This window comes from Electrophorus electricus, chromosome 18, assembly GCF_013358815.1.
Source record: "Electrophorus electricus isolate fEleEle1 chromosome 18, fEleEle1.pri, whole genome shotgun sequence".
In the NCBI taxonomy this organism is placed as follows: Eukaryota; Metazoa; Chordata; class Actinopteri; order Gymnotiformes; family Gymnotidae; genus Electrophorus; species Electrophorus electricus.
In genome coordinates, this window is record NC_049552.1 from 12,185,407 (window position 1) to 12,325,390 (window position 139,984).

Genomic DNA, 139,984 nt, shown 5'->3' on the forward strand with positions numbered 1-139,984 from the left:
TGTGTGTGTTTGCGTGCGTGTGTGTGTTTGCATGCGTGCGTGTTTGAGTGTGTGTGCGCGCACGTGTGTGCACGCGTGTCCATGTCCTTGTGAGTTTAAATTGGGTTGTAGTAAGAATGTCTTGCAAAATTACTTGCAAACCAAAACTTACATCTGAGGTCCTGTCGCTCACCTGGAAGAGCGGCTAGAGAAAGTTGTTGGTATCACCAAGCCACAAGATCAATTCACAATACTAATAAAGATACATATGCCAGCTGGGATAAAAGCATCTTCCCAAATGCTGATAAGGCAAACGCAGGGCATTATATTCACTGCACTGGATGGATTTAACTATCTGTGCAATCTACTCAGAGAACAGCAACAACCCAGAAGGTGACAAGACTTATATATGATATTACCTTATATGTTAGTTTTTGGTATGCTAAGTATACCAAAAGCTCCATTACCAGGGATTAATGACTAAAAAGTGTATTACATTAGTAATACATTCATAATAAACACATTAAAAAAAATGTTCTCTCGTTGAACCACTTTTGTCAATGTACTTACTATGTAATGATTAACAAAACAGGATCAGCAGTTAGTGTGAACTCTTGTCTTGGAGGGTTCGGTTTACCAGAATACTTGTTTGCTCCTGCTTTCACAATGTGCTTGAAAACCGGTTTATGGGCTCTTGCAGTTGCTGCTTTCTTCAGTCAACTTTGCTGTGAAGACACCTCTACTCACCCACCAAAACCAATCTCAAGGGGTAAGAGTTATTTTGGAAGCATTGAAGGGCCAGTGGCCATGTCTGTCTCTGTTCGCACCAGTCACCTTGCATTGCTTCATTATTTACTCGTCTGTTTTCAGTAAATCCTCTTCTGGTTTCTCTTCTGGTTCAGGGATTTATGTGGCTATAGGTTCGTCTGTCAAGTTACCATGTGGGGACGGAATGACCAAAGGGACAGAGTGGAGGGTAAACGGATCGATGCTGGTCTCAGGCCCGGTTCTGCACTTACACAACACCAGTCTGGAAGATCAAGGCATCTACACATGCCACAGTCCAAACGGAGGTCACATTGAAACACTACATTTGTGGATGGGCTGTGAGTACAAAAGCGGTGTTATACAATGAGTCTCTGCAGCTTATAAAATGTGAGATGCTCCATAGATGCGTCTGTGTTCCTTGATGTCCTCTCATACAGATGCTCCCTCACCACCAGTGGTGCAGTGCTGGTCTCCTAGTTATCCCCTCAAAGCAGTGTGCTCCTGGACTCAGACACCAGACCCTATTCTGCCAACATATTACATCGCCACCTACTGGTATCATATGAAATCACAGCTGTCCACTTCACTAGCTGTTGACAAAACTGTAAAACCACTGAATATTTGATTTGTAGGTTCATGTTTGATAGGTATCCTAGAACTGAGCAACCACTTGTCCATTCGTGCCGGAGAGAGAGTGACCAGGACCAACAGTGCATTCTAGAAGAGCTAGAACTATATGCAACAGTGCCCCACTTGGTTAACATCACAGCTGTCAATGCCCTCGGGAGTGCAACACGCATCCTGCCTATCCTAATAGACGACATCAGTAAGATCCTATTATTCAGTCTTAATACCTCAGTTATGTTGGTATATCTTTTAACGTTAACTCTCAACCTTCTGAACAGAATGTTTCAGTTTTTGATACAAGTGCAACGTAACTTCATTAAAGGAAGTCTTCACCAATAACGGTCTGTGCTGTGTAATAATGAATGAGTGGTAGTAGGATCATGGCTTCCCCACCTCCTCTAACTGGTGGCTATGTTAACATTTCTGCTATACGTGTTCCTTCAGGAATATCTTCTCACAACTGGACTTTTGCAAGTTAAGCGTTATTTCTTTCCTGAATGGCCTGCAGTGAAGCCTGACCCTCCCGTTAACGTGAAGGTGACGTTACAGCCAGGCAGGAAGCTCCACGTGCAGTGGGCTCCTCCACCCAGTTGGCCAGACCCTGTGAACTTCACCCTGAAGTACAAAGTGCAGTTTCAATGGGACAAACGTAAAACAGCCAGCATTGTGAGTCAACCGCTTACTCAAATGCCAAGTAAAAGATATCAATAGTGCTAATGAATGAATAAATGCTACTTAACTGTTTTGGATATAAAATAATAAGTCGTGTTCAAATTCTTAACTCCCCACAATTAGCTTTTATTTAATTAATAACATTCCAGATGGGACCGTACGAGTCACTCAGCATGGTTCGGAGTGGGCTTGTACCAGGGCGGACCTATCATATCCAAGTATCTGCCATGGACTTCATGGGACAAGGGCAGAGCAGCGAATGGAGTGACCCCGTGACCATAACTCTACCCACCAGCTGACCTGCATGGCCGCCTAAACGTACAGCTTGGCGCATTGGCTTTCACTTTTACACACAGTATGTGTTCAGTTGAATCTTTCCATGTCCATACTGCATAAACTCATGCAGTGTCCTCTTTGGTTCTTTGATAAAACACGCCATAGGTAGAACCAAAGAGGACACTGCATGAGCTGATGCAGTATGGACATGGAAAGATCCAATTGAACACATAGAGTGTGTAAAAGTGAAAGCCAGTTTGCATAATCTAAAGATTTAATAACAATTGCAATATCAAGATATTACATGCCATCTGTATATTTTGAAATAAACAAATAAAAATATATAGATGATATTTGCTTGCCTATTATTATAATCAGCCAAAGTCTAAAAGTATAAATCATAATGCAACAGATCTCATTCATAAAGGTTAGTTTTAAACCTGAAGGTATACAGTGCATCTGGAAAGTATTCACAGTGCTTCACTTTTTCTACATTTTGTTATGTTACAGCCTTATTCCAAAATTGATTAAATTCATTTTTCCCCTCAAAATTCTACACACAATACCCCATAATGACAAAGTGGAAAAAGTTTGTTTGGAATTGTTGCAAATTTATTAAAAAGAAAAAGCCAAAAAAAAAAATTACATCTACATAAGTATTCACAGCCTTTGCTCAATACTTTGTTAAAGCACCTTTGGCAGCAATTACAGCCTCAAGTCTTTTTGAATATGATGCTAGAAGCTTGGCACACCTGTTTTTTGGCAGTTTCTCACATTCTTCTTGCAGAACCTGTCAAGTTCCATCAGAGCTGTTCAATCAGGTTTAAGTCTGGGCTCTGGCTGGGCCACTCAAGAACATTCACAGAGTTGTCCCGAAGCCACTCCTTTGTTATCTTAGGGTCATTGTCCTGTTGGAAGATTAACCTTTGCCTCAGTCTGAGGTCCAGAGCACTCTGGAGCAGGTTTTCTTCAAGGATGTCCCTGTACATTGCTGCATTCAGCTTTCCCTCAACCCTGACTAGTCTCCCAGTTCCTGCTGCCAAAAAACAACCCCACAGCATGATGCTGCCACCACCATGCTTCACTGTAGGGATGGTATTGACTAGGTGATGAGTGGTGCCTGGTTTCCTCCAGACATGACGCTTGGCATTTAGGCCAAAGAGTTCAATCTTTGTTTCATCAGGCCAGAGAATTGTGTTTCTCATGGTCTGAGAGTCCTTCAGGTGCCTTTTAGCAAGCGGGCTGTCTTGTGCCTTTTACTGAGGAGTGGGTCGGTCTGGCCACTCTATCATACAGGCCCGATTGGTGGAGTGCTGCAGAAATGGTTGTCCTTCTGGAAGGTTCTCCTCTCTCCAAAGAGCAACGCTGAAGCTCTGTCAGAGCGACCCTTAGGTTCTTGGTCACCTCCCTGACTAAGGCCATTCTACCCCGATCACTCAGATTGGCCAGGCGGCCAGCTCTAGGAAGAGTCCTGGTTCTTCCATTTTTGTCATTATGGGGTATTGTGTGTAGAATTTTGAGGGAAAAAATTAATTTAATCCATTTTGGAATAAGGCTGTAACATAACAAAATGTGGAAAAAGTGAATCGCTGTGAATACTTTCAGGATGCACTGTAAGAAAACTAGATTTGTTGGAGAGCAATGTTTTAATTTGCTTTGTAAAATAAACTAACCAGAGATTAAAATACAAGTTTAAATTTCAAAATACAAACAAAAACTAAAGTAGCATAGACTTGCTCTCCAGTGACTTGCTCTCCAACATAAATGTCGGGGCAGTTAAAGAAAATAGATGCTCAATCCAGGAGTGTCTACGAAAGACTTCAGGAGACCCTTTCAGTCAATGACATCTACAACAAGTGGTGTGACAAACTCTGTGTGCCGAACTCCCAGCGAGAAAGACGGCGGCCGAGGCAGGTGCGCCGTGACCCTCTCCGGGCTGTGAGTTCCCGGGCCAGGCGTCCACATGGTGTCGGTGGGGATGCTGTGGCGGCTCTGGATGGAGAAAGACGGCTGCCGGCACAGATAGACACTGGGGTCCGTACTGTTGTAGTGCCCTGGGCCAGGCGTCAGGGCCAGGTCCTCTGACGGCCCTCCGGGTTTCCTGCGTGCCAGCATGGAGTAGCTTGCGCTGGAGCACTTGTTGGGCACACGCGAGCCCATAAGGTTGGGGAGGGTGTAGCGGTTGGGGGCAGGCACCGGGTCCGTGCAGCGGTAGCGGGTGCGGAAGGCCATGGTGTAGGAGGGCGGCTGGCGGTGGTTGTTCAACAGGGGGACCTTCTCTGGACTGTAGGCTCCTGGACCAGGAGTTTGGAAGGTCTCAGCTATAGAACACAGTAGCAGATTTATTACTCCTCTCAGCATTGCTTCCTTTCTATTTACATTTATGAACAAGGATAAAACGAAGGCATGAGGAGTTTAAAGCTGCCGTAATTAATGTTACAGTTTTTGCTAAGTCCAACTAGACTTCGCTATTGGAGGCCCCATTCTTCAATGCCACGCCCTCTATCCAAACCTAAAGCCCCTCCCTCTCAAACATTGGTGGCTTATCTTACGATTCTGTGTTCTGCATACACGCAATTAGCAAAATAATTTGCATACAGAGAAGGGCCACCTCATTGTAGAGAAGTTTCCTAATGGATTAAGTTATTTAGACTATCCTGAACATTTTAGTTACTTTTTTTCAGAGCCCAGGAAAGTTTACTTACTTTTTTTCTCAGATAAACTACTTTAACAATGTAAAGACAGTTTAGCTAAAAAAAAAAAAATTGCTTAGAAAAACTTTGGTTACTGTGGTTTCTCTAAAGTTCAAAATGAAAATGCATTATATAGTCATCCAACGGCAGCATTGCTTACCCCCGAGCTTCTTCCTGCCCAGCATGGAGTAAGATGGAATGCCGTCTCGTCCAAAGCGAGTGATTTTAGAATCCACATGATACAGAGGGCCAGGACTGGAGTCTACAGATACCACTATGTAGAACACAGAGGAAAAGAATGTCACATCATAGTCCAAAAAATAGCTCATACAGAAAAAAAGGTGACGTATCTCATGACTGGCTGGAAATGACCTTTTGGCTTTTTGCTGTTGCTGGGCAGGCACTCTTCCTTTAATCAAAATGTAGTATCATTATTACTACATAATACTGTATGTATGTAGTATCATTATTTTTTATGACATTGAACATGCATGGTATGTGTAGAAGGCCTGAGAAAGGACATCTGTGTCTCACATATTTCCCCATATTACAATCACTGTCATCCTCTCATCCTACCACATAACATAAACCTGGTTTATAATGGACGGTTGCAACAATCCCTATTAAAAGCAGGGATGTGACTATAGTTTAGATATCGAATGCCCTGCCGGCTCTGTAATACATCTCCACGGTTGACACAGACAAAGTCCGACCAGGCCTCGTGTGCACGAAGGGCTGGGGGCTCTCAGCTCAGCCGTGCATAAACAGAGCAGCTCGGCAGAGAGCACGGGCCCAGGCGGCACTCACTGTTGCTGCTCAAGCGGCTGTGGAAGGAATACGCCGGACTGCTGGGCTTGGTGTAGTCGTGGTTCACGTAGCCGATGGTTGGGGGAAGAACATACCGCCCCGGTCCAGGCCCTGAATCCAAAAAGACACAATTGGAATTATACTCCCAGAAGGTTAGAAGCAGAAGATTAAATAGATAATGATAAAAATAGATAATATATCCATTTGAGATATAATTCAGTACAACTGCAACATATTTACATGTGAATATAAAAATAATAGTTATATTTATGGTTTTTACAGTCTACAGGAATTTAAATCTAATGCTTTAGGCTTACATTTTTTTCTAAGACCATTATAAATAGTGAATGATGGTAGCCTACATATGAATTGATTTACAGAATGAAGCTGGTTAAGAGAATACCAAGACTCTGCAGGGCTATCATCACAGAAAATGGTGGTGACTTTGAAGAATCTAAAATCTAAGAGTCAAGGCTACGTATTTAACACAGCATCTGTGTTATTTTGTGGTTTTTATACCACCAATGCTTTTCTAAAATGTAGAATATATTAAAAATGAACAAAGAGTAAGCATGTCCAAACTTTTGACTTGTACTATATGTATATTTATACGCTCACCACCCACTTTATCACTTTATTAGAAACTTTAAGTAGAAACATTTTGGTAAGTGTACAATTAGAGACTATATCAGTTGACAATTAATGTTAGCCAACATCCTTTAGTCCTTAACCAATCAGACCATAAACCAAATGTTGGCTTCAGGTATTGGTTGATGGAGCATTCTCAACACAGTGACAGTGTAGCTGCTGTGTTGGTTTTAGTATATGCAGTGTTAGTGATAGACTGAGCATTGTATGCCTCTCAAACTAGCCTCAAACTAACTGTGGTCAGAAACTGACCACTGATGAAGGTACAGAAAAAGTGCATGGAAACAGATGTGCTGTAATCTTTATACAGTGTTTCTAAGAGAGAGAGAGTAAGAGAGAGAGAGAGAGAGAGAGAGAGAGAGAGAGAGAGAGATGCATATTAGACATTTATATAGATTTATATAGACATGTATTACTCATTTATTGGGGACATCTATATAAACATTTATTACTCATTTATTAGAGACATTTAATAGACTTTTATATATACATAATAACCAAAACAATGCCAAAAACAATTAAAAAACAATCGTTTATCTTTTTTTTTTTTTTTGTCATTTTCAGAGTAATGTCTGATTTTCACTAAGAATAAGTTTTTGTTAACATGTGTTGGTGCTTTTGTATGATAGCTTAAAGGTATTGTCCAAAGTTTCACAGACCACCTTAGTTCACACATGCAGAACATTTTTGAAGCCCTGAAACCACAGCTGTAAAAAGTTTCATTCAAAATCATATAAATTTTACTACCTAGTGAAATTTCATACTGCCGTTAAAAGGCTCACTTTTTATTTACGTAGGAACTTTAGCAGAGCAGGTGTTCCAGTGGAATCCTTTTAATAGCGTCTTTGGTTTCTTTGTTTTCACGCGGACAGATCTACTTTCAGGTCAACAAAACCATTGCATACACTTTTTTTTTTTTTTAAACCGCTGTACACCTTCTCTTTTTCAAATCTCTGTGCCTCCGAAAGCAAACGTAAGGAGACGCTTCATTTTGCACAGCTGTGGAACTCACCCGTCACCCTGGCAGCTATGAGAGGCCGCTTTCTCGCCACCTCAGCCATGGAACGCTCGTGAGCTAGGCGCGCGCTCGGTCACTGCTCCCCGGTCCGGGTCCGGCACAGGTTGAGCACTCAGTGACACACGCAGCGAAAGAACAACTTCACTGTGAATTATAGATGACGTTACACGGCCCTGAAACGTTATCCTCGTCTCCACAGCGAATGCATCCAGAATTACATCTTTCTGCCTTGCAGGATTTCAAATATGCATCGATAGCTTGGTAGCCATGTAGTGTTACAGACTTTCAGCTAGGCCATTTCCTGTGAATTGTAATTCTAAACATCCTTTGTAAAAGGAAGTAAAATATATGAGTTTAATAAATTCAAGCATTTTGATTTCTGATATATACAGAATATACATTTTTAATTCTTTATTTTTTTTCTGCATACATAGAAGAAATTCACAAATTCACAAATTGTCTTGTAGACTTTTTGTAGACACGAACAGGTCAAACGTTATAGGTCCCCTGTGTATTTCTGGTGTCTTACTCTGCATTCTGTTATATTCCACTGAGTGAACACTTAACCCCATAGTAGTTTTTTGACAGGGGAGAGTGATTCGCCTGGAGAGCCAGAACTCACATTAAAACTAAAAACACTAATAATCAATTCATTATCATCATGTTTTTCCTCACTTCTATTCATAAGAAATACTTCTCTTTATGAAAAACAATCTTTTCATTATGTTACATATATGATTACTTTGACAGTTTCTGGACACACACCTCTACAAGCCTCAAAGCAGTTTCGAATGAAAAACCTTGACAACCTCCCAGATCAAGCCTGTATATCTGTCTCTCTGTCTACCTCTGATGTAACTTCATTCATGGCCCAGAATCTGGTCTAGTTGTTACTTAAGCTATACCACATATTGGTCGAGTCAGTTAGAACACCAGTTCCTTAGGAAACATCCAAAATGACTGAGGGACGGTGCCGAGCAATTTATGAAAACCGGCACTAGAGCATGAGTTTAGTAGCCATGGAGAGAGAGGACCGTTCCGAGTGGTGCATTAAATATTAACCTGCTTTAGACCTGTAGGCACAATCAAAGGGGCCTGTGGACAACCTGACCCTTCGGCTGAGCAATGCAACCGTTTCTGACCAAGCAGCATTGCCCTGGTGCTGAAAAAACATAAATGCACTGCTGAAATGCACCCCAAGGCCATCATTCAGCTCTTCTGCATGAGGATGTAACAGTGACCTGCGGTAGTGAAATTCCACCCTGTCTGAATAGAACGCCCAATTATGCAGCTTTAAAGGGCAGTAAATTAATAGGCTTATTATAGTTTATCTAAGTGTGAGTTCATTTGAATAATGCTATCTCTCTGATGCTAGTTTCTATCTTACTATTAGCAAAATCAACATCTTTGGGTGAGCTGTATCTTTAAGCCAGCTGTATCGCTGGCAGGCAATTAGACACATGTAATATACAAAATATATGTGTAAACTGATATGCAATGCTGATCTGTGACCTGAAAGATTCCGAGGTCATTCCTGCTCTTTGAGACTGTATTTACTAAATTGCGGTGTAGAAATTAAACCTGATCCCCACATTAACCAAGAGTCAGCAGAGTGACCGCCACGCTGGGTGTGCAGTTACAGAAGAAATCTCGCTGGAAACCACTACACCACAGTCACTATTTCCAAGTTTTTTTTTTTAAATGTCCCATTCCTTTAGAGTGTCACTTGAGGGGTGCTGTGAAATACTGACCGTGGAGGAAACTAGTAAGAGGGAGAACTAATTTCATCATGCAGCCTCCCTCACACACATTAATCTTCTCCCTGTAGAGAGGAGAAATGGGTTTTCCTTTCAGTTTACACCCCTTCTGTTTTTGCAACCTCCTGAAATGCCTAGAGACATGTAATTTCTGGGTGGTTTTACAATGGGCTTATGTTCTACCACAAGACCACATTCAAGTTATTGGATCAAATAGTTGTCTGGCATTACCCATAAAGGAACATTAAATGTTGTCTCTGTATTCTCAGAAGATGATTTTATATTCAATATTGCAGTTTAATAATTCGGTCAATAATATTATATACTAATTACTTATAACTTAAGAGACAGAAACATAACTTTACATTTTTTTTAAATATGGTGCTACAATTCAGTACAAAAATAAAAGCAGTACAATTGTAAATACAATTATTTTCATACGTTTCCATGTTGCAATTACAGTCCTGGAAATCCAACTGCTTCAGCAAGACGGAGAAACAATGAGTGTAATGGCCACTTGTGCTTGGCAGGTCTGCTTTTGAATCAACAACCGTGACACTGTTACTTCTGGCCACTCTTCTACGCTGGTCCTGCATTTGTGAATGTAAACACTGTAGCTAATGCTTCAAGATTTTATCTCGAGTCTTGTTATGACAAAACCAGCAAAACTGCCATGGTTTAGTGAGGAGGGAAAAGGAATCATTAAATGCCATTTTAATCCATAAAGTCGATACCTCATTCTGTTCTAAAAGAGAAATTGGATGAATTTGAAGAGTGTTTTGCTATTTGTGCTTGGTGAGGTTCTGTGCATGGTAAAAAGTGTTAAAATGTTGCTTCACCTTGTCTGAAATGAATTGAACATATTCTCTCTGGGTGTAACTGATGAGTTTTTCTTAACTCAGCTCATTTTAAATGCTTAGTTGTGATGAACTTAAAAGAATTGTGTTGAATTTGTTGACCTAAATTTTCTTTTGTTCACTGTGAGGTATTCTTGTCAAGACTTGTACTTAAACAGCTAGGGAGCAGTCACAGATGATGGCTATGTTAAACTGAAACAGTCTGGAATGGAACACCTGAATAGTATCTTTGGTAGGATTGGACACTCTTCAAGGCTATTCCTCAAGTTGTATAAAATCTTTGGCAAACCACATCCTGGAATATTCCGCTTGTCCGTTCGGAGAACCCTCTCATTCACACGGTTCAGACGAACGTGGCGTCAAGAAGAACCCGTTTTTACCAAACGTCATGGAAACAAACTGCAGAAACGAGTTGAATGGCAGCTGAGCTCCCACCGTGCTCTGCCACATGTGGAGCGAATGTGCAAATTACAGCCTTTCCAGGAGCTGCTCCCCGGGGTCTCCGAGAGGTCAAGATCTCCGCTGAGCGGTTCCCTCCAAGGTGTCCTCTACGGGGTAGTCATCGCTATTGTCATTCAAGACTTTTCTGGTAATGTAAAAGGCATTTGAAGGACAGGGTAAAAGGCACAGATTTAAGCAGTGTTCAGAGGACTGCCTGCTTGCCGTTTTTCGACTGTTCGACCATTCCTCCTCTCCGAGTCCAGGTGCAGTGTGACTTCCAGCTAGCTTGGAAAAATAAGTCGGCCTTTCCGCGGCACTCGTTTTACATCAAGCGTTCCGGTCGCCAGGAGCGACGTGCTATAATTTATCCCCTTGTAGAACCTGAAAGCAGAGAAAATGATTGCCATCAAACAAAGTCGACAGGCCAATTACGTGTTCAGACTGACGAGCTTGTTAACACGTGTTAATACGCAACATTAGCGTAAAAAGTATGCACCGGTGTGCTTTATATCTGGGCGGTGTAATTAATGCAAGGGTTCCTTGTATCTGGATAGTTTCGTGCTGTACTGGAAGGGGTGACGAGAGTCTTCTAAGAGTCATCGCCCAGGCCTGAGCTTGGAAGGGGCCTAGCAGCCAGCTGGTTGTGTTCCTGGATGTGTTCAGCTAAGGCACTTCAAGACAAGCCTTGCACTCACCCAAACACAGAACCAGCACAGACCAAACTGCTGAGCACAGGTGGAGATTTCCTCTGCTCCTCAGAGGTCATCTACACTGCTGTCATTGTGTGCACTTTGCCTTATTACACATTCTTATTACGCATATCTCCTTGCAAAGGGAAATCTGACAGCTTTTGGCCAATTTTGACATATTAGAATTATTACAGAAACTGAAAACCAAAGATTTTACTGCCTCATCTAGGTATTAGACACCCTGTACTCATCTAGGTATTAGACATCCTGTAAAATAATTACATGATATTTATAGTGGAAAAACCCAACATTTAAAAAAAAAATTGTTTTGGTGTTTCTTGCAATAACAGAACAATAGTCACTTTACTGGGACCAGGAGGAAGCGTTTGGGAAGAAAACAACAAAACCCCACAAGGTTGAGGTTAGACAGCCCAACATATGCCTGTGGTCACAGTTTCAATTCAGCAGACACAGCTGGAAATGACTGTCTTTGGTCCACAGAGCAACTGAAAAGCTCACTGCAGTTGTGCTGGATTTAAAACTGAAAATGTGTTTGGGTTGAGCCGATTTAAGTAAAAGTGAGTCAAAAGGCCGTGTGAAATTTGAGTGGCCACACCTACCTGGTTTCTGGTTTTGTGGGATTTTTGCAGCCAGACGCGCCACTGGTCATAGAGTTTGATGCTCATGCCTCCGCAGCCGTAAGCCCGCTTGCGCACCCAGCCGAAGAACTGCTTCAGGTCCCGCCGCAGCGTTGAGTTCTGCTGGCCCACCTTGGAGTCGCAGGAGCCCGCCAGCAGGCGCTCTGTAGGGCCAAACGATCACATCCACATCAACACATGGTTTGACGTTGACGAACGAGGACTCATCCCATCATTATCCCGAATATGGTTTACGCCGCCCAGCTAAACACGAGCTGTCACAAAAAATAAACCCGCTTTCGCGTTAAATAAATAGCGACATTTCTTTGCTCCAGATGTTCCGTGCGAGTTCCAGAACAAGACAAGCAGGGCAAGGAGTTAATCTGTTAATCTTCAGCAACAGCCTTTCGAGACAATTGTGTCAAATACTCTTTGCAGGCGCTTGGCGAACCGCAAAGTGGGAAGAGACGTATGGGATGGGTAATCTCTTTTACGTGCGGGTTTAGCTTGCTGGATTTAGCACTGTCTCGAATGTGTCTCTGATTAGGATTAGGGAAAGCCCACGGGACACGGTCAAGGAGAGCCAGGGTGTTGAAGGCTGGGTAGTGCTTGGGCTGTACTGCTTTTTAAAAAATCTATTTCTTGCCATTTTTTCACCCTTTCTATTTTGTTTCTCCTTTAATGATCAGTTTAGCAAAGCATTGAGAGCTGAATCATCTGAAAACTATTTAAAAAGATCTAAAACCACCTTTATTCATTTGAGTGATGGATACTCCTGTGAATAAATGCAATATGCACATAAACAAAGGATATGGCAACTATGGTAAATCAATCCATCTTATTCCTATAACCATATGAGAGAATCCATACGGTTAGTTCAAAAATTATTAATTTTATCTTGAAACACTTCAAAGATATTTAAAAGTGTGCCTACAGTGGTTACAGCCATTGAATCTCCTACCACTGTGTGGTGTGGACGCTGCAGTTGGGTGGCTCCAGTCACTCCAGATGCCAGCCTTCCTAGATCCCAGTATGCCCACTGGATTACATCGTACCTGGACAAAGTAGACCGTGCCTGGTCTCAGCCCAGCTAGTCTGCATGAGGTCTGGTTCCCCATGTCGTCGACCACCTGTGGAAAGAGAAATCCAGACAAAGAGCACAACATTAAAAACCAAAAAAACACAACAACAACAACCACAGGTCCCCACTGATGCCACACACATGCACACTTGACTGACAGGGCCTGTTTGTCCAGCCCCCCTCCAAAAAAAAAGAAAAAAAGCCATGCATAGAAGCCCACAAGCAAGCTAGCACAGGCTTGAGACAATAATCAGCTTCTACCTCATACTGTTCCCTCCCAGGAGAGGATCCAACATGAATTGAAGAGAAAAGCCAACACCCACACACACCCACACACCCACACACACACACACACACACCAGGCAGGGGCAGAAAACAATACAGACCCACGTTTCAGCTTTGCACGGCTCTTCATGGCACACTCCTACACTGCCCTGAGAGGAAATCTGTTATCTATTACTTCTAACAGATTGAGTAATTGGACGGGTGAAGACAGCACCAACGGCATACACACAGGGCCACAAGCCAAGCCAGCCCTGCTGACTCCGCCCCGGCTAATTTCCCCTTGGAATAGTGTGCGCTGGAGCGGAGGGAAGAACATGGGTTCGAAATGCAGGAATGTTGCTTGCCTCCGAGCCGGCTAATAAGGAGCCTACCCCCCCCCCCCATCCAGGGAATTATTTTCAAGCCCTTCCAGCCTGACTCGCCCGTCTTTCTGGCCCTTTGTCTCCCCTTTTCCATTTGGAAACAACAAACATCCGGGAAGACTGCAGTCACTGTGGTCAAACATATCACTCTGCATTTCGTCACAGGGCCATCATTAAGACTGGAATACGGTGTGCACGCCGATTTTAACAGCCTCAACAGGCTTCGGCTCAACACGCATGAGCGGCCGATTGCTCAAGCTGCTGACAGATCCCTGCAAAGTGGATAAACAGAGTGTGGTCCGCAAAGCCACAGCACCGCGGAGAACCTAGAAAGTAAAGGCTTGGGAACGGCCGGAAAAGCAGGAACAGACTTGGGAACAGTGGGAAAAGCAGGCAGACCAGTGACAAGTTAAAAAGAAAGAAAAATAAGGGGAGAAAAAAAAGAATGGCAGCATGTTGTGTTTAATGTAACCCAACTCTCTACCCAGCTCCAGAGAGAACCTGCATGCTGATCGAAACCATATGAAGAACACGAACGTTCCTTAGTTTATCGGAGGGGTTTGCATCACCACAACAGCAGGACTGGGAACCATTTGGTCTTTTGTTCCTGCGGGATATGACATTTCCAACAAACCGGACAACCGTGAGCACCAACAGAAATCCTTGCCAGGGAAGCCTCAGGGATGAAGCGTTCCCTCCACCTTTCAGTTCTGTGACTCCGCTCTGGAAAGGACCACGCCAACATAGCTGTAATTTTTCGCAGCTCGAAAACACCTGAATGGATCCATCAGGCAGTTATCAAGCCTTTTCCTTGACTGGACCAGAGGAAAATAATGACCTCGAATGTGTAGTTCTGTGGCCTTCCAGAGCTGGATCTGGAAAACACTGTGAGAGAGACTCTTTATGGTGTCTGGAAGGAGCTCTTCCATAAAAGACAACAACCGTGCAATGGTTCAAACTGGCTGTAAATGTTTCTCTAAACCTTAACCCACAATATCTCCTCATACCATGCAGTGACAAAGCAGAGTGAAAGAGTGTGGATACTGGAGTGTAAAGGACAAAGGACATTGACCTTTTTTTTTTTTAACTGTCAGCCTTATGGTTACGCGTTTTGCAACTTCACCACTGCAAGTACAGCATCATCCAAAATTCTTTCAATATCATATATCATTGTGGTTTCCATGTTTGTGTGGTTCTTCAGATCTTTTAATGCTAGTAAACCACTCAGGGGGCCCCAAGCATACAGCAATCCTGAAATGTGGACTCAGATCATGTATTCATCTATGCTACTGCATTATTCAAAATATCCTAAAGCTCAGATTGCTGAGGATTGAAATGTTCACACAAACCTCCAGAATTCTTGAAGATTATTTAGAGATGACTAAGAATATTGTTTCTAGCACAGTTATTCCAGCTATATTACTGCATACTGCAATTAAAATCCCCTGCAATTACATCTCTGAGCTGCTGCTATTTGTATAAAATCCATTAACAAAAAACATTGTTTATATGAACTGCAGATTGTTATGATGCTGTTAGAAATGGCCCTATGCCCAAAATATACTCCTGTGATGAGAATACAGTCTGTTTAGCCTAAAAACATTTTAGATTTATATTAAACATTTTCCATTTGGCCATTTTTGTAACCTCGGGAAAGGGGTATCAGTTTTCACCATTTCGTCTTCAATTCTTTCCACTTGTTGCAAAGCCATTTTAGGGTTTTGAGATGAAGTACTCTGTTCTAGGCTGTACATGTTTGCCGCTCTCAGCAACAACTTCTCCCTTCTTCTCAGAAATGTGTCCAATCCCCAGCACGATTCTTTTCAGATGATAGCCGATTCCCGGCCTAAGGAATTAGGGGGTTACAAGGGGAACAGCAATAAATCTCTGCTCGTGGCCAAGGAAAACGACACCTCAGTAACAGTACCGCAGGATATTCCTGTCACCCCTGGCGACAGTTTTACATACCCGGGTGTTAAAATGAAGTCCCCATCACTGAGTAATTTGATTCACAGAGACACAGAAGACAAATATTTGTGATTCTCTCAGATATTGTAACATGAGGGTCTCTTTGCTTCTCTATGTGAGGCCAAATATCCATTATTAAAATATTCATTCTTTTTAGTCACCCTCCAATCAATTTCCATTTAAAGACTTGAGGCAATGGTAGCTGAGAGGCTCACTGAATCCCCTCTCATGCACAGCACCACAGTGCCCTTGTGCTAACATCTAACCTTCTAGGTTGATAGTCCTTGCAACAGGTTAATGTATTCGACTTTGGAGAAAAGCATTAATAATAACTAACTGCTAATTAGTATCCACACAATCGCACTTATTTGGGGAGGGAAGTGTCCTTGAATTGGTCCATCTGAATTGCAGAGGCCTGTGGTCTACTTCCTTAGGCACCACCTATGTTTCTGTATCACTGAGTCTCTAACACAAAAGCTACACTAGTATGGATGAATGACGAGTCTCTACCTCTCTGGCCAAAAAAAACCAAACAAACATGAGTTCAGCTGTAAAAGATGGAGGATATCCTCTTTCTGCCTAATAAATCTACATCCTCTTCCATTAAATGTGATATCATCATGAACCCCTCTCTTACATTTCTGCTCAAAAGCCAGTAAAAAACCCCTCCGTTCTCGATACTCACTCCCTCAACCACCCACATCACCCAGGTCTGACATGACTGCTATTCCAGAACCCAATGGAACCAGCCAGAGAGCTTCGTGTCACCCCCATCAGACACAAAACCAGTTTGGCATATAAAAAATACAGATTCAAAAATCAAAACATGCACGTAAAAGTGGACACATCATCAACGTCCTCGGTTCAAGTTCCATTTGCCAGTATGTCACTGGGTGGGATACAAGAGCGAGCAAAAGCATGAGTGAGCACGTGCGGGCACTGAGCAGTGCACTACCTTCCACTCGCTGCTGTCCTCCAGCCTGTAGCGGATCTGGTACTTGGCCTGGAAGAGGAAGTCCTTGAGGGCGGGTGGCGTGCCCCAGCGCACGGTCAGCTGATCCTCCAAGTCCCCCACACGGCTCACTTGCACGTCTGGCGGAGGGTCTGTCGTTACTGCAAGAGAGGTGGAAAGCATGACTTGATGCAGAGAAAACAAACGATCATGCGGCAATATATATATATATGTGTGTGTGTGTGTGTGTGTGTGTGTGTGTGTGTGTGTGTGTGTGCAGTAACTGAAAAAAATCATATTCTATAGGCTACAGTGGCATGTATTTGATGTGAACTCCCCTTACACTTCTTACACTTGGGCAATAGCAGCAAGAGGCCTAACTCTACAGAAGAACTCTAAGAAGTGCTGAAAGAAGCCTGGTATAATATAGCAAAGATTACTTCACAAAACCTCAGTACAGTCTACCCAAAAGTGTTCAAGATGTGCTTAGTGCTCAGGGAGGTAATATAAGTACTGGCTTTTGCCTGTAGAAGCCATTTTGTTCTGAAAATAGTGGGTTTTTTATATTCTGTACATATTTCCTGTATTTTCTGTTTGTATCTTAATCAGGAGACTGTGAAATAAGTATATATAGTCATTATACCATTGCTAATACAACAAATCTAATGGTGGTGTATTATATTATATATATATATATATATATATATATATGTATATATATATATATATATATGTATATATATATATATATATATGTATATATATATATATATATATATATATATATATATATATATATATATATATATATATATATATATATATATAACCTATTGTATGTACTGCACATTTATTTCCTGGATATGAAACTTGCTTGTCTGTAAGACATGCAGCTGATAACATGACAAAAAAAAAATATTTAGGTGCGTTCTTGCCGTAGCTAAGCGGAGGCGTTCGGGGTGGGGTGGGTGCGTCATCCTTTTGGCGTTGTTAGAGCACCACCCATACTCTTCCCCCAGCTGCTGTTAACCAGCCAACCTGAGCCAGTCTACAGGTCTGGCTCCCCAAGCACCACCCCTCCATTCCACACCAATTTGCCCTCAGTGGAGCGACTATTCTTTACACGATTCGAGTCAGGAGGCACACTAAGATAACAACGTCCCGCGAACTCTCCCAGGCCCGACATCTTCGTTTCATTGTGCATCAGTGTTTAAGCGTAGCCCGAGGCGCACCGCGGTATTCAGATTAGCAAAAGCTCGTAAAATGTCCATTCTCCTGTGACAAAAAGCTCACCGCGGGCGGTGCGAGAGTGCAAGGGAGCAGCCGAGGAGGTGGGGGTTAGAACCAGGGCCAGGCGGTTGCTGTCAGAGGGGTGGGAGTGGGGCAATTCGTCACGGGCCACCCCCGCCCGGCTTTTCACATCCTCCTGGGGAACGCCCCGGGGGCAATGCCTGGAATGGGGTCAGGGTTCATGCACTCACCCACGTCTAGGATATCCAAGTTGAGGACATCCGAGGTGGCGCTTCCCAGCCGGTTAGAGGCCTCCACCCAGATTTCGTAGGGCGTGAAGAGGGCGAGGTCCCGGGGGATGTAGCATGTGTACGGCTGCCCTGTGCCATAATCTTCACACACCTTCTCCTGGCCGTACCACCTGTAGGAGAGTATGACAGCAGCTTCAAGACTTGGACACCTTTACCAATAAACACTTTGAGTTTTCATGTACTTTCGCTTGTGAACAATTCTGGCAGGACACGTTCCCTTTCATTTGAGTAATTTTCACTCAGCATTGCTCACCAATGAAGATTAATCATGTACCCTCTCAAAAGAGAGGAGAAGTCAATAGCATGCAACTCATTTGTGGCAAGTTCCATAAATCATTTCTGGTTTATGAATATGTATACAACACATCTATAGCATCCTGGTGAATATGATTATTAATAAACGTGTGCTTCCTGCATTACTGTTTTCTGTTTTCTTTATAGATCATCATATGTGAAAATATAAAGCTCAGGAACTAAATATTCAAAGCAGTCTGTCTTAGCAAATCAATTCAGCCAGCACAATACAATTCATTTAGGAAACAGACTGGATGAAAATCTTTTTTAAACCTAAAACTTACATTTACACATTTGGTAGACATTCTGATCTAGTGTAGTGTGCAGAAGCCCCAGACTGACCAAGACCCGTAGGACTTGCCTGAGCTTGTACTTCATTGTGTATCTGGTCTTGATGAAGGTCTCTCCCTGGCCCCCAGGGGCCCACTGGCACGTGAGGTCTTTCGTGTTCCTAGACCAGCACGTAAGGTTGACGGGTTTCTCGGGCGGCACTGGCGAGACAAAACCAGACCATGTCACGACATAGTCATGCCACAGGCATACAAAACTAGCATACAAAACTGAAGTTTGCCAACACTTGTGGTTTCATGAGGCATACAAGAGACTTCCCCTCAGAAAACCATCACTGAGACCCTTGCTCAACCCTGAAGCCTAATTTACATCGGCCAAGCCAGAAGTGTATAAAGAAAAGACGTCCGGGAAATGAGAGGGAAATGAACATACAGAGTCTGAAAATAATGGCTCAACTTAAATATTTTCAACAACGGATGAGTGTTTTCGGCTGTCACCCTCGATTAACTTCAGGACGTGTGCCAAGATTCCATTCAACTGAGAACAAAAGGCAGGCAGTGGAAGTGTTAGAAATGGACAGAGGCCAGAAAGCACCACAAAGGACACTACAAAGACACAGAGAGATCTACCTAACAGCACACACACACACACACACACACACACACACACATACACACACACACACACACACACACACATACACACACACACACACACACACATACACACGCGCACATACACACATACATACACACACACACACACACACACACACACACACACACACACATACACACATACACACATGCACACACACACACACACATACACACACGCACACACACACACACATACACACACACACGCACACACACACACATACACACACGCACACACACACACACACATACACACACACACAATACACACACACACGTACCACAGACAAGGCCACGGAGACACAGAGAGATCTACCTAATGGCGCGCGCGCACACACACACACACACACACACACACACACACACAATACACAATACACACACATGCACCACAGATGAGATTGTGGAGACACAGAGAAATCTACATAATGGCACACACACACACACACACACACACACACAAGGCACACACACGCACCACAGATGAGACCGGAGATCCAGAGGAACACCTAATGGAACACACACACATGCATGCACCACAGATGAGACCACAGCGATGCAGAGAGATCCACCTAATGGAACACGCACAGGCACACGCACGCACCACAGACGAGACTGCAGAGGCTCAGAAGGAGCTACCTAATGGAACACACACACACACGCATACATGCATGCACCGCAGACAAGACCTCAAAGACGCAGAGAGATCTACCCTACAGAACACACACACACCATGCACGCCAGAGATCAGCATGCACTGCAGATGAGACATCAGAGACAAGGACAGATCTACCTAACGGAAGGTGGCACTTCAGTACTTCATACACAGACACACACCATCTCTGACAAAAGTGAGTGGACACACACACACACACACACACACACTCACATTATGACTTTTTTCCACATTGTCCTGTCTCACATTCAGATGCCTCTACCTCTCTCTCTCTCTCTCTCTCTCTCTCTCTCTCTCTCTGCCTGCCTGTCTCACATTCAGATGCCTCTCCCTCTCACTCTCTCCACCTGTCTCACATTCAGACGGCTCTGCTGCTCTCTGTCTCTCTCCATGTCTGTCTCACATTCAGATGCCTCTCTCTCTCTCTGCCTGCCTGTCTCACATTCAGATGCCTCTACCTCTCTTTCTCTCTTTGCCTGCTTGTCTCACATTCGGATGCCTCTCTCTCTCTCTCTCTCTCTCTCTGCCTGCCTGTCTCACATTCAGATGCCTCTCCCTCTCACTCTCTCCATCTGTCTCACATTCAGACGGCTCTGCTGCTCTCTGTCTCTCTCCATGTCTGTCTCACATTCAGATGCCTCTCTCTCTCTGCCTGCCTGTCTCACATTCAGATGCCTCTACCTCTCTTTCTCTCTTTGCCTGCTTGTCTCACATTCGGATGCCTCTCTCTCTCTCTCTCTCTCTCTCTCTCTCTCTCTCTCTCTCTCTCTCTCTCTCTCTCCCTGCCTGTCTCACAGGATGCCAACTCTCGGAATTTTCCATGCCGCCATCGCTCCATCTTTCCAGACAAGCGTGGAGTCTGTGCTCAGACCTACACAGTGCACTCAGCAACTGTAACAAACCTCACAGGTGCCAAATAACGGTGGCGCCGAAAGACTCGCAGAACTCAGAGACAAACATGGACACACACACACACACACACACACACACACACACCCCAACATATCTTAAGGAGCTTACACAATTCTGAACTCTCTGGCAGGCAGACACGTTGCAACAACTGCGGCAACTACAGCTCAGTGACCAGGGAGCCAATTTGAATGGTTCTACACCACCCCAAGCCACACACACACACACACAAAGATGCACTTACTGCCCACGTAGAGGCAGGAGCCGGCCAGCACGTGTCCGCTGCTGCTGTGGCACACCAGGTTGTCGCCAGAACGCTGTCGCGAGCCGGCCAGGTCCGTCAGCGTGACGCAGAGGGCAGTGGGGCTTAGCACACTGTAGGTGCTGCTGGGCAGACGCTTGCCATTCAGTGTCCAATAGAGGGAGCTGGCGTGCAGGTCAAGCTCTGGGCTGACTGTGCATGTGGCCATGACGCTCGTGCCCATCAGAAGTGCTGGGTCCTGGGGATGAATGCTCGCCATTGCTGGGATGGGTGGGAGGGTCACAGAGAGCGCATTAGTGGAGCGCAAGGAGACACTCCCAGGTAGGCTTATGATTGAATGTCAGAGGCATTGAAGGCAATGGAAAAGCTACAGGCAGTATCGGTGAGCAAAATGACTCAACCTAAAGTGGAAAGCAACTAGAAACTATGCTGGATATTTATTTATTTATTTGTGTGTTTTTGTTGCATGCCTAGCAACACATATTGATAAATTACAGTTTTCTGATGCAGGCTGTCGGTTAGACAGAACGCACTTAAGAAAACCCATTACTCATGTAGGCTTCTGGCTGACTTCTGGATGTCAAATTGAAATCACATTACATCTGGCAGGGAGTCCATATACAAAATATGTCCAGAAACCTATAATTAAATATTCAAGTTGGGTGGGGAAACATTTTCGGTAGGTTTCATGAAAAACCCTAGATCCAAATTGCTAACAAAAATGACTAGATCCAGCACAATCAGATCTGGTCAACAACTAATGTGTAATTGCATACAAATGTACAATTCATCAGAATTCTGATCACCATGATGTTTACACTAGCTAACTATAATAACAGGCATATTACATCACATAATTGAATAATTCTTTGATATGGGCCAACAAATAGATTTTCTCACCAAGAATAATATATCCCATATAAAGTAACTATTTAATCTCAAGTATGTTACCTCAAGGTTGCCGCACATTATCAGGGCTCTGCCCTCCGAGGCGCGGCTGGATCGTTATTAGTCATAAGGGCACTTGAGTAAAGGCTGCGGCCGGGTACGAAAATCAAGTCATCATGAAGGGCCTTTTACTTTAAACACTTTGACGACAGCAGCAATTATCCGTATTTATTTTAGGTGTCCGGATAGGAAATGGGCTGTAAAATCTCTACTGTTTTGAAAAGGTCCCATGAGGTAAGCCACGTATTCCTGTGATCAGTGAGGAGACAGTCCAAACCAAGGCAAACACGCACGGCAGGCTCCTTCTAAACCCCTGGATTAGCGCCGGATCCGACATTCCTGCTGGCGATGTCATTCGGCGCTGTTGGATTAAAAGGTTCCCCGCCTCTCCGGTTTACCTCTGTTTACGTTAAACGGAGGCCCAGCGAAAGCTCTTCTGTTCAAACACCGAGATGCAAGAAAGCTATAACGCGAAAGGAGCCCGCAGCCCCCTTTGACGTGCGCGGCGGGTCGTGGGACGCATTTGCCTTTGCAGGGGTGCTGTTAATTCCCCGCCTGGCGACAAGGGTGTGACCCTGCCAAACCTTGATGGGATGTTATTAGGCTCCGTCGCTCCCTTTTTTTTTTTTTTTACCTCCCACACCTGTGCGTGCCACGGAAGGTTGATCGGTGAGATTACCTTTGATTTGCCTTTTTAATCTGAACAATTTGTGTCCCGCAGACGTAATTTAAACAATACAGGGGGGGGCTATTATAAACAGGATGGAAAAGGCATTTTAACTGTTTATGTTAGGATTAGTTCATGCCACACATGGAAAACAGGATGACAACATTAGGCTAAATAACGTTACTCCCTCAATAACCTTGGCAAAAACACTGACTACAAATCTAAGAAACACCACAAAGTGTAAACGTTTTGTTACAGTTCATAAAACCCCCAAAGTTTACGTGTTATATGAATTACGGCCTGACCGCTAGAAATTCTAAACACCGGGACAGTTTGTCAAAAGTTACTACCGTTTTGCACCAGTACAACGAGACATTATTTTTAAACTGCTAATGCAGTTTATCCACCTGTAATGTATATAAAGAACTCACTTTCCAGATTGTGATCTTATGATCAACACGAAACTACAAGGTTCACTGATGCAAAGAAACTAAGGTGGGAGTTGAGATTGAAATTCCACTTCTTGCTCTTTGTCTAAGGCAACTATTAGACTACATTATCTCTGAGCCTCATGTCCTTCTGACTAATTTTATATTTGATGTGAAACTGTCTTACTCTATATATATATATATATATATATATATATATATATATATATATATATATATATATATATATATATATATATATATATATATATATATATATATATACACACACACGCACACACACATACACACATATATACACATACACACACACACACACACACACACACACACACACTCTAAACAAAAATGAACGTGGTATCTTAACAGGCTGAGCAAGTTTGGGGAGGGTGCAATCGATAAAGCACTGACTCGAGAATGCATGCAAATCATACTCACGGTTCGAGGACAGCACACCGGGAGCACTCAGCAGGAAAAGCAATAACGTGATCATGTTACGGTACGCGTTTGTCGTTTTTGTATCCCCCCTTATTTTAAACCCTGTTCTTCTTCTCGGTAAGTAGTTCACACGCGCCTGGAAAGCTGTCTGCGGGCAACGACTTGCTTCCCCGATCTACTGATGCAACTGGCTCCTTTGGGCTATTTCGCAGCCGGGATGTTCCAGAAATCAAGAGTAACCCGATTTCAAAGAATATCTGCCGCCCTTCGCAGCGATCTGGCGGTGCATTCGTCTTCTTCGTCCAGTTTTGTCATCGTTTTAGCGTGCTGAGCCTCAGCGCAGCTAAACGCATCCAAGTTTATACTTTTCACGCTCCTCCCCTTTCTACCCACTCAATTCCAGCCCCCCCCCACCCTCCCCTATCCCCCCCCACCAGCACACACACACACACACACACACACACACACACACACACACACACACACACACACACACCCTCAGCTCATTACTTACTCTGTCTTACTGAAGTTAACACCACATTACTGACGCAATTTCAACCAAAACAGAATAGTTAGAAAGAAAAGTAAAATAAATATATGAACACAAGACGCAAAATATATCCTCTTTTTAAAAAATCTGTCAAATCAGCCTATGAAGCGGAGATGGCCACCGTTTGACTAATAATGGCCATGGGTACTCTGTGGTGGGAGACCATTGACTCACCCACTCACCCAGTGAGAGTGTTGCTGCTGATACAACCATGACGCCTGGTTCGTCTAGGGGTCAGCAAGCTACAATGGTGTGCATTATCTACTGCAGAGGAGCCTCTTGTTTAAGGCTACATTTACCGCTCATCACATGCAGGCTGATGTCTGGTAAATGAGTGAGTGGATTTCCTTTCCAGTTAATTATCCACTGTATGCGCAAATAAAAAAATCTGCTATTGCAGGGCCATGAATGGGACCAAGGACAATATATGTCTCACAGAGTTAACGGTCTTCAGGGAAAAGTGAAGTCATTCACATGAATGAATCGGCTGGACTCTGGACAATCAGATACCCTCCTTCACACACGCGCGCGCACACACACACACACACACACACACACACACACACACACACATACGCGCTTTTCCCTGCTGAGTATTTACAGATTGTGTGAAGGTTTTTTAAACAGAATTTTTTTTGGTGAAACCTTCCAAAAGCCCTCTTTTGGGAACTGTGTTTTGAAAAGGTGCCTGTTGTAACATATGAGGAGTTTGGCCATCAAGATAACCCGTATTAAAGTCTCTTTCAGGACCTTTTGACCACACTTGGAAGACATAGTTTTCTTGCTCATTTTCTTGCCAGTCAGTTGTAGTTTTTGAGCTATGTAAGTCACAATAAAAAACAAATGCTTTTTTAAATAGCAAAGACAGCAACAGGCATAACTAAATCAGGAGTCAGATGTCAACATCAAAATCCGTCAAATTTAACATCAAAATTGGATGAGGTTAAGGATCGGATACTACTTCCATCTAAGATCAAATCATTTCCTTTATTGTTTTTGACCGATACTTTCAAAGTTGTTTTGGACTGTCCACTGCATGTGTACATGACGAAGAATGTCCAGTGTGAAACAGAACAAGCGCTTTGATAACCGCCGCTACCAAAAGTGAATTGGAAAAGCAAAGTTCAGCCTATGGGGAGCTTGGATTAGTTGCAGACCTGAAAGTGTCAAATCATAGCATAGCCTTTCCCACACACAAAAAATAAAGTCAGTGAAGAAATTCAGCCATTTCCAGGTTCTGCCAATGGAAAAAATGATTGTTTATTTCACCAAAGCTTAGACAGAACAGTTTACCTATAATTGAACTACATTTTAAACATAATTGTGCCATAACAGAACGACATTACAGACATTTATTTTTAGGTCAGTGGACTACTTCGAGGATTCCAAAATGCAAGCTCTTTAAGATTCCTTTGTTTTGGCATGGTGGATATGAGCAGTATAGCGAAACTGCTGGGGTTTTTTTTTAATGAACGGAATTGTTGGAGAGGATCAGTACTGTGTTTAAAACATTAACAACAACAAAAAAACATACAATTTTCTGGCCAGGAAAGCATGCAGGCTGGTTGTGACTGCTTTCTTTAAAGCCTTCAATTTATTCTTATCGCTTCAGTGTAAAGTATCATTTCGTGGCATGAGACTTTGCTTTAAATCTTGTTTCTTCCGTGTCTTGGTCTTGCTAAGGCCAGAAGCAAGATTCCCTGCCATTCCAAGCTCATGCGACTGACATTCCAGGAGCGAGATCTTGTGCGGTCTTTTCAGATCTCTCGCACTCATGTCTTCGATTCTTAAAACTTTTCGTTTGAGGTTTGACCTCAGTTTAAAGGGAGCGTGGGTCAGTGGGCACTTGACAAGCTGTGATGCAGTAAACCTGTCGGGCAGTACACCACCTTCATCTCTCTCTCCTGCATGCCGAACTATCACAGGTCATCTCTCGGTTCTTATTTTCTTAAACTGTTAGAAATTACATAGAATTAATAACTAATTTACCTACACTAATGCCCACCCTGTACCTTGAGTCTTCCAGAAGGAATTTGTAATATTTTCAAATTTTAAGGAAGGGAACTTGTCATTGTGCCCAAACGCCTCATGCCTGCGGAGACTCTTAGTACCAGGTGGATCATCTCTGAACAGAATGATTACACCTGGCACTCAAGGGGTCCCCTCAAGTGTAAACCAGAGCCGGCATGCATTCACTCACATTCTGTTGCTGTTGCAATGTACAGATTTATCCAAGAGCAAAACGACGGAATGTGGTGGGAAGCTGACAATGTACTGCATTAGTAAACTTTTAACAATCCTCATGTTAAAGCTTCATCATAAGTGTATTAAAAAAAAAAACCCATTATGTCATTATGAGGCCATCCCTTCTCCAGAAGCCTCCTTTAAGACAGCACAACATGAACCTAATGAGACGGGGGGGGGGGAACATCGGTTATCAGGACACAGTGATTTAGTGGGGGAACACGGGCATGTGGAACACATTATCCCACCGTAAAGTTTGCGGGGTGGGGGGGGGGGGGTTTCTCCAGGACACAGGGGCTCAGGCTGAGTCGCAAAAAGTAAACGTTTTTGGCTTCTCCTTGAGGCCGCCATGCCGGTGAGGTAATGATGATTACCCAAGGGAGGCGGACCCTCAGTCTGAAACCCACCTCGGCATCACATTCCCAATCAGCGAGCCGACACGGACGGGGCTCTTAAGGCCATCCGGAGGGCGTCTGAGGGGCTCGGCACTCAGACTCGCTGTAAATCACGCCGTTTCTTCATAATGTGCAGAGACAGCCAACGACCCCGGTGGTGCAGTCCTTGTTGATTGGGGGGGGGCTATTTGTGTTTGAAATTAAATAAGACGCTTCTAGGGCTTGGCCAAACTTGGTCTTTAACGTTTGTTCCTCCCAGGGTTGTCTGTGAGGGACAGGGTGTGGCTTAGCAGTGAAGGAAGCCAAAGAAAGTGAAATCCGATTGTTATTTGTGAAGGAGCCCCTTTCGCATAGTTACCGAACCCAGCGAAGCACCTTTGGTGTCCGCGGCAATAATGCATGACATATGCACATCAACTATGCCTTCCCTGCTGCTATGCCTATCAAACAGCCAATATTCCTCACGGGTAATCTAGATGACAACTATTTTCTACCACATTAAATATGCGTCCAGTGTGTTGCGTGGTGCCAATCAGCAACAAACCAATAAATCTGAAAATGTACTATTATTTCTTAGACAATCAGCTGTAATGAGGCAAGGCTCCCCAGTTTATTGCTTTGATTTACTTAGCTGAGAAACAAACTCAAGTTTAGCATTTGCGTGTAGGAAATCAAGCCTGGATAAAATTAGTGGTGGGCGAAATAAGCGAGCGAGCCTTTGGCAAAGACGACCGTTTCCAAATGCCTCTCAGAACCATCATTCAAGAATGGCTTCGCTCTCCAGCTGCGAGTAAAAGCTGCATTTATGGTGTCCAGGCTCTCCTGTTCTTTTCTAAGCAAAAATCACGGCACACCCGCCATTATTTATGACCACGGCCGTCCATACACTAACGTGAGAGCGGTCAGTGCATCGCTGGCCAGTGCATTGCGTTTGTGCGCCGGCTACACCACTTGAGGGCAGCAGAGGCATGAGGAAACAACCACGCTACGCCATCAACTTCCAACCTAGCGATGCTGTGTTTCAGTGCGCTTGAAAACCAGTAAACCATAATGCAATATTGCAATAAAATGCAAAAAAAAACCAAAAAAAACAAAACCGCAAACGTTGCAGTGTGAGGACTTTGTCATTCAAAGCTTGGTCCGCGGCCTCAGCCATGTTAGTACTGCCAAACTGCTGTGTCACAGCGCTGAAAGGGAAATCCTCTGCTTCCTTTTACGTTACTGTAAGCACGGAATTGTAAGCCAGTGTACTGTGGTGACACGCGATCGACTCTGATTCACATGCAGTATACGTCCATATACCTGCTGTACAAGAGCATGGCGCTGCATGGTTGAAGTGCATGTGTTCTCCGGTGCAGCTTCACAATACTGTGATGTACGAAAAGGAAATGCTAACAAGGCTTAAAAAAAGAAGAAGGGGGGGGGGGTTAAGATACGTATTTCACAACAGCATAAAGGATTCCATGCATTAAGTTAAATATTCAAAGTAAATGTTTAACTCAGACTCTCTTGTGTGACAAATGGAGAACAATTCCAGCTAATGGCTGTTTTGGGTGTGTCTGCAATTCAAATTATCCAGTGTTTATTCTCTCTCTCTCTCTCTCTCTCTCTCTCTCTCTCTCTCTCTCCGTCACTCGACACATTTCTTGGACTTGCCCTTCCCAGCTGCCATGAAATTTAGATACAAAACAATGATTCTCTTCAAGTTATTCAAAACCGTGACAAGACAGGAGTCTTCAAAGTGGCCTTTGTGAAAACCACACAGGGGTCAAAGGCCTGAGTGTAACACAGGAAAAGGACCTTCTAAGAGACTTAAACAGTATTTACTTTATATATATATATATATATATATATATATATATATATATATATATATATATATATATATATATATATATATATAACTTTCCCTGTGTTTATAATGACTAGCTCACTAGAAACCCAAAGATGGCCCGACCTCTGTTGTTTATCTTTGCACACTGTGATACTTGACAGTACACCCTGGATGATGAGTTGGGGAAAAAAAACCCCAAAAAAAAACCAAAAAACAAAAAAAAAACATGTGATCTAGAACTTTTCATGACAACGTTAAAAATCAGGGTCTACGCTTCAGTGAAGGTCCTGAAGGCTCAACCCATCGGTTACCCTCTGGCCCTCAGCATTTTAGCATACAGCACACTTCAAAGGCCACGTTTTCACTGTACGTGCCCAAATGTGCTGACTCCTGGTCGCAGAATGTCACCCGGAGGCCACACGTGACTCACAGCAGTTTCAGGGAATTGTAAACCTTAGCAATTAGGCTGCACCCTTTTAAAAGCGCTACCGTCTTTCCCGGTGGAAATATAAATTGGGGTTTATTATACTACTAGCCTGAAGCGGGGTTTGTTTGACCTAATCTGTGAACTATCAGAAATGTTGTGATATTTGGCCCATACAGTTCATTAAAAGAAATCGACCTGTGCGCAGCTGGTGTGTTTTGGTGTATAATTACAGAATCCGCATTAAATGTAATTAGTTATCATGCGTAAAATTGCAATTCACATTTGAATATGCACAGGAAAGGACTGCGTATGGCGCTTGAAGAGGGCCGGAATTGAAATATGAAATGTGGCCTACGGGTGCTCTGTTTTCACAGGTTTTTTTGAAAGAGTGAAAGAGTGTGTGAACTGGGCAACGGTAGGTCTGGTAACCGTTTTAGACGGTGCCGAGCTTAGTCCTGCTCCGGCGGTACGGCGTGTCGTGAGAGAGAGAGAGAGAGAGAGAGAGAGAGAGAGAGAGAGAGAGAGAGAGAGAGAGAGAGAGAGAGAGAGAGAGAGAGAGAGAGAGAGAGAGAGAGAGAGAGAGAGAGAGAGAGAGAGAGAGAGAGAGAGAGAGAGAGAGAGAGAGAGAGAGAGAGAGAGAGAGAGAGAGAGAGAGAGAGAGAGAGACGCTGCACCGGGAGCAGAGTTGCACTGTCATGCTGATGTCGAAACCGGCCGCCGACGTGGAACGGTGCCAATACGCGCCCTGCGTCACCAGTGGACGCCTGGAAAGGTCGGCTTGGCGCGGTGCAAACAAAAGTCTCCAATTGTTGTTGTTGTTTTCTCATAGCGCATTTTGCTTCAACCCGCTGGCGCACGAAGGAGCGAAAAAGTTCCAAGACCGATTCCGTCCGGCGGTGTCGTGAGCCGCTGTTTCTGCGCACAATTTCCGGTGAGTTTTTAGGCGCTAGTGAGGTAGCTGTGCTGCCTTGGCCACAGTTGCTGCATGTTTTCGCGATGATGCATTATTTCTAATAAGGATTTGCTTTCCTGCCACTTTCGGGGTGTAATTTGGCAGATGCAGTACTTCGCACGTACTTAATGTGGGAAGTGCACAGGACGTTTCAGTTCCTTCGGTTGGAATATTTTGAGATTAAAGGTGCAGTTAGCCATAGACCTAGTCTGAAAAATAAAATGGTCTTTTATATTCTGCTCAAAGGTATCTAACGTTTCCTTTTCTTTGTTAGTAATTGCCCGAAATATAGATTTAAGTACTGTTGTAAATGACTGTATTTTATACAATTGGTTCTTCGGTTATAAAAACTAATCCGACCTGACACGTTAATATTAGTGCATTAGGCTGTGATCCATCCGTATGATTGCCTCCCGTTGTAGTCACTGTACGTGCAGTCGAGCGTAGGAAGCCCTCGGGGTGTGTGTGTGTGTGTGTGTGTGTGTGTGTGTGTGTGTGTGTGTGTGTGTGTGTGTGTGTGTGTCTTTTAGGTGGTGGATTCTATGTCTGTCTTTTCTTGATAACTGATAGACCACCGCCGGCCTCTTATAAAGTCAAACAAAACACTTCCATTATTTGGGAAAAACGGTACTATTTGCCTTAACATCATACGTTTATTTATTAAGAGCAAGTGGAATCAGTGATTTTATCTCCCAGTAAAATGTGGTGCTTTATTGTTGCTCATTTGACAATTTGGCTTGTCAGCACTTCCGCAACCACATGATCCGATTCCATGGAGGTCTGATTTATCTGTCGTTGCAGAGCTAACTTCCTAAGAGAAATCATTTTGGTAAAGTTATAGATTCACCAGAGTCATGTGAGCGTTGCGAGTCTTTGCATGTCTAAGCTGTTTATACGCTGAAATACTGAACAATCATATATTAAAATAACAAAGGTTTTACAAGTTTTTTTTTTCTCCACATGACAAGACTTTTAATAACTGAATTCACAGCCCTTTGATTCACAGCGCTTTTCGGAATCAGTTGCCTTCTGCACTCTCGGGGTCACGTATCTCTGGAAACTGATGTATTTATAGGCAACACAATTTGTATTTTATTTAATGGTTGGCTAACGATGGACCTAAAGATGTCCTAAAACTAGTTCATACTTAATATAGATTATTACAACAGTACTACAAATTATGTAATATAATTACAGTACTTCTTATACATAGACTTGTACCACTCATTTTAGGTGATTGTCACAACTAAAAACAGGGCCTTGGGGTTGTTTTATAACCATAGCCATGCCCCACGCTCTTCTGTCAGATGATGAACACGTACAGATCCCGCAAAACTAAACTGGGTTGAACGTAGGCTTGCCCGCTCGGTTTCCGTTAATAAGTAACGACTCCCTGGCGGGAGGGTGCTGAAATACGTGGTACGGTTCTTCGTGTAAGTGTGTTGCCGGACCTTATCAGAACAGTGCCGTAGAGAGGTTGACACAGTGAGCCTTTATAGGAGGTTGAGGCGCGGACCTCCACAGGTGCACTGGAAAGCCAAGCCTGCATCGGCGGTGCCCGTGATGAGCGTGCATCGGCGGCAAGCACTCGTATGCGGAACACTCGGATGCAACCGGATGGGTGCAAAGTCTCTTCAGATGCACCGAAAGTTCCAGTGGTAAAATCCAGTGGAAGTTATCAAGCACTGAGGGTGAGGAGCTGGGGATTCGCCTCCACAGATGTCTGATATCAGCAAGGCCTGAGGTGCAAGGCATTACAGGGGGACGCTGTGCTGCGCTGGTTTGTGGTGTTCAGGAAATCACTAGTTATCCTTTTGCCTATGTGTATGGTTGTGGGCGTGGCTTTGTTGACAGTTTTCGCCATTTCAGACTTGGGGAAAGAAAAACGGAACTGAAACACGATTCAGCAGTGTTGCGTACTGGGTTTAACTCCCACGGAAGCTTCGCTCTAGCGTGAAATAAACTTTCCACCATTGTTTAGCGTCGTGCTTTAGTGCTGTAAGATTTCACTGTGCTGCTGTATTACCTATACTTTAGTTTGACTATATAACTTGATTGTATAACATATTGGCGCAAACCTAATGCATTAAAGTCCAAAGCCATTGAGGGGATTACTTTCTAAGCTTAAAGGCCCTTTGGGGCATATTGTTTAATAACCTACTTATAAACTCATTTATTCTTTAAATTTTTGTAGCACATGGACCAGGAGTCATAAACACACCTCACCCAGTCAAAGCAGGAAACCTCGAAATGAACCAGGAAACTCACAGGTGGAGAACTGACAGCAGTTTTGGGATGCCTGTCCATTCGTTGATCTGATATACTCAACCACCGAGAGATGAAAGAACAAGCTCATCTGTATGGGCAAAGTGGAGCAGTGTTGGCGTCTAAGTGATTCTGTCCTGACAGCTTTCTCTGGATTATTCAATGATGCCCGTTCAGCCTGAGAGGGTCCCCTGCCATGATGGCCTTCCAACCAAACTGAAAAAATATAGCTCTCTGTCTCCCAGTGACCTCCAGCTGTGTCTGTATTTCCTAATGACACGAGGTTGGGTGTAAACTCTTTGCTCGTCCCCGTTCTGCAACCCACCCCGCGTAACCACATCCCTGAGGCCTCAGAGAATGCTATGTCCAAGGAAGAAAAGGCCTATTAAGGATGAGGATTTCTCAGCCATCGCAGTGCCCTCCATGAAGGGCCACGGTTACCTTGACTACACCATCGAGAGTCACCCTTCGCGAGCCTTCGCGCTCATGGACGAACTCCGCCACCACGGGCTGCTCTGCGACCTGGTGCTCCACGTGACCTACAAAGACACGGTAGTGGATTTCAAGGTGAGAGTTTCCAGGGTTCAGTTGGCGAGAAAGACGAGCGTCAGTGCGATTTGAATCGTGCTAGTGGTTCTTTGGGGGGAGGGGGTGATGTGTGATATAGCACCATATACAGAAAATGTCAAGGAACTCGAGTTAAAAATACTAACGATGAAAGCTGCTTGGGACTACTTAGCATCTCATATTCCTAACACCAACTGGTTAGTCCTAGCAATTGTTGATTAAACTGTGAAACTGCACTGCAGTGCAGTGTTGGTTTGCTTTTGACAGTTGGTTTAGTGCTGGATCAGAATGGTATGCTTGCGAGCCAGCTGGTTTTATGGCATGTGACGTCCCACGCTTTAATGTCGCTATTCCCGTCACGGACTTGCGTCTACATTTCCCAGGTACACAAACTTGTGTTGGCTGCCTGCAGCCCCTACTTCAAGGCCATGTTCACCAGCAACTTCCGGGAGTGCCAGGAGTCAGAGGTGACCCTACGGGACGTGTGCCCACAGGTGATCGGCCGGCTGGTGGACTTCGCCTACACGTCACGCATCACGGTGGGCGAGACGTGTGTGATGCACGTCCTGCTGACCGCCATGCGCTACCAGATGGAGGACGTGGCCAAGGCCTGCTGTGACTTCCTCATCAAGAACCTGGAGCCGTCCAACGTCATCGGCATTGCCCGCTTCGCCGAGGAAATCGGCTGCGTGGAGCTGCACCAACGTAGCCGCGAGTACGTCAACACGCACTTCAGCGAGGTAGATGGCGGGCTGGGGATGGGTGGCGGGTGGGTGCATTGCCAGGCATCGCTGAGCATCAGCTACTTAGTAGTTCGGCAGCTTTTTGACTTGAGCAAATCAGGAGCCAGCTCGTTTCTGTTCCATTAGTTTCTGAGCTTCCTTGGTAGGCAGCCACAGCTTTTTGCTTTAGCTGAAGGCCATCAAGAGTGGAATGAAATAGTTGTCAATTTGGCGATGGGGGAGGGGGGGGGGAATCAGGCCTTCTGAGCCCCTTCAGGACACCTGAGCCAAGCTGTGCGACATCTTTGTTCTTTTGTCCCAGGTGACCAAAGAGGAGGAGTTCTTCAGCTTGTCCCACTGCCAACTGCTGGAGCTGATCAGCCAAGACAGCCTGAAGGTTCTGTGCGAGACCGAAGTGTACAAAGCCTGTATCGACTGGGTGCGCTGGGACGTGGAGGGCCGGGCCCAGTACTTCCACGCCCTGCTCAATGCCGTGCACATCTACGCCCTGCCGGCCAAGTTCCTCAAGCGGCAGCTGCAGTCATGCCCCATCCTGAGCAAGGCCAACTCCTGCAAGGACTTCCTCTCCAAGATCTTCCAGGACATGACCCTCCGCAAGCCGCTGCCGCCGCCGCCGCACCGTGGCACACAGCTGATCTACGTGGCCGGCGGCTACCGGCAGCACTCGCTGGCCTCCATGGAGGCGTTTGACCCACGGCGGGGGGCCTGGCTGAAGCTGGAAGGGATGGCCTCGCCCTGCAGCGGCCTAGGTGCCTGCGTGCTCTTTGGCCTCTTCTACGCCGTGGGCGGACGCAACCTCTCGCTGGAGAGCAACGTGGACTCGGCCGAGTTGTTCTGCTACAACCCGATGACCAATCAGTGGACGCAGCTGGCCTCGCTCAACACGGCCCGGAACAGGGTGGGTGTCGGCGAGCTCGATGGGAGCATCTATGCAGTCGGGGGCTCGCATGGTTCCACACATCACAACACTGTAGAGAGGTGGGCGCAACATTTTAATTGACTAGATTGAATATGTGTGTGTGTGTGTGTGTGTTTACTGATTACTCAGTCACTGCTTTGCTCACTCATTTGTTTTAACATGCAGGTCTTTTTGGATAGTTATTTTTAAGTGAGACTTCCCTTTAAAATGGACTTCTCTCCATGCAGTATCAGAACATTTACTAATTTGTTCGGTGAGTTTATGAGTTTATACAAGCTGACATACTCTTGCATTACTGCAGGATTAGAAACTAATCCATTCACCTGTCTGAAACCTGCATACCTGTCAACACCAGGATTGGGTGGTTTAACTGGAAATGCCTTTAGCCTTGGTTAAAGACTAGGTCACACAATACCCCAGGCATTCAGCTCTCTGTTACGTGTTACAGACGAGCGCCGTTCCAGTTAAAAGAGTGTTTTCTCAGAGTTATAGATCCTTTTTCATACTGTGCTGGGCTTCCAGTCTTTTGACAGCTTCTGAACGTTTTAGACTCAGGACGTACACCCTCTAGGAACAGGCTGCTTAGGAGTCTTGTTTTTAGTCAGAGCAGTCACTCCAGACAAACAGGCTTCAGGTTGCTCTGTTTCATAACCCACATACCAAAGCCTGTAGTCCTGCTAAACTCCATAAAAGCAGTCGGACCAGGTTGCGGTCGCTGCGCTGTCTGCTGATGACGGATGAAACAGCAGTGCATCCTTTGCATAACAATGACTATGCACATTTTAATCTCAAATGCAATTTGACCGCACCTTATTCAACGTCCCCCTTGCCAAAGGTTAATAAACTGAGGGTGGTGGGTTTTATGTAAGATGCTTTTATTATATACGCTGAGTCACTATTGTAAACATTAAACAGCGGAAGAAGAGACTCCCATGTCGCCTTCCAGCACGCTATAAATAGAACCAGAATAACTGAATTAATGAAATGCATAACTCAGCAATAAAATGCTACACAGGACTCAAGTGCAGCAAATGCTTCAGAACTCAGGAATGTGTCCTACTGATAGTGTTTTATTTACTCCTGTGAACAGAGCAACCCTGAGAATGCGGTCAGTGCAAGCGAGTATCTGGTCTAATCCAAAGCAAGAACGAAGCAGAGATACTAACAGCAGAAATCAGTAAAACAGCCCAAAAAAATCTGAATGGAAAGAACTTCAAGAGAGGGAGTCCTCTTTAGGCTTGTCCCTCTACAGCCACCGTAATCAGTCTGCAAATGGTTCAAGGCCCTGAAACTGTTTCTCAATGGAGGCATCAAGGTGTTCGCAGCCTCGCCGTACTCCCGTCGAAAGGCTCTGTGGTTACTCGGACGTTTTTTCCACGGCTAGCGCAACACAGTTGCGTGCTGCGGTCAGGCTGGGCCCGGTTTGCTGTGTACCGTGTTTGCTGCTACGGTGTACTTCAGCCCAGGAAACTGCTGTAAGATGTCATGAAACTGTTCATACTCTTTATGGAATGGGTTCTTCAAGAATGTAGGCATATTATGGATAAGGCATCGGTATTATGGCTCTAATAAAAATATTCAGTCTAATAATAATAACAACAATAATTATTATTATTACTAATATAATATTACTTTGATTATTATTAAGAGTAATATTTAGGCCTTTCATGTATCTATAATACTGATACTTTATACAAATCAATATAAATTAAAAATGGAAATGGAAAACAAGTGGTGAAAGAATATGGAAATACATGCACACATACTAAACACCAAATTTCACATCCGTTTTACAGATACGATCCAGAGGCGAACAGGTGGACGTTTGTGTCCCCCATGTCGGTGGCTCGCCTGGGGGCGGGTGTGGCAGCGTGTTGCGGGGCGCTCTACGTGGTGGGCGGCTTCGACGGCGAAAACCGCTGGAAGACGGTGGAGCGTTACCAGCCGGACACCAACACCTGGCAACACGTGGCACCTATGAATACCGTGCGGAGCGGTGTCGGTAAACACCACTTAGCTCACCCTGGGGGGTCACCCATGAGGGCATTGTGTGGAGTTTTCCTTCTGCTGTTTTGCACGTATGATGTCATGTAGGTTGGGAGCGAGTGATGTTTCTGCACTGATCACCTTGTCCTTTACGTTGCGGCCACGCAGGAGTGGTGTGTATGGAGTCCTGCCTCTACGCAGTGGGTGGTTACGATGGCCACACACAGCTACACACCGTGGAGAGGTACAACCCCACCCGAGATGTCTGGGAGCCTGTGGCGTCCATGTCCCACTGCCGCAGTGCACACGGAGTCACCGTCTACCAGCGCCGACTCTTCGTGTTCGGTGAGCCACTACTGCCCCGGATGCCCGGAACTCTGTGCACGATCGGGCATCGAGAAAAGATCCGGGATTCCCTTCTATCTGCCTGTGGTTTTTCCGAAATGACATTCTGTCTGATGACTGGTTACATACCAAGACAACAGGGCAGACAAAGCAGCTGCACTCTCACCGTGACCCCTGGTCACGCCCCCTCATCACACCTCCTCCCTTGTCAACAGTGGTACATACAGGCTTCATCCACAGTGTGACCCACTTCCCTTTTCTTGGGTTATCACATTCCTTCCAAATGCCTTTTCAAGGAACCTCAGTGTTGGCATCGCCAGACACTGAACACTTTTAGATGAAGTGATTTGGCTGGCTTTCATCTGATTTTAGTTTCTGTGCCCACACTGTCCTTGGATAACAGGATGCACTGCATTTTGTAGTCACTTTCTGGTTTTCATTTGTCATGTTAGATGCTTATCTTTATGCTTTCAGTATGCATTCAGAATGTAGTCACAGTACTAATGGTCAATTCAGTCAACCTTTAAACCTTGGTCTAAATATTACTAATTATGCTAATACTACTAAATTATGCTAATGAACATTCCATTTACCCTCAAGGTGGCTTCAACCAGGGTGGGTTCGTGTCCAGCGTGGAGTGCTACTGTCCGGTCAGCAACCAGTGGACATATGTGACGGACATGCCTGTGGGGCGTAGCGGAATGGGCGTGGCTGTAACCATGGAGCCCTGCCCGGGCTGCTTACTGGAAGAGGAAGAATTGTGACGGGTCTTTTGAATGTAGTTTGACACGCCCTCAAAGTCCACCCAGTGCCCAATCAGGCCAGGTGGCATAGGAACTGCTTTGCCCTAGAAAACAATTCCCTCATGAAGATTTCAGACAGTTTCAGCGCTGCAGTATTTTAAGAGAGTTCACTGGTCACAGTGTGTTTGTGTGTTTTAATTTAGAAAGCAATCAGTGTACTCCTGAAATGATTCTCTAATGAGAATACACCGCCTCTCAGACGTATGTTAACTCAATGCCTGACTGCAGAAGTCCTTATCAATTTGTTCTGTATACCTGTTTTAAAAAAATTTAAAGTTCATATGGACTCGAATTTTTGCATGTTTTTACTTGGACCATCCTGTGCAAACAGGAGATATCTGTGATCTTTTTTTTTTTCTGAAGAGACATTGAGCCCAATTGAAAATCTCATATTTTATGAGGTGTAGTTTTATTCTTGACCACTAGGTGGAGGGCTATGACTTCCGGAATAGAAGCACTTTTAACACAGGATTATGGAAAGTGAATGTCCAAAGGTTCAATGTGGGGTTGTTGGGGGTTTTTTGTTTTTTGTTTTGTGTGTGTTTGTTTTCTTTTGTTTTGCTTTTTGTATCAATACAATACATTTTAATCAATAATTAATTCATTAATAATCCATTAATGATGTTCACTGGCTCTAATATATCTTCAATAAATTTTTTAAACCCCATCGTACCCTTTAACCTAAACTTCATGGTTAAATTCAGATATATTCTGTGACCACTTTACAGAAAACATCTGCCTTTTATAAACATCTACCTGCAGAATTCACTGGCCACTTTGTTAGGAATAGCTATATAAGTGCACTTTATAAGAGTATAATTACACATTAAGGTCCATATTTTGGTATACACATCTCATCAGCCGCCCTCTAACCCTTCATCATCATCATTCATCAGTTTCTATCACAAGAGTACAGCTGACCATATATTGTTTGGGAGGTCTGCTATTTGCCTGGTTGTGGATGGACGTTCACTGGCCACCATTGATTCACAATTTGGCTGAAAGTTTGCTGCCAGGAGATATGCGCCCAAATCTGACAGTTGATAAAAGGTTAGAGGACAACACAAATGTTTATTGCAGCAGACGGGCCCTAGACCGAAACTTTACACAACCCAGGTGTTTCTAATAAAAGTGCCTGGTTAAGTATCTATGCAATGTTCAATCCAAACTCTACGCTGTCAATGCCTTTGATGGGTGCACTAGAAAGTCAGCATTTACTATTTAGGCCGCACAAAACATTAACACCATTTTTATTAAATCAAATGTTAGACGCGTGACGTGTCCAAGGTGAGGTTAACTTGTTTGCTTTTTATTTTGTTAAACGCCGGGCCATTTGTCCAGAGTGCACCATGCCTTAACGCAAAGGTGGCACGCAGGGCCAAGCAGCTTGTTAAGCGAACCGAGCTCCGAGACCGTGCACGAAGCCCCGTGCAGTCGGCGAGGGAACGAGTCCAAGCATTCGTGCTTAATGAGCAGACGCGCTCTCTCGCGCGCGCCCGCGCGCACATCGACACGAGGGAAACGTGCATGCAATAAAGGCCCGGGGCCTCCTCGTGGCTCGTGCCGAGCGCTGATACCTGATTGGTGGCGGAGAGATTTTGTGTGTGTGTGTGTGTGTGTGTGTGTGAGTGTGAGTGAGTTTTAGTTGATGACTCACAGTATAAAGGCATGACGCACTGGCGCGTGCGTTCTCGGTCTCGGACGCGTGCATAGCGACACGCCGTTCATGACGCGTCATCACTAGCCCCCGGTGACCGAGTGAGTTTACGCCAACAGCCCGACCTATGTCGGCGACCCTTTCTAGATGTCTCGTAGCAGAATAGGACTCCTTTCGTGTTAACGAAAATAGCAATGACCGCGTTATTGCTGGATTATTATTGATTATTTGTATTTAATACAAAACAACTGCAGCTAACGTCCTACAATCTGAGCCACCATTTCAGTGTATGAAATGGGCAGTTCCAAATGGTTGGTTGCTCCATGGTAGGTTTTGTTTCAGCTGAACCAAAATCGTATAAGCCTTTCAGATCCAAGTCGAGAAGTGACAATCTTGTCTCCGGGCAAAAGTATCTCACAGACACTCTCCAATGAAATGCTGACATTACAAGGTAATGTCACGTCAACGTACAGCTGCAATCCCAGTGTTTTTGATGCGCACTACCACCGTCTTCCCACAGGGGGGCGCTAGGGAGCTTCGGTCGAGCAGCAACGAGAACTTCAGCGCTAACTAACAACTCAAAGGCCAAGGCCAGAGGGCTGGAGAACTGGTGCTAGTGCGGCATCGCGACCTACAAAACGCGATCAGTTGCCAGTCGTCAGGTTACTTGGGCACGCAACGTACACAGCAGCTCCAGCAAAAGTCTGGCGTGTTTAGCAGTTCAAACACAAATTCATCCCCAACTTTGTCAGACCAATACCTTGCTAGGCACAAATCAGTTCAGCCTCCTGTAAATCTGTGCAAATTAGACTCTTTCTGGACCACAATTCTGATTGACGTTGACAGGAGCCAAAATACATTAAAGCTCAAAACAATATACTTTGTAAGTCTATCATGGTGATGCTCGTGTGCCATTTTTTATTAGATGTATAAAAACTTTATGAACAATTTACCTGTCTTCAAGCTCGACTGACTCGATTTCGTGTTTTAAAAAGTTAAACTCAACGTGCAACAACTTTTTTTTTTAAAACACGAAATTCCAGAACTTACAAGTATAGTTATCTGCATAAAACAGCAACCAAGTTCGCAATCCACCAGGAAGCTGTTTTGTAAGAGGTTTATTATGGTCCTTATTTCAGTCATTCCAAACACACATCTTTATTTCTTTCATGCGTTTGGACGCAATACCTACCCAAACCTCGCCGTAGCACATTAAATCTAGGCCTTTACTCCATTTGTCTCATATAAATCATCTACAACGTGGCTTAGGTTTTTGTTTAATATTTAACCGATGCAAAAACAACGACAAAAAAGCATGAAATATTTCTTTCTCCGATATTAAAACTGAAACACGCTGTTTGCGGTGAGACCTATGAAAGACGAACAAGGACATATTCCTACAACTGGCTTTTTTTTTTACCCCCTAAGCTCATATATTGTGCCTGTATCAGCATGTAACCATGATGCCATCGGATCATTCATGAAGTTTACAACGTACGGCATAGGTATGATAGACGGACCACGTCGCGAAGGACTGAAAGCTAAACTGTGCTTTCTCCAAACTCAGCTCAGATGCATGAGTCGACGGTTTCAAGCTCCCCACCCTGTGAATTGATTCTACTATAGGTCCGCCTAAAAGTTGGCTGTGGAAGGCGGGGGGGTGGCACATTGTACGCCGCTCGTATTTATTCTTTAAAATGTGCGATGCGCGTATTTACCACGCTTCACAATAGTGTACATTTTGTGTTGTACTTTAAACGACGTGCACATGTGCAAACATATTCGTTCACGTTTTGCTTAGCAGCAGACGAAGGTTTGGGTTTCCCTGCTAAAAAAATGGAACATTCCACAATTTATTCCAGGGAAAGACTGACAGTTTTTTGGGTCATGAAGCAGCTGTTCAAGTCAGTGTCTCGTCCTCCCTCCGCTAGAATAAAAAATTAGTACATTTTAAATTAGATAAGTAAGATTTTTTTTACCGTACAGAGAGCAAGCTGAGTTTTTATTTTAGTAAACAGTGTATTACTTAATGAAATATTATATGCACGATGCATAAAAGGTTTGCTTTTTTTTGCTTTATCCTGTAAACACTTTCACAAATTTTGCACTAAAGTAACCAACCCAGAAAGTTTTACCATTATATCTTGTTGTATCAGTATTAATATTAGAGTAAGTATAGTTATTCTAGAGCTGTTTCTCATAGTGTTTTGTGCATCCAGTAAGCACAATTTCTTCTGTTCTGCACAAAACACAAAGTCTGATTTTGTCACCAACATCGATAGGACCATGGGACTAGGTCAGGTTCATAGTGATTACAATGTCCATCCTGTATGTTAACAGTTATAATAAATTATTCAAGTCATAATGACTTCCACTTGCTAGATTATGGTTCTTTCTTGCCTCTGGGAGTGTGAGTCATTGGTTAAAAAAAAGAAAATTTAACCACAAGATATTTATTCACTTATTTCAGTTAAAGTTACCCTCAGTGTGCTCATACTCAGATATTGACAGCATGTCTGCACTGCTTTGCATCTCTGATGCGTTCACTGACCTAAGCACAGACCAGGCAGGACAGCTGTACGGTGTGTCACTGCTGTTCCAGGTTGATATTGTAGTGGAACCGAACTTGGCAACGAGAAATAATGAGCAATGCTGGCCAGTGTCTGCTTTAAAACAACCGGCGGTGAACTCAGCTCCACGAGCAAGCCCAACGTTTGGCATTGCAAGAGAACGAGAGGTGAAGTCCGGACATCCTGAAATATTATACTGTGCCTGTCTGTCTGTCTGTCTGTCTGTCTGACTTGACTGACTTCCATTGCAACAGCTGCAGATACCCACTGTGCATAAATTATTCTAACGCAGACCTCATAGGCCTGGGGACACCGGTCAGACAGTGGGGTTCAGATGCAGATTTGGACCAGATAATTGCGATCATCTGCTTTGCTGGTTTCTGGTATGAACCTTGCGTGAGCCCCTCGCCATCACTGTTCGGCATCAGTAAATGTATTCAGGACTAAAGGCCAAAAGTAACTGCAGAGAAGGTGACATTGGATTCTGAATGCCTGCACACAATAACTTGAAATGTTCTTAAACCATACTCCCCTCTTTATCAAGCTTTGCCTAAAATAGAAACTTCCATCACTTTTGGCACACCAAATCAGGTCATCGATCCTGACTTTCCTTTGATGTCATTGTCAACATAGCTGGGTGTAACTGTGTTCCATAGTAGCAGTTGGGTCTGCTAAACCTGGGGTTCCCGATGATGACAGTCCATGGTTTTGCTTGGTCTCAGGACCTAGTGCACCTGAGCTGAATCCTACGGGCCACTGCCTACCTGGCTCTGGTGTGTTAGTTAGGACAGGACAAAAGTATGGACCAGCTGGAATTCCCAGGACTGGATTAGGAACGTGTGCCGTAGGCCGCTAGTGTTCTCACTCCGGTCCACGTATTTGCTCCAGCCCGGCTCCCAACCATCCTTGGCCAGGTTGAGCTCTGCAGCCCTTGGTTACCTGCTTTAGGTATACGAGGGAGCTGGAACAAAACAAAGACCTGGCCTGGCACCGGACTAGGAGCCTCCGATATACTGCGCATTAACAAAAGTAGCAGAAGAGGAAGTGAACAAGGTCAAATGGCAATTTGAATGTGGTGGTACAGCAAGGTTCCAGACAGCAAAGGGCAGGAGCACGTCCAGAGGGGTCACATTATGAAGCAAAGTTTAGTTCAGTTTGACTGAAAACATTTGATTTGTTTCAGGCTATTTACAAGGTCAAAACGCAGCTTTATAGGACGTCGTGCCCAGATCCCCACGAGCAAAGCCAAGACCCACAACTATAAGGCATATCTCCCACAGAACAGATGAGGTAGAGATAATAAAATAAAATGGGCTTCTTTTGCCTAGTGGGCTTCTTTTGCCTAGTGGGCTTCTTTTGCCTATAGCTTCACTGTGCACTGGCGGTGAACTCGTGTTGAAAGAGGTGTGGAATTCACACGATTGTGCCGCCTCTTTCCCATCTGCCAGAACACTACAGCATGGAGTCTGATTCCAGCTCGGACGAAGCCCTACCGTCCAGGGTTTCATCGTGCCCGCCACGGTCACTTTGTGTCCATTTCTGAAAGCAGCGATGCAGGTCGCCGTTATCCTCCACACTGACCCCCCACCCCCTTCCACCCCCGACCCCAACCTGTTGCCCCACCCTGCTCTCATGCCGTGCCTGTGGGCACAGAGGTGGGATCTTGTCGATGGTCTAACGAGCGCCATAAGTCGGAAGCATCGTGGAGACCCTGGCCAAGGGGTGGGTCTTGGCAGAAGCCCAGCCAGCAGAGGAGAGCCTCCAGGTTAAGAGGCTCGATTTAAGGCTCTGGCTCGTTCTGCATTGCCCGAACGGATCTCTTCTCCTTGGTCCAGCTGCTTTTGCTTGGAGTTGCAGAAGTCTGGATTCGGATGGACCTGGTGAGCGTTCTCTCGATGGTGCTACGGCGCACACACACATGTACAAACTCACACACGCACACCATCTAAAACATGCTGAAATGTCCCTCATCCTGCGCCCCAGGCCTTGCCAATGTAGCGAGGAGTTTCTTAACGGGTGTTTCAGAAACTACTAAGGCATTAGGCAACAAGGGGGATGCTGCTAGGCTTCCCGGGTGAGCTTGGCCGGCCCTCTGGACCTCCCGTGCGTCCCCCCACCACGGAGGCCAGCCAGTCCAGCTTCATGGGTGCCACTGGCCCTGCGCTCCCACGCAGTGCTGCGGGGGACCTGGGGTTCTTCAGACCGCTCTCTGGAGCACATCCCCAGCTCTGTGGCTTGATGGGGCGTGGGCCGAAAGCCTCTGTGCTCTTCATTTCCCTTCCCATTGCTGTCCATCTCATTATGTCCCCTAACCAAACTAAATGTTATAATTCCTACTTGGGCTGCGAGACTGTCAGTATACAGAACACCCATACATTTTTAACACATCAGCCGGTCTCGGTCCAACTTGCAACTTGCGATCCAACTTGCAACTTAGGTTATTGTCATCTATAAAAAGTTTGTTTTATCTATTGTCTCTCTCTCTCTCTGTGCTTGGTTTTCTTCTCAATGGCTTCTCGTCCTTCCTCATTCTGCTGGCGTCGCTTAACGCATTCCGTTTTCATCCAGAGAAAGGACCCCCCGAACGGAGTACCCACCTCTACTCAGGAAGCCGAGGTCGCTGTGAGAAGCACAGACATCGTACCGGCCAGCCACCGTGTACATACACAGCTGCAGGGAGAAAGATGGAAGATAAAAAAAACAAAAAACCACCAAACAACCTGGAGTTACTCCCCCAGAATGCGGGAGAGAATCTGACATGGGCAGAAGGGAAGTCTGAGTGGCACTGCAGCTCTGGGGGTTGCTGCCGCAGGAGCCACGGATGTTCTGCCCTGTTGGGATGCAGAGAGTTCGGACCGATGAAAAGAAGCATCTGTCGTCTCATATTTTAAAGCCATATTTAAAGCCTAAAGCAAAGATCTTAAAGCTTCATGTTTCCTGTTTGTGTGTAGGTAGGAAAACCAATATTTATTAATGAAAGAAAATGTACACACTCTTACACGCGCACACACACACACACACACACACACACACACACACACACACACACACACACAGGTTTTCTGGTTGTGGCCAAAGTAGTGGAAACAGAGAGGCCTTGGCCCTTTGTACCTCTCTGTGTCTGTAGTTTGTACACATGCTGTGTGTGTGTGTGTGTGTGTGTGTGTGTGCGTGCGGGTGCGTGTGTGTGTGTGTGTGTGTGTGTGTCTATAAAGGAATGGGGGAGGGGAAAGCACAGAGGCCCCCGCAAGGAGAGGCTAAGAGGCTCCGTGGGGTTGGCTCAGGCCACGACCGTCAAAGCGGCTCTGCGACTCCCACAACAAGCTCTCGGGCCACAGAAACACCGCAGGACGGCAAGAAGGTTCTCAAGAACAGGAACGCCACAGGACGTTCCTTACGTGCTTTGCGTGGTTACAGGGAGCAGTGCTGCTGGTTGCTGGGAATTTACACAGAAGGGTGGGAGAAGAGGAAACCGGAGCCAAAGGTGGATTTAACTGGAGAAACGTGTATTTTCTCATCCCGCTCTTGCGTCCCAGATCTGAGTGTCTCATTGGTGGATAAGAGTCTGGAGGCCCAGTCTTCTATATTTGGAGGTCAAACATGCCCATTTATGGTAGCACTTGGATGATTTGGCAAAAGAAAGGATGTAAACAATAATCCATCATGAAATAATATCTTCTCCATCCACAGACGCAGAAAAGCAAAAATAGCGAAAAATAACTTATTATCATAAGTTATTTTTTGCTTTTTTTTTGTATGTGGATGGAACAGATCAAAATTCAAAATTCTAGTGCAAAAATGAAAGGTATTGCATAAATTTAACACCATTTTTAAAAATGAATAAATAACATTAGAAATGAAAGATGTTAAAACGGCACTAACACCAGGCTCACTTGGACAAGTTTTGTTTGTCTCACAGTACTTCAGCCCATGCGTCCTGTGGAATGGGCGGAGTGATGTCTGGCACCTCCCACCAGCACTGCCTCTCCAAAACCCATCTGGCTGGGAATCGATTAGAAATAGGCCAGGTTAGGTCAAGCTTTGGTTGATAATCTCACATGGCCTCTTTACACACACACGCACGCACACACACACACACACACACACACACACACACACACACACACACACACACACACACACACACTCTTCTGCTTTGTCGTCCCCCCCGCCAACCTTTTTATTTTTTTACATTTTTTTCTGACATCATTTTTTCCCAGACTTTTCCTCTCCTTTCGCAGTGGGGGCCCTCTTGCCATACTCCGGCAGAGCGTTTTGGCGGACCCGTCCACCGCTGCTTAACCCTGATTCATCGCGGTCACGTCGGCGAAGGCGTTGGGTACTTGCCAACCAAACAGCCAGTCACGTTCCGTTTCCAGTGACCTCACTGACGCGCTGAATCCAGCTGAGGCTGTGGAAGTGATTACTCTGGACTGGAGTTGCCCATTCACGCCCAATACGTAACCTCAGGAGAATTTAAATTTCGTTTTTTATGGGTCGGGTCTTGCAGGACTCTTTATTGGTGGCAGCATTCCAAATCAGCATGTTGGAGGCAAATAGGATTTTTTTTTTTAAGTATTAGTCATGTAACACAAAGGGAAAGACAGGATTATATTCAGACTGTGGAAAGAATAAAGAAAGAAAATATTAATATGAACTAACTGAAAAGTAATTAGTAAATTAACAGCAGAATTGCTAGAGCACTTAGCAGTTCATTGGCAAATTATTCTAAGCAAATAGGAGTTTTATTTTGTGTTATTTATTGAATTCTTCACAGTTTTTTTGTCTTAGTATTCTCCACTGGATAATATGATCTTTTCTCCCTGCTTTCAAGATGAGAGTACATGTTCTCACTCTCTGTTTTCCCCAGTTGCATGTGCAGGAACCTTAGTAAGGTGAGGCAGAGAAAACACAGATATGCTAGTTGACGTGCAAACATGTCGATGCAATTAGCATGCCATTTGAATAGAAGCTCTTTGGAAGATGGCGGTATCGGGGCGCCTGAGAGGCACAGTTCTGTGTAATTGACTGCAGCCCGTGTAAGCAGCGAAGGAAAGGCCAGCCCTCTTCGATGGAGCTAGAGGTGTGTGGCAGGAACAATGTAAGATTTACCTTATAAATAAACCCATCAGTAACAGTTCATCTTGTGTGTTTAATCTCTAATTACAGAGGCCCTGCCCATGGAATCCTGAACCATGCTAATTAAACCATCACTAATGAGGTGTTTTCCAAGCAGACCGCCTATAGAACAACCAGTCACGTTTATTATACACCAGTAGCATAATAGCGCTCTATGTTTTTCGTTGTTTTGCTGTTCAAAAAGCATAAATCGATAAATAATATAGAAAGAATGCTTGACAGAAGCAGCCTGTGGATTACATACCTGCCACTTTCAAATCACATTTACTTTATTTTAATTAAAATGGTCATTTTATTGTTTTAGCCGGTGCTTTAGTATTCTAGCAGGGTGCAGTGTTTGCAGCACTTTTTGATTTTGCATAAAGTCAATAGATTATGCGTCACTCTAGAGTGTACGAAATTAACTTTGCGGTTATTCCAAGGTGAGATTGCCCTGCAAATGTCCAGGAAAGCACTGCACAATAAACTCTTCCAGAAGAGCTCCCAAAAGTGAGTGAGCTGCAGTAGGTTTTAACTTCTAATGCATTCTGCACATTTCATATCTGAAAGAGAGGGGGAAGTCATTAGCGCATGGCGTGCAGTGGTGTAGCATTATAGGCAGTTGTACCTATAGACATTCAGTCGTTATGGGGGTTTCCTCTCTCTCTCTCTCTCTCTCTCTCTCTCTCTCTCTCTCTCTCTCTCGCTCTCTCTCTCTCTCTCCCCCCGTATGTATGTATGTATGTATGTGTGTGTGTGTGTGTGTGTGTGTGTGTGTGTGTGTGTGTGTGCATGCTGGAAAAATTCTGGAATTTCTCATTAGACTGTGGAGAAAAGATACGCCAAGTCAGTGTGCCTGCATTTAATTTGCATGTCATTAACGTGCCTTGCCGGCGTCACGACAGCCGGCAAGAATGAAAAAGACGTTCCTTTCGCTTCCTTCTCGAGCTACAGCAACGTTCCTTCGGCACGTTTGGGTCTTTCTTCCCAGACGTGTGTAAGGATCGTAAAAACTCTTCTTGGTGTTTTAGCTCTCTCTCTCTCTCTCTCTCTCTCTCTCTCTCTCTCTCTCTCCGTAATTGGATGCAAACGCGCTTGTTGTCAGAAAAGAACCCATCCCTCTCTGGGTGCAGGGTCCACGGTCAATTAAAAATGAGCTTGGAGATGTGGGGTGTTCATGGGGCATGAGACCTGCTGCGTCGGACGTCGTAAGAACTGCCAGTCCCGTCCTGAAGACTGGAGGCCAGGGAAACGTGGAGCGATGGTCTGGAGAGGCACGCCACGGACGTCTGATTAGACATCATTTACAGTGGAGGAAAAAGGCCAGCTGCCTCAAATGTGTCTGTCGATTTCGCTCGTTAATAAATCTTTGGGTTAAGTAGCCATATCCATGCTGTCTTTAGGTGAAATCATATCTGGAAGTGGTTTCTGATTACTCGGCTCTCAGATGCTGATCCATCTGGGATTGTGTGGTTCGTTCTCTATGGTAATTCCCAGGTGCTTTTGTATGTGGGAGGTAATTTTGTGAACCCGGATTGTTAGCCTGGCCACTTTTCACTAAGACCTAATCAATGAGAATGCAATACGTAATCACACAAGAGCAGTCATTTTTGTTTTTATGTACAGATTGTGTGTGCGCGCGTGCGCTCGGTGTCGTTGCGCACGCTCCTTGAGCCAGCACGGCAGGTTATTTCCGTATGCATGGCACATCTGCTTATTCAGTGAAGAACATCTATCATTTTGGCCTGTGATTAATGGTCGTCCTGAGTTCCGCTGGCGTGAGCGAGGAGCCTCGGCGAGGAGAATGTTGAAGGAAGAGCGACGCCGACTTCCCTGTGACGTCCTGCCGGGGAACAGCCTTCCCCGCGGCCCGCGGTCTGGGCGCAATTACCTGAGCATCATTTTACTCCCAGCGTTTAGGCGAAATGATTGTGTCACCTTCTGTAGTTACGGGCACATTCCGGAGTGAAACCGGGCCCAACTGTCTGTTTCCCTATTTCATTTGCTACATTCCATGGCTACTGTGTATTTCCCTTCCACGCTGTATATACTCGACTGTTTGTTTGTTTGTTTGGCGGGGACACCTCTGATCTCACAGTCTCACGGTGTCGACACCTTCGTCTTGGCTGACCCGCCTTCATCAAGCTCTCAAGCTGTCTCATGTATATGTGCTGTGGTTATGTGCAGACTAACACATAACACGTGTGCAAGCTGGACTCTCACCCCTGGCATCCAGAGTAGCCCACCCTGCTCCAGTTTAATTAAATATATCTGCCGTTCTGAGCAAGCGGGTCACTGGTGACCATATAAATCAAGCAAAAGGGCATCTGCTGATAGCCGAATGAAAACACGGGCAATGAATGGAGAATGGGGGGAGGGGTCTAATTAAAACAAACAAAGGATCATGACGCACGAGGCCATGATGCGTGGGCCGGATGGGAGTACGAGGACATGGGGACGTTTGGGCACGCGGACGCAGGGATCGTGCTGGGCCGTTATTCCCCTGCCGTTGCCCCGTGCTTGGGCTCTTGGGCCCCACTTACAACCACAGTTCTTGCCCTCATCCTGCCCCACTCTGAGGACGCAGGAGCCCGGAAACAGAGATACACTCACATGGATGATCCATCGGATTTTTATCCGCGGTCCCAGCACCGACTTTCAGAGTCGGGATGAGCGTATTTGAAATATTCGGGGTGGAAGGGCGGGGGATTGATGTGTCCCAGCAAATCACGTCGGTGCTTCTGCCGGGTGTGTTTACCGGGGCCAATGATATTCCATTTCGTTTCCTCCTGCTTTGGTGGCATTTTCTTACCAGTTCTTATAGAATCCAGGAACCAAGCTGGACCTTAATCTCACACACCACTGTGACTGCCTCCCCCCGCTCTTATCTTAATAACGGCACGTCTTGGCCACCTATACGTGCAGAAGTGCTGCAAGCCTTCCATTAAATGTGTACTGATTCCAGTATCTCTCGCACCCTCCTCTCTGTATTTTCATTCTCTCCTTCAGCTACACACACACACACACACACAGAGCTATGCTCCATTCAGGCCCCACCCCCTACTGCTCTGACACTCACAACACCCAGCCTGTAGCAAAGAGAATTTCTTTCTGACACTAATAATGAGATATTTTCCTTGAAGCCTGCCCCTACCAATCCGGTTCAACAGGGGAACCAGAAATGCACATACAGTATACACACACACACACACACACACATACACACACACATCCCTGCATTAAGGAGAGTAACTTTTATATGTTCCATAACATTTATGCTCATTTTCGTAGGCTCTGTTTGGACTTGTCTGTAGCTGAACTGCGAGGGGACTGATGTGGATGGCGTGATGAGACAGAGATAAAGTTTGCGGTATAAAGCAGATGTGCTCCAGTGCCTATGAGCAGGGAACGGGCACACGTAGCAGCGGCGTTTACGTGGTGGGACTGCCACTGGAACACGAGAGATGGGAAGAGAGAAAGAGGGAGGGAGAGAGAAGGAGAGAGAGAGAGAGAGAGAGAGAGAGAGAGAGAGAGAGTGTGCAGTATACTGCTTGTTAATTTGCCATGGTTGAAAGGACTGAATTTTTGAGGTTTGGCGCATGTTTGTGCAATGATGCAATCCACCACACGTGTTTGCAGTGCACTGTTTTTTGTTTTTTCCTTAACCCCCCCCCCCTCCACCCACCTCCACCCACCCCCACCCCACACGCAGCCACAAGGCTTTGCTGTCGCGTCTGCGCTGCTCTCGGGCAGACAAGTCTCCATGGTTAGGAACAGCCAGTCAGAATGCGACCATACTACCATTAACGCGGCCTCTGCACCGTGTGCTCCGCAGCTGGAATATCGCGCGATGTCACAACGCGGCCCTTCCGACAACACCTTCGGGGCTCATTCAGATTTCTTTGAATGCGACCGGCTCAACAAGTGCAGAATGCGCGAAAGACGCGTGTTGCGTCTTCCGCTCGGGTGATCGCCGGGCGAGCGATACGGCAGGTTTGCTGCCTGTGCCGCACTGGCCGGAGAGAGAGCAGGTATTTACTATTCTCGGAGCGTCTTGTCAAGTCTCTCTCCATCTCTCACCATCGCTCGCGTCTTCTCTTCTTCTACCTCTCTCCCTCGCTCTCCCTCCCTCGCTCGTCAGGAGATGGCTGTAGAATACAGTCATCAATGTGAATTTTCTTGCTGCTTGGTGGAAGGAGCAGAGCTCTGACAAACACGCAGTCAGCTCTTCCATGGTGGTGCCCTTCCTGCAGAACAAAAAAAAAAAAAAAAAAAAACCAGCAAGAAAAACGTAGCCTCGACGTCCTGGCCTGGTCCCTCAGCCTCTTAAAGAGACACTGAAACACTGAATTGTCACCGTGGTTGGTCCAGCTGAACATACCATCAGCTCCAGTGACCCAAAGACAAATAACGGTACAACAGAGTGGATGTGCACGTTTGTGTGGACATATGTACGTGTGTGTGTGTGTGTGTGTGTGTGTGTGTGTGTACAGGAACGTGGAGCAGTTAGCTCTCTAGTGGCACGTGGGCCAATGGAGAAGGGAGGCAACAGAATTTTTCTCCTGATTTGGGTGGCTGTTCAAAGGTCTTCGGAAATGTTCTCAGAATGGCATAGAGGAACATCTAGACGACCTCCTGCTCTCACCGAAGCCGGTTCCTGAAATAATGACTCAGCCATAGTTTGGGGGAATGTCTAGATAAACATGAGTCAGCCAGGCACGAGCGGTCAAAACAATGAACAAGTGACCTGGGTCATAGACCTGTACAGGACGACTTCCATTACTGGTAGCTGATGCTTGCTCCACTGAACACCTTGGTACCACTCAGTCACGTCACATTCTCAAATGAATGCTAGACAATGAGTGCAAGTTCATCTCTTGATTAGCCGTGTGGGCTTATGGGAGACGGATGCTTTGTTTGACCTGTATTGCTGAAAGGCTCGGAGCTGCACAGGGGAGCTTGGCACTGCTTAGGATGAACAGTGATTGTTGCTGGTTGCTACCATCCATACTGTTCAGTGCAGCTACTTGGGTTAGAGAAGGAAGCACTTTCTAGTCTTCACTGTTCTATGTCAGGAGATTTTGTACTATGAGCAGATCCACAGACAGCAAGTTGGACAAACACTGGGAGGAATTTTGGAAAAACGTCTGTAATATCCACCATTTTCAAGATTTCTAAATTTGAGCCTCTCATCATTTAGTAGGCCTAACTGTTCCAGTTCAGGTGAAACCCATGAGGGTTACTTATGTTCTAAGACTAAATTACAGAATTCCAAAATCACTTGAGTTTTACTATACAGTAGTTCAAAAATCCATCCCGCCAAGATACAGAATTTCGTCAGACTTCACGGATTGCATTCAGCTGTTAGCTGCAATACATGCCTTAGTGCTAGAAGGACATCATCAGTATGAAACTCAACATTTACAATGAAGTGATGTGGATTAAAACATCTGATAACAATGATAACTTATCGCTAAATTAGTAGCATAGCACAAAACGTCATCACTTGTGAAAAGTATGATCTGTAAGTCAGGTATTTGTGTTGTGCGTTCCCCTTTAAGAAGCCCCCCCCCCCCCCAGCTCTCTACACAGCAGGGGGAGGGTGAGTAAAATCCGAGAACAGCGATTTAAAAAAAAAAAAAAAAAAAAAGATCTGCCAATGGCCTGTTTCAAGTACCCCCAGTAGAAACTGTGCCTGATTTGTGGCCAATGTTGGAGATGTAAAAAAAAAAAAAGGAGGAAAAAAGCCACTATCCGGGTAGCTATGGAGATGGACGGTTTTCCTGGCTGCTTTCTTTGACAGGTGTTGAGCAGGTTAAAAGTCTTAAAAACAAGAGTCCAACATGTACGCCAAAGGCAAAGGAGCTGTCGTGCCGTCTGATAGCCAAGCAAGAGAGAAGTAAGTGAAAATTTGTGCATTGTCACAGACACCAGACCCTCTAACGTTTACCTGGACGGCCACGGCGAGCACTTTCTCTCGTGCCTGGCTCGTGCAACTTACGCGTGAAAGTCAACTGGTTTAAAAAACAAAACAAAACAAAAACAAAAAACAACTTGGTACACTTCGGCGTTATTTCGTAGAATTGTCTGCTGTTTTTGTGTGTTGTTGCTCTGTGTTTTTTTGTGTTGTTTATCTCTCGTTTCCCCTTAGCCTGGTGTGTTTATGCTAACGTGCTAACCCTTGCAGTTTTGGAGATGGATGTGCAAGTTGGTCCACGAGCTTGTCGCGACAGATTTCGTGCATGTTTTTTTTAACGGCTGCATCGGGTTTCGTGATGCATGTTCGGTTCGTGCAAATATTTAGTCTCCACGACGTCCACGATGTCCACAGCACTAGGCGCAGTTCTGCATGCGCCGTGATGCCGCAAGAGTTTTGCTCGCGCTCGGGAACAATGCGTGCAGCTCACGCGCTGGGGGGGATTCGTGGATGCTAGCTCACAACTCGCCTTTTGTGAACGGGACCGATCTCGTCACGTTAACGCACTAAAAAAAAAAAAAAACTACGTGCTAAATGGCTGGAAAGTGGAAAGTTGCGTGCATCTGTTCTGCACGGGCGCCCGGGCAGTCTGGGGTAATTTCAAAATCTGCCTGCTCTTCAGGCGAGGGGAGACGAGAGGATTTTAGCGATAGTTTTATCTATACACTTGCGCAGAAACGGCTACAATATGTTCCCCAACGTTCTGGCGATTGCGTTTTTGTGGCGTTTAAAACCTCCCTTCTCCTCCTCCTCCTCCGTCACTCACGTTGTTTTAGCCTTACCGTTAAAGTTCTCTAATTCCTCAACTCTCAAACCAGCCTAGCACTTATGCAACCTCTCTAGCACTTGAGCAGTAACCTGCGACGTTTAACTTTGACGATTGCACCGGTAACGTTTCTGGACCTCGGCACGCGCGCTGGTTTTCCTGCGCAGACGTCCGTTGTGTGTACGCTCGCGGCGACAAGCCCGGGTCCTCAACGCGTGACCCGGCGGGTTTCCCGAGGACGCAGTTCAGCGCTCGTATTTTAAAAGCGGTGATTTGGTGACATTTTACGCGCGTCTGTTCCATCCGGAGGATTATCGCTGGTGCGTTTGACGAAGGTCCGCGCAGGGGCAGCGCTCGCGGCGTGTCCCAGCGCGTGAGAGTTCCATCTCTGATGCAGAAGTGTGCACCCCCCCCCCCCCCCCCCCCAAAAGTTAACAGGCTATATTTGACTTTCCAAATGCCAAAATGATATTAAGGTGGCATACAACTGGGGGAAACGCAGCCATCGTCTTCTGTTCTTTCTAGTTAATAAGTTTTGCAAAGTGTTGCAGGCTCTGTCCTTCAGAGTTTCAAGAAATTGCTTGCTCCCAAGAAGTCTTTCCACGATGGGACCCTTTTTCCCTGTCTGAAAGGCCGCTATACAATTCCCCCCACCCCGCTCGCTGTCCCCCACGTGAGCTGGATTATTAAACTTCTCGTTGTTTTAGTCGCCCGTTACCAGTGTCCCCAGCTCCTTAAACCGGGGTCACATCACTGTGAAGAACTCAGTGTGTCGTAGTTTTCATGGGTGCAAAGTTAAAGGCCGAGTTGCTCGGATCAGGGTTGCGGTGAAGCCCTCGGCACCGCACAGCTTGGCGGTTCCTGTTCCCGTTCACCTCTGGTAGCTCTTGCCTGATTTTCACGGCCCTCCTGAACTAGGTCTGTCAGTGTAAGCAAGGCATGAAACTACATTGCGGAGGACTGGGCCCGAGAGACAGGTTTAAGGGCTTAAACCGTCTCCGAACGTCTCTGCAAACGGCATACGTGCGGGAGACGCTCCTTTGAACCGACGTGCACCCCGCTTGAGACAAATCAATCCCATGTGTCTGTTTCCTTAGCCACGGTTGACACGAGGACGTAGCCTTTTGTATTCAGCCGCAAGTTCGCTCCTGAGCCCCCCCCACAAAACTGCTCCCGCGTTGAATAATTGACGGCACGCTTGAAAATGCGATTTTCTTAACCGTCCCTTTGAAGAGCGCTTCCAAGTGGCACGCGCGTTTAAAGACGGCCTTTTGTCAGAGGGCCCCGGGCAATGCGGTCAGAGTGTGTCTCTGCCGCCGAGCGCGCAGGGGAGGGGCCCCTTTGATGCGGGCCGCCGCCGTTCGGCCCGGCCCGACCCTCCCCGCTCGTCGACCGATGCGATTTCCCGCCTTTGCGGTTTTGTAACGCGTGGCGCTAGCGGGGAGAGGGGTGGGTACCCATGACCCTGAGGAGAACGCCGTTTAGCGGACGCTGCACCTGGCGTTACGTGGACGGCCGAGCACCCTGACCTGTGTTTAATCTCCTCCCCGTGTACGAGACTCCCTGCAGAAGGACACAGGATCTGGTTGAGGGGCTAATGTCCTGTCTCCCTTGGGTTGACCACCTTATGCCACCTCTCTTCAGACCTCGCTCTGCCCCCAGAGCAGCGGGCCTCTCCGAGAGGAGACGCCAGGGGGTGAGGGGGACCGCGTGCAGATTACCGTCCTACATCTCTTTACGCAACTTGCCACTGGCGTTCGCCTGTCTGGATCCAACAAGCGTGCGTGTATGTGTGTGTGTGGTGGTGTTTGTTTTCTAACATTTGAATCGCGTTAGCGGTTGTTTGAATATAGATACCGCAACAGAGTAGGGTCTCTGAGTTTTTCTGTACGGGTTCACATTTGAGTGTGCTTGTTTTATCCAGCAGCCTGTGTGCACACTTGGCATTACGAAGAAAAAGAAACGAATCCTTTGTAAGGTTGTTGAAGGATTTGGACGTTCAAACAAAGGTTGATGGGTGACCTGTTGAAGTCGTGAGTCTTTGGCTCTTCAACATCCAGGCTGTGAGGATGTATGATGGGGGACAGTGTCACATTTAGTTTGCGTTTAGTTTCTCTTGGAACTTTGTGATTGCAGTGAACCCTGAGCTAAACTTTGCATTTCTTTTTAGATTTAAAAAAACAAAACAAAACAAAAAAACACACAGAAAACAGGAAATGGCTTTTGTGGCTCTGTTGCCATCTCAGCTGTGCGGCTCTCTGGTGGGAGAACAACCGACGGGTAGATCAGTCAGCGTCCTCTGCGCCGCCGTCCGTGCTCCCCTACCCTCGCGTCGTCCAGATGACCCCGGCCTGACCCCGGCCTGACCCCGCCCCTTCTGCGCCTCCCTTGCCAGGAAGTGTTTTGCGTACCCCGCAAGCTGCGGCTAAGCTCACGCCCCAGCGGCGCTGAGGCAGGACGCAGGCGGTCGACTTGTGGAGTCAAGGCTGGATGTTTACAGTCTTTGGGAGTGCGCCACGTGTGACGTGACGTGTGTGCACTCTGCCCTGCACGTCCGCGAACGCCCCCCCCCCCAATAATTCCAGAAGTAACCGTGACTAGGTGCGTTTACCCACCTCGCCATACCGGTGAGTATGGCCTTTCCCTCGGTGTCTTGGGTGAACGCTCGTACTCAGAAGCCGTCGGGCAGACCCGCTGCCTGCCTGCGTCCCCATACTGTGTTTTTTTTGTTGTTGTTTTTTTTTGTTTTTTAACCGTGACACCCCCTCAGTCCCTCTCTCTCTAACAGGAAGTTTTAGGAGGGCTTTGGCGTCCTCTTTGAAGCCGTCTTCCTCGGTTTTATGACGGTCGTTGAGGCTCCCCCCACCCCCGTTTACCAGCTCATTCTCTCTCTGTGTGTGTGTGTGTGTGGTGGGGGGGAGGGTGGGTGGTCTGTGCATGTTGGGTGTGTGCGCTTGCGGATTCGTGTGCGTATCCGTTGTTTTGTTTGCTTCTTTATCACGTAGCCATTGATTGGAAGTTCAGAGAACTCTCCCTGGTTGTTTTATGACTCGCAGCTGGGTGGGGGGGGGTCACTTCTGCCGGGGGAGACGCAGGCGCGCTCGCCCGTGCGACCGCAGTGTGAAATACGTTGGCAGTCCGGCCAAAAGACTTCGCTAACGTCCAGGATGGGAATTCTTTGTCCAATCTGGCGTCCTAAAGGCCGCGTTTGTTTCAAGCTCCGATCTGAGCCGTAAACGGCCGTCTCCTTTCCGCTGTCTGGCATGACTTCTGCGGCCTGGTGCGTGCGTACGCAGACACACACACACACACACACACACACACACACACACACACACACACATACTGCTGCAGACCTCGCAAAAGGAGTAGTGTTCTATGGATATGTCACGGCCAGATTGACATCCACCCCCCAGTTGTGTACCCGGAGGCTGGGGGCAGGTCCAGGGGGTGTGTTGGACGGGTCAGAGTGAACAGCAGTGAGTGAACAGGAGCACTTCCTGTATATTGTGTGCCTATGGTATAATGTAGTGATTATTTTTTCTGTCTCTCGTTTTCCAGGTTAGCTTTATATGTCTACGAATACCTGCTACATGTCGGCGCTCAGAAATCAGCACAAACCTTCCTGTCTGAGGTGAGTACACCCCCCCCCTTCCATATGTGCATTATCCGACTTTAGCGTTGTCCGGCCCACAGGACGAGGTTGCGCGTGAAATGGGCACTAACTGGAGGTGAAACGCGCAAGCTCGACTTTGGCCGCGCACAGGAGGCCTTTTGTTTCCCGTTCACGCAGTCGGGGTGGTGTACATCGAGTGTTTCAAGCGAAGTTTTTGAGATTTGAAGCACAACCCAGATATATACAGCCAGTACGGCACGAGAGAGCTTCTGGTACCCGCACGGAACGGTCGCGTCATAACTTGGTTTTGTGGGTCGGCGAGTGCCAGGTGTGCACGAGGCGACGACAACCTTCTCCAGCTCTCTGATCCATCTGCGGTCCCCTTTTTTTTTTATTGTCCGGAAGGCCGTGATGTTTTAGCGAGGCCGCACGGAATGGGAACGGCGCTCGTAGACATCCTCCTGCTACGCGGCACGTCTCGTGCCGCTTTAACTTGATGCGTGTGTAACGAGACTCTAAAAATGCGTGTTGCAACAGTCATGACGGCGTGTTATGATAACAACGGCCTGTTTTTGCTCGCTCCAGGACGAGCTGGTTTCAGATCAGCGGTGGTTGCTAAACTCTTGTGGTCGCGTGTCTGTGTCTGTGTCTGTGTGTGTGTGTGTGTGTGTGTGTGTGTGTGTGTGTGTGTGTGTGTGTGTGTGTGTGTGTGTGTGTGTGTGTGTGTGTGTAAGAAGCTACCCAGCGAGCCGGTCCGATGTTTATCAGGGCGGTTGGAAGAGTGACGAGGAGAAATTGCCCGATAATGTGTTCTTAACCTTAAGACCTCTCACAGTAATCCTCTTTTAAGCAGCAGAGAACGAACCTGTGGTTCTATATCTCGGAGTTCCAATTCTTGTTACATTTTCCTGTTTAATTGTCCGTGCGTAATGGTTAGACCGGTTTAATTCCCCGCGATCCTTCGCCTCGGCCGTCACGAGCCGCCAAGACGGCGGCTTTAACACCAGCGGCTCTACCCGTTTCCGCTTGCGCAGGGGAGAAATTTAGAAGGGAAAAAAGCCCCCTCCACTGGTCAAAGGGAGGGGATGCTTGGACTGAGAGGCACGTGCGGGTCGGTGGCGTGAAGCAGGAAGTCCGCTAACACGTAGGACCTGGGGGGGGGGGGGGGTTGTACAGTAACAGAGAAAAGGTGAGCTGGTATGTTTTGCCTGTCAGGCAGAAGTATGGCTGAGTTTAATATGTAATATGCACCACCTTAAAATGTGTGTGTGTGTGTGTGTGTGTGTGTGTGTGTGTGTGTCTCTCTCTCTCTCACACCTTAGATCCGGTGGGAGAAGAACATTACTCTAGGAGAGCCTCCAGGATTCCTGCATTCATGGTGGTGGTACGTCCCGTTCCTGTTCTCTGTGCTGGTGGTTCCTCCCTTTTCTCCATCACCGATTAAAGCCGCTGACTCGCTAATCCACGGGGAGTCGCATTCCTCGGCCCCAAAAACACGGCCGACGATCTGAACGAGCGCCGCTGCGCTGAGAGCAGACGAGGAGGCGTCCGATGCCGTTTCTTCCTCTTTGTCCCCGAGCGCTGCCCTGCCGGGGCACTTTTCCCACGGACTAAGCGGATCGCGGCCCGGCCCGAGCGTCCGCCGCGAGACGGCCGCCCTCGGTTTCCCGTCGCCCCTCCCCCCCACCCCCCCTCCCCGGGCTTCCTGTCCTGCCTCCCCAAAAACAAAAGCCCCAGATGGTGTGGTAGAGGCGGAGCTCGCCTGACTCTCGCCCCTGCTGCCAACCTTTGTCTCTGGCCGGGGCCCTTTGTTCAAGACGGAGGACCCCGGGCAGATTAACCCTTTGCGTTCCGCTCCCCTTTGTGCGCCCCCCAGCCCCGAGCATGGGCTTTTCCTTCCTCTCCCCGTGGCCTGGCTCTCACCGGTGGGGGGCGGGGCACGGGGTCAACAACCTCTCGGTCTGCAGAGGTCACTGGGGGCCAAGCAGGGAATAGGATGCATGCAGGTTTCCCCCTTAAACACATGTGCTGGCCCCTCCCATAAGCCATTTGTTTACTGATCAACTGAAGCCCCCCCCACTTCACTTAACCTTTATTTCGCTCGGCTCAATTAAGGGATTGAGCCTATTGATCGGCCCCTCTGATTGGCCAACTAGCACATTTTAAGCTGGAGGTCCATGAAAGAAAAATACTCAGAGTAGTCTTGTTCATGCTGGGTTGCCAGCGTGTGTGGGATCACCCCCGAGACGCAGCCTACATAGACTTTTTGTAAATGTTCTGTTTTAGTAAGGCTGTGTTTAAAACTGCTTTGTTTAAACTGGGCGAGCTTTCGCTGGCTCGATGCCAGAAGATATCAAGTCTATTTCAACTCTGATCTCTCTGATTTTCTTAGATTTGGAATTATTTTATTCATTTATTTATTTTTCCAGGTTTTTTTAAAGAAGTTTGAACACACTGTAACTGCAGTCACTGGCTGTACAGCCTGTAGCGGAGTGATTACTGCTGTGTGCGCGACACCAGCAATAGTCATCACCGACGCTATGTACCCTCCTGCTGGAGTTTGTGTCGGCAGGTTACGAGGTCGCAGGCGCGTCCCCCAGACCAAACCCTCTGTAGGCGCGCAAACGACACCCTGCGTAAGAAAGCAAAGGTGCCGTCTCAGCAGGGGGAGGGGCCGCGTTTAGTAGCTTTACGCGTAGCTCACCGCAAAAGGGAAAGAGCAATTGAGGCTCCCCCTGCCCTGGGGAGGCCGGCATCTCGGGGCTTAAGTGCGAGTGAACTTTGGTGGCTTCTGTGTTTCCCCCAAAAACCAAAGACTGAGGCTAAATATTCTGACCCCCACAGATGGTCGGATTTTTTCTTAGTTCAGGTGTAGCTTTCTGCCTTCTGAATCTGTTCCTGGATTTCTTTTCCGGCTATCAGCCCCACCCCACACACACAGACACCGATTCTCTTATTTTCCTGACCTTAACTCCTTCGTGTGCTGTGCAAGGGTTCTGGAATGTTCCTTATCCCGGTAAACATACAAAGCGCGCAGAGGAGGGCGAGGGGCAGAACAAAAACACACCTGCTGTGCACACGGCCAACTGTGTGACGTCCCTGTTCTCTGCGCTGCGGAGAGGCGCGCTGAAACGCCGTCACGGGCGGTCTCGGCCTTGGCCGCACCTGCTGAATCCCCCCACCCCCTGTTCCAGCACCTTTATGGAGTTCCCATTAAATCGATGTCTGATGACCAGGAGAGATCTAATTTGAATGTGTTAAACAGGTACTTAGTTTCAGTGCAGTCATTAAAATGCCATTCGGAAGGAAACCTCATGGACCCCACCCTCCAGCCACCCTGAAGGACCTGAGTGGACTTAATTGAGGAAATCCCTGGCTTAATTGATCCGTAACCCTGCATGTGGGCTGAGAGTTTGAGGGGCTCCGGACCTTTGGTTGATGAGCTCTGCTTCTGTTTGAACACGTTTCCTTTGTTCCTTACTGGACTGCAGTGTTGGGCTCACACACACACACACACACACACACACACACAGTTTGCTTTTTGAGTAGAAGGTTCAATTATATTTCAAATTAGCTTGTGTGTATTAAAAACTTCATATATATGTGTGTGCATGTGAGTCTCTACCCTGTATGTGTCTTTACACTATGTGCTTTTAAACCGTGTTGGCTGTGAAGCTCTGCCCCTCCTGTTGCAGTGTGTTCTGGGACCTGTACTGCGCGGCTCCAGACCGGCGCGAGACCTGCGAGCACTCCAGCGAGGCCAAGGCCTTCCACGACTACGTAAGTGACAGGCCGATTTCCCCTCCCACCCCCACCCCCTGGACTGGGCAGGCAGGGCCGGACCCTTTCTCTCGTCCAATAGGAGCAGGCCATGCCCCGGTAGCCCGTTTTGTCCACCAACGGCGTCGGTCGTGTGTGAGGTGGCGGGAGAAGGGTGGCGGATGACGGTTCGTAGTCGACGCACCGCACAAGTTTAGGATGTTGGGTTCATCGTTCCGGCGACACCGTCGAAGGTCAATATTAGCGAAAGAAGCTTAACGTGAGTGAGACGCAGAGGAGCGTCTACGGAGAGCCAGAATGGACTTCACTTCACTTCTCTTCACTTTTCCATCCTTTTTTCTTTTTTTTCTTGTATTTTTGGCTCGGTTTCCCACATCCTCTCGCTCATCATTTTTTTTTGGCTAAAGATCTGGCCTACGCATCGTCTCCACACCCGGCGCTTTGCTAATTTGCAGTGACGGACACGTAATCTGATTAGCGCGGCGGGCAATTTGTGCCCACGTTTCTACGGGAAAAGGACGACAACGGCAGCACCGTTGTAGTCGAGCGGCTTCTCTTTTTCTCAGACATCACAGAAGATAAACGCTTTACTGTCGTTTGCTATCGCCGTTATGCCGCCGAACCACAACATCTAATGCAGGGTAGCTGGGTAATTTCGTCCTGATCCGGCTGTTGCGTCGAGCGCTGTACTTTTTGACTTGTAGAGTTCTGTGTTATTTTACTAAGGCGGGGCCAGACGGGATGCCCGCCAGTAACGGCGGTGCTGGTTGGTGCGACGCCATGCGTCTCGTGGCCCGAACTTGGGTCGTACAATTTGCAGGGAGGAGGGGCTCCGGTATCAACAGCCTCACAACTGAAGACCTTGTTAACTCGGACGTCCCCTGAAAACATGAATGGAAGTGCAAAGATGGAACTCTTGTGTATACACCCCAAACACCTGTTGAACTCGCTCGTTATCTCGGCCAGTGCATGTGTTTTTCTGTTTTTTTCAGTGTTAATGAGGCAAGCAATTCGGGTTTGGCTAAATATAATTAGTAAAGACTGCTTTTTCATCACGCGTAAACGTTCTGATTTTTCTGAAAAGGATTAAGTTAAATGTGCTACTCGGCACTGAGAATTAACACTTTTAAAAAATGGATTTGTTTGTTTTTGTTTATTTAAAATGAGTCTCCAAAGGCTTTCTAAATGATTCTGTTGTTCGACGTGCGGGGTGTTGTGTGGGGGTCTGTCTGTGTGGGTCTGCTTGGCAAGGTCTTCACGGCAACTATCGCGTCCTTGAGTTGGGTGATTAATGATGATCTCGGGCTGTTCCCTTGCTCTCTCGTTGGGTGGCGCGGCTGTGTGTGTGTGTGTGTGTGTGTGTGTGTGTGTGTGTGTGTGTGTGTGTGTGTGTGTGTGTGTGTGTGTGCGTGCGTGCGCGAGTTGCTGTGTCTCCTACGCCGCCTCCTCTGGACCAGAGACTGAGCTTGAATGCCCTCCGCCGTGGGGGAGATAATGGAATACAGCGTTCTAATCTCCCAATCCCGGCGACGGTTGAGGGGCTAAGCCGGTGGGGATTTGGCAGGATTGCAGGCTTGGCTACAGGCCCGCAGCGTAGCACCACGACACCTCGGGAGCGCCGGAGGCACCCGCTTACCCCGTGCCCATCCTGGAGGTGTCGATCGGATCCCCCTGCGCTTTGGCATCGTTCCAAAGCCCGTTCGGCGGGTCCGGATGGCCTCGGCTCTTCATTTAAGTCCCCGACCACCCCCCACCCCCGACACCACCACCATCGCATGGACAGCAGAGGAGGCTATAGTTTGTATTTCATTTATTCTTCTCCCTGACTTTCAGCGCTGGCTGTTTGCACAGAGCTCTGGGCCATAAAAGCGTGGCGGACGTGGCGCAGGTTGCGATTGGCTCTCCTGCGTGAGGGCGGCGTTCAGGGTGCAGCTCCCGGGTGGTGCCGGCGGAGCAGGCGGCGGGGTGAGCGCGCGTCTGGATGGCGCCGTTTCGGTTTTCTCTACAGTGGAGCAGGCTGCTGAGCGCGTGCGTGCGTGCGTGCGTGCGTGTAATGGTGTCTCTTTCCCCACCCCCTTTTCTCTCTCTGTCTCTCCCTCCCTCTATCCTTCTCTTCCTCTCTCCCGCGCCCTCTTCTCCCGCAGTTTCTTTCAAAACATGCTCCTCGGTGTCTGTCGGTGGCCAGCGAGCAGAATAACCCTCTCGCTTGCCGCCTCTTTAAGCCTCTCGCCATAACTTTGCCCCTCTGCCAGGCGCTGTTACCCTGGCCTTTTAAAGGACGGAGCAGAATTGTCCCGCTACCTCTCAGACTGGAGTCGCCTGACCGGCAGAAGCGTGGCCGGCGTCCCCAAGGCGCGGTTTTAATCCCCCCATCCCCACCACTTTATCCGCTTTATCTTGTACCAGTGTAAATATTTCCTTAGTAGCGCAGAACGAGGGGCGGGGTTCGTTTTGTGGTGTTTTATTTTTTTGTTTTTTTACCACGCAGTGGTGTTTATTCGGTTGTTTCGGTAATCCGCCTCCGTCCTGCCACGTGACGTCAGCGCCTGGTTCACTCGAGCTGATGGCTATGATAAGAGCTCTGTGTATGGACCAGCAGGTTGACTAGATTTGATATCTCTCTATGTCCTACACACACACATACACTGTGTGTGTGTGTTTCTCTCTTCACATGCTTGTGCTCCCATGCGCTCTCAGTCTCTCTTAGTCTCTCTCTGTCTCTCTCTCTCTCTCTCTCTCTCTGCCCCTGTCTGGTTCCTCCCCTCTCTCTGGGTGGAAGATTGATTGGGTAATCTGGCTGCTTGGCCGTGATGCCGGCTCCCTCGTTTGCCGGCTCCGGGTAAGGACGGGGAGTCCGGCACCGCGGCAGCACTGAGCAGAAAAAGAAGGGTTACGACATGTCCGGCGCGGTTCCTGCCGTTTCGTTCAGTAGTGCCGAGGAACTTTTTTTTTTTTTTTTTTTTTTTTTTTTTTTTTTTTTTTCCAGACGCGCGTCGCCCAAGAATGTTCCGGGAAGGCGGGCGGGGCATCGCGAGGACAGCTGCTCCCCGCTTGGCCATGCTGCCTTCCGGCACTTGCGGGGTTAACACCCCGAGCTGGTTGCTGTGTGCATTCTGCGAGGCTCTCCGAGCATGCTCGCTGCAGGACTGTAGTTAATATTTGATTGTGTGTGTGTGTGTGTGTGTGTGTGTGTGTTAGCGGGGTAGGGAGTCAGCCACATAAAATTATCGCTGTGTGTACAACATGCTGCACACATTGTCCTCGGAATGCAATAACTGTACGAATCGTGTGTGTCTGTCTGTCTGTCTGTCTGTGTGTGTGTGTGTGTGTGTGTGTGTGTGTGTGTGTGTCTGTGTGTGTGTGTGTGTGTGTGTGTGTCGGTGGGGTTTTCGTGCCCCGTACCCACAGGAGCCGTAGACGAGGGCTGGTAGCTTTGTTTGCGCGGGGAGCACGTGTGCACGGCAACCACATCGACGTCTGTTCCCTATTTACCTCCGCGTTTGCTCGCTGGGCTGCAGCGCTGGTCCAGAGAGACTCGCCCAGTCCACACACACACGACGCATCATGCGCCGTCTCACGAGCACCCCCCCCATGCAGTTGCCTGCCTGCCTGCCTGCCTGCCTGTGCTGGCTGTTTCTCTGGGTAAAACTCTGCAGCCTGTCCTGTGTGTGTGTGTGTGTGTGTGTGTGTGTGTGTCCCTCTGTGCTTGTCTCTCACTCCAGTTGTTCCGTTCTGACCGACTCTCTGGGTTGGCAGGCTGTGCCCACACTTCACTCTTGGCTCTCTGTGTGTGTGTGTGTGTGTGTGTGTGTGTGTGTGTGTGTGTGCGTGCGCGCGCGCGCGTGTACTTCTGCCCGTCTGTGCGTGCGCGCGCGCGCACGTGGGATCTGGCCTGTCTGTCTGTCTGTGCATGCCCCAGGGCGCTGTGTGTTTGGCCACACCAACCCGGTGACGGGCTGCCTGCCGGCGTCGAGAGGCAAACACTCCACATCTGCGCGCGGCCCACTCAACGCCCGCCGCATTCACACACACTCGAGGTGCTTCCCTTGCCTGCTGTTCCTACCGCCTTCCACCGGCCCGCCTTTCCCCGTGCAGATGAGCCGTGGCCCGGGTATCTGCCTGCCTGTGGAGAGTGCTGGCTGGTGGGGGAGTGTGTGTGTGTGTGTGTGTGTGTGTGTGTGTGTGTGTGTGTGTGTGTGTAAGGGGGGGGGTTGAGTGAAGGTGAGCTCATAGAATATCACTTAGTCTGCGAGCTTTGGCAAATGGTGCTTGTGTGTCAGCTGATTTTTTTTGTGTGTGTGTGTGTGTGTGTGTGTGTGTGTGTGTGTGTGTGTGTGTGTGTGAAGTACATGCCTCCCTCTTATCCCTCTCAGCTTATTAAAGCATCACCTCTACATTATAAATATTGGTTTTATATTAGCATTGTTTTGAATCTGTACTTTATTCATAGGAATTTGTTACACACACACACACACCCCACAGCGGCAGTGCTTGGGTTGCTTCCAGTCGCTTTTCCTGTAGTCTGGGACTGTACTTACAGACAGTGACTCTAATGCCCTCCGATTACTGTTTTTATACCTGCATCTTCTCATGGCTCCATTCCCACTATCTCAACTGCTCCCTGCTGTGTGTGTGTGTGTGTGTGTGTGTGTGTGTGTGTGTGTGTGTGTGTGTGTGTGTGTGTGTGTGTGTGTGGGATGAGAGTGAAGGCACCTGGACCAGTTTCGGTTGAAGCCACAAACTGCTTTGTGATTCTGTGGTTGCGAAAGGGGCACAAGAGTTCAGCGCCCCGTAGACCAGTATTCACCAGGAGGCCGCGCACCAGGGGCAGCTCCGCACCGCGTACCGCCCGCCCCGGGGTCAGCTGGTGCCCGCAACCCTGTGCTGCGCAGAGCACCCCCCCTGCCAGGAGCCCCCGAGTGCTCAGCTGGCACGGAATACGGAATAGGGTGTAGGATTACTTTTATCCTTGTGGGGAAACATGGGCCGGCCCCGCTAAGCCACTTGTAGTGTCCGGCCCTTGAACTGGGAGGGGCCTCGAACTGGGATCTGCCATCCCTCCAGCCTGGAGTCTTGGGCAGTGACCCTGCCACGTGACCTCTGCACTCCTCGTCAGGGTCAACAATGATTTTGTGGTTGTACACAGGGCCTCTGTCTCTGACACGCGCACAAGTGCACAAGGCGCGCAGCACTCGCGTACACAGCCTGTGCACTTTTGGAATGGTGTCCATGGTAACCTTGGTGTGTACAGCAGCGCTGCTGTTTCCTGCTCTCCATCATGTCCTTGGCCCACCCAGGTCCGTGTCCTCTGTAAACGCTGTTGCTCGGAATTCCTGTCCTCTGCTATGGAGACACGCGCGCACACACACACACACACACACACACAGTATTAGGGCATGTCTCAGACAGACTCTTGCAAGGTCTTAGATATGCTGTGTGGGTTAAAGAACCATAGCAAGGTCAGACTGGGCTGTGTGTGTGTGTGTGTGTGTGTGTGTGTGTGTCGGGGGAGGGGCGGGACATGCTGGGGCCTGCTTGTGTGGGTGGTCAGACTCTCAGGTGGTGTGTGTTAGTCACCATTTTTGCATAGCCAAAGATGGAATACATTTGATTTTCTAATATTTTTGAAATGTATTTATTTATTTTTTTACACGCCTGCGCACACCCGCTGCCTGCCTGCACGGCTGTCTCTACAGGTCCCCATTTGCTCTGGTTTATGGGTTTGTTTTGTTTCATCGTTGGCCCGCTAGCCTCGAGGTAAACCCGACCTGGCCAGTCGCTGACGACTAGCAGCCAGGCTGGTTCTGTAAGCGAAGGCCGTCGGACGTTTCCAGCCGCGACCGACTCGCGATTTCAGCCGTGCGAAAACCAGAACGCCACCAGAAAATCCGAAGCCCAGGTTCGACGAGCTGAGAGCCAAAGGCGAGCTGCCGCAATCTGCTGGATCGAGGAGCACCCAGTGCCAACACGGCCGTAAACGTGCACGCCGCGCGCACCAACGGACCTCCTCCGCGTCGTCAGGGGCCGCGTTAGCATTTTTACGGGCAGAGGCGTATCCGTCTCGCAGACAACAACAAAAACATCGGGACTCGCCGGTTTCTTTCTTTCTTTCTTTGCTTTTCTAATCTTTTAAGCGGCATCGATCGGGGCCACTTGGTTTTCTCGGATAGCCATTGAGCGCGTCGCGCGGATCGATGGGTCGGAGTTGGAGCCGCCTGTCAACGGTGAGGCAGAGCGGGCTCCACAGCACCGCCGCTGGCGAGCGAGACGCACCACCCGCTAGCACACAAGCACCCGGGCCTGTGCCCGCCTGCCCGTGTGGCGTGGCTCTGTACAGTGTGCTTCAGCATTAGGCTCATGGGTGAGTTCCCAGACCAGGTGTATTGGATGGGAGGAGCTAAAACTGAACTCCAGGTGTGGGGGTCGGTGCCTCTGTTCTCCAGCACACTGTGCGATCAAAGTGGAGCAATTTGAGACACACACACACACACACACACACACACCCAGCCCCTGCCAGGAGTCTTACTTTGTACTTGCTTTGGAGTTGCTGGCTGTTTGTGTTTTGGGTTGCTTACAACAGTTGTGTGTCTCCCTGTGCCGTGTCCCTAATTGACAACTTCTTCTTCTTTTGGTTTTATCTCTCTTTATTTTTTAAATGCTCACACACGCGCGCGCACACACACACACACACACACACAGCCAAGGACATGAGGGTGAATGAAAACCAAGTGGATTACAAAGCCAGCTTAATCTGACCCAGCCAGAAAGGGGAACTCGCTCTCGCTCGCTCGCTCGCGCTCTCTCTCTCTCTCTTTCGGGCGATTGCAATATTGGAGTTTGGAGTTTGTGCTGGACAGCCCCTCCCCCTCCGGACATGAGCCTCATATCTGCTTGCCCAGTTCCATGCCTTTTCCGACTCGCTGGCTTGGTAAGGAACGTCCGGACGACGGTCTGGCTTGGTAAGGAACATCTGGGCGATGGTCTGGCCCGGCCGTGTGCGCGCGGGTTCACGGTGACATCTCCCGTTTCCTGCAGCAACACATTTTGTTCCTTTAAGCCATGGTAGGAAAAGTCCTCGTTCAGTCATGGACGCTACTAGCCAGACCCCCCCCCCCCTCCACACACACACACACACACACACACACACAGAGACAGGCTGTATGTACAGATATGTACACAAACACGCTCTCACCCTGTGAGCCATGTCAGAGTGCAGTGTGGCGTGCACCAGAGAACCAGCTCTCGTCGGGAAGAGCCGTTGGCCGCGGCGTTTGACACGCAGCCAACGGTGGGATCTCCGAGGGCAGAGGAGCAATCTTCTCACGCCGCGAGCCTTCCCAGAGTCACAGGGCCGCTGGCGTGTGCTTGATGTTTTGCTGTCTCATGTCCTGTCCATCATCTGCTGCCTCATCCCCCCCCCCCCCCCCCCCCAAAATATATCTTGATCTGGGATGCCTGAGGGACAGAGTGCAGACAGGACCCGTCTCCATGGCAACAGCTTCTGCGAGCTGCTGCCACCCATTCCCTCCTGGGGCGGGGTGGAGGAGAGGGGGAGAGAGGAAGGGAAGATTGGGAACGACGGCAGGGAGCTGAGGGAGAGATGTGGAAGAGGCAGGGAGGGAGGGAGGGGTTTCACTATTCGTCCTCCTGGAACTTGCTGGCCTGTGTGTTCACTTACAGATTTAGCATACAGTGAGAAGGGGAGGGCTGTGTGTGTGTGTGTGTGTGTGTGTGTGTGTGTGTGTGTGTGTGTGTGTGCGCGCATGCAGGAAAGGAGGCAGGAAGGCTCGGGGGGAGGGGGGGTGTGCCTTCCCCTGGGTCCTAAACAGTCTCTGTCTTCTAGGTCAGGCGTGCTTGAAGGACTGAACTGTCGTTGCCCGAGGGTTTGCATCTTTTGCTGATCTTTACTCTTGCGTTTTGTTTTGTACATCTGGTCGCGAGGGGTGGGGCTTGTTTTGGGGAGGTGGTTAGAACATTCAATAAGGGCTTCATTTTTTGGGTGCTTCCAGGCATAAGGGTGGCTGAAAAAGGTGTTTTTATTTTTTGGCGATTCTTTTGTTTGTAGAGGTGTGTTGTAACCATGTTACATAACACTGCAGCGAGTACACATGTTCTGGGAGAGAGGGTGTGTGTGTGTGCGTGTGCGTGTTTGTGTAAACACCAGGAGCTCGTGCGCACACACGTCTGCAACCCTAGACCGGCCCCACACCCCAAATCAAATCCAGAAGCCGAGCGATGCAGGAGGAGGAGCCAGCAACATTCGGGGAGCTAGAAACTCCTGGAAGGAGTGCGGGGGGGCTAAGAAAGGAAAGCACCGCTGAATGGGGGAGGGATCAGTGCACCCCAATAACACCCAAACCCCCCCCCCCCTTCATATGAGAGAGAGCGAGAAAGAAGTTGGGGGGGGATGAGGTTCCATGACACCGAGTGAGTGTCAAAGCAGCCAGTGTGTGGCAGTGGACAGCCTGGTGCGCATCCGGGACAATTTCCGGGTGCGTCCTCCGATCCGGGCTCGGCGACGCCCCCGTCTGGAATTGCAGCTTGGCGGTTGTATGTTTTCAATGACCCCAGTACGCCCGGCCCGGGGTCTTTAGCGCCCGTGGAACGCGCCAGAAACCCCCCCCCGCCCCCCCGTCTCGTTAGAACGAGCCTCGCCGAGAGGAACGTGGCTCCCATCCGAATTCTCCCGGTAATTGATTGACAAGCAGGACCTGCGTCGGGATTCCGCGAGCGGAGCGACTTTGGAGAGCTTTGGCGCGCGCCGCACCGTGATCGCACCGTGCCGCCGGGAGCCTCCCCTCCCCCCCGCGTCCCATCTGGCACCGAGGCACAAACGCCAGCCAGCTGCATGGCCTCCAAAGAGGCCCACCGGTGGTGGGGAGATGGCGCGGTTGGGGTTACTAGACAAGGAAGAGAAAAACCCTCGCTATTAGATTTCTTTCCTTTATTTTTTTTTTCTATCGCAGTGTGAAATCTTGTTGAGGTGGGTCCGTTTTGGCTGCCCGTCTCCCTAAGTCTCTCGGGGGGAAAAGGGCTTCGCGCTTTCTGCCCCTCCGTCCACACGTTGTTCTCGTTACCCGGGGTCGCCGGGGCCAGCCGCCTCGTGTCACGCCACATCCTGTCCTTGTTTGGCGTCCGACGCCGGGAGGCTTCCTGCCACAGGAGGCGCGTGACGGCGAAGTCCATCTGAAGCAGGTTACTCAGCAGTTCCTTCTGCCGGCCTGCAGCTGACGAGAACCCCGAGACAAAGTGAGAGGAAGTGGGCGGCAAATAATTAGTTTTTCCCTTAAACGTTCAAAATAAATATTTGCGTCAAGCTCAACAGAAAGTCTTTCTGCTGTCAGTTAGACCAGCGGGAGGTCTTGACCTGCTAGGAGAACCCGGTGGCGATGGGGACATCGAACCTGCGTTTTGGTGAGAGTTTGCATCCAAAAAAGTGATCCGGGATTCCTGCTTGCGAGCGTGCACTTTTACACAACCGATCGTCTTGTGCTACTAGAAAAGCCTGACCTTTTTCTGCTTTCTTTTTTGCCGCGTATCGTCGAAAAGCTCATTTTGTCCCTGAGCTGCTCAGGCCTCCGTCGGCGCGAGTTTTTCCTTTCTGGGCTGTTATTAGGGGAATTTGGCCAAAGCTGAGTGAGCCTCGTTCTCGGCGATGCGCTAGCCGGTCTCTCGTCGGCCGCCGTTCGCAGAGAACCGCTTCCCTTCTCCCGACGAACGGGAGTCGGACCCGGTGGCCGCGCACCCGACCTCCGCGCGACGTCCTCCCCCTGTTCTCGTTAGCGCACCCCCTCCTGTTGTCATCACAGCTCCTAATTAAGGGCATTAATTACCCCCAATTAGCAGCGCGGATCCTGGCAGCAGCCGCCAGCGCTCCGCGCGGGTTTGTCGCAGGTCTAACGGAAGGCAGCGAGGCCAGGACTTCCCCCCCCCATCCCCCGTGCTCGCATGAGGCCCGCGGGCGCGTGGCCCTGGTGTTTCCTCGTCATTCTTGGCACCTTGCCCGGTCCCCCTTTTTTTTTAACAGCACCGGGCCTGTCGCCGCAGTTGCGACCACCCGGGTAACGCACACCGCCCCGCGTCAGCCCTAGGGCACGCTTATCAGATCCGCGCGCTGCGCGGGTCCTGCGTGGGAGCATCGCTTGAGTTCCCGGGGCCGTGAAGCCCCCCCTGGGGCGAAAAGGAGGCGAAGAACGCAGCCCAAGCGAAAGCACGGCATAAGGCAAGGAGGAGCAGTAGAGGAAGGAAAGTCGATAATACGGCCAAGGCCGCCCGCTTGGAATTTCAGATGGCGAAATCGGTGAGAAGACGCTCAGAGAAAAGACGCAGCCGGCCAGGTTCGCGAGACCAGCGCTCCCGTGTATTCCTGCTTATGCTCTCGGACAGCCTGCGGTCAAATGATTCTCACACCGTGGGGGTTTTGGCGACGTTGCGGCTCGATCGGCTCGTACGTACGCGTAGCCGCTGTTTGTGCGTGTGAGAGAAGGTCCTGTGGATGTTTACCCCCTGAATCCATAGGACGTGCGCGCAAAATTTGGCCAAGCTGGAGAGAACCCGGCGAGGAGGTGACCGAGCCGGCTGAGCGGAGGACGCCAGGCGGGACGAAGGAAGTCCGGCCTGGAAGTTTTGTTTTAAAGTCACAAGAGTCTGAGCCGTGATCTGATCTGAGATCAGAACGTTTAGACTTTTTATCCACCCCCCTTATGTGCTTTGTTTACAATCTTTTTGTATACAAATCTTCTTACGACTGCAGTTGCACTTGGACTCGATGTGGCTGTGCACACGGAACGCAAAACAGACACATCGCCGAGGTTACCGTAACAGCAAAAAAAAAAAAAAAAAAAACCAGCGCGGCAGTGACGTGACGCGTTATCCCGTTCTCCCCGAACCTCGCTGGCGACGTGACCCAGCTAGGCGACGCACGTTTACTCCGCGGCAGACACGCCGCGTCTTATTCTCGCGTCCTAAAATGGGCGTCGCGTCACAGACCCTCCAGCGGTCCGCTTAAGCGATGACGCTCGGCAAAACGAACGGTCACTCCAAGCCTCTCAGTAATGGAATCAATCCCCCACCGCCCTTCAGTGAAGTCTCAGTGCTGTTCTACAGTAGTGCTGTTGTTTGTCTTTATGAGTCAGACGTGTGTGTGTGTGTGTGTGATGCAGTCCTGTCAATGCATCCATAAATAGGACCATTTTGTGTGTCGGACCGAGGCTGTGTAGCGCACGCGTGCCAGACAAAGAGAGACTGCACGTGCTGCCCTTTGACCTCGGCTCACGTTAAGGTGTGAACTAGGCTCTGGGCTACGTTCTCAACCGTTTGGCGTGCAACACGGTCTGCGATCGTGTTTGAATGAATTCCTCCACGTAGCCCGACTAACGGCTTGCTCGGTGTTTAGGGAATCCGCGCCTCTTCCCAGCCTCGGATTCGTCCAGGGACGCCGGCGCACTGGTTGCCGCTGGAAATCCTCCGGTGTCCCAGTTCGAGGTTGCCAGACGCCGTGTGCGGTACGCGTCGTCCGTCGTCACCCCACGTAGGACGCCGAGCTCGGTCTGCGAGCGGTCCTGCCCGTTTGGCGTCTCTGAACTGTGACATTTTCAGCGGCGTGGGAGAAGAGGGGGCGATGATTGATTGATTTGTTTTGTCTAAACCCTTTTTTTTAATGTTAATCCCAGCTCTTGTGCACGCTAGTTGCTTTTTTGTCGCTGTAATTGTTCCTAAGTGTTTTGATTGGCCTGGTGATTCATTTACAAGCGAATCTTGTACGGCCCAACGTTGCCCTCTTGTGGTTAACAGGGACAATTGTCGTTTGTTTGTTTGTTTGTTTGTTTACATTTTCTTGCATCAGATTTGCTTAAATATTCTTGCCGTAGAACGTATAGACCCTTATTGTGATTCTCCCCCGCCCCTTCTGTAAGCAATATAAAATATTTGCGATCGCCCAGCCTCACGTGGGTGTGTGAGCGAGTACGTGTTAATATTTGTTTATATTAACACGAGTGAGCAGTAAATGAGAGATGAATGTGAGCCAGTGCATGCGCGAGCGTGTCTGTGTGTGTGTGTTTATGCTTGTACGTGTATTAAGTGTGATTGAGGTGCTGTTTAATGGCTTGATGACATGATGGCAGAGTAATCAGGGTGCTATACGGTGTGCACTGAAAAGTCACATCCCTCTCTCTCTCTCTCTTTCTCTCTCTCTCTCTCTCTCTCTCTCTCTCTCTCCCCCTCTCTCTGTTGGCAGATGATTGACGGCCTGAGGGTTTTAATGGCACCAGAGAGGGGAGCGCTGATGTCGGGGTTGTCATAGCAACAAGGCGAAGAATGCCTCTCGCACTCGCTTTCTCTCTCTTGGGCTCATTCTCTCCCTCTGGCCCCCGCCCTGCTTGCTTTCTGCTTTTGAGGACACACACACACACACACACACACACACATTTTTGTTGAAGATCTCGCCTGTCTCCACTCCTCTGCTCCCCTCTCTCCTCTCCTCCTCTCTTGTCCTCTTCTGTTGTCTGTGGATTTTTCGATGTACCTTCCCAGTTCTCCAGGTTATGCATCACAGTACTCAGCTAGCTGAGGTAGAGGATGACAGAGCAGTAAACTCTTTGGCAGTGTCTGCTCGAGTGTGTGTGTGTGTGTGTGTGTGTGTGTGTGTGTGTGTGGTGGGGGGGGCGGCGGTCAGGGGTGGCTGCACTATTAGTATGAATGCTGTGGGGAGGCTTGAGTTACAGCAGAGAGAGGAGGAGCTAGCTGACTGCCTACACACACACACACACACACACACACACACTGCAGGTTGTCAGCCGCAGGACAGAGGGAGCCTCTGTGCTGTTCGCTAGCACAAGCTCGGCGCTGGCCCTGGCACAGCGTGGGTGACGTGGGTAACGTGCCCACGTGCGCCGGGCCAACGTCCTTTTAAAGGCCTTCGATGGCCGGCGAGTAGACGCATGTTAACATGTTTGGGGTTTACCCACGGGGCCGAAGGAGAGGCCAGCGCCGCCTTTTATCTCGGCGGGAAGCGGGGCTCGAGTCTCCAGCGTGTCTCAGCGATGTCCCAGAGATGTCTCACCCCGCCACTCCGCCCAGAGAAGCAACCTTTTTTTGTACCTCTCGTCCACTTGGTGAGGCGGGGCGTGTCCTACGTAAACGTGGCTCGAGATTCGAACCGACACGCGTCCCCTTTCCGTGGCGTATTCCGATGCCGGTTTATCGTTCCCGTGTTCAGAGGTGCGTCTTGGCACAGCCGTAAGCTCCACTATAGGAGATCTCCTCCGCCGTCGTCCCGGTGCAGCAGGGTTTTTATCTATTTATTTGTTTATTTTTAAAAGATTTTTGCCCTTTCCTTATGTTTGCCTCAAGCTTCCATATGGAGTCCACATAGACCCCACTGGGTCGCCGGTCATTCCCCCGCCCTGCGTCTCGTCGCTGGGGAGGTCGTGTGTGTGTGTGTGTGTGTGTGTGTGTGTGTGTGTGTGTGTGTGTGTGTGTGTGTGTGTGTGTGTGTGTGTGTGTGTGTGTGTGTGTGTGTGTGTGTGTGTGTGTACTGACGTGGGTTTCTCTCTTGTTCCAGAGTGCAGCAGCAGCCCCTAGCCCTGTCATGGGGAGTATGCCCCCCAACGATGGCATGCCGGGCGGACCCATGCCCCCCGCCTTCTTTCAGGTAGGACGGGCGCAGATCTCGCTGTGTCTCGCGCTCTCTCGCTCATCGCCTCCGGCCGCAGGTCTCGCTGCCTCGCTCCGTTCATTCATGTCTCCTTCACACGCTCACGCTTCACTCCCTCACTCCCCCCCCCACTGCTGGCCACGCCTACTCTGTGTTGCTAATAGCGATGCTCTGGGTGGAAGGGTGTGGGGGTGTGTCTGACCTGAAGGTGCCCTGCCCTGCCCCCTGTTGGCGGGGCTGGGCAGTGGTGGGGTGTGTTGGACTGGATTGGGGTCCGAGATCCTGGGATGAGAAGCCTGACGTGTGAAGTAGTTCCTATACCTCAGACTAGGTAGCGCAGAGGGGGTCGTGTGAGTGTGTTGCTCCGGCACCTTTGCACAACAGTAGTAGATTGGAGTGCTGCTGAGGATGGGGAGTGTGTGTGTGTGTGTGTGTGTGTGTGTGTTAATGGAAGCAGGGAGTGTTCTCCAGCAGACTGGAATCTCTGGCACAATTCTAGATGAGCAGCTTGTGTTTTCCTCTCCCTACTTCATTGTGCTCTCTCTCTCTCTCTCTCTCTCTCTCTCTCTCTCTCTCTCGTGCTGTTTACCCCTCCTCCAGTGCATGATGCTTTACACACTCTGTGTTGTGTACAATCGCTGATGGCACTTTTTAGAGTGCGCGAGAGGTCCACAATATGTCATAAACTCTTGCTTCTGGTGCAACAAACGCATTACACCCACAAGCAACGTCGGGGGGCCAAGCACTGAATGGCACCCGTTATGTTTGGCGACCGCAACTGCTCCATGGCAACCATTTGCAACAGGACAAAAAGGGTCATTTCTCTGTGGATTAGCTAAGATGCATTGTAATAACCCAACAAAAATACCTTCGTCAGCAATCTGAAAGGCTATAGCTATCACTGAAGTCATATTAGATCGCTTGTTTATTGGCTATAATCAGCTTCCCGAGTGTCATCTGCTGAAATCTCCCAAGTCGTATCGTCCTTGGAAGATGGTTTGGAGGAGCGTTCTTTCTTCAGTATGTTTACTTATGGACTCCTCCTTTGGACGGCACGTCGGGACAGTGCACGGGATGTCTCTTTTTTCACATGCCTCTGTCCTGGCTAACAGGCTAGCGACCTTGCTATCAAATGGGGACTGCCGCACAATACAGTAATTTCTAAGTTTCTGTCGTTGTGCTACGGTGACAAGCTTATTTTGTGATTGGCCCGTAGTGGGCGGTGAAGCAGGAGCAGTCCTTGCACATCAGGGAGGTGGTCGTGAACTGTGGTGAACGCCACCACAGCAGTGCTTTCCGTCGAGCAGCCCACTGGTGAAGAAGAGAACGCCGGGGTTTTGGATTACCAGCCGTGTCCGGTCTCTCCCAGCTGTATGTCCTCCCTGTCCAACTGCGCAAGCGCACACGGACGCATGCGAGCGTGGTCTCGTCTGTTCTGGCAAGCTGTCTCACACTTGTGCACACAAACACAGCGACCCACCTACCCCGAGCATTCCTGCACACATACTGATGCTGTGATTCAGCACACTGTGCCTGTGTGTGTGCGTGTGTGCGTGTGTGCCTGTGTGCCTGTGTGCGTGTGTGCGTGTGTGCGTGTGTGCGTGTGTGCGTGTGTGCGTGTGTGCGTGTGCGTGTGTGCGTGTGTGCCTGTGTGCCTGTGTGTGTGTGCCTGTGTGCGTGTGTGTGTGTGCCTGTGTGTGTGTGTGTGTGTGTGTGTGTGGGAGAAAGAGGAAGCCACCCTGACTGGTATCTCTGCCCAGAGACAGGCGGAGTTGGCATTTAGGTGTACTGGGGATGAAGTACATTTGAGTGTATGAGAGTGGGGAAATAGCAGACCCCCCCCCCGGCTCGCATATGCTATGAACCCATATGGCCACCAGGTGACTCTTTAGAGCTCTGGGCTTTAGCATTTGGAGCTGGAGAAGGTGAATGGGCTGTGTAGTGTGGAAATGAGCAGACAGAAGGCAGGGCCAAAGAGGGACAGAGAGAGAGAGAGAGAGAGAGAGAGAGAGCTGTGGAGTGGAGGAGAGACTGAGAGGTAATGGGCTCACAGGGAAAGATGTGATGCTAAGGGGTTGTGTGTGTGTGTGTGTGTGTGTGTGTGTGTGTGTGTGTGTGTGTGTGTGTGTGTGTGTGTGTGTGTGTGTGTGTGTGCAATGAAGCATAGTGAACAGTCGAGATCTGCTGTGTAAAGAGAGCTCGCCCTCCAATACACGCACACACACACACACACACTCTTTCTGGGACAGTCCATGGAACAGCTCTTGTGTCAGGGCCCTGTAGGAGTGCCTGCTTTCTCAGTGAGGTCACAGACAGGTCGAGGCTAAATCTGTCGCTGCTTTGCTCTCAATCCCAAAACACACACATGCGCGCACGCACACACACCTCTTCACCAGTCTTGCAACACCTCACACAGTAGCACCCCGACACTGCCATTATTAACCTATCAGCATCTGCCGTGGCTTCAGAACCTGATCCGCGCGCACCTGCCGTTTAACGAGCACAATCCTCCCACCGGGTGTCACTTATAGGGGTGGGGGGCACTTGACCTCAAGTCAGACAGATTTGTTGACACCACGGGGGGGGGGGGGGGGGCCATGGGGGTCCTGGTGTCTCCTGTAGACGCTCACGTCTGGTACTCGGAATAACCCTGTGTGACCCTGGACAGGTGGAAAGCTCGTTTGAGGTCAGGCTGCTGACCGAAGGTCAAAGGTCAATACGTAGCACCTGGCTCGGCGTGCCGTGAATGAAGTGTTTAATGAGAAGTGGCGTAGCTAGCCGAGGACCTTGTTAAGTGTGAATTTGAGTCGAGGTGAGGTTTGATGAATTTGTATTCTGTGTGTGTGTGTGTGTGTGTCTGTGTGTGTCTTAATTAGCCATAACCAGCTCTCTGTACCATTTCACCTGCTAGCTGAAGAGTTGCTACACCAAAGCTCTGGTTTAGGATTGGTTCGATTTGTGAACAGTGCCCCCAAGTGGTCGAGTCATGTTGTTGCACCTTGTAAGCTGGCAGGACCTTGTGCGTGTGTGCGTGAATTAAACTTGCACATGCAGATGACCTTTTGTGCAGTGTGTGTGAGGGAGAGAGCGTGCGCGAGAGAGAGAGAGCGAGCGCACGCAGGGGCTCAATAACTTTAACGCTCCCTTCAGGACTGTAGACTAGGCGAGTGGAAGCCAGTAAGAACTGGTTATCATCACTTCAGCTGGGCACGTCAGCTGTGTGTGTGTGCGCATGCACGTTTGCGTCACAGGCCATTGGCTGGCGTGCTTTTCTTTTCTTTTCTTCTGAATATGGGAGGAGAGAGAAACGGGTCTTAATTTTTGGAGCCAAAAAAAAAAAAAAGACTGCAAGAGGTCAGGCTAACCGCAGCAGATTCAGGGGGCCGCTACATTAAATGCACCTAACACGAGCATAAAACGCTTTTATTAGCGGGTGGAGGAGACGAGCAGATTAGATTTCCTCGGTGTGGCTCAGGTTGTCAGAAACGTTTGTCGGCTTTGCACGCAGGGTATCGGTCCACAGACTGTAGCGTTCCAGAAAGCCGGATCACTGTTTTCCCAGCGGGTCGCGTCTGGGTGCGTGTGCGTGTGTGTGTGTGTGTGTGTGTGTGTGTGTGTGTGTGTGTGTCGGCGCGGCGGCGGCAGGCCCAGGTCAGCAGGCCGCTGTGACCTCTCACCTCCCTCTTCTCTCTTAAAGGGCCCTCCTGGCTCGCAGTCGTCTCCTCACGCACAGCCTCCCCCACACAACCCCGGCAACCCCATGATGGGACCCCACGGCCAGGTAAGACGCACGCACGCACGCACGCACACGAAAAACCCTAAGGAACACGCTCATCAGGTACACGCTCGCCAGGAGCCAGAGAAACCTTTGGCTGTCGCGCCCCTACGGCAGACACGTGCACGCGCGAGTCCGAGATTGGACCGGCCGCGTTAATAATCTAAACGTTGCCACGCGGTTTGATCTGCTCTCCAGGCCGTCACGTAGGCCGAGGAAGGTGGCTGTACAGACCCAACGCCTTTGATTGCTCACCACACCCTCACCCCCATCCTGACTCGCCTCGCCCCGAGCTCACGTCTCTGGAGGGGGGATGAATTATTCAGACCCCCTCATCCCCTGAAGACGCCTCTCCACTCCTACCCACCATCGATAGAGCATTAATATTGCACGGCCTGATGGCTTAGAATGCCCTCCCACGCCGGCGCACACACAACACGCATGCACACACGCATTCTCTCTCTCTCAGGGCCTGGTTAACCAAGAAGTGGAATCGACGTGATTTAATACTCTGAATTGCTTTGAAAGCTTTGGAGTTCAGATTTTTTTTTAATTTATTTATTTTTTAACTTTTGTGCCGGAATAAGAAAGCAAGCGTAGCCAACAGTTGCTGAACTGTCTGCCCGGTAGTGAGATATCAGTCATCTACCAGAATCTGCCCTGCACGTGGGACCAAGCTTCAGGGAGCCACCAGAGTGGTTGCCAGCACCGAGACTTTAGTCGCCGTTAACGCAGTCGTCTCGCTGTACTGACCGTCGGATATCGTTGGCTGTGGTCACTTCCTTTCACTACCTTGTCCAAACCTCTTTTGGCTATTAGGCTACACACAGGCTGGAAAATAGAAAATCGTTTTGTTTTTTTGTTTTTTTGGTTCTTTTCCTTCGGGTACAAGAGTTTACACAAGCACTGTCCAATACGCATGTGCGAACAGGCAGAACATTTCCGGAATTTTTTACAAGAGCACATACAAATAAACACTCTCTGTCTGACACACACACACACATACACACATCCACCCACCCACCCATTATCGTAAAGAACCCAATCCAGAACTTTCCGGTGGTCACAGCACTCCACTGTGCTCTTAAAGCCCCCCCCACACACACACCCACACACACACACACACACACACACACCCACACCCCGGTAGCTTCTTCTCCCTCCGAGTTGTGCCAGTGAGTGTGTGGCGAGATCTCTGGAACGGCCAGAGCCCCTGGACTGCAGGCGCTCCTACTTGTCCAGCCTGGTCTGCACAGGCCTCCTCTGTGGTCAGCGATTGTCGTGTGAGTGCGTGCGCGTGTGTGTGTGTGTGTGTGTGTGTGTGTGTGTGTGTGTGTGTGTGTGTGTAAGCAGCGGTACTGAGAGTGTCTGTTTTTGTTTGTCCTGTTTGTTTGTTTCTGGAACTGTAAATGTCGGTATGCTGGTGCCGTCCCATTGTGCCCCGTGCATCTGCCCGCATGCATGCCCACCTGCTCCAGCTGACCTTTCTGCTGCCTCCACCATCCATCCGGCGCTCGCTACGTGGTCCAAAAACGCCACGCTGCACTGGGCTCTTACGCCTGAGAACAAGCAACACGGGTGCTAATGCTCGGGACCCCCCCCACCCCTCTCTCTCTCTCTCTCTCTCTCTCTCTCTCTCTCTCTCTCTCTCTCTCTCTCTCTGTAGCCTTTCATGTCTCCGCGGTACCCCGGCGGACCACGGCCGTCCCTCCGCATGCCAAACCAGGTACGGACCCCGGCCCGGCCCCCCCCCCCCCCCCCTCTGCACACCCCCTCCAGGAGACTGTGCTGGTGTGGGGACTTCCGCCCGTGTCGTGGAGCACCCTTAGTCCAAACTGTAACGGATCTGTCCTGTCAGATCCGAGCCGTAACGGAGCCGCCACGTCGGCTCTGTCCACACGCTACTCGTTGGTACTTTGTTCAGTTTGCCGGTTGGTGATTAACCCAAGCACCAGGTGCTTACTTCCTCCAATTATGATTCTCGTATGATTTTCCGTCATGCTTGAGGCTTTCTGTTGCTCTTCTTCCTCACTAAATGTCTCTCTCTCTTTCTCTCTCGCCCTCATATATCCATCAGCCACCTGTCGGGGTTCCCGGGTCACAACCACTCTTGCCAAACAGCTTGGACCCCACCCGGCCGCAAGGTACTGACCTCTGACCCACGCATAGGCCGGACCTACGCAACTGGGCCTGACCCCCCCAAGCTCAGGTTTCTGTTGTCTGTCATCCCGCAGGACACCCCAACATGGGCGGCCCGATGAGAATGAACCCGCCGAGGGGAATGGGCGGCATGGGACCCCAGGTACGCGCGTGCTTACAGTACGTTCTGTTGTCAGCCAGGGTGAGCAGAGTAGTTTTGGCCAAGACGAGCCTGTGTGTGTGTGTGTGTGTGTGTGTGTGTGTGTGTGTGTGTGTGTGTGTGTGGAAGAGAGGGGCGGTGTGGGATCCCAAGACCAAGTGCAAGCCTCACCCACCCAGTGGGCACTCGGGTGTCGTGCCTATCTGGTATAACCCCCCCTCCCCCCCAACCAAGCCGGCAAAGCCCTCGTAATATGCCCTCAACACACTTGAACACCAGCTGTAAAGAACACTTTGCTAAAAAGCAGTTATGTTGTGCTTCCAGGAGACTTCAGGCACAAGTTCCCAGCACCGGTCGCTCAGAATGACTAACTGAATACAGAGTTTATTTCTTTAACCTCCCAAGACCCAGAAGGCAACGTCCTATGTATTCTGCACTCTGCCTCCTATCACTAACCCCTGATGGCTTATGGCACCTATGAAAAAGCCACATCTCCGAACAGGAAGTAGTTTGTTTGGGGGTGGGGGGGGCTGACTATGGAGAGAATTATGTAGCAAAACCTGAGAGCCTGAAAGATCTGATCTGAGAAGCACCTGGTCTGAGAACGCTGTAAAACAAAATCTGTACTTGTATTTTGGATGTGAGAACTCATAGAATTTAAAAAAACAAAACAAAAAAAAACAACATAAAGTTAGTTTTCACTCACTGAAAATATTCCCACAACTGTATTTTCGAACTTGGTCAGAGAGAACATCATAAATGTGTAAACAAATATTACGACACATCAGTATGTATATTGTGCACCAATTCATTTTTGACTGTACAGTCACAAATTCAAGCTTGCGACCTCTTATACATGACGGCCCGACTCCAGATTTGCCTGCCTCGATTTCTGCAACACTTCTCAGAAGACTTGCGGCAAAAAAAGACTTGTGCATTTGTGCGGGATCCGAAAAGGGTGGTCAGTGGGGGATGGGTCTTAATTCGGGACTAATCAAAATCAAATTTAAAAAAAAAGGGGAAGATAAATGAGCTCTGATCAACCTCCGTCAATGACGGCCCGCCAAATGGCTCCACGTTCATTTAATCCGCATCGTTTTGCTAATGACACATCTGTTGGCAGAGCTATGGCGGGATGAGACCACCTCCCAACTCTCTGGGCGGACCCGGAATGCCGGGAATGAACATGTGAGTAGCAGGTTCACCCCCCACCCACCCGCCCCGCCCTCACTGTGCTTTTAAATGGCTGGTTCACTGGAGATTTGTTCTCTCAGGGGTCCAGGAGGCAGGGGTCCCTGGCCAAATCCCAACACTAACTCAGTAAGTCTGGACACGGCCCCTCTCCGTTTAAGACTGGGGAAAGCCAAAAAACCAAAAAACAAAAATGGAAACCAATTCCTCTGAATCTATTTATATGCACTACATTAATATGTTTAAAACATAATAATGAAGCTCCTGTGTTCATCTCCCTTTCCTCACAGATAGCGTACTCCTCCTCGTCTCCAGGCAACTATGTGGTAAGTCATGGGCACGCCTCCGCCTCGGCCTTTAGCGGTAGCTCTGCCTACCAGCCACAGCCTGGCTGACCCCGGGGGGGATTTGGGTGCGTGCTCTCTTTTGGGAAGTTTGGCCAAAGCAGCCCTTCAAGTTTTGAAACATATCGATTTTCGCCGGGTCGATTACCACACTGCTGCGCTTGGCTGAATGTGCAGCTGTCTGCACATGTGCAGTAAGTGGACATCAGTCATACTGCCATAACGGTTCCCTGGGGCCTAGCCAAGCTTGGCTTTGCCTCGCAGGGGATGAATAGACTTTTTATGGTGGTTCTAAGGAATGAAGACACAAATTCCTGTGTGTGTGTGCGTCTGTGTGTGCGTCTGTGTGTGTGTGTGTGTGTGTGTGTGTGTGTGTGTGTGTGTGTGTGTGTGTGTGTGTGTGTGTATCCGTCTCTCAGGGCCCTCCAGGAGGCGGTGGTCCTCCAGGTACCCCAATCATGCCCAGTCCAGGAGGTGTGTAAAATGAACCGTCTCTCTCGCTCAGTTTCACTGCTTTTCTCCCTGTAATCGTCTCATCGGCAGGAGCCATTCATCTCCCGCTCGCTCTCCATAGCCCCTCCCCTTTCCTCCCTAGCCCCTCCTTCCCCCTCAATGTCAGCTCAAGGTTGCCGCATTACCTCAGCGGCCAACGTTACTGACGAGCAGCCCTCCAGTGGAGAGCGAAAGCACCAAAAAAAAAAAAGAAAAAAAAAAAAAGGCTTCTCCCCCCCCCCCCCCCCCCCACTACCCAGTCACATCATCCTATTCCGGCCTGCCCGGAACGCTGCTCCGGAGCACGCGCTGCTAAACTCATTCCCAGCCTGATCCTGCGCTTCCTGTCTCCCCCCGGCAGACTCCACCAACTCCAGTGAGAACCTGTACACGATGATGAACCCCATTGGCCCAGGCGGCAACAGGCCCAGCGTGAGTGTCCCCTCCGATCGAGCCGTCGGCGAGCTGGTAACGAGAAACGCGATGGCCGCTCGCCGCAGAGAAAGCCGTCGGCCTGGAATGCGGCCCAAGTCTCGGCCTGTTCTGCGCCGGCCGGCTAATTCTCTCACGTGGCGCGGCCGCGCACGGCCCCAAGCTGGTCCGCCGTTACCGTTCTCTCGCCCGGCTCGCCAAAAGTCCCCTCCCATTAAGGACGAAGCCCGCGCGCTGGCCCGCGCGCTGGCCCGCGCGCTTTCAGGGCCACACGCTAACCCGGCCTCTTGTCGTTGCAGTTCCCGATGGGTCCAGGTCCAGACGGTCCCATGGGAGGCATGGGCTCCATGGAACCCCATCACATGAACGGGTCGTTAGGTGAGCACGACGTCACGAGGAGTGCGCGCACACTGTTCAGCACTTGTGTTCAAGCTCCCCCTGGTGGTGGTGTGTCGCCAGTGCCTAACCCTCTCTCTCTCTCTCTCTCTCTCGTTTTCAGGCTCGGGAGATATGGATGGGCTGCCAAAGGTAAACAGCACTTAGCCACACATATCCAAGTCTTGAGCTTTAAAAACTTTCATGTGCTTTTATATTAACGTGTCGGGCACTTAGTTGGAACAGACGAGACCCTTGCTGTCTTAGCATTATCTACTTTATCTACTTCTAACGACTTCGTCCCGCAGAACTCGCCGAATAACATGGCGGGCATGAACAACCCGCCGGGCACGCCCCGGGACGACGCCGAGATGGGCGGCAACTTCCTCAACCCGTTCCAAAGCGAAAGTGTGAGTAAAGCTCCGCCCCACTCCTGCAGCTCCTCCCAGCGGGTACTCTGGAGGCCACACCCACTGGGATGAGCACTCATGGCTGTATTTTTTTTGTCAGTGTTTTTTTTACGGTGTTATGATCTTAGACGGGGAAATGGCCCGTCTCATGTACCACCTGTCTCCGGGACGGAGACCTTTTGAACTTTGCCGGGCAAAGTCACATGGTTTCATGTTTCCTCCGATGTCGACACAAAATCGGGCATTTTTTTGGCCTATTTATCATACGCGTATCTTAATCTTACCTCCCTTATCTACCCCTCCCCTCTTGTCTTTCCAGTATTCACCCAACATGACGATGAGTGTGTGAGGTTGTTGTTTTTTTTATTTATTTTTTCTTTTTTTTTTTTACATTTTTCATTTCTTTTTTTTATTATTTGATGTTTGGGTTTTTGTTTTTTGTTTTTTTTCTACATTTTTTTTTTTTAACTCTCCAAACCTCGTTCCTTTTGACCCTGCTGATCCCTCCCACTCCTTGCTTCGCCTGGACACCCCCCCCCCCCCCCCCACCGACTGCGGGACCCGCGCTAGAGTCGTCCGGCCCGGCGCAGGCAAACCGGCCGGCGACGACAGGAAGCGGCCCCCAACTGAAAGGAAGCGCGTGCTGAATGACTCCGCCTGCCTGTCAGGCTTCCTCTCCGCCTCCGGACACTGAAGAGGCCCGCGAGGCCATGCACGCTCCTGAGCAGAGGGGCGGACTGACCAGGCGGGAGTGTGCCTGGCACGATCCTCTGTAGCCGACTTGGTGCGCTTGGCTTGGATGCCCAAACTCTCTTGAAGTCAACGATCATTTATGCTTTGACTTTTTGGATCAATGCAGTAGGTTTCATACTGGGATGTCTAATCTCACCATGGTTTAGGTTTTCTTCTTGCTTTGAATCTTCTCCACCCCCCCCCCCCCCTTTAGATGCAAGAGTGAACCCCTGAAGATGTACTGGGCTATGAGCGTTTTCGTTGTTTCTGTGTATGTATTGTATTATTAATAATTATTGTTTTTCTTTTTTATTCATTAATATTGTAATAACTATTGAGTTTAGGGTATTTTTCCTTGGAAGGGCACATCGTATCTAAGTAACCATGACAGCAAAACAGTAAGCACACATTCACAATACACCGTAGGAACTGTCTTATCATTTTTGTGAATTACTTGGATGTGTTTCATTGTGGGTTCTGTGGCTTTTTTTTTTTTTTTAAGGAGTGGGGACATCTCTTGGCTTTGGGGTTTCTGTTTTATGTGACCTCTGCCCCCGCCCAGGAATTCACCATGTCCCTTTTTTGATGAGGTTCCAAAGTGTCACAGGACTGTCAGTTACAGTAAACCTTCACTGCAAGGTTTTTGTCTCGCTATGTCAAGCTCGCTGTCCAGGACTAGGAGCTATCAGCCAACATGGGGCAACACAGTTACAAAAATTTCCTGTTTCTTTCTGATTTGCTTTTGGTTTTTTTTATATAGAGACAAAGAATGCTGTTCTCCCATAGCTTAAAAAAACCCAACTGCTTTATTGTACTAAATATCAGTTGCAATTATGATTAGAACTGACGTCGCTTAAATCGTTACATTTTATTTATTCTTTTATCCTCTTGAATTCAGTCAAATGGTTGTGCATCTTGTTTTGCTAGATGCAGCGCTTCAGGACGTGTTGTAAACATGTAAATATGGCAGTCTAAGCTGTCTCCTACTGATTTGTACCATACCCTCTGAACTTTGACCCACCTGGCACCCTGCCCCTGGAAACCTACGTCCTCACCCGCTGTCCCTGCGGTCACACGGGCGCCGTCGTCTCCAGTAGACAGCGGGCCGCTTCTCCCGCTGCGTCCCGTAGCAGAAAAGAACCTTCATGGCTGGCCTCATGACGGCGTCTGCTCCTCAAACGCAGTTTTGTGCGAGTCGGGTCTCTCTCCCTCTCTCTCTCTCTCACTCCTTTTGTTCTTTATTTTTAAATAGTTCGGTAATGTTCACGCGAGGTACCGTCTCTCCACCCGGAGAAAGGAAAGGCTGTGGAAAAGAAGCCCGGCACACTGCACAGCGCACCGCTGCCTGTAAATAGTCCACAGCCATCACCAGCCTCCTCTAGACTAGGCCGGGCCAGTTTTCCCGCCTCCGCTTTTCCACGGCACGACGCAGGTCGCCCCCCCCCCCCCCCCCCCGCCAGAAGAGACTCCGCCCGGTCCCACGTACCGAACCCCCTCTCTTCCAACCCCCCCCCCCCCCCCCCCAAGATGTGAGCAATGCTGCCTCACTCCGCACCTTGGCCCGCACGTAGGGTTGTGGCCTGCGCCCCGCGTCTCGTAGGCCGCGCTGCCTCTCTCCATCGGCGCTCTGCAGTTGTCCCTGGTTTGCTGCTGTGTTTTATATTCATCGCTTTCAAGCTAAATGTCTTTCAGGATCTTTTTTTTTTGGATGGTTAGCTTGTGTCTTGGAAATGTTTGAAGCCAAATACGGCACTGAGCACAGAAGTGTGCAAGTGTCTGCGTCTGGGGGGGCCTACACGCTGGGAGACTCTTGTTTCGTGGACGTGTTGGGACACTCTCCAGCCATCTCCCACCTCAAGCATACGGTGTCGCTCTGCTTCTGTTTGGTCATTGTAAATACTGTAAAATGCATTTTGATATCATTGTTTTGATATTTGTCACTACCAGTGGACACACAGCTTGTGAAAGATGTAAAGGAAACAGGAAAAAACAAAGCACCCTCATCGCTGAAGGCACGTTCTCCGTTCCTGGGCATTCCACGCAAGATCCCTGCACGCACGCGAGCCTCTTTTGTAGCCCTTTTCTAGGGATCGTTATGGCTCGTGCGTTGGGGAGAAACGAACGCACGCAGACATCAGATCCGAGAGCTCGTGACGGTGGTGCGGCAGCTCTGTAGCAGAACCAACAGTCTCGCCGGACTCGCGGCCATGCGTCCGCCTTCACGGCGCGCTCAGGATCACCGGTTTTCTTGCGCGGCTTTGGCGTGCACACGGGGTAACGAAACAAAAACGGGGCGGGGCGCCGGAGGTCACGGACGTCCGTCCTTTGCCCCCCCCCCCCCCCCCCCACCACCACCACCACCGGGGCATCCGTGAACGCGCATTTCACATGCACGCGGGACTCTCGTCCGCTTCGGAGACCTCAAGGGACCACGCATACGCAGACTTTGCTATGAAGGATTTTTTTTTTTTAGAAAAAATCTATTTAAAACGAAAATGTAAAAAAGTTGAAGAAAAAAAAACGCCTAAATACGAATTGTGAAAGGTAATAAAAGGAGAGGAGGCGTTTCCTCTGTGGTCGGAGATGCCTTTTGTTTTTGTTTTTGTTTATTTTTTAAGTGGCAGCGTCCGCTCTGTGCCCGTGTAAACCCTGTCCCGCCGGTCATCTCCGTGCTCCTGTCTTGATGCTGTATAATAACGACACATGAGGGGGACTGAGGGGAAGGGATGGGCTTGGCAAATGTCGTTTCTCCTGCGCCGTTTCTTCGTTCTTTCTTAAAAAGCAGCATTGAGTACGAAGCCGCAGCCTCTCCGCTTTGCTTTCTGTGTCATGGTAGACTAGTTCGGGCCCTCGTCTTGGGGACGCTTTCGTGTCTCGTGTAGTTATCGAAGTCCTTTGTATGTTTTCTTTCTATTGTAAACGTTTCTTTAGACTGAAATTAAAAAAGTCGTTTATTAAAAGATGGAAAAATGCATCAGTAATAAATGTAATTTTTTTGTTCGTTTGCTTTTTTTCATGGAGTCGTCACTTATTTTTGCTCGTGTCCCGTCGCTGTAGATACGAATTTAAGACTAATAAAAATAACGTAACCAGTTTTAACAAGAAGTCCTACATTAATTAAGAGCTCTGCTTGTATTTGTATGCTTTCATATTTGAGCCCTGGCCTTTTCGTCACTCATATTGGATACAAGCTGCCATGCATTAATAATAAATGGAGCGTATGACTATTGGCATGCAACATCTTCCATATTCCCAGCTTCCTTCGTGCAAATATTTTAACCAGTTAAATGCCGGTGACGTTTTTAATCTGATCTGCCGGATGCACCCGCGGAATCCGCTCCAAATCCGTCACCCCGTAATTTGACTCGCACGCCGTGCAAGCAGCACGTTGCCCACCAGGCGCGGGAGCCATGGCCGTGCATTGGTTCAATGTCACTGCGTCCTTGTTCTTGAATTCATATGGAAGTGCAATTAACTGGAGCACAATTAGTTGTAAATGCAGTGCCCTAACGAAGGAATATCTTTTTTTTTGGCACGGGTCCAAAGGTGGCACCTCGTCCTTTAGAGACATGTAGAGGGGACTCACTTTACTGTTCATGTACAGAAGAAACGTCTAATTATCTCATGATGGCAGAACAGCGTACATGCATACAAGAGTGAAAATTCATTAGACAGCAGCGTAATTGTGAGTAGCGAACATATTAGCTACGGGGAGGTGTCTCTTTATGCACACTGTTGTGGATTTCAATGGACATAATTACCATTTTTACCCATCAATATAAGCTCAATCACCCATAATGACGAAAAAGTGCTTTTAGAGAGTTTCAAAAATAAATTGAAATCAAACTGAAATGTCTAATTTACAAAAGTATTCAGGCAGAAATTACAGCTGTGCGTCTTCCTCTCAAGCTCCATCAGATAGGGCGAGGCACATCTTTAAACTTCCATCTTCAGGGTATTCCACAAGATGTTCCATGGAGTTCATGTCTGAGCTTTGGCTGGGCCACTCAGGAACATTCAGAAAGCTACCCTGAAGCCTTTCCAGTGTTGTTTTGGTTGTGTGCTTCAGGGCACCAAGTTGAAAGGTGAAGCCTTGCCACCCTCTGATCTCACCTGCACTTTAAAGATGATATTTTTCTTCAAGAACGCTCCTGTGTTTGGCTGTATCGTTTTATATCCTTATTCTGATCTGTACCTGGCCTCTGCTTGATCACAGAGATTCACAGATAGTTCCTTGGACTTTACAGCTGGTCTTTGACCTTATGATACAGTGTAAATTGTCTGCCTTTACAGATCCAGGTATGTGCCTTAAGCTACGTCCAAACAATTGCAACAGGTTGACTCCAACTGAGTTCTAGACATGTCTCATGGATAATTAAAGTAAACAGTATGCACATGACCACACTTTAGTGCCAAAGAAAAGACTGCATTTGTTGAGAAGAGTTTTCAGTTTCTTTTAATAACATCACTGTTATTATAAGTGTTTATGTGTAGATTAATGGGTCAAAATGGGAATAATGATTTGGAACAAGTAAAGGCATCTGAATGTTTCCTGAATCCACATTTATGGGAGACAAACCGTGTGTGTGTGTGTGTGTGTGTGTGTGTGTGTGTGTGTACAGAACAACTGCAACATTAAGCCACTTTGAAGTGAATAACATTGATTATCTTGTGACAGTGGCACCTGTTAAGGGGTGGGACGTATAAGGCAGCATGTGAACAGTTCATATTTGGAGTAGATGAGTTGGAAGCAGGAAAAATGGGTGACTGTAAGGATCTGAGCAACTTTAGAAAACCGTGTCAGTGCGTCTCCAAAAGGGAACATCTTGTGGGATGTTCAATGGCTAGTACCTAGCAAAAGTGGTCCAGAGAAGGTCAACCGGCATGGATGCCATGGCTCACTGATGTTTGTGGGAAACCGAGGCTATCCCACCTGCTCCAATCCCACAGAAAAGTTACCGTAGTACAAATGGCTGAAAACGTTCATGCTAACTATAATAGATCAGCATCAGAACACACAGTGCATCGCAGCGTGCTGCACATTGGGCTACATTGTTGCAGACTGGTCAGACAGCCAGTGTTCTCCGATACTGAGGGCACGTGCAGTGGGCACTGGTCCATGGAGCAATGGAAGACGGTAGACTGCTCGAATCACATTTTCTTTTTACATCATGTGAATGAGTGGGTGTGTGTGTGGTGCATACCTGGGGAAGAGATGGCACCAGCAAGCCAGTGGAGGCAGTGTGATGCTCTGGACAATATTCTGCTGGGAAACGTTGGTTCCTGGCATTTGTGTGGATGGTACACTGTGTGTGTGTGTGTGTGTGTGTGTGTTTGTCATCTAAAACATATATATATATATATATATATATATATATATATATATATATATATATATATATATATATATATATATATATACACACACACACACACACACACACACACACACACACACACACATATAAGTGGCACTTTTTCAGTCATGGTTTAGATGACTCATGGGGATGTGTTTTTGAATATTAGGAACTGTAAATATGAAGGAATTCCTTTACAAAGCACTACTCTATAAGGCCCAAAGCCTTTGCTTACGTGTGTGTATATATTTTGCTTTGATTATTGCTTTGATTATTAAATCCCTGCCTGTTTTCATGGTCATGTAAACTATTTTTTAATGAACCAAAATTAGTCCCTCTTATCTGGATATTTAAGTTCAATGAGTTTTTGTTCTGAAACAATCCAAATGCAAACCAGTAGACAAAGTAACTGTTCTTTCTTAATTTTCCTCCTTTCAAAACGTCATTAGAGACCTACAAGTGAAAGTGTGCTTCTGCGGCATCTGAGTGTCTGGGGTCCTCTTGGCCGCTAGATGGCGCTACTAGGTGGGTTCTCTTAGTTTGGGTTCAAAGGACGCCTTCGCTATCCTCGTGTTGATAGTTGCGCAAAGTAGCCAGTTTTACCCGCAATAAAGAACTAGAAACGAGGTGAGCTGATATTTCTTTCCTTCATATCTCATATGTCCACCTTCTAAAGTCTGTCTTGCTTTGTCTGTGATAGTTAATAAGATTTAATCTGTTATGTGCACTTAACTAACTGGACACCACTATAACACTCCGCTTAATGGGCAGTTGGGGAGACGGATCAGTGTTTATTCTCCCATTTTATTCCCGTAATGGGCAGTTAGGGAGACGGATCAGTGTTTATTCTCATTTTAGCACGAATGTGTTCGCCTTTTCGCTAAACTGACAGGGAAGGTTCGTGAGTTTTCCCGTTTGGCTCGGTTACCTGCTCAGGTAAAACAGCCGCGCCTGAAGCAGCACCCGTTTGGGTACGGAGGGTTCACATGCACGCAGGGCTTTCTCTTGTAATCAATAGCCAGTAATTTAAACAGTTTACTTAATATTTAGGGTTAGGGTTAATGTTTTGTGTATGCTGGTCGCGATCGCCTCCCTTCAATTTTTATTTATTTATTTTTTTTGGCGACACACATGCGTAATGGAAAATGGTCACTAGATTAAGCCACGCAGGAGTGAGCCAGTTTATGCCGTCTCACCTCCGTCAGTCATCGTAAATGGAAGCGGCTTCTTCACTGTACCTCGGCCATTTTGCTGTCATTTCACTATTGAGCATTTTGAATGCTCATTTTTGAAAAAGGTAGCTAGCGTGTCAATAACATGCCACCCTTATGAACCTTGTACTGTATGAACCGTAACGTTTCCTTTCCCCTGGGCCAGCCTCCATGTCCTCCTACACGTGCATCAGCTGCCGCGTGCGGTTCGCCGACGGCGATATGCAGCGGGCGCACTACAAGACGGACTGGCACCGCTACAACCTGAAGCGCAAGGTCGCCGCCATGCCGCCCGTCACAGCCGAGAGCTTCCAGGCACGCGTGCTGGCGCAGAGGACGGCCTCCGAGCAGCAGAGCCCCGGCCCCGCCTCCGTCTGTTCCACCTGCAGCAAAAGGTTCTCCAGCGCCAACGCCTACGCCAACCACCTGCAGTCCAGCAGGCACCAGCACGTCGAGAGCAGGGCGCTGGCCGCCGCCCGTGATGAGGTCCAGCGGCTGAACGAGAAGAACCTGGAGAAGGGCGCGGCAGCACTGGACAAGGACGCGCAGAACGAGGCTCTGCAGAGGGCGCTGAGGGAGCGGCAGAGGCGTGGCCCGGCGAAAGCCACACCCACTGAAAGGCGGGGCCAGCAACGGCCGAGCAAGGCGCCTCGGCTGCGGTGGTTCGAACAGCAGGCCAAGAAGATCGGAGCGGAGGAGGAGGAGGAGGAGGAGGAGGAAGAAGAAGGTGTGTCCTTCAGGTGTCAGGAAACGAAGCGCCCTTCCCTTAGTGGCTTTTTACACTACAGCCCCTTTTAATTCTTGATACTAGTGTTTGATTCACAGATAATTGTGATTATCCAAGATTGTAGTAATAAATAACAGTGATTTTAACAATGACAACATTACGAGGGTGAGACGTACATAATCGGAGGTTGTTGTTTTTGGAAATCCCCATGTAAGTGTGTATTGATAACGAGGCTCATTTCAGAAGAGTGGGAAGACGTCGATGACGACGAGGACGATGATGATGATGATGATGATGAAGAGATGGAGGCTGACGAAGAGGAGCAGATGGTGGGAGCGGGCGCGTCTGCGTCGGCCCCCGCCCCCGGGGTCATTCCCGCCACAGACTGCCTGTTCTGCGACCACCATTCGCGCTCGTTGGGCAGAAATGTGACGCACATGACCAAAGTGCACAGCTTTTTCCTGCCAGACATTGAGTACTTGGTAGACCTGAGAGGGCTCGTCACATATCTCGGTGAGTGTGTGTGTGTGTGTGTGTGTGTGTGTGTGTGTGTGTGTGTGTGTGTGTGTGTGTGTGTGTGTGATGTCATAAGAGCCCTTAGCTTGTGATGTAAGACCAACTGTGGCTTTTATCATGATCGTTCACCCAGAAATGCTGCTGTGGCTGAGAACGATTCTGAGTGAATAGGGGCGTGTTGGTGTAAGAAACACTTAAAGAAAGGGCACAGGTTTTATTGAACTGAAGGAAAGCCAGCAGGCTGCAAAAAATTAATCTACAGTTATTTTAACCAAAGAGAAATATATTGTTTAGTCTACTGTGCATTGTGCAGGGTCATGTCCCTGTAGACAGAAAACTGTCGAGTTTTTGAGAACATGTCTGTAGATTCCACAAAGAATCCGTTGTGGTAGTGATGACCTCAGTGTACATATGCTCACTGTTAGGCGCTTTAATTAGGGACTTTGTATTTTCCATCATTTTCATGGGCTCTGAGAAAAGACCTAGAGAACATCAAGCTTCAACCACGTACATGCCATTTCATTTGGGTCGGCTCCTTTACGAAAGCGCACCGTTCCACTCTGCTGTCACTCTGCATCGCCCACACACACCGTTCGGCGTGCACGCTTTACGCCCAATGAACTGGTGGCTTCGTTTGTTGCCCTCGGCAGGAGAGAAGGTCGGCGTGGGGAAAGTGTGTCTGTGGTGTAACGAGAGAGGCAGATCGTTTTACACTACGGAGGCAGTGCAGGCTCACATGAACGACAAAGGCCACTGCAAACTCTACACGGATGGAGACGCAGCCCTGGAGTTCGCCGACTTCTACGACTTCAGGTGCAACGAGCACTTCACCTCCTAGACGCTCGGGCACGTGACGCACGTGTTCAAGGGTTGTAGTCCAGCAAGACCCTTGAACGTAATCAGGATGAGTTTAGCTATATAAGAGTGGTTCTCCATCCTAGTGGGTTGACAAGCCACCTCCTTGTAGGTTTTATCTCACCTAAAACCCAAGTCTAACACACCTCCTCCAACCAGGAGGTCTGAAGACGAATTAACTTAGTTGGGTATATTAATTGGGGCATATCCAGGAGCAGGGTTGGTGACCAGTGCTGTGTGAATGCATTCATCTTGACTGTCTGAGTAATTGTTCCTGTTGCCCTGGTTCTTGCTTTTCCTCCGTTGAACTTGCGGAATCGTGTACCACGATAATAGCTTCATTAGTTAGTGAGCTGATTCATTTGAATCCTGAGCTGAATCCAGTTTAATTTTGTACAGACCTTCTTGCTGGTAACTTAAATTGATGCCAGACCTGCCTCCCTACCATTTACTTTGGTAGTACTATTGGCAAGGTTTATTTCCCAGTCATTTTAAAATAGATTTAGTGCTCCAAAGCTACATGCTCTTTACCCTGAAAAGTGTGTGTGTGTGTGTGTGTGTGTTTCTTTGTCGATTAGGAGTAGCTACCCAGATGCCAAAGACGGAGATGATGTGGAGATGAAGGGCGAAGAATTGCCAGACGAGAAGACTGTGGAGTTTGATGACGAGACGCTGGAGCTCACGCTCCCCTCAGGTATGTGTGACATGCGTGTCCAACCGAGAAGCACAGATGTGCGCTCGTATGGCACAAGGACGGGAGGTTAAGCTCTTGAGCGAAGCCCTTGTGCACTGATCGGTCAATTCTGAATGTGTAGCTCAGTGGAACTGTCATTTGTGGAGGTGCAGAATACCAATGGAGGGTAACATCTTTTGTTTTTTGCCCCACAGGGGCCAAGATTGGACATCGCTCACTGATGCGGTACTACAAGCAGCGTTTTGGGACGCAGAGGGCACTGGTTCCGGCCCATAGCCAGCGGGCGGTGGGACGCGTCCTGAAGCAGTACCGTGCCTTAGGATGGGCAGGAGAACCCGGTGAGGCGCTCACCACCTGGCCACATCATCATCATCGTCATCGTCATCCTACTAGTGTCGACTTTACAGAAACACTTTATGCAAAACCGGGAACAGTCATTGAAGCTAATGGCATGGTCTCCCTTAACTCCATCACCTGTCCTTCCTCAATAGAGAAAGTAGCATTATTGAGTGATCCTGGGTGATTGGCAGGCAAATGGTTATGGTTATTTCATTATACCATGTCAAAACACTCAGCATTGCTTAAGACTCATTAGACATTGCTGGCATAAATGGTATTTGCAGACAGAAAGCCTCAGACAAGCTACATCTGTGTGTTTTTGCTCTTCGGGGAATACAGTGTGCATATACAAAGTGTGTCTCTTATGAGTACTGTTCCAGAGTCTAGTAAATAACCAGTTAATATTGATGTAACATCTCCCTTTCCAGTGTATAATGAATGGTGCCAGTGGTGGGTGAAACACATGTAAACTTTACCTAACGCTGGCCAAACTGATATTAACTATATGGAAACATGAAGGCAGTCAGAGCTAGGCTACGCTAGTTAGCCATAAAAACCTACCGTTATCTCCGCAACCATGAATGAGGTTTAACTGGCGCTGGGACTCAGCGCTGTATGATCCTGACTCTCTCTGCTTGCACAATTGTGTTCTGCTTTGCTTGAGAAGTGCTCCGAGTCTGTGACAGCAGGCTAGCAATCAAGTGTGTTCATTTGAATGCTGGCTCCATGCCCAGACCTATGTCTATGTTAGATATATAATGTGTGTGTGTCATTTTTGTTTTTTATTTTTTTTTGAGAAACAAAACACTATAGTTGAGTGTTTATATAAATATTTTTCTTAGTTTACAAGATGTTCCCTGGTCTCTTAATGCTCATATATAAGAATACTAAGCTTGGTGTGGGAGTTCCTAAACAATTTTCATGTTTGTTTTTTTGTTTTTTTTTTAGGTAAAAGCTTTGTCACCCAGCAGCAGAAAGACATGCAATATGTGCAGAGGATGAAGGCCAAGTGGTTGCTGAGGATGGGTGTGAGCAACAACGTAACCAAGCAGACCTATTTCAGGCACCAAGTCATGTTCTAGTCGCCTCGTTGCCAGCTCGGTAGCATAAAGAACATTGGGAGTGGGGCTTGTTTGTGTCCCAGTGTACGCTTATCTTTAAGGACCTTCTGAAGTTCTACATCAGAACACACAACATTATTATCATATGTATATATATTTTTGGATTAAATGACTGTGAGGTGGACATACTGCAACAAATAGAGTTTTGGTGGATGGAGAATAGAGCATTGTTATTCTGAACATTGTTATGCCTTTATTCTGAATTTACAGCGGTTGTAACCCCGAATTAAGTTTTCAATAGCCAATGATTTGTTCTAAATGAAAAACACGATGGATCTAGGCTGTTGGCCTTCTCAGCTGTACGATCAACCGTTTTTCAGTGGACGCAGAAATTGCTAACTTTTAATGAGCTAATGGATGCTTATGTGATTAACCTTGTTGAATAAAAGGTTTTTTGGCAGATAACACTGTATCTGAGGCACTGAAACTCGTAAAGAATGAAACAAAGCGAATGGTGGATTAGGAATGAACCTCCTGAACGGTCGCTGGCTCCAATACGGTAGGCGGCGATGTTCGTGTTTAACGGCGAAACAAACAGGCAAGGAAGAAGAATACCACAACATTACGGTACGGTTTAAGAGCCTTTTAGCTAGAAAGATAAACCTGCTGTCCTTAGATTTGTTCCAGGTGAACTCCATAATGGATAATCCCACTGGGTAAATAGCCAGTTAAGTGAGTCGTTCTCGTTGCCGACAATGTTAGTGGGTTAGTTTGAACTTGAGTGTAATTTTCAATATTGGCTTGCTTAGATAGACACAGGCTGAACGTGGTAATCGATAATAAAATAGCACCGTACAGTTTTATTTAAAGTTCTTTCATTTAATACACGGTATCCCGTAATACGTGGCTTCCCCTTGTTTAAGATTACAATTACACGATTATGCATTATGATTAATAATAATCATTTGATTTTAAACGTTGTCTCGTTTCTGTACAGCCATGGCTGTCTTTACGAGATTTAAATCCGCAGTCAGGTGGCGGTATATACCTCCGTGTTCCGTCTACCGACGGAGACTCGACCCGGGCCCGTTACTGCGCCCCGCGGAGTCGGTCCCTGAGCGGCGTGTACACCACGGAGGCGCGGAAAGCGCAGCCCCGCGGCGGCGGCCTTTCTCCCGGGTTACCGCGGACGACCTGGTGTTCTTCAGGGGAGTGCTGCCGGGCAGGGTCATCACCGACCCGGATGTGCTGGAGTCCTGCAATGTTGACTGGCTCAAGACCGTGAAAGGTGAGGTACTGGACCTGTAACCGGGAGGTTGCCCCGAGGGTCAAGCTGCCACTGTTGGGGTCCCCTGAGCAAGACCCTCAACCCACAATTGCTCAAGTTGTACTTGAGCAATTGTACGGTCGTAATTGTAAGTCGCTTTGGATAAAGGCGTCAGCGAAATTCCATAAGTGTAAATGGTGTCGTTAAAAAGGGGCCACGTGTCTGGCGTCATCGACAGTACTGCGATCATTTCTCATTTGCAGGTAACAGCGAGGTTCTCTTAAGACCCAAGACAACTGATGAGGTCTCTCAGATACTCAGGTAAAATGTGCCCGTAGGAACTGTCCATCATGTACAACTATATGCCAAGTTGGTGGCAAGTCTTGCATAACTGCATAATTGTACCAGGTACTGCAATGCGAGGAATCTGGCGGTGTGTCCTCAGGGTGGTAACACCGGGTTGGTGGGAGGCAGTGTCCCTGTGTTTGATGAGATCATCCTCTCTACTGCCTTACTGAACCGAGTTTTGGCCTTTGATACCATCTCAGGTACCCCTCTGCATTCATTTAAACACACAGATAAAAAGGGTCAATAACAATGATCCTAGGGAGTCGTCGTCCTTTAATTAAAATATTGATGCACTTTTACAGGCATCCTAACGTGCCAGGCGGGCTGTGTGCTGGAAAGCCTGTCCGAGTACGCGGACAAACAGGACTTCGTCATGCCACTGGATCTGGGGGCCAAGGGCAGCTGCCACATCGGCGGGAACGTGTCCACAAATGCGGGGGGGCTTCGGCTGCTGCGCTACGGCTCCCTGCGAGGGACGGTCCTCGGCCTCGAAGTGGTGAGCGAACCTTCCGGCAAAAAAAGGCAACAAATGACCAGCGTGAAGGATACGGGAGGCCGACGGCTTGAGCTCAACCCGAGAAGGTCAGAAACTCCGTAAGTCCCTGTCACTCTGCTGTTCGTCACTAGGTGCTGGCTGATGGCAGGGTTTTGAATCTCCTGGCATCGCTGCGCAAGGACAACACTGGCTTTGACCTGAAGCAGCTGTTCATTGGGTCGGAGGGAACGCTTGGGGTCGTCACTGCTGTGACTATTCTGTGCCCTCGTAAACCCAGATCCATCAACGTCGCCTTCTTGGGTACGTTACCTTTCGGTATCGTTGAACACTAGCTCATTTGAATGGATGGTTGTAGCAGTGGATTTTCTTGCAGAACTGTTGCTCTTTTATGTGTTCCAGTATATTTGAATGTGCTTGAGTTAAAAAAATAAAATAAAATAAAATTTTTATTCGTCTCTGTTGGATGTCTCATTATGGGAGTAACCGTTGGTTCCTGCAGGGTGCTCCAGCTTCCAGAACCTGCTGAAGACCTTTCACATGTGCCGGGGAATGCTGGGAGAGATCCTGTCTGCTTTTGAGTTCCTGGATGCTTCTTGCATGAGCCTGCTGGAAAACCATCTCAAACTCACCAACCCCATCTCAGGTACAGGAATAAGGTCAAACTTCACTTTGAGTCAGCAAAGCTGATGTGAGTTGATCTAGCCAACCAAAGAAAATATATACTCTGTTAATTTCATGTCCAGGCTGAATTGCTGAGGATAGACAGAAATGTTCAAACAACTGCCCTCTTTGGATTTTGCATGAAACATCTTTTACCCACCCCAGTTCTGAAGGACACCTAGACGGTCCCAATACACCTGAACCAAGCAATCAAGAACACTGAGTGGTTGGTACAGTTGTGCTCAGATGGCATAGGGACAGATTATGGACCATTTGGGGGTCCTCAGGGATCTGGTGGGGAAATGCCACTCTATATGCTTGAAGGATGGTGTTCAACCTCGAGGAAAACATAATGACCTGACTTATAACACGACTGACAGACTGATTTGATTTTTTCCCAGAGAGTCCTTTCTACATTGTCATTGAGACAGCTGGATCAAACAGTGCTCACGATGAGGAGAAGCTCCACAACTTCCTAGATAAGGTCATGACATCATCACTTGTTACCGATGGTACCGTTGCGACAGAGGAGGCTAAAATAAAGGTAGTGCCTGAAAATTCTATAACACTCTGTGTTAGAGAATTGCAGTCCAGTTTCATTCCTTTAGCAGCAAAATCCTTCTGGCACATTACAAGGCCTCTCGGCTTGATCTTGATGATGTGTGACTGTGTGGCTCCAGGCACTTTGGTCTCTGAGAGAGAGGGTCACTGAGGCTCTGAGGCATGACGGATACACGTACAAGTATGACATCTCTCTGCCTGTGGAGAAGATCTATGATCTTGTTACCGACATGAAGGAGCATCTGGGATCCAGGGCGAAGAATGTGGTTGGATACGGACATGTTGGTATGCTTACCAAAAAAACCCCCACAATATTAATGTGGCTAATGATTCCAATTGGCATAATTAAAATTTGTTTGATAGAGCAAGGTGCTGGAAACACCAAGGTCATGGGTTCAATTCCCATGGAGGACATATTCTGTCTTAATGATTTAAATTATGCCAGTCACTGTGGTTGGTTGTAATATTTTATTCTGTTTGATCCTCAAAGCTGTTGTAACCACCTCCTCTGATCGTTGCTCTCAGGTGACGGCAACCTTCATTTGAACGTCATCTCTCCCACCAAAGATGTGGGGCTGCTAGCAGCCATTGAGCCTTACGTGTACGAGTGGGCAGCGCGGTGTCGGGGCAGCATCAGCGCGGAGCATGGGCTGGGCCTGAAGAAGAGGAACTTCATCTACTACAGCAAGGTGCCTGAAGCTGTGGCCCTCATGGCTAACATCAAAGCCATGCTGGATCCCAGAGGCATCCTCAACCCTTACAAGACCCTGCCCGATGACGCTCACTCACGATAACCTGGTGCAGGCGATGTTGAACCCTTCCTCACCTTATGCTTCTACCACCATTTGTGGCCCAGAGCATCTGATATTAGTGGAGACAAATCCTACAGGCTCTGATGTGCAGCTTTTAAAACTGTGTAAAAAGAAGGTCCCCACGTTGTGTAAGATTTTGAATTTTGGCCTACTGGGTCATTTGGCATTTGCCCAATTTCTGTTCAAGCCCTGTACCTGAGATTATTTTTATTTTTAATGGAGTTCTGGATAAAACCAAGGTAAAGTCTTAAATATGAGAAGTGAGAGATCCATGTTCGCATTTCGCAATTCATAACATGTTGAACACTATGCATTTGGTCCTAAACAAGACTGTCAGCCTGTCACTTGCTCAGCTCCGGTGCTGGACAACAACGGTGCTAATACAGTCGACAAGTAATTGTTTAAAATCAGCAAAACAAGGAATCGTGTTAACAGCATGAGATTTTATTGTAACTTGTCATGTAAATATACTGGATTATGTCCATCATGTTTCCTACCAATTAATTAATTTAAATTCATTTAGGCAATAAAAGAGAATTATTTTGGTTAAGGGTGGGACTTTCCTTCTGGCATGTAAAATGTGCATAAATTCAAAAATCCTTACACAATAAAATCCTAAATGTAAAACATCCATGAAAAATGAACTAAAACAGAAATAAAATTGCATTGCTGTGTAAAACAATGCAATAAAAAGTCATGAGCACCCAACTTGCTTTAAATGCATAACAAACGTTGCTAAAAGAAACGGGACTCTGGCCTGCTCCCGAGCCGCGAGACGGCCCGTGCGCTCTATCCGTGATGCAGCACGTGGACGTGGTAGCCTTGGCTATGGCCCCAGGCACAAGGGGAGACGGTCGCCGTGCGTTAGCTGCCTGTCTGGGTGAGGCTGGGAACCCAAAAAAACAACAGCAACAGATTAAGAACAGTGGGTGCAAACGCTAACCTCCTGTAGACGACAGGCAGCAGAGGGAGGCCGTCGATTCGGACACGGAGCGATTTTATAAGGCATTGTTTAGGTTGATGTCACGAGCAAGAAAATGACAGCTTGTGATTGATTGATTGCACGTGTTCTGCCAATTTTCCAAGGGGGTAGGGCGGGGCGGGGGGAGTTGCATCTCTTTTCACAGTGCGGATAAGCGGAAGTTGTGTTGGGTACCAAACATGTGTTCAAGAAAAGGCAATAACACGAAACCAAGCGCGCCTTAAACTGGCAAAGCAAGGAAGCCTTAACAGACCTAGGTATTCATGAGCATTGTGTTACTTTGAGCGTGCCTATCCTTAAATACACTATATTACATTTTATTACAGTCACAGTTTACAATGCAGTGGTCTGTAGTGGTATTCCTGCTTTGCTCTCATTGACCTTGAATACATTTGTCCCCTCCAGCAGGGAGAGTGGAAGGGTGAACAGAAGGAATGCTTTAAGCTCACAGTAGTAGGCCAAAAGCATTCTCATACAAGATACAGTGCACCTCCCCAGCTGACTCCAAAAGTAGGTTGTCTTTCTTCTAAAGGTGATCCTAGCAATGGCTGTTTAAATCGCACCGGCTCTGCTCATTGTGCACTTCAGTAACAAAACGCACGCAAGCCTTTTGGTACCGGGTACGTTTGGACGCGCCACAATGTACGTGACGGCGACAGCCAGCAAGGGACATGAAGGATTGTGTATGTGAGAAAGTTTTAAAGAATGACAGAAAAATGGTGAAAATGTGCATCAAAAATGTGTGAGAGGAAGCCTTACGATTCTGGAGTCAGTTATGAGAACTCTTGTAATGCAGCAACACGACTTTCAGCGTGGCTGGCCAGGGCGAGGAGGCGTTAGGGATGGAGAGAGCGGTATTGCGCAAAAAAAACGAAACAAAAAAGTGTCAGTGCTACAATAGCCTCTGTCCAGCGGGCATGAGGCATGACGACGCGATGATGTCATAGCTCCTAGTCCAGTCAGAACTGGGCCTGAGACAGCAAGGCCCGCCCCCTGCAGCCAACCAAACTAACACTGGCCAGGGGTGGGTGTGGAGGGGGTGGCTTTAATGTTTCATTGTAAAGAAGGGTGAAGACTCAGGGTTTTTTTTTTTTTTTTTTTTTTAAACACCCCCCCACCCCCCAAACGTTACTCTAGTAGGTAGTCTTGATACCATACGTCCTATCGCATGTAGTCTTATAATTTATCCAGTGTTATAGATTCACACGCGTATGGTGAGATTGTCTGGAAAATGACCTTCCGAGTTTAAAAACATCCAGCATCTCAGTAAACGGGCTGATCTATAGTCAGTTCCCCGAGGCCTGTCATCATATCTCATCTCTCTTCTCTTGGTCATCTCTCTGTGGCAAGGACCGTACAGTGTGTTGATGCCCAAAATTGGTCTGCTGGCCAGGTATGACAGGTTTCTACAGACGAGGGAGAGAACCCATCAAAACCTTTCGAAATCCTCTGGTCAGTGGTTCAAGCGGTGGTTAAAATTGGTGCAGGCCAGGGTGCAATCCAGGACAGGAAGTCGCTGTCCTGCACAGAAGTACTTTTTATTGAAGTTGGTGAAGGGAAATGGTGCAGGATACAAAAAAGCGAGCCACTGAACGAATGATTCATAAAGAGAACGACTGGCTTTCTTTGTATCGACGAAGGCCAGGAGTGCTGACCTGAGATCAGCGCTGGCTCGCTGTGCTATAACAGACATGATTAAAGGACGGGGGAGGGGCTGCTTCTAGATCAGCAAGACGGAGAACATCCAGGCTCAGAATGCCAGCGTGTGTGTGGGGCCTCTTCCTGTGGGCTCTGGTGATTCAGTATGGCTCGCAATCTCCGTCTCCGAGGGGCGGGGTGGGAGCAGGGAAGAGGGTGGGGCCTCAGCAGTCTGGCTTGGCCTTCTCTAGGGAGCTGTGGATCTTGTCTAGAGTCTTTTTGATGCGCAGTGCTGTCAGGCGTGCTGAAGGGTTCTGGTACCAGCACTCCTTCATCAGTTTCACCAGGGCGGATAGCGTCTGGAGAGACAGACAGACAGACAGACAGACGCGCGCGCGCACACACACACACACACACACACACACACACACACACACACACACACACACACACACACACACACACACAGTCAGCGTGACACAACGACAAGGGCTAACCCTTGGCGGGCGGAGCGTCGTCACTACGTACGGGGTCAGAGAACCAGCGATTGGGCACGAACGGCCTCTGCTGCTCAACACACACCACTTTGCGCATGTCGTCGAAGCTCGGGTCGTTGGGCACCAGATCATAGAACGGAGGTCTGTAGTCCTCCACAATCCCTACAGAGCAACAGGCAGACACTCGGTGATGAGCAACACACAGCAATCGGCTTGCCACGCCACTGAACATAGCAGGAGAGAAAAGGAGCTTTTGATAAGCGCCGACGTCCTTATGAAGAAACACCAACTTTTAACTTGCTTCCGTATGTTTCAGAAGAACTGACCATTGCTATACGTGCGTCGGGCGATCTCCCACAGCACCAGGCCGAACGCCCAGATGTCCACCCTCTTGTAGGCGTCGAAGCAGTCGGTCTGGATGGACTCGTCCAGCACCTCCGGGGCCATGTAGCGTTTAGTGCCCACTTTAGGATTGTTGCCCACGTCCAGCTGGTTATCTGCCTGGGAGTGAGTGACTGCCAGGCCTGTGGGAAGAGAAGGCTTTAAGGAGCAGATGAAAGGCACGGGATGAAGACCCGGCCAACGCTCGCACACACGCAACGCCTTCTGCCGCAAGCTCGCGGCGCCCAGAGGCCGGTACTGACCGAGGTCGGCGATGCAACAGCGTAGGTCCTTCTTCACCAGGACGTTCTTGCTCTTCAGGTCGCGGTGGGCGATGGCCGGCTTGCCCTCCGTGCCGAAGATCTCCGTGTGCAGGTGCACCAGGCCGCTGGCCACCGAGGCGGCCATGAGCAGGCCGTCGGCTGTGTCCACCGGCGCGCGCTGCAGGTAGTCGTACAGCGAGCCGTTCTCGTGGTAGTGTGTGATCAGCCACAGCTGTGTGCTGGAGTTCCGCGACGTCATGTCCGACGCCATGAAACCTGGCGGCGACAGCAGCCCTCAGGGAGCGGTGCATATGTGCAACTTTTTGGAGCTCCTAAATCAGCTCCTAAAGTTCCCCAGGTTTTGATTTTTTTACTCTAGTCTTTGCACTTGTACGTTTAAGTAACAGTCTGGACTACGAGTTTCCAGGGTCATTAATCCACTGAAAACACCACTCATTCATGCGTTTTGCATTTTTCATTTGACCCAGCGGATGGGAGAAGGGAGATGAGGGATGACCCACCTAATATGTTCTCGTGCCGCAGTAGCACGGTGTTGTAGATCTCCGTCTCCCGAAACCAGGACTTCTCGTCTCTTGAGGAGAAGATTTTCACGGCGACGTTCTCTCCCTGCCACTGGCCCCGCCACACCTCCCCGTAACGCCCTTTCCCTGTTTGGGTGGGGGGTTTGGGGTGAAGACAGATCCAGCACGCGGCACGTTTGTGCTTGAGAGTGAGGTGTAGCGCCCGGGGTTAGTGGCTGGGTACAGGGCTCTAGATTCTGGCTAAGCGTAACAGAGCAGCATTTCCTAAGCCCGTCCCCAGCATCTACGAGATGGATCATGTTTTTGCACCATCCCACCTCCTGATGCGCTGGAGCAAAGCCATTAAGAATACTGAACACCCGGCACAGGCGTTGGGGTTAGAGTAAAAACACACTGGCCAGTGGGCCCCATGGTTGACGAATGATGTAATAAGAGTGTGTTTCGCAAGCGTGCCCTCATGCTTACCAACACACTCTACCAGGCTGATCTGGCGGGCCACTGTCCTCTGGACCAGGAAGGGCAGTCCGGAGCCACTGCCTGACGTGCACGACTGATCCAGAAGATCCTGCAGTCGTTAACGTTACAAACTAATTAATGGCACTTAAATTAGTTCCAACGTGTATCTTGAAATGAGGAAAACTAAAGGTTTTACTGCAGCCCACGGGCAACGGAGGGATTTTGGCAGCACTCACTCGCCCTCCTCTTTGAGACCTGCCGGTCAACACACTCCACTTAGCCAGCTGCAGGACATGCTAATCAGCTGGAGTAGGAGCAGGACTTTCTAGGTGTCCAGGAGATGTTAACCATCTGCAAGGGGAGAGCTGGTGACAGCTGCCCCCTCACCTGCCCCTGCTGAGAGACTGATTTCTCAACAGTGATTCTGCTGTAAATAAAGTCTGACTAAGAAATCAGTCGGTCAGTCGGTCAAATCAATCAGCATATCTGCCAAGATCTGCCTGAGGTCAGGCCCGTACCGCCAGCGTGCTGTCTCCCACATTGGAGGTGATGAGGCCATCCACGGCACCCTGCTCCGTGTCGAACTCGCGCAGCCTCTCCAGACGGCCTGGGCGGAGCCTGCGGCAGAGCAGAAGGGTGGGCGTGGCCAGCAGGGCCAGGGCCACCACGGGGCCCAGGAAGATGAAAAGCAGCACCGTCTCTGGGCGATAGCGCGCCGGGCCGCTGCCTGGACCTGCGTCCGGAACAAACCCAGTCAGACGGAACTTTTTTATCCCCCCCCCCCCCCAGCATTGAACACAAGTGAAGAAATCTCAGGGAAAACCGCCAGTGCTTTCAGAAATGACTTAATCGCAGCTGATGGCGTCTGTTAATTATTGGGTGGATTTTCAGACGGAATCGTGTTTCACACTTCAGGGGTGGTGCATGGCACCCCTCATCAGTTAAGTCACGTTCTGCTGGGAAAGAATTTATGACCCAGCCGGGATTCTTACTTGTCTGTAGCAGCTGAAGCAGAGACTCCATGGAGGCGTTGACGTTGCACATGGGCTGCGAGCAGCACTCCACCACATGACTGGCTGAGGGCGCCGCCGAGCAGGTCATGCGCCTGCTCTCTGAACCAAACAGACAGCCGCGCCGGAAGGAAGGCTCGCCGTTGCTAATCGTCACGGCGATGAAACACTGCTCCCCCTTACACTGCTCTGACAGGCAGCCACTGCCCACACACATGCAGTCAATGGACCCATCTGGAGCCAGACGCACACGCGGACACAACAAAGCAATCGATTTAGGACGAAGGGCCTGACTTGAATGACGTAAATACTTACAGAGAAGTCTCTTCCTCCCAGATAATTGACCGTTTTTCTTCCTTTTCACTCAGTTCCCATTTCCTCCAATACAAGTTTGACTGGTTCACACATTACACAGCAACATCTAGAAAGCCTCTATGTGTGTTGTACAAGACGTCACACTCAGACATCTAAATGCAAAATGCTCAAAAAAAAACAACCCAAAAAAAACCTTTCCGGGTCGTAGTTCGGGTGAAGTGAAGAGAAAGCTATAAAAACATGAATTGGGTACCTTCAGCCAACAAGCACAACGCCTGGAGCAGCAGGAGGAGAACGACTCGGGCGCAGCGGCAACCCATTTGGTTCACTGCACTGAAAAGGAGAGGAGACACAACAGACTGACCCTCGCCCAGCCCGGCTCCCCCACCCGCCCGGGCTGCGAGACCTCAGCAAGCAACTCCAAAGAGGCCTCAATTTAAAGAACTTACTTGCCAATAAAAGAAGTACACAATTACCCACTTATGTATGTAGTACATACATACTCACATCTTCATATGCTCGCCTGAAGAACCATGTCCAGTTCTTTAAGTAACATCTCAGAGTCGTGCTACGTTTAGCACATAGTACTGTACATTTTGTAAGCAACACTCCATTAAAATGAACAAAACAGCCGAATGCTAACGCTATGGGGGCAAACATCATGAACAATCTGAATCATTTTTAAATGTGAACGCGTGTATGTGGATGATAAAGTTGTACTTTGAACTTAAATTTTCAAATACAGCGTATTCTTGCTGTTGTACAGTTGTTTAATTAAACTTTTGATTACATCATTTAATGTCGTTTGAAGCAAGATGTGAAGAAGTTTTTGCCAACTACAATAACTTTGTAGCTCCAGTGGAAAACTTCATACATTAGACAGCATTTCCCAGCTGATAGGTGTAATTTTGGGTAAGTGGATAACTGTATATTTGCTTTTGGTGCTGAACCATCCCTTAAAATAACACCATGTGTGTGTGTGTCTGTGTGTATACAAAGGGGCAGAATAAAAGTGCAGAAGTATACATGCAGGGATTTATCATCAGCTTTCACATATGTGCAAAGATTTCCAAAAGTCTCAGGATGGTAAGTACACATGCACCTTGTTTCAGTCTAAGCAATCCAAGTCATAAAGGCAAACTCAGCCATGTTTATGTGCCACACAGCATAAAATTGGTTCTAATGCAATTTTATGCTGCGTGCGCTCTTGTGCACACAGCATAAAATTGGTTATAATCATCCACTGTTGAAGCAAGACATGCTAACCCTTAACTGAACTGTTGTGTTTAGAAGGTGGATTCTAATTTCAGTTACAATGAAATTATATTAAAATTACAGATTGGTGAAGATAATTGTTTTAAACTATTAATAATTAAGCATTAATTTCAACAAAATTAAGGGGCAACGGCTTTAAAAATAAAGGTGTCCTCTGGTTTCAGCTTTAATTAATCAATCATGAATGCACACTAATTGATTATTGCATTCTCACATTTGCAGTAGAGGACCAATAGTCGAATGCTAGTATCCAACTAACGGTACTCATCAACCAATAGGACAAACATTACGAATGCGTCTTTAAGCGCAATGTCCGAGTCAAAGAGAAAGCCTGTTTGAGTGCAAACTGTTCCGAAACCAGTTCTCTGCAATAACCCAGAGGCAAACAGTTCGGCCGACCGGAGGGCTGAATGAAGCAGTGCCAGTCTGCTTGGACAGAAGCAGTACCTGAGTGCCAACACGGGACGCTGCTCAGTCTGAGTCGCCATGGCAACCAGCAAGCAAAAAGCCCATCGCAGAACGGCATCAAAGCGACTGGAGGAGAGCAACGTGTCACGAAAAGATAGAAATGTGTGATGGGGGGGGGGGGGGGGGGGGGGGCTTTAGACTTTTAGGTGGACAGACTAAATCATTCAAGAAAATGGCACAATTACGGTTCCTAGACGAGGAAGACGAACTAATGACGCCAACGCGCTTTAAACGATCAATCTCTTGATGACTTTGGCAGAGACATTATATCGGGTTTGCCGTTTATTATCCGAAGCACGATGCAGAATCCACAAACTTCAATAGACAATGTTGATGATCCGCCCTGGCTTTTCATACAGTCCAAGCAGGTTTCAGCGAGGTGTACTGATAACGCATCCAGAAACCTAATAAAACCACAAAGATTTGAGTAGGGGCGGCCTTACTTTTACAAATCCCGATGCGATTCTCAAGACTGCTTTTAGCTATTTGCATATCCGACCGTCGCCAGGAGTCATCCCCTGCAAACGAATTACAAAAGACACTTTATTTAAGATGAAATTCTTGATGGCCATGTCCGAAATTGTCCCCGCGGCTAACGCTAAGACGATAAAATGGCAGATGAAGGGAGACTTATCACGTCTGGGTTTGGGTTTGGCTGCAGACGGTCATATCTGGCTGGGTTACTTACCTAGTTAGTCTCAAAAACTAAATCTGTCATACGGAACAAGACTTAAAGTGATTTATCCCTACAGTGTTTACTTACTTAGCTAGCTAGCGTGAGTATGGAGAAATGGAAATAAACCATCATATAAACTCACAATTCAGAAATGAGTTACAAGATAAGTAATTCCAGCAACATTCAGCCTTGTCAGAACTATTGTTTAGGTGGGGTAGTTGGCCAGCTGCTTAACTGAATAGCCAACTATAACCAAAATAACCAACGCTGTAGCTGCTGTCTGCCACAGAGCTGTGGCACTTGAGCTGCGGGTCCCAGCTAGCCAGATAGCTAGGCTAGCTAGCTAAAATAAGATAAGACCAGACAATTTACGTACACAGAAAAGTAGGTTAGAGCCAAAAGTAGCATCTCCGTACTTACTGTTAGCCGAATTATCTGAGGACGCTCACAAAATTGAGGGTGAGACTAATACTATTATGTAACACGTTGTGGCATGTTAACTATTAGCTGGCCAGCTACTTATTCAGTCGCCAAAAAAATAAAAACTCGCATCCAACGGTGAAGCTCGCTAACCTAGCAAGCTCTGACTGACTTACACCAACCGAATTCGGGGAGCTTGTCCGGGCTAGGTGAAGCTAACGTTAGCTTAGCCTAGCCTAGCCTAGCCTAGGACGGACACCCCGAGACTTATCATAGTCCCGACTGGGTGCTGTCCACATTTTGCACGCCGCTTTCAGGCACCGGCGCACACGTCGTATCCTTACCCGAACGACGGTGTGGGAAACGCTATCCGCGAAGTTCATGTAACACCGTCGGCTGATCTGGCGGCGAGGAGACGGAGCAGATGGACCACCACCACCCGCGGACACTTTTACGTGGTTTGGACCGAGCTCGGCGAACGTGTCGTCATCCCAAACAACTTGGAGAAGGGAGGCATTGTGGGGCAGGGCGAGTCCGCCAGGCCACGCAGAGATGTAGGTACAGAAAAGCCACCCGCCTAAATAGATACAGCAAGAGCCATTAATTAGCCCATGTTTCTACTAGAGATTACCCAGCTGCGGCTATAGAATCTGCATGGAAGGTTAATACAGGTTAATACATAATAAAGGTTAATACATGTCTAATAACGTTAATAAAGGATAATACATGTCTAATAACGTACGTAACACTCTTTAAAAAAGGTGTGTATATGTGTGTGTGTCTGTGTGTGTGTATATATATATATATATATACAGACACACAGACACACATATATATATATATATATATATATATATATATATATATATATATATATATGTATGTGTGTGTGTGTGTGTGTGTGTGTGTGTGTGTGTGTGTGTGTGTGTGTGTGTATAAGAGTGAGAGAGCGCAAGAGACACCTTGTCTCCATGTGTTTCCGTGTCTTCAAGTACGTCTCCATATATGTGGGAACTTTTCACTTGATCTGAGGGGGAACCTAATTGCATTTCTATAGAGAAACTTCTATAGTACACAACTATTTACACAACTCGATGAAGTCACACAATCACACATAAACATGCACATGTGGTTGATCTAAGAAAGCAAAATGCCCTTGCAGTGATAAGACTCAAGGAGCCAGTGGCCTGGCAGTTTTTGTTTTAAAATAGCTTGCTGATTAATGGCCATGTCAGTTTCTGTGTGGGGCGAAAAGAGAATGATGTCAGCAGTGCAAAAAGGGTAAAGTGATAAGGCTGCCGACAGTTTGCAGGTGCACTGTGGCATACCTACTGCTCCTAAGTAATCTGCTTGGATTTGTGGGATTCACAGGAGAGGAATAATGTTGACGTTGCCTGGCAGTAATGATAAATAGTCTGTAGGGAGGGACGATTGGGTTTCACCTGTGAATGCATGGGAACCTGTCCTTTCTTCCGCAGGAACATGCCACAGATTCTTTTACAATAAAACACGAACTCTCCAGCTTTGAATGAGCTTCTAAAGTGTTCATCTGTCTTCGATCATTCACTCTGACTATTCTGGGAGATGCATTTTGTGTACAAGAGTGCCTAAATCTGCTCAGTGGGAGATCTGATATCCTGAATCGTTCGAACCCATTTGTAATCTGCCACATCTGTTGTTTAATCCGAGTTGCAATCCACTACATTTGTTGCAGTTGACAAGGAGCATCTGGACTGTGGGAGACTTGACATGATCATAGCTGTGATGGCTTTGGTTGAGAAGAACCAGGTTACTCCAGTAAAACTAGGCAAACGTGTTTGTGTGTGTGCAAAAAGAGATATTATAACTCGTGGTCTCTGTCGGTGTGCTTATGTGTGTCTGTGTTTGTGTGTGAGAGTCTGTGTGGGTACGCTTCTGTGCCAGTGTGAGAGTTTTTATGTGTGTTTAGTTTCGAAAAGCGAACACCAATGACTCATGTATCTTTTAATAACTCACTGATTATAGAGTAGGGGACACAGAAATTAGATCTGGTATCAAGAGGCCTATATGGTTCTTCAAGTACTCTAGGTGCAGTGCCCAAAGAAGGTCCTGTGTCTCTCCTCTCTATCACTAACCTCAATCAGACCCGGCTCGTTCCAGACCTGGAGTTTAATCCCCACGGGCTTTAGTGACCATCCACAAAAAACCATTGTGCCTTTCTTAATTATAACCTCCCTTACAACTGACCTACCGTGACCAGGGGAGGTAGAGTGCGCAAAATGGTGCATGCCATCAAGTCCCTGCGGACAGGTGCGGAAACACTAGACCGATAAGTGGAAAATACCCGCCCGAACGTTAGCAATGGGTAGGGACGCACAGGGGGCAGGCAGTGCGGCTAGCAGCCAGGTAACAGAAAGCTGCTCTCTAACGCCCACCCCTTCGCTTCAGCTAGGACTAGGAGTGGGGCAACATGAGCCCGTAGAGTTACTTTTCTGCTTTTTCTCTCTCTCTCTCTCTCTCCCCCCCCCCCCCCCCCCCCCCCCCCCTTTAGCTTTACTTTCCACAATGACCATGCGGGTCCGAGGGCATTTTGGAGAGTACTGCTGAAAGGTAACATGGACCAACGAGCAGGGCACCTGTGCGCGGCTTTTCTGACGCTCACCCTGGTCGGTGTGTCCACCCAAAACAGCATTAGTAAGTATTTTGTATATCTGATTTTTAATTAGTGAATTGCTAATGCAGAGCTGTTTTCATACTGACAGGATGATATTGTATATTGTGCTGTACTGAATGGTAAAAGGGTGCCAAATGATTATTGTGTTTACCTTTTAGTTTACTTTTACTCAATGTTACCAGTCTACCACAAACTTCACAATACACAAGAATTTTGGTCTGAATGGGAATGCATCTAAATAAACTTATAATTAATGCTTTATTTATGCATTTGCAATTACTTCTATGAGACTGTAATGGCATGTAAAGGTGGCCGAGTTCTTTCTGCACAGTCACCTGGTGCGCTGTGTCTGGCTCGGAGGAGCAGAAGTGTTTGGATCTGGCCGGTAACGTGACGGCACAGAACATCCGCGGCAAACTGCTGTGTGTGCGGGGTGAGAGTCCCACGGACTGCATGCAGAGAATTAAGGTGGGCGATGTCAGGAGGGGCAACAGCACACACACACATAACAAACACCGTTCCGTGTCAGATACTGTCGGATAGCCCAGTAATCCTTGGTTTAGTGTTATTTCCCGTCATGTGGCAGGTGAATTAAGTGCGCTTGAATCGGGCGGCCGAGACATTTGTAAGAGAAGACAGGACTCTTATTGGGGAAAACAATCACGGTTGTCACTTCTGGGCTTTTTCCCCCCGTTAACCAGAACGGCACGGCAGATGCAGCCTCCATGTATCCGGATGAGATTTACACTGCGGGCGTTTGCTATGGGTTAGACGTGGCCGTAGGAGAATCGCACAACGGAGTGGGTGAGCGCAGACGGCTTCACACAGCACACAACCTTCTACCAGACCAGAAGAACATGGCTGTGCTAACCATAAGCAAAAGCTCTGTAAAATCACATACTGAAGATGGAATGATTATTTTAATCCCTGCAGGATTACAGAAACATACAGATTTTATCCTATAAAATGTTACAGACAGTTTTAGTAATGGCTGTATGCACTAGGTCTACATATGTTTATTTTTAACTATTATATATGGCATTTGTGATTTTCTTTTGATTTTCATAGGCTTTTTACTCAACTTTTGCACGTGGATGTAAGTGGACCTTATTAACAGTATTCCACTCGTTACCCCAAAGAATAGCCTCTAGTATTGTAACTTTCAAGACTGGATCAGTTTCTTTGTCATTTCATTCTATTCAGTCTCAGTGGAGCAGACAAAAAACGACCCAAACAATTATTTTGTACATAACTGCCTCCCAAAATAAGCAGATAAGATAAATGTTTCTGTGAATAATATTTTGCCTTGAGGAATGAATTTGTCTTCCGACTTTAAAAGTTACCCTCTAGCCTCCTTAAAAAGCCTCGCAACGCCAACCCTCTTTAAATCTCCACTGCCATATAATAGCCTCTTTTTGCTGCTGGTTGAGATGGAATGTAACCTTTAGAGACTGTGAGACTGAGATGGATGCAAGTGTCTGTGTAAGTGCCTATGTAGAAATAGGCTTTCTTGTTATTTTATATTGTCTCTCCCTACCATGATTAGCACAGGATGTCCAGAAAGCATATAACTAGTTTAGACTAAGCTGATAATATATTAACCCTTAGCAGAAACTGGATGCAACCAATGGGAAATTTGTGTTGTTATTGCATAACTGAACAATGGAGACCTGCAGTGAACATTTAGAGAGTGAGGATGAAGGAAAAGTGATTTTGACACATTGTTATGTGTAAGAGGAACTGTGGGACATTTATTTATAGCATTTAGCTGAGCTTTTATCCAAAGCGACTTACAATTATGACTGAATACAACTTCAGCAGTTGAGGGTTAAGGGCCTCGCTCAGGGGCCCCAACAGCGGCAGGGCTTGAATCGGCAACCTTCCAATTGCAAGTCGAGCACCTTAACCACTGTGCTACCACTGCCCGAAGAGGTAGAGAGAGGAGAACGTCGGGGCTTCCTCTCCTCTCAGACAACGCTGTGCATGTGATGAGTCTTTCTGTGTGCTTTGCTCCACATGACCCCTGACTCCCAACATTCCACGACGCCCATCAGATGGCATTAATTACTACGTGGTGGCCTTGGCGAGGAAGTCGTCCGGAGACCTGTCACTGCTGGAGATGCACGAGAGGAGTTCTTGCCACCCAGGGATTCGGACCACGGTGGGCTGGACCGTCCCCATCGGCTTCTTGGTCAACACGTCGCAGATCAGCGTGGATCAGCAATGCAACTTCCCCCACGGTGAGAGACACCGCCCCCCCCGGGGGGGGGCCGACGTACAGAGCGGATATGCGGCTGATGCGGCTGAAAGCTTGTATATAGGACCACGTGCATGCGAAACTGGTGACAAATGATGATGATGATGATGATGATGATGACTGCAGTCATCTTGCACTCCCTACACAGACGCATACAAGTGCACGTAGGTGAAAGTGTGTGTGTGTGTGTGTGTGTGTGTGTGTGTGTGTGTAAGCTGAAACGCAGACAGACGATGCCACTGTGCATTTCAAACGTTTAGGCTGCACTGATGTCCTCCCTCTTCCTCGTCGGCAGCCGTAGGGGATTTCTTCGGCTACAGCTGCGTACCAGGCGCCAAGGACCCGGAGCACGACCCCAAAGGCAACAACCCCAGGAACCTGTGCGAGGCCTGCATAGGTGACGAGAATGACCGGCACATCTGTGTCAACAACCCTCGCGAGCGTCACTACGGCGAGGCAGGAGCTCTCAGGTACAGTGTAGGTGTCAGGGTGAGTGGAGGTGGGTGTGTGTATTCCTTTTTTGTTGTTATTTTGAAGGGGCCAAAATGCCTCAAGATGATAGGAAGAAAGTCATTAAAACATTTCTTGTACTCATTTATTTGCTTATTTACTCATTAATTGCTTTGTTTTAGTACCTGAAAAACCAAAACGTTCCAAAAATGAACACAAGCCAGTGAAAAAACCTCAAAATAATAATACAAGAATATGTGTGCCTGTGTGAATATACATCTCACGGGAGTGGAACAAAATGGGGAAAGATACGTCTGCCGTGTAACACTGTGTGGTTTAGGCCTGTAATCCCATTATCCTGCGCTGTGCTCCACAGGTGTGTGGCTGAGAACCTTGGGGACGTGGCCTTCGTGAAGCATACCACCATCTTCGAAAATATGAACGGTACGTCCATGTCTGGCCCTTCTTGTGTCCACGAAGCAGTTCTCAGGGGCCCAGCACCTCAGAAGCAGGGGAGGGGCCCTCAGCCAAATATCTGAGAGCCACAGCAAGGACATATGCTTCAGCCAGCCTGAACACCGACTGTCAGGCCTAAACAAACAAACAAAAACCTCACCAGCATCTCAAAGCTCTTGCGCGTTCCACCCTATGACAGACACCAGGGGGCAGTGTTTCACAACATCAGATCTCTATCTTACTGGTCCAACGATCTCACTAATGAGTTCCAGTAAACCAGGTATGCCTGCTTCACCCATCGTGAATAATGTGCGTTTGAGATGCCCCCTACTCAGGTCGACAAATCCAAAAGGTGCCCCCCAGTATAAGGATATATTAGATTTACGGACATTTTTAAATGTTTGTGCATGTGTACAGTGATACGCTTCGTATACGGGTTTCTTATTAGTGCATGCGTGTGTGGGAATGTGCCTTTGTGCAAAGATCTGCTCTGAGTGTTGTGCAGTGGTGTGCTATGAACATGCACGGCTGCGTGCTTGCTCTTATTTGCAATGGTGGCTCATACTTAGTGCTGCTTTCAAAAGAGTGTGAAACCTTTCTGCATACTTTACCATTAGTGCAGGATGCGCATTTCATGGTGAAAACATTCAAATTGTTGAGAACAGCTAAGGTACATGTGAGATCTTAATGTTAGGTCATGCCAATCACATAAGCAAAATCACGTTGTCCTCGTTTTACAGCATAAATTAAGTCTAATTGGCACATTAATTGCTTATTCTCACACTTAAAATGGCTTTGTTGCCATTGGGACTGTTTGGTTTTGCTTTAGAAACCATGCCTTCCAAGACTGCGGAATCATGGGATTTAATAGTGTTCAATGTTCATGCCCCTTGAATTTTCACCGGGCATAGAATGTAATACAAGCATTTTTCAATCGTCAAAGGTGAATACTAAGGTTTATGGACACACGAACCATCTGGGAAGAACTATTTTGGCACACTATTCAGTAAAGAAATGCAATTTCGGATGTAGCCTATCACTAGAGCCCCATATGCCTGTATTCACTCCAAACATTCACTATAATATAAAACAGCTGTGAGTGGTTCCAGGCCAAAACCATTGTGTGGACCAGTGTGTGTAAGGCTCCCACTGAGTGCCTAAGGTTATGTGTTGTCTCTTACTGTGTGGAAGGTAAGAACCAGGAGTCATGGGCCCTGGACTTGGAGCTGGAGGACCTGATGATGCTGTGCCCAGATGGAGGCACCTCCCCACCCTCCCAGCACGAGCACTGCCACCTAGCTGTGGTGCCCGGTAACGCGGTAGTGGTGCGCCTGGAGGACAAGTGCCGCGTTTACAAGTTCCTGGAGCGTGTGCAGGTCAGCTGGGTCAATTTGATGTTGGACACGTCATGCCACACACACACACACACAAACACACACACACAGCTCTTTGTCACCCACATGCACCCAAACAGCCCACACATGCACACTGTTTATATTGTCTAATTGTAATAAAATGTTTTGGAACATGAGGTTGACAGCATCCCCGTTGACACTGGGCTCACCATGGAAACCGCGCTAGCTGTGGCGACAGACTGCAGAGCTGCTTCATATCTCAATTGCATATTAGAGTCAGTTTGTCATCAAGAGAGCTGAAATAACAACACTGCGTGCAGTCAGAACTATAAAAGTGGAAGATGTTTAATGCTGGCTATGTGCGTGGTGTGTGAGTGTGTGCTAGACACCAGTCGTAGCGGGCAGAGAGGCACAAATGGGTGAGATCCATAAAACCCTGAGATTCCAGTCAATGATCAGCTTTACCAGCCTTCCTGAGCTCCGTGTTTGGCGTTTCTGTTCTCTCTCCTAAATCAATGTCTCGTTGTGCTGTGATTCATCCTCTGCGCCTATACCAACCTATAATTTAAAGACGTATTTAATTTCCTCGCTGCCATTTCTTTGTTACCATCTTCAGTGCGATGTCTTCAGTCCGCCACGCCGTTTGGTCACAGGCCTTTTGTTTTTTGCGGCCCTTCTTCCAGAACGCATTCGCCAACACCACGCAGGGTTTCTCCCTCTTCAGCTCAGCGGGGTACAGCCAGCCCGACGTCATGTTCAGCGACTCGACCCAGAGGCTGCTGAGGGTGATGGGGACCTACACGTCCTGGCTGGGGCCAAGCTACACCACAGTGCTCCAGGCGTTTGAGTGCGAAGGTAATGCCACTCTACTGCCTCAGACGTTTGAGTGCAATGGTAATGCCAGGCTACCGTGCTCCGGGCGTTTGAGTGCGATGATAATGCTACGGTCCTGACTGGGTATTTGAGTGTGAAAGTAGAGTTACACAAACCATGCGTCAGGCATTTGAATGTGAGGTGCACTTATGCAAACTGTCTTTAAAAACCTTTAAATAAGAACAATGTCATGTAAAATACTTAACATATTTTATACCAAAAGTATCCTTAACCTCCATAAATATCAAAAATATATTACTGTATATGATAGAAGCCATAATCATGTAATAAAAAGTACTAAGAACTTTTTTATATATATAAACAACATATGTAAGCTTATGAAAGCCTAAGTATTAAAGCGCATGTGTTATTTTCATAGACTGTTTGCGCATGGGTACAGCTGTGAATTCTCACCTCTGGTTCCATGCTTCAGGTGTTTGAGTATGAAAGTAAAACATCAGGCATTTGAATGCGGTGGTAACACCGCCCAGGCGTATTTCCAGGGGAAAACTCTTTTCTTTGCTCTTAGCTCGTTCCTAAACTGATTTGTCTTATGTATAACACGGTCGTGTGAAATTTGCAATTAGTTGCTCTGTCTGAACGTCGTCGAGAACTTCATGCTGAGGTCGCAGCATGAAAAATGAATGATTGATTTCAAGTGAACCTGATGGATGCAAACCAAAATGATGAACTGGCTGCTAAGAATGGGCCGTCGTCATGAGTAACGGGGATTTATACAAGACAGCGATAGAAATGCACATAATATCTGGAATAACCAAATAGTATCCGATCATCCTATTCACACGTATTATAAATTAATTCTATTTACAGTTTTACTGGAAGGTAAATGTAATTTTGGGATGAGCGGAACCAAATATTATCTGTTCATCCTACTCCATCCACGCTACAAGTTCGAAATTCCTCATTACACTGACAATGTATCTGAGATGCGAATGTAATTTTAGAATTCTAGGATAATTACAGGCAAAACAGCAGCTCTCCTGAACCTTTGAGAAATGGAGTGCAATGTATTATTACTGCTCAAGTGGAGCTTTATTTATTCACACATGGCACTAACTTACCATGAGACACTTCATTACACACCACACAGCACTGACCTTCTCCTCATTCGCAGGTCTGTGCTGAGGCAGTGGAGAACCCATGCGCTCCCTCTCTCTCTTTCTCGCTCTCTCTCTCTCTCTCTCTCCCTCCCTCTCTCTCCCTCTCTCTCTCGCGCGCTTTCGCTCACTTTCCTACAGCTCCCATATTTCTCTCTCGCTCTCCCTCTCTTCTCTCTGCCGCGCGCACACCATAGGTGTCATCTCTGCCCCCTCCACCCTCCGTGCTTCACGGAGTCCCTCCTCTCTTCTCCTCTCTCCTCCATCAACGCCAAACCGCGTCGCGCGCACGCCGACGCCGGACCTGACCTCTGCCGCCGGAGCCGCGGCTACGTGGTGACGGACGGACGGACGGCAGGAGAGGGAGCTCCCACCAACCAAGAAGGGATCTATTCTTTTGAGCCAATTCCGTGTTATATTCCCTCTAAATCCATGCCATCCGGCAGCTGTCTCAGGCCACAGACGGCCTGCTAGACCAGCAGTACCACTGCTGTCCACGGGATGGCAGTCTAATGAGTCTGATTCAGCTCAAAGAGGACTTAATAATTAGCTCATGCCTTGAATTAGGTGGGTTAGTGTAGAAGACACTAAACTGTGCTGGCAGTGTGTCTCTAGGACTGGGAAGAGCAGTGCTAGATCAGTAGAAGTAGTGAGGTTTAACCAAAAGCAATGCTAGGAGGGAAGTGTCGGTGTAACAGTGGACTAGTTTAAAATCCGAGTCTTTAAACTGGTATCTAATGACTTTAACATGTTGACCGTAGATTTTAAGATGTCATTCTCACTGTTTAAAATCAATATTACACGCTTGAGCCTCTGAAGTGAACAGCTGCCAGGAAGAGTTGACTGAGCTTACGATTTAAGGCTTATACTTTAAGGCGTAGTGTTTAAGGGAATTCTGAACTAAACTTTGCGTAGCACGCTACCCTGATCTCTTCTTGAAACTGTTATAACAACTCACCTTCTCTGTGGATTATGTTCTCCATGGCAAGCACGGTCGTACTGTTCGGCTTCTGTGCAGATAGATTTCAACACAGGTGCTCCCATGCGGCTGTTTTCCGGCTGTCTTCAGGATAACACCATAACGACTTGAACAGCGTTTCATGTAAACAGGCATGCGCCGCCGCCGTTTGTTCTGCGGGGCTACTTACATGAATCTGCACTTATCAATAAAATGCTGACAAAAGAGTTTCCAGGTGGTGCTTTTTACTTTGGCACGAGCTTGCATAGCGCCACGTGCGGAGAACGCTGTGCAGCTCGGAGTACGGGTTAATGACAGATTTACTGAAGCATATGTGCTGTTCTGCACATACACTAATGCATTATAAATGATAATGGCATCTAATATGGGCTCCTAATGGATTGGTTACAGCATGCTGACACAGCTAATTAACATTAGTGATTTTGATTATGGGTTAATTAAGCATTTATGGGCACATGTTGCGACGACCTTGAGAGTGCTGATACACACACACACACACACACACACACACACACACACACACACACACACACAATCGCACACTCTCTCAGAAATCCACATATCTAATTATCATTTGACCATGTGTTTTCATATAGTGCCTATTCTTCACAGTTTAAGAGCCCAGCATTAATTATGATTTCGCTCTGGATAGCACAGCGTTGCAGCAACGCTACGGTTATCTTTTGCTCTCCGAGATGTGACGTGATCTTCGTGCACTGGTGTTTTAAACAAAGGCCCTGGTAACGGACTACAGCTGCACCACAGGGGCTTGGGAGGGCAGCAAACTAGTTGTTTAAAAGAGGATAAATAATAATAAAATAAGTTTACTGGAAGCTTGCAGGCGGTGTTCGTAGCAGATGGGCTTCCTGGTCACACACTGTGTGTGCCTCACATTAGGATCTGTGTGTGTCTGCGTGCGTGCGTGTGTCTGCTTGCGTGTGTGTGTCTGCGTGCGTGTGCGTGCGTGCGGGAGAGGCACCAGGCTTCATTAATCTGAGTTTTATATAACGCACTCCCCAGCGACAAACATATGAAGAGGCAAACTCTAGCCATGACAGAGGGCTGTTGCACGTTGATTCCACTGCTGATGAGTCATTAAAGCACCATGTTTCCACGGTTACTGATTCCATAGTGCAGCTCACCACGGCCAAGCGGTTAGAAATCATAATTACAAAGAAGGCATCAACTAGTTATTAACAACCTACACAAGTCAACAGTTGCGTCTGATTGCTTGTGCATGTTACTAAGTCCAGGGAGCCATTATAAGCCCACCTTTAGGCTTGGCAGAGGTAAAATAGCCCATAGAAATCATCACACACACACACACACACACACACACACACACACACACACACACACACACACACACATCCCCTGTTAAAGACCTGCTGCGGTCTGACGGTCCAGTTTGGCAGCTATTCGGATAAGGGATTGAGGCACAGGAAGGACAGGCTATTCCTCAAGTTAATCCCGCTTCCATAGAGACCTTTGGACCGCACAGAAGCTCTGGATCCAGGCCCGAGTCCCCTCTTGGTGTGCACGATCACGTTTCGTGGGCTTATCGGGGTTGGCACGGGGTTACTCCTATGGCCGCGGGTCACGGTGGCCGGGCTGGCCCAATGCACAGAGTACACAGAGAGGGCATGGGCAGTCGAGCATGTGTGTGTGTGTGTGTGTGTGTGTGTGTGTATGTGTGTGTGTGTGTAGGTACTGCATATCTGTCTATGCAGCACAAGATTTGGATCTGAAATCGCTGACAGAGCGTTAACCAACATACATTATGGGTGGCCCATTTCATAATGAGATCCATTATTTATATTATTATATATTATATTACACTATATTTAGATTATTATTCATCTTATGGCCTGTTTCAGTATGAGGTTCCATTATTTTAGCACTAGGAGTGGATGCTAATGAACAATCCAACAGTATGAGTTGCCAGGAGCCTTCGCAAGCGTGACCGCGATTGTCAGTGGAAATGACGCCACCTTTTCCGACTTCCGTTGAACACGTGGTTTGACAGGAAAGTGAGAGAGGGAGATCAAGATATGACTTATCGTAATGATGGTATCCGGTGTTGTCCAAGCTGGCCGGGTGCCGAGAAACCTGCAGTAAATTGCACACCAGAAATATGAACCCTCACGTTTCAGGGGCAGCGAGCTGACAGGTGACGTTGACTTTGAAAGTACAAACAATTACAAGGGTTGCAATTCAGAACCTCTCGTAATCCTTGATGGATCCGTGGTTTTAGAGCGCTACGGAAATCCAAACGCAGCTATAGGCATCGGAAAAACACACCTTGCATCATGTTCTTTGCACGAGCATTAGTGATATCATTTAGCCAGGACTGAATTTAATTAACTTTAGAGAATTGTTAAAAATTTTCAATTATTTTTTAAAGGTTTCTAAAAGGTTTTTTCCAGTACACAATCACCTATAGGTCAATCTACCACTGAGGTAAATAACATTTGGAGACAGTGGGGCCATCTTCTAGGAAGTGTATCGCCCTGGAGACACTGTCACACTGATTAATGAATATGTCTATAATTATCCAGCTTGCTTGCTGTTATATGTTCCTTAACCTGCATACTGAAATTTCATCGATGGGATTTCAACCGAATATCAACCGCTTCACAATTATAGCGCATCTGTGAGCTGGCCAAAGCATGTGGGTGACACTTCGCAAAAGCAACTGCATTCCATCGCAAATTCAGCAACCCTTTATTGACTTTGTGCTGAGTCGTGTTGACAAACGATGCCGGTCGATGGGAGATCCAACCTGCTGGAGGCTTCTAAGTCGGATGTAAAAACCTGAGTGTGTTTACTGCGAGACGTTCTGTTCGTATACCTATGTCCAAAAGGTTTAAGTGCAAGTGAAAAAACAAAACAAGGACATAAAGCTAACGCTCATGTTATAGCCCTATTGATAACAGTTTTGCCCTCAGTGTAAAAGCTACTTATGCAGGACGTGGACGGTAATACCTAACAAAAGAGCTGAAACAAGACGTGTGGCTATTTATCCAAGGCTGAGGCAAAGGTGCTGAGCCTGCACTTTTCCCGTCTGCATGAATAATCTCTGGGCTGCGCAGGGAACGCATCTCCTTGGTGATTGCACCTCGCCTTGTGATGCTAGCACATAGTTCACAGTAAACGGCCTTTTTGTAATCAAACCCTTGGCGTACCAGGCAAAAAACAAACAAACAAGCAAACAAAAACAAAAGCAAAAACAATCTGCAATTTGTTCGTACAAAATATGTAATCCTTGATTAAATACAGAATAATACGGACATCTAGTAAATACACAGCGCAGTGCCTCAGGACAATCATACACTTATTGTGCTGTTTTGTGCAACACTGGTTAAGGTTAAAGTTCAGACTTTCACCCTTAATTTGCAGGCATTTACACCTGTCCTGGGGAAGTATATCAGAACTACAACCCAGAATGATTTGCATGTGCCTGCTGATCCTATTGCTTTGGCAGTGTTTTTTTTTTTTTTTTATAGTATGATTTTCTATGTCAAACATCCTGGCATCCGTTTGATATCAGCACACCAGATGGCAAAACCCATTCGATCTCAAAAACCCAGACGCAGTCAAACACAAAAACCTGAGAGGGGGATAAGCAACATTTGTCTGATAAATCCGGGAATAATCCGCAGAGAACCGAACCCTGTGGAAACTGGGCCACGCGGGCAACTGCAGATGAAGACGTACGTAACCGCACCAGTGAAGTAGCGCGGTGACAGTGACGAAGGACGTAGGCACGGCAGAGTGGCAAGCGATCCATCTGGGCTCCGTGGTCTCCTTTTTCAATAGCTCTCTGATAGCACGGAGACCTACCCCCCGGGGGGATATAGTGAACTCATGTAACGGAGCCTCCCTCCCCACCCAGAAAGGTGCAGGCATCTTTCAGAGTTAAGAGTGATATCCTATAGTCAGGATTCAGGTCTGAACCTCAGTTGTGCCATGTACCGCCTACGGCTCTGTTCTTATTGTACAGTAAGGGTATTGTACAACAGCTTCTCTCTTATACCTTGCTAGGTCTTAGTAGAGTACTTCACATATACCGAGGCCATTAATGATATCTAGTATAGCCGCGCAGTGACATGCTTTAAGAGAGCAAGTTATGCTTTCACTGTTTTTTGAGACGCTCAGAAAAAAAGGCTAAAAATGAATCCAGCAAAACTTGGCATGATTAAAAGTTGTCAGAAGGCTCATTTTAAAAGTAATTCCTGTCTTGGGGGACATTGGCGTCTTGACTGAACTCATGGTGGCATCCATACTGGTTAGCGCAAGCTGGTCGATCTGAGGTCCCACAGTCCTGGTCCGATTATCCTAACACAAAGCCATCTCTGTGCCGAGTGGGGAGGGGTTGATATCGGTGTTTGGCACCCTGCTCCCTGAAGCACTTTGCTCAGTGGAACTCTGGGAGCTGCCTGTGTCACCCTCAGTTCTACAGGCCTGGTAGCTCTTAAGAGGCTTTAGGTTACCTCGGCCTGGCTGTGGGTGCATGCCGGAGTCTCCATAGCACCTCACCCTCAGATGAAGGGCGACGGGCAACTTTCTCACACACTTGCAGCTGAAGTATAGGGCTCAGTAGCAGGATATACCTGTCAGGAAGTCAACCGGTGCTGAGTCTGTTTCATCTGGTTCCTTATCAAAGAGCCGTTGTTGGCTGTGAGGGGGCTCGGTTACAGCACAAAGAGCCTGTACACATGACCGGACCTGACCCTGAGAACACACCGCACACACACCTCACCTGCATATCGGCTTTAAGGGCCACACACAGCCTGGTCAAAACAGGGGAAAGAATGAAAAAGTGTGTGTGTGGTGGGGTGGGGGGTGGGTTTGGCGCCGCGATGCAGAGTGGGAGGGGAAAGCCATGAACGTAACGAAGCAATGAGCTCCGTTGCGCAACTGGCGCATGTGACATCACATTCTCGGAACTGACTCCGGTTCAGTCCGCTGTGACATACCATCGAGAGTGACGAAGGAGCGAACGATGACACACTCTGATAGAAACCAGGGGAGCAAACTTCACACCGATGGGATGGCAAAAAAAAAAAAGGAATGCCATCCTGAATCATTGATTTAAATTCCCTCAAAGCTAAGCCATGGCGCAGAACTCCTTTCAGTCCCATTAGCCACTCCCAGGGACACCAATTGGCAGATGACATTGTAGTGCGGCGACACCATCCATCAAACCTTCCTGCTATGTCCAAATAATAAATGCAGTTAGGTGGGATAACTGGGATAAGTATCGCACTGGTGCGCGTTCCAAAGTGCACGCATGCGCACAAACCCCTTCTACAGGAATAGTCACACTTCTTAAGAGATACAAAAAAACATATAAGAGGAACAATTATAAGGTAAAAACAACATCCAGAATTTGGATAAAAATATTTTAAATGATGTAGAGCGTTTAAATACGATCTGGTAAAGAGAACCTCATTGTCTGAATGTAGATTCAGGTCTGTTTAATTACTGGTCCGTGAACGTCTCTAAATAGTCACGCTAATGTTTGTCTCAATAATACAACACATAAAATACTGTAGACCAAAAACCACTAAGAGAGAAACAATATCAAAACCGCAAAAATGCACGATCCATTAACTATATATCACTCGCACGTTTTCTAAAACAAGAGACAGCAGCGTTTTTTTTATTTTATTTTTTTAAATCAAGCACTAGATGGCGCTAGCTTGCCATACTCTGCCTCTGGACAGCAACCTGACAGTCTGTCTCAACCCAGTCTTTAGACGCGGACGAATGACCACATCCGACTGATCAAATCTCAGGCTGTGCCTCTGACTTCCCGCCGCTCGCCAGTGTCAGGTACGGTCGCCAGCTACACCCCCAAGGGAAATAAGATAAATGTCAGCGAGACCGTGCGTGTTTCTGATATTGCCTGCCCATTGGCAATTATACAGAAGCAGCACAACAACAACAACAACAACTGAACATCAAACAAACAAACAAAAAACCCAAACCAAACAACAACAACAAAAACAAAACCCCACATGCTTATTGGTGGGCAGGAGAGATCAAAGATTTGGATTATTAATATTCATACGTAGGCGAACTGGGGCCTGCACTGAGAGGTGAGATTGTGTGTTGGGGAACACCACCTCCTGCCGCCCAGACAGCTGAATTAGCCATACACTTTGTGGGTGTGTGTTAGTAGACTGCATACAGGCATGAACATTTGGTTCCATATAGCTCCCGTGTAGTTTTTCCCGCTTGCACATCGTGTTTCATGAATTAGTCAGTATGACGGCTACGTGCATAATGCAAGTGTATTGCTAGCCTTTTGCTCTCTCTGAAATATATAGAACCATCATCACAGAACGTGCACATCTAAAATAGTCCCGCTGTTACCCCCCCCTCCACACACACACACACTCTCTCTCTCTCTCTCTCTCTCTCTCTCTCTCTCTCTCACACACACACACACACACACACACGCACACACAGGATATGAAGGGCAGACCGTTTTATTTTGATCCATCTAATCATGTTCGGGGTGGCTGGCGGTCTTCCGCTCCGCGAGAGGTTTTCCATTATATGGCTATAAATTACAGGAATATACATTTGTTCAGACAAACAACTAATCCTACAAGATTAAATGCGGCACGTGTGTTTATATGCATAATCAATAAAGGACACACTTGCCAAAATGACAGGCTCAATCGGGGATGAACCTTCCTATTTCAACATGATTATCACGCGTCAGACTAATCGCGGACGCCAAGTAAATGAGAAATTGAAAATCCCATGAGGTATGGTTTGAATTAAAGGCATTTGCCGTGGTCTAATTGATCTTCCTTCTTTCCTGTCCAGGCCTAAACTGCCACAGTCCTTTTTTACAAGTTCTCGTAGTCATTAGCAAGGCCACCTGGATGTGCGTTAAGCGTCATTACCATTCAGCTCGCTCATCAGACGTACACTTGCGTATGCTCTATTCATACGCAGTTCCATTTCAATTTCCACCCAGCTCTGTATTTTTTTATGACCTCTTGGTTTCCATACCAGTGTTATTGAAGAACTTGAAGAACTCGCAGCTTCGGAGTGAATAAGCAGAATATTTTAACTGATAACAGATGCCTTAACTGATGTGGAATTAGTGTGCACCAGTATGCGGGCTGAGTTTGCCAAACACGACTAGCCCCGCAAACCGACTGCAAGAACTCGATTTTTACCCTCTCTTTTTTTTTAATGGCAAATCAATTACTCATTTGCCCAGCGCCTCTGATTAATTACCCAACACTTAATGTTTTTAACGACTTTGTGGACTAACTGGACTATTTAATCACCTGCAGCTCAATCCACCGGCCATCGCTGACTTTTCTCGTTCCGCCGTCGAGAAGAGGGGGGCGAAAGCGAAACGCGGGTATACGTCATTCCCTCCACATTACCACCTGCCTGATCATTATCATAGAGGGAGTATGAGGGCAGGTACACACACACACACACACACACACACACACACACACACACACACACACAGAGAGAGAGAGAGAGAGAGAGAGAGAGAGAGAGAGACAGAGAGAGAGAGAACATATAAATCTCTCGAACAACTTTGTTAGGAGAATCGTAAACATCCCCTCAGCCATTTGTTGGTGTGTGTTTGTGCTTTAATAAGCGATGGGAGTGTGCGCTCCGTAGGGCAAGCTTAGGGGCTGCGCTTGCTTTGATGCGGTCTCTCCCACAGGCGTAAACCTCGATCATAATAACAGGCCGGAGTGATGCTCCGGTAGCCTTCTCCTGAAATCACACTGTATCACTAACTCACACTTGCGGCCTGTACCTTAGGCGCCAGGCGTGCTGTCCAGTGTGGCTCAAATGCTCCTTTGCAAAACATAAACAAGCTAAAAACATAGGAGCAAATAAACGACACAGGAACAACAACAAAAACAAGAACCCAAAACAACGACCCACCTCAAGCAAACAAATATAGTACAGGGCTCATTTCACTCTGTGGCTTCCCTTTGCTTGGTATGGCGTCTCCAAAAGTGAAGCATTGCTATTATTCCCAAAAAGAAAGAATCGAGTTGAAAGTTAAACCGAGATTAATAGGCCCATTGATTGTTATTCCCGCTAACTGGAGACAGGATCGTGGTCGACCAATTAGGTTATTTTACATTTCAGGCGGATACTAGTTAGATTACAGCCAATTACGGCTACAAACTCTGACCATCGATGTTATTTTATTCATATGCGCACTTTCCTTACACCCAGTGTTTGTGTGTGTGTGTGTGTGTGTCTGCAACAGTTTGAAAAATATGTAGCTGTGTGTGGGTCTCAGTTTGTGAGGGGACCGAGACGGAGCTAATGAAGCGACTACCGGTCCATCATTTGGTGTGGCGGTCGCCCCGGTGAGGAGGGATGCCCTCGGGCGCTGTTCCTAAACTCAGCGCCCCGCTCAAGGTTACTGTTCCGCGACGTTTCCGCAACTCGCCCCTAATTCCTCACCGGTGAGCTCGGCAATACATCACGCCGCCCCCGCAAACCGTGGAGCTGGTTAATTTTTTTTTTTTTTTTTTTTTTTGCGCGCCCTTGTATAAATGTAGTTTGCCTTTATGCTCTGTATATGTCAAATGTAAATGCAAGATTTGAAAGAGCCTCTTATGCTTAAATAATTAAAAATGGAGGTGACAAGCGTTGTGTCTGCACGTACAAGTGGCTTCTTGCCCTGTCATGGAATTAGTCAATAAATGCGTTAGGCTTGATTTAAAAAGCGGCAGTCACAAATATGAGTTACAGTAGCGTGACCAATGTCCACATGCCCAACTGATGTAACTGATACGGTTCATTTGCAAATGCTCATTTCAGCTTTAGCATAGTGATTTTTTTTTAGCTGTATCATTATTCGAATATCATTTTGTAATTTTTCAAAAGCAACTTTCCACACGATTTAAAGTTTTGAATCATCTATGTCTGAAGTCATAACTGGCTCGTAATGATATTTGTACAGGCCGGGTTAAGATGAACCCATCTTTAAACTGGGCAATTGTGCGGAGCTGCTGAGGTCCGCGAGGCGTCCTGCTGCTCGCCCGCACACCCAACGATCGGTCTCGAGCCTTTGATTATAACAGCCTGGCGCAACCTACCGGCTCCCGTTGCAGATAAAAGAAGTAGGCCGTCGGTGAAGACCCTCACAGGCACATGCACCAGAAAAGGGGGGCGTTCATTTTCAGTCCGCAGTGAAGCCATTGCAGCGGAAATAACTGATAACCTCCGCAAATGGGAGGCAGCATCACGTCAGGTAACGTTATTAGAAATTCACGTGCTGGTGTTTCTAATAACTTTAGCAATGGTGTTTATATTTGGTGCCGTTGTCATGTTTAGTCGCAGTCTCAAATTAAAATGAAAGATGCCAGGAGCACGTGAGGAATGACAGCACGTTGTTGTTCCCTCCAGCGGTTACACCGGCAGTTTCGGCGGCCTATGCACGCTCATGTCTGGCGGACCTCTGGCTGGCTGGCCGGCCCCGTCTCGCAGCACGCGCATTACCATTTATCGCCTGCCACGCGGGCCAGAACCGGGACGGAGGAGGTCGCGCGGCACGGAGGACGTCGTTAAAACGAAACCATCTCACCGGTCGGGACTGCGGAGCCAGCACGCGCTGTCTCGCCGCGCCATACATCAGGCAACACGAAGAGTTTCAGGTTGGGTCAGGGAGGGCTTCGCAGTGGGGGTTAATTGAAGTAGAAGAACTGGATGTGAAGTTTGTCTCTCAGCATGGGAGATAAATTAGTGATTGGGGTCCTGTTTGGACATCAGAATCTAAACGCTACGAGTCCGAGATAATGAGATAATAAATAATTGGTGGGAAGTCATTGCCCCCTGGAAGTTTTGTTATTGTAAAAGTCAATTACCTCGATTACATCTGCTAATTTGTGTCACTGATAAATAACGTATGTAAAAGAACTTATAACGTTTCACTTATAAACAGAGAATGTAGATAATTATGTTATTGTTGTGACTATTGCATCTTAGCATTTTTTTTTCTACAGAAATAAAATGAGCCGGCCTAATTAGAGCAATCACTGTTTAAAACACTGTCACATGTACCTAGCACAAAAATTGCTGAAATGTGGAGATGAGCTCTGTTCTTTACAATTGTTACAATTCTTTGCAGAAACACCAAATAAACTACCTCAGTTCATTATAAGTAAACGCCGCTGTGTGTATTGAACACCCAGACCGCCGCAGCCCAAGTGGAGCAGACTGAGAATGTTGGCTCTGGATTCTGTGATTCTTTGGTTTGGACTAGGGAAACCTGGCTATCAAATGCTCACGTGTTGTTTATAGTGCTTCCAGAATGCTGTAGCACACTAGGCTAATTACAGGGACATCAGAAATCTTTTTCCTAAAAGCCCTTCAACTCTTCCAGCTGCTCTCTGTCAGAGCCAGATTGGCTGCTTTCTGTCATGTTTCGGGCCCATGTTGGAACTGTCTCTGTTGATATGCTCATAAATTCTGCTGCAATGGGCCCTTATGGGTCTCAGTTGAGAACCTGTCCAGGGACTCAGTGGTGCCCAGATTCACGGTTACAAATGACATAAAAAAAAACCCCCACAAACCCCAACAGTGAGTGACCTACATAATTCACGCCTCGTTCTGGTTTTGATACTGGAGCTCTCAGTACTACCCTCAAAGAGCCTGCTCAGATCCAGGGCACCCTGTGCACTGCTGGGTCCAGGCTGTTTTTAGCTACTTCAATAATCCCTTCCCCACTTAGGAGAGAGAGAGAGAGAGAGAGAGAGAGAGAGAGAGAGAGAGAGAGAGAGAGAGAGAGAGAGAGAGAGAGAGAGAGAGAGAGAGAGAGAGAGAGAGAGAGAGAGAGAGAGAGAGAGAGAGAGAGAGAGAGAGAGAGAGAGAGATATGGCCTGGCAGATTTAATGAACAGCCATGATGTGATAAATGTTGCACAGCGGCATTATTACATGTCACTCCTGAGGGATGGACCCTAAGAAGTCCATCATGTCTCAGGCATGAAATTTTAATGTCAAGCAAGGCGAACTCTAGGGCCTTCTGTTCAAAGGGCCCTTGTCCATTTATATGGTATTAGGATGTGGCTAGAAGGTGGTGACAATTTATTATTATTATTATTATTATTGTTATTATTATTATTATTATTATTAAGCAGCAATTCTAGGTCCAAGCACAGTCTTTCCGGTCTGACATGAAGCAACGTGGATGCGGAAGCCACCCGCCATGAACACATGACATTCTGACTCTGTCCACCATTTCATGAAAATGCTGTAAAAAAGTTGGTTGAGGTTAGGAGACAATGAAATAAAGAGAACTGGGTAATGAACTGGAAATTTGATTGAGGCGCTTGCTATGTTAATAAAAATGTACAGATACAGACATATACATGCATAGATTTGGAAATCCCATGACCTCCATCCAGTCATTACAGGCTTTAAAATTTAGACAGTAACAGTTTGAACTGCTCTATTGTATGTTGCACAGCCCTGCAAGTACTGGGTGCCTTAGAACTAGTGTTGATGTATGGAATTACCTGTCACAGCTGGTTAGTTGTGATGGGACTGACTGAAAGGCTACATGTCTGGTTACATCACATCTGTGAATGTTTTTGTGAAAACACAGTCTCTTTGCACCTGTCTTTTTGCAACCAGGACAAGTCAAGGTGTTTACAATGCACAAACTGGCATGTTGGCTCTAATGTGAAATGGTGGTGAATTTCTGAGTTTAGTTTTTGGTGAATTTATAAAGAACTATATTGTGCTGCTGTAATAGTGTGAATTGATTGTATGATAATATAACTGCATGTACACTCAGGTAGCCCTGTTTATTGTGCTGTTCTATATAGTATTTTATTAAACTTCATTAAATGTTACAATGTATAATATATATTCCAACAAACCAGACTTACTAGAGGACTTCAGGATGTTTTTGTGAACACGTATCTGAAGTCTGTTGTAGGTTGAGCCATGCAGTTAAATTTGTACTCCTTTTGTCAAAAATCTCATTTGTACACAATTCAATTTATCATTTAGCAGCACTCTGAAGAGTTAACAAGAGTGACATAAATGTGACCTAGCTATTGTACTGAGGGGTCAACTTGCATACAGTTGGCTAGATGTTTAAATATCCATCAGCCTGTTAATTTGCCACAAAACAGCTTTGTTCTTTGCAGTTAATGTTACAATATTGCATTCTAGAAATTGTTGAATTGTGAATAATATTGACACATATCAAGCACACTTCTAAGTGAAGTTGTGAAGTATTGTGTGAAGTTCAGTTGTGAGTGTATTAAGTGAGTGAAAGCATATGTATATGTAAAGACACACTGGAAAGATGATAAATATGTAAGAAGCCAAATGTTAGTTTGATTGTGTGTGTGTGTTTGTTTGTTTGAGAGAGAGAGAGAGAGAGAGAGAGAGAGAGAGAGAGAGAGTGTTTAGGAAAGCCACAGAAGTGCCTGTGAGGGGGGCAGTGTTTATGTGAAATCTAGAGGTGTGTGTGTGTGTGTGTGTGTATGTAAATGTCTGTGTTGATGTGAACTACTTTTCCTGACTTCTGTCCATTTAGGTTTTTAAACAGAAGGCCTGTGAAGAAGTGCAAAGAAGGTAATTGTGCACTATAGAGCCTCCTGAAGTCATAAGTGGCTTAGCTTTTGCAGGCAACATCAGACTGTCATTACATGTGTGTCTGTAAATTTCTGTGTTGATGTGAACTACTTTTCCTGACTTCAGCCCATATAGGTTTTTAAACACAAAACCTGTGAATAATTGCAAAGTAGGTAATTGTGCGCTGTAGAGCCTCCCAATGACATAAGTGGCTCAAACTTTGCAGGCCGCATCAGACTTTCATTACATGTGTGTCTGTAAATTTCTTTGTTGATGTGACATGCTGTTCTTGACTTCTGCCTTTTTGAAAAGCACTTGCAATTGCAAAGTTGGTAGGACTCCTGCAAAGATTCACTTGAGTGCAAGTTTGTGTTGCCAAGTGAAACTATGTAGGAGATATATTGGATTTTCTAGTATATTGCCCCCCAGTGGCCAATTCCCTTGAAATTCCCTTGACTATGTCTTAGAGAATTCATACAGGACCATATGATTCAAGTTTCATGTGGATTAACCAATGCTAAGCCTGTGTAATGCCTACTGAAAGCTGATTGGCTGATGGCATCCGACATTTTGGAAATATAGTATCTGTGTTGTGGGTCCTGTTCCATACATGCATATCGATGTGGTAAAGTTTCACATTAATTGGATAATCTGGATATGCGTGACAGTTTCTTGCCTGTTATAGCCCCATACCCGGTTGACTTACCCCATATCCGCTTGGGGTACACGTCTGTAAAGTTTTTCATTGCATTGAAGTGTTTGTGAGTTGGTGCTGTTTATGTTCAGTTTTGCAGTGGAATCTCTGCCCCTTGAATTGATTGGCATGTGGAAACTACACAGTTTAGAAATCTCCAGATTGTTTTGATAATTATTAAAGTTCAGACTCTTGTGAATGTCTGGATACCAGATTTGTGTAGGTTTGGTGAAAATCTTTGGACTAGTTTGCACTCAAAAATATGTAATTTTACATATTATGCAAATCATCTCAAAATTTAAGTGGTTGGAACATGGGTTCTTGAGTCTTTTTATAGATGGGAAAGCTAGTAATGACTGGAAAATATAATTTTGTATGACGTACTGTGTAGGAGTTATGGACTGGTGTTTTGCGTCTGAGTAGCAGGAGAGTCTACAACCTATTGAGCAAGTTTAATGTCTGTAGGACTTACAGTTTGGTCTGGACGATTCATTTTAATGGAGAAAAAGAATAAGAAGAGAACAGTTATGTCTGTAAATTCCTGTGTTGATGTGAACTACATTGCCTGACATTTGTTCATTTAGGGATTTAAATAGAATGTGCACAATTATATGCAAAGTAGGTAATTGTGCACTGTAAAGCCTCCCAATGACATAAGTGGCTCAAACTTTGCAGGCAACATCAGACTTTCATTACATGTGTGTCTGTAAATTTCTGTGTTGATGTGACACGCTGTTCTTGACTTCTGCTTATTTAGTTATGAAAGCACAAGGCTTATGACTATAAGCAAAATGGGTAATTCTGCACTGTAGAGCCTCCCGGCAATGGATTTGCCTCAAACTTTTTTTTCCTAAGAATGGTGTGAATATAAATTTCCATTCTGGTCAAAATCAGACAAACTATGTTGGAGCTTCAGTGATATGACTCAGAAAAGTGATACTGGTCCCCCTTTGATCAATGTATTGCAGCCACATACAGTCAAAAAGTAAAAAAAAAAAAAAAGCAAAATATTTAGTTTCAGACTCTAAAGATTATTTATAGACCTGATTTGATGTGACTGAAGGAAAATCCTAGGACTAGTTTGAAAAGTGCAAATTTTATACTATTAACAAATGTGACAAAACTAAACAGTTTTAAAAAGCACTTGCAGTTGCAAAGTTGTTTGGAACCTCGCAAAGATTCATTTGAGCCCAGGTTTGTGTTGCCAAGTGAAACTATATAGGAGATATATTGGACTTTCTAGTATAGCGCCCCCGCAGTGGCTAATTCCATTGAAACTTGACTATGTCTTAGAGAATTCAACAGGACCATACGATTTAAGTTTCATGTACATCAATGCTAAGTCTGTGGAATGTGTACTGAATGGTGATTGGCTGATGGCATCCGTCATTTTGATGATATAGTATCCGTGTTGCAGGTCCTTTTCCATACATGCATATTGATGTGGTGTATCAAGTTTCACCTGTTATAGCGCCCTCTAGTAAGGCAGATGCTTGACCCACTTGGGGCACATGTCTGTAAACTTTGATGTCATTGCATTGAAGTGTTAATGAGTTGGAGCTGTTGATGTTCAGTTTTATGTTCAGCAGGATTCATTTTAAGGGAGAAAAAGAATAATAATAAGGAAAACTCTAACAAAAACAAAATGGTTCCAAGCACTATAAAATACATTTTTAATGCATTCTTTACTATATTTAACACATGGTTTCATATAAATGCAATTTCAATGCAGCAAAACATTGAAATGCTAAATGCTAAATGCCGTAAATGTAAATATAAATGTAAAACGTAGTAAAAGCATGAAAATAGAAGCCGGCGTAGAAATGCTCGAACAGATACAGCTCCTTTTTCCTCCTTCTTTATGGCCAGTCTGCTGCATTCTGACAAAAAAAACCAAGCTGCAGTATGTGAGTTTTTAACAGTCCTGGAAAATGTGAAGAAGAAGAAGAAGAAGAAGAAGAAGAAGACAGCATGCACCAGGCGTCCAAAGGTGAGGGCCAGGATGACGCCTCTGAGACAGCAGTGTTAGCGATATCGCAAAGCTGTGATGTAAAGGTGAAACCCATGTCAAGAGTAACACCCCCGCTCCTCACTTCAGATCTCGTCTGGAGAGCCAGAGTCTGTTGTTTGCTCAGTGTCTCTTAATGTTATTCTTTTCACCTGAGCTAATGAGGAAAACCCATATTTCTCCTGCCATTCCTTTTTAAGAAGTCGCCATTCAGACGGAATCTGTTTTTTCTTGGTATTTTGGAGGCACTGACAAAATCGGTACACAAATGTGAATCTAGTGCAAGGCTGCTCCAAAGAGGTTAGTCTATTTTTTAAGCCGTTTTAACAACCGTGTCTAGAGTAGCCATGTCTAAAGCAGAACTTCATGCGAGTTGAGGGCTTGATTCTTTATGGTTGCATTTTTCAGCTACCTGATCAGCTATCAGGGACATGCTGATCAAACACCAATGGTGTGGATATTGCTGGCAAAAAATAGCACTGGCTGCTGGCAACATGAGTAAAGAATCCAAACAATTATGTCGTTGGCTGATGGAAAGGAGTTTGTTGGTGCATTACCTCCGTGGCTAAATGTTGGGGGAGCCTGTGGTGGTATGTGTACCACAGGATCAGTGAGCCAACAGCTCACCTGAGATAATACGTGAGCAGAACACTGCTATAAATTGGCTTAGTCATCCATGCGTATCCGTGCCCAGTGTTTCCGACCAGCGCAGCGATGCACTGAAATTAATTTTAGCATTTCATTTTTTCTCATGATAACGCATTTGTCTGATTTGTTGTCTTTTGTTTTACACAGCTGCTGAATGTCTTCATATATCCCGATGCACTGTTAATAAATTCAATCTGAAATTAGGCAGTGCTAAGGCCATCTGCTTTTTCCGCCAAAAAAAGGTAGAAGAGATGCTATTAATGCAATTTGAATAGGTGACCAAGATGGAAGCCTCAAACCCAGGCTACCTCACATGAGAGGCTTTTCTCACGTGATTGTTCTCCATCTGCACTGGATGCAGCGGACGCTATCCAACAGACCGACTCTTTGTGGTTAATGCTGGGAAAGAACAGTCTTGAGCAGCACACCATAAAATCACTAAACATAGTGAGGAGGACAGTCCTTCACGTGACATGTAGGCTGAAGCCCTGGTCACTAAGCAACACGACCGAGAACAATGTCTACCCGGCAAAATCCCCGTGAACTAACACCTACAGTGCTGATTTAACACTTGCAGTTCTGAACTAACATCTACAGTGAATTAATACCTACAGCACTTAAATGTCCATTTAACAGATCAGCTAAGTGTTTTTGAAAATTCAACACTGGGTTTTGTTGTGTATACTTACAAGCTAGTTAATTAGCATGCTGACACATTAACAGAAGATAGCGGAATTATAATTTGTGTTTTAGTTTGTAGGTGTCATTTATTTCTAGTGTATTTTTAATGTAGTTTAACAAGTAACAAGTATAATACATCACTTTAGAGTTAACACTGACAATTAAGGTACTGAGAAAATAAAGAAATGTAATCAATTCAAAAAAGTCATGCAGCATCTTGAGGAAGAAGTTGAATATTTACTCTAAGGCCATTCTCAAATTATTTTAGTGATTTAAGGAATAGTTTCTTTCAATCACATGTAGAGGTCTAACTTAATTGCATATCCAAATTATTATCACAACAGTAAACAATTAAGACCATTTAACCTCAGAATCATTTTGACAGAAAAAATAGGATGTGTGAACAAAAATGGACAGCTAAGAATATAGTGGCATTAACAAAAAGTCTCCCCGTGTTTCAAATGTAATCAGCTCATAGTTTGGCATAGTTTGGCTACTGAATAACTTTGTTGTGAGAGAAGAGAAGTCTGTGTGGGGCATTTGCCTTTATGTGTTTTCACTTGCAGTAGATTAGTAGATTTTTTTTTTCCTTCTTAAAATATTTCTGTCATTTCACATTTCAGATTCTCAGTGTAATTTCTATGCTTTTGACTATAGGTCCTGTCCTAAGGAATATGTGGAGATCACGAAGGCATGAAGTCACTTGCTGAAAAAGTACATAGCAGTTGAAGCTTTGGGCCTCTTCCCTGGTGAAAGTCCTGAAGGTTTAACTTCCTTCTCAGTCCAGTCCCAAACAAATCCAAATTGAAACTAAACGCTTTTGCTCCTGAACTGAAAATTACAATAGTGAGGGCAAAAGAGAGGAAAAAACACATACTAAAAACTCCCTCATCAGAGTAATGGCTTTTACACACTATACTGCTGATTCCACCGATAGCTGGACCATTAGGCATTGCAGCACAATGCTGGCTGTCCTACACACACACACACACACACACACACACACACACACACACACACACATACACACACACACACACACATACACACACACACACACACACACTCATACACACACACACGCGCACACACACACGCACACACACGCACGCACGCACGCACACACACACGCACACACACACACACACACGCGCGCACACGCACACACGCGCGCACACACACACACACACACGCACACACACACGCACGCACGCACGCACGCACACACACACACACACACACACACACACACACACACACACACACACACAAGCACATCTTAAAGAAACTGGAGGAATAATTTAGTTTATCCCCGGGTAATAACCTGCTGTGTACCTTATCTAAGGCAATGTCCACACCAGAGCCACGAGAGAAATCTTCACTTGACCAGTCAGTCTTCAGGACGTCTGATGAGCCCCATTATCGACTGCAGTATATTGCGCACGGGAGACACAGGCGAAGGAGAGCGAGGGTATGACGAGGCCACTGGAATTACACAAGGGGCTAATTAACAGCTAGCGGATAAATGCTTGAACCTGCTTGACATAAAATCCGAACACAACAAAATCAGCCGTAGGGAATTACATGCATCTTCTATCAGAAACGCCACCGACAGCGCCCGTATTGCATTAGCGATCAGCCTGCGCTGCGGTGCGTGGTAGCGTCATGCATACGGTGCCCAAGCGCTCAGAGAGCTGTAAGCAGTCTGTTACCCCCGATCTGCTCCGGAGACGTGGGCTAGGTGACAATCACACCTGTCCCCGAAGCAAGAGAGTGCGCCCGGGGAGAGAGCATACGAGTGGGAGGTGGTGGGGAGATTGAGGTGGAAGTGTTAAGTGTATGTAGGTCGAGGTGACGGAAAGGTTAAGCAACAGAGACGGTACTGCTACAGTTCTGGGGAGAGATGATTTAGTCAGACCTAATCAGTCTTGATATGGGAGCCTACAGTTACTTGAACTCGAATGGACATAAAATGCAAATGCTGAATAATTCGATCTAAACGTGGGGCACATTTTGGATTTTGGCAATTTGTGCTGTACCTGCAAGAATATAATTTTCTGCTACATTCAGCTGGGGGTTCGTTCTAATAAATGGTCACTGGAATGACTCTGGGGCCCAGTACACTCCAGTAAAACTCTTTTCTTTTTTTTTTGCATTTCACACACAAATTCCAGGACTGTTTTTTTTTTTTTCCTGTCAAACATTCCCTGCATACCACTGCAACTTACAAAGAAAACGGAACAAAGTGAAAGTTTAAAAAAAAAGCGAATAAGGCAAAAAATCAGACAGGTGGAAGATATAGGGGGGGGGGGGGGGGAGAGAGAGAGAGAGAGAGAGAGAGAGAGAGAGAGAAGTGAAATTTGCTAAAAGATGAATTTATTTGGACTGGAGCCATTTGGAGTTGTAGACCTGGAGTTTTCAAATGATTTATGTCCGGGACTCCTTTACCGATCAGCGAGTAACAGCCCACTCCAACTGGAAAAGACTAAGAGCTGCAGCATTTTTGCTTACTAACCTCCAGGTGTGTACATTTATTTCCACTGGCACATGGCATACACAGAGCCCAGAGCAGCATTCACACATCACAGCTGTCATCTTCGAGTAAACCTGTTTGACATTTAAAATGCGACTGGATTACCAGAAGTTGTATATATAAATATATATATATATATATATAGCCAGTTAAAGCTATTATGGAGCTTAAACTATGAAGACCTGTAACAGTTTGACACATGAATCATGTAATTTTAAAAGGTCTAACTTTGCTTGACCCCTAACACTAGCTTACTGTCTTGTTGAACAGGATTGCAGCTGAACACAATTGATCTACACAATTGAAGGATACATTGTTCCATGGCAGGGGAGAGACGCGGAGGGGTGCGGTAGAACGGGCGGCACCGCGTTCCACCCGGGGCCCAGGGACGGACCCGGTGGAGGCGACGGGAGCCCAGCTGAAGGAGGGTTAGTTCCAGGATGATTAAGTGTGCGGGAGGGCTGTTGCTGAAGCACTGCGACAGAAGAAATCAAACTGTTATATAGCGTGCAGGACACATCATATATGTGCAGAAAAGGCTGGGAATCTCTTGAGATTTGGACTTCCTTTGCTTCTGTAGAGTAGTGCAGATGGTATATGCCATGCGAGAACTCCCATAGCGCTGTTGTTTCACAGTTTGGAGTTCTTAAGGCAGACACGCACGCACACACACACACACACACACACACACACACACACAAACAAGCAGACTGTAGGAGCTATTTCATCAAATTATATGTTGATGTTTTATGCCTTTATGTGTTTTGGTGTTTATGAATTATGCATGATGGTCAGTGAATGGGAGAGTTACAAGAACTCAAAATAGTCCACAGATGAAATACGATATCTACACGCTGTCCAATCACGATGTCATGAAGTCTTATGTATAGATGCTTACTGCTACTCAGATCAAACCCAAGTTCTCCACAGCTTTAAACAAACAAAACAGATCACTTTTATTGCTTTCGGCAGGTCAGGCATTTGTGGTTGGTTTAGATATTGCCTTCTATGATACAATCTCAGAACTGAATTAAAGTTCAGCGTCATGAGATAATAGTGAAGCATAGGAAACCTTCACTGTCCAGTTAATAACCGCTGGATCGGAATTCCTATGTTTTTACTGAAGGGCCCATGGCTTCTTCAGTCATAGCCAAGGTTACTGGCTACTTGTCACAATTCCAAATATGAGTCAATCGTGGCTACTCAGATAAGACTTCAGCTTTGTATTCTCAGGGTCTTTTTATTTCCTTCTTAAGGCACTAGTCCGGCTACAGGGAATTTCCCTCTGGCCCAATGGCACCATTGCAGCGAAGCAACTTTGTTCCACTTCCTCTCCAGGTATTATTTCTCTCCCCCAGAGTCGGGCGGCTGGGTAGGCTCAAACCACCCCCCCCCCAAAGCACTTCTGGAGTACAGGCTTGGGAGGATTACAGCTGTAATGCACTGTAGGGGAAGTAGAGTGAGCTGGGGTGCGTGGAGCAGAGGTGTCTGCCCCAGCGGCAGCTGCAAGATGGACAGCAGGATGGACACCACGCCACGGCTGGCGGAGGAAGCCTCACCCCCAGGGCTGCGCGGCGCGGCATGGAAGGCCGCGGGAACGACCCGGGCTCCTGCCCCTGGACTCCGGCCCCTCCCTTCCCTCCTTCTGCTGCGCTGTTACGGGTGACCTTGCGGCGCTCCGGGAGACGTGGGAGGCCGAGGTGAGAAGACAAACTGCCCGGGCGCGTTTGATTTAGCGCTCCGTCTCCGAGAGGCGACGGCACGCCCCGGCCGCTCTCGCTTGTCCTCCAAGGAACGCTTTGCTCCGACGAAAGTTATTTAATACGTCCGTCGCGGCGGAAACCTTGATCCGCTGCCGCCTGACCCTGGCCCCTCTCCCAGCCGATTTAGCTCAGCTTCTCCTGACCTCTCCTTGACAGCAGTTCTCCTTTGAGGCATCTGCTTTTGGCTTCATCCAGAATTGTAATGTGTGCA

At 47.4% G+C, this 139,984-nt stretch overlaps 9 protein-coding genes across 19 annotated transcripts; 6 read left to right on the top strand and 3 right to left on the bottom strand.

Annotated features, from left to right (window-relative positions):
* Positions 1–551: 551 nt before the first annotated feature.
* Positions 552–2,618, top strand: ebi3 (Epstein-Barr virus induced 3). The gene is made up of 6 exons (XM_027021060.2): positions 552–748; positions 882–1,085; positions 1,185–1,302; positions 1,395–1,573; positions 1,883–2,040; positions 2,196–2,618. Exons 1-6 carry the CDS (start codon positions 556–558, stop codon positions 2,343–2,345), a joined length of 1,002 nt encoding a protein of 333 aa, XP_026876861.2. The 5' UTR covers positions 552–555; the 3' UTR covers positions 2,346–2,618.
* A 1,537-nt stretch (positions 2,619–4,155) lies between these two features.
* odf3l2a (outer dense fiber of sperm tails 3-like 2a) lies at positions 4,156–7,805 on the bottom strand. Its single transcript, XM_027021063.2, has 4 exons — positions 7,483–7,805; positions 5,823–5,933; positions 5,176–5,289; positions 4,156–4,643 (listed from the first exon to the last, which is right to left on the bottom strand). The coding sequence occupies exons 1-4, from the start codon at positions 7,529–7,531 to the stop codon at positions 4,156–4,158; spliced, it is 762 nt and encodes a 253-aa protein (XP_026876864.1). The 5' UTR covers positions 7,532–7,805.
* Positions 7,806–7,875: 70 nt separating this feature from the next.
* On the bottom strand, positions 7,876–23,988 carry crlf1a (cytokine receptor-like factor 1a). The gene is made up of 8 exons (XM_035536425.1): positions 23,653–23,988; positions 21,133–21,411; positions 18,715–18,844; positions 18,000–18,169; positions 16,522–16,679; positions 12,832–13,000; positions 11,853–12,034; positions 7,876–10,924 (listed from the first exon to the last, which is right to left on the bottom strand). The coding sequence occupies exons 1-8, from the start codon at positions 23,705–23,707 to the stop codon at positions 10,901–10,903; spliced, it is 1,167 nt and encodes a 388-aa protein (XP_035392318.1). The 5' UTR covers positions 23,708–23,988; the 3' UTR covers positions 7,876–10,900.
* Positions 23,989–29,768: 5,780 nt separating this feature from the next.
* keap1a (kelch-like ECH-associated protein 1a) lies at positions 29,769–38,349 on the top strand. Of its 3 annotated transcripts, none has more exons than XM_035536294.1 (7): positions 29,769–30,033; positions 32,249–32,886; positions 33,270–33,626; positions 33,931–34,527; positions 36,345–36,550; positions 36,703–36,879; positions 37,480–38,349. In XM_035536294.1, exons 2-7 carry the CDS (start codon positions 32,677–32,679, stop codon positions 37,574–37,576), a joined length of 1,644 nt encoding a protein of 547 aa, XP_035392187.1. In that variant the 5' UTR covers positions 29,769–30,033; positions 32,249–32,676; the 3' UTR covers positions 37,577–38,349. The 3 variants fall into 3 exon arrangements, with proteins under 3 accessions (XP_035392187.1, XP_026876855.2, XP_035392188.1); XM_027021054.2 differs by having other exon boundaries at positions 29,770–30,033; positions 33,931–34,607; XM_035536295.1 differs by lacking the exon at positions 29,769–30,033 and having other exon boundaries at positions 32,807–32,886; positions 33,299–33,626; positions 33,931–34,607.
* A 14,367-nt stretch (positions 38,350–52,716) lies between these two features.
* Positions 52,717–84,500, top strand: zgc:110158 (uncharacterized protein LOC553590 homolog). Of its 2 annotated transcripts, XM_035536396.1 has the most exons (18): positions 52,717–52,926; positions 57,332–57,404; positions 58,709–58,770; positions 61,082–61,166; positions 74,731–74,820; positions 78,521–78,604; positions 80,265–80,324; positions 80,676–80,742; positions 80,833–80,900; positions 82,021–82,085; positions 82,172–82,217; positions 82,379–82,414; positions 82,852–82,906; positions 83,286–83,356; positions 83,656–83,734; positions 83,856–83,884; positions 84,040–84,141; positions 84,461–84,500. In XM_035536396.1, the coding sequence occupies exons 1-18, from the start codon at positions 52,871–52,873 to the stop codon at positions 84,488–84,490; spliced, it is 1,158 nt and encodes a 385-aa protein (XP_035392289.1). In that variant the 5' UTR covers positions 52,717–52,870; the 3' UTR covers positions 84,491–84,500. The 2 variants fall into 2 exon arrangements, with proteins under 2 accessions (XP_035392289.1, XP_035392290.1); XM_035536397.1 differs by lacking the exon at positions 78,521–78,604 and having other exon boundaries at positions 52,718–52,926.
* Positions 84,501–90,774: 6,274 nt separating this feature from the next.
* znf622 (zinc finger protein 622) lies at positions 90,775–96,098 on the top strand. 2 transcript variants are annotated; one of them, XM_027021052.2, is made up of 7 exons: positions 90,775–90,857; positions 91,608–92,168; positions 92,412–92,681; positions 93,335–93,497; positions 94,118–94,233; positions 94,428–94,571; positions 95,521–96,098. In XM_027021052.2, exons 2-7 carry the CDS (start codon positions 91,613–91,615, stop codon positions 95,652–95,654), a joined length of 1,383 nt encoding a protein of 460 aa, XP_026876853.2. In that variant the 5' UTR covers positions 90,775–90,857; positions 91,608–91,612; the 3' UTR covers positions 95,655–96,098. The 2 variants fall into 2 exon arrangements, with proteins under 2 accessions (XP_026876853.2, XP_035392117.1); XM_035536224.1 differs by having other exon boundaries at positions 92,415–92,681.
* A 35-nt stretch (positions 96,099–96,133) lies between these two features.
* Positions 96,134–100,327, top strand: d2hgdh (D-2-hydroxyglutarate dehydrogenase). Of its 2 annotated transcripts, XM_027021044.2 has the most exons (10): positions 96,134–96,260; positions 96,631–96,921; positions 97,164–97,221; positions 97,309–97,448; positions 97,551–97,744; positions 97,876–98,044; positions 98,244–98,387; positions 98,806–98,948; positions 99,085–99,250; positions 99,491–100,327. In XM_027021044.2, exons 1-10 carry the CDS (start codon positions 96,203–96,205, stop codon positions 99,757–99,759), a joined length of 1,632 nt encoding a protein of 543 aa, XP_026876845.2. In that variant the 5' UTR covers positions 96,134–96,202; the 3' UTR covers positions 99,760–100,327. The 2 variants fall into 2 exon arrangements, with proteins under 2 accessions (XP_026876845.2, XP_026876847.2); XM_027021046.2 differs by lacking the exons at positions 96,134–96,260; positions 96,631–96,921 and having other exon boundaries at positions 97,346–97,448.
* Positions 100,328–101,135: 808 nt separating this feature from the next.
* On the bottom strand, positions 101,136–109,200 carry acvr1l (activin A receptor, type 1 like). 5 transcript variants are annotated; one of them, XM_027021048.2, is made up of 12 exons: positions 109,045–109,200; positions 108,048–108,122; positions 107,584–107,670; positions 106,115–106,194; positions 105,529–105,780; positions 105,055–105,269; positions 104,546–104,645; positions 104,060–104,206; positions 103,539–103,814; positions 103,221–103,418; positions 102,926–103,056; positions 101,136–102,756 (listed from the first exon to the last, which is right to left on the bottom strand). In XM_027021048.2, exons 3-12 carry the CDS (start codon positions 107,622–107,624, stop codon positions 102,622–102,624), a joined length of 1,575 nt encoding a protein of 524 aa, XP_026876849.2. In that variant the 5' UTR covers positions 107,625–107,670; positions 108,048–108,122; positions 109,045–109,200; the 3' UTR covers positions 101,136–102,621. The 5 variants fall into 5 exon arrangements, with proteins under 5 accessions (XP_026876849.2, XP_026876850.2, XP_026876851.2 ...); XM_027021049.2 differs by lacking the exon at positions 109,045–109,200 and adding an exon at positions 108,701–109,038; XM_027021050.2 differs by lacking the exon at positions 107,584–107,670 and having other exon boundaries at positions 109,045–109,197.
* Positions 109,103–119,047, top strand: otomp (otolith matrix protein). Of its 2 annotated transcripts, none has more exons than XM_035536226.1 (10): positions 109,103–109,258; positions 111,231–111,373; positions 111,685–111,821; positions 112,055–112,157; positions 113,408–113,593; positions 113,906–114,080; positions 114,437–114,504; positions 115,708–115,892; positions 116,555–116,726; positions 117,880–119,047. In XM_035536226.1, the coding sequence occupies exons 1-10, from the start codon at positions 109,125–109,127 to the stop codon at positions 117,888–117,890; spliced, it is 1,314 nt and encodes a 437-aa protein (XP_035392119.1). In that variant the 5' UTR covers positions 109,103–109,124; the 3' UTR covers positions 117,891–119,047. The 2 variants fall into 2 exon arrangements, with proteins under 2 accessions (XP_035392119.1, XP_026876826.1); XM_027021025.2 differs by having other exon boundaries at positions 109,171–109,254.
* Positions 119,048–139,984: the final 20,937 nt, after the last annotated feature.

Excerpts from the sequence above, each read along its gene's own strand:
- zgc:110158 (XM_035536396.1), top strand. The coding sequence starts at position 52,871 with ATGTACGCCAAAGGCAAAGGAGCTGTCGTGCCGTCTGATAGCCAAGCA. Across the intron at positions 52,927-57,331 it reads GATAGCCAAGCAAGAGAGAA|GTTAGCTTTATATGTCTACG; the intron begins GTAAGTGAAAAT and ends CTCGTTTTCCAG. Across the intron at positions 83,357-83,655 it reads CAGGCGGCAACAGGCCCAGC|TTCCCGATGGGTCCAGGTCC; the intron begins GTGAGTGTCCCC and ends TTGTCGTTGCAG.
- ebi3 (XM_027021060.2), top strand. The coding sequence starts at position 556 with ATGATTAACAAAACAGGATCAGCAGTTAGTGTGAACTCTTGTCTTGGA. Across the intron at positions 1,086-1,184 it reads ACTACATTTGTGGATGGGCT|ATGCTCCCTCACCACCAGTG; the intron begins GTGAGTACAAAA and ends CCTCTCATACAG. Across the intron at positions 1,303-1,394 it reads TATTACATCGCCACCTACTG|GTATCCTAGAACTGAGCAAC; the intron begins GTATCATATGAA and ends CATGTTTGATAG.
- znf622 (XM_027021052.2), top strand. The coding sequence starts at position 91,613 with ATGTCCTCCTACACGTGCATCAGCTGCCGCGTGCGGTTCGCCGACGGC. Across the intron at positions 92,682-93,334 it reads AGGGCTCGTCACATATCTCG|GAGAGAAGGTCGGCGTGGGG; the intron begins GTGAGTGTGTGT and ends TGCCCTCGGCAG. Across the intron at positions 94,572-95,520 it reads AGGATGGGCAGGAGAACCCG|GTAAAAGCTTTGTCACCCAG; the intron begins GTGAGGCGCTCA and ends TTTTTTTTTTAG.
- d2hgdh (XM_027021044.2), top strand. The coding sequence starts at position 96,203 with ATGTTCGTGTTTAACGGCGAAACAAACAGGCAAGGAAGAAGAATACCA. Across the intron at positions 97,222-97,308 it reads GAGGTCTCTCAGATACTCAG|GTACTGCAATGCGAGGAATC; the intron begins GTAAAATGTGCC and ends TAATTGTACCAG. Across the intron at positions 98,045-98,243 it reads CATCAACGTCGCCTTCTTGG|GGTGCTCCAGCTTCCAGAAC; the intron begins GTACGTTACCTT and ends TGGTTCCTGCAG.
- acvr1l (XM_027021048.2), bottom strand. The coding sequence starts at position 107,624 with ATGGCGACTCAGACTGAGCAGCGTCCCGTGTTGGCACTCAG. Across the intron at positions 103,815-104,059 it reads GCGGCACGAGAACATATTAG|GTTTCATGGCGTCGGACATG; the intron begins GTGGGTCATCCC and ends TGTCGCCGCCAG. Across the intron at positions 102,757-102,925 it reads ATCGCTGGTTCTCTGACCCC|ACGCTATCCGCCCTGGTGAA; the intron begins GTACGTAGTGAC and ends CTGTCTCTCCAG.
- otomp (XM_035536226.1), top strand. The coding sequence starts at position 109,125 with ATGGACCACCACCACCCGCGGACACTTTTACGTGGTTTGGACCGAGCT. Across the intron at positions 111,374-111,684 it reads GTCCACCCAAAACAGCATTA|TCACCTGGTGCGCTGTGTCT; the intron begins GTAAGTATTTTG and ends CTTTCTGCACAG. Across the intron at positions 114,505-115,707 it reads CATCTTCGAAAATATGAACG|GTAAGAACCAGGAGTCATGG; the intron begins GTACGTCCATGT and ends ACTGTGTGGAAG.
- crlf1a (XM_035536425.1), bottom strand. The coding sequence starts at position 23,707 with ATGATCACGTTATTGCTTTTCCTGCTGAGTGCTCCCGGTGTGCTGTCC. Across the intron at positions 18,170-18,714 it reads ACAATGAAGTACAAGCTCAG|GTGGTACGGCCAGGAGAAGG; the intron begins GCAAGTCCTACG and ends ACTCTCCTACAG. Across the intron at positions 13,001-16,521 it reads AGGACAGCAGCGAGTGGAAG|GTGGTCGACGACATGGGGAA; the intron begins GTAGTGCACTGC and ends CTCTTTCCACAG.
- keap1a (XM_027021054.2), top strand. The coding sequence starts at position 32,677 with ATGCTATGTCCAAGGAAGAAAAGGCCTATTAAGGATGAGGATTTCTCA. Across the intron at positions 34,608-36,344 it reads CATCACAACACTGTAGAGAG|ATACGATCCAGAGGCGAACA; the intron begins GTGGGCGCAACA and ends TCCGTTTTACAG. Across the intron at positions 36,551-36,702 it reads TACCGTGCGGAGCGGTGTCG|GAGTGGTGTGTATGGAGTCC; the intron begins GTAAACACCACT and ends GCGGCCACGCAG.
- odf3l2a (XM_027021063.2), bottom strand. The coding sequence starts at position 7,531 with ATGGCTGAGGTGGCGAGAAAGCGGCCTCTCATAGCTGCCAGGGTGACG. Across the intron at positions 5,290-5,822 it reads CAGCCGCTTGAGCAGCAACA|TGGTATCTGTAGACTCCAGT; the intron begins GTGAGTGCCGCC and ends TGTTCTACATAG. Across the intron at positions 4,644-5,175 it reads GGGCAGGAAGAAGCTCGGGG|CTGAGACCTTCCAAACTCCT; the intron begins GTAAGCAATGCT and ends TGTGTTCTATAG.